The sequence below is a fragment of the Lissotriton vulgaris genome, chromosome 8 (genome assembly GCF_964263255.1).
Source record: "Lissotriton vulgaris chromosome 8, aLisVul1.2, whole genome shotgun sequence".
Lineage (NCBI taxonomy): Eukaryota > Metazoa > Chordata > Amphibia > Caudata > Salamandridae > Lissotriton > Lissotriton vulgaris.
The window spans coordinates 12,140,963-12,285,141 of NC_141696.1; the positions used below are offsets into that span (position 1 = coordinate 12,140,963).

Sequence of the window (144,179 nt, forward strand, 5' to 3'; positions counted from 1 at the left end):
TCTGTCAGTTCCCATCTTCCCACCACATTGCAGATTCCTTCAATTCCTTTGGAAGGGCAAGACTTACGAGCTCAGACCTCTTCCCTTTGGTCTGTCCTCAGCTCCTTGGTGTTTTACCAAGTTTCTCCGCCCGGTGGTGGAACATCTCTGCACCAAGGGCATACGTTTGATTATTTATCTGGACAATATCCTCCTAATGGATCAGTCCAAGACTCAGCTTCTTCTTCACTTGCAGATCTCTGTATCCCTTTTCAGAACCTGGGATTCAGTATCAATTCCCAGAAGTTGGATTTGTTTCCTCAACAGAGCATGCTTTTTCTGGGGTTATGCATCGACTCCAAGGAGGCCACTTTGAGTCTTCCTTCTCAGAAGATCACAAGGATCAAGAAAGAGATTCAAACTGTTCTTCGTCGAGACAGGTTTTCTCTTCGCCAATTGTCCAGGATTGTGGATTTGTTATCGTCCTCAATTCAAGCCATCTTTCTGGGGCCTCTCCACTACAGAGCTCTTCAGCGGCTGAAAGCCTCGCACCTCCGCAAGGGTCTCACTTATTCACAATTGATTACCCTGTCCTCGGAGGCCAGGTCGGAAATTCATTGGTGGTTGAATCACATGGAGGCCTGGAATGGGAGAGCGATCTTCGGCTCCCGTCCGGATCTCGTGATAGAGTCAGATGCCAGTCGCCTCGGCTGGGGAGCCAGTTGTGGTGCCCTCTCAGTGGGGGGGTCGTTGGACGGAGGAGGAACTTCACCTCCACATCAATTGCCTGGAACTTCTAGCGGGTTCTTTCTCAATCTGGTTATTCACGACCAACAGGGTTTCTTGTTGTATACTCCTCCGAATGGACAATACGACGGCTGTGAAATATATCAACCGTCTGGGTGGCACTCTTTCCAAAATCCTGGCGGATCTCGCCAAGGACTTTTGGAATTACTGCCTCCAATGTCAGATTTCTGTAACAGCGGAGTATCTTCCAGGGGACCTGAATTTTGTAGCGGATTGGAACTCCAGACACTTCCGGGATGCCAGCGATTGGAAACTGGATCCTGTCGTTTTTTCACAGATCGTCTCCCTGTGGGACCCTCCTTCGGTGGATCTGTTTGCCTCTCGATGGAACACCCAGCTTCCCCGATTTTTCAGTTGGAAGCCGGATCCGGGCGGAAGTGGTGGACGTCTTCCTTCAGGATTGGTTGAGCCTCTCAGGTTATGCTTTTCCCCCCTTCCTTTTCATCCAGAGAGTGGCAGCCCAAGTTCGCAGACAGAAAGCCTCAATAATACTTGTCACCCCAATTTGGCGAGCCCAGATTTGGTTCCCCTCTCTCCTGGAATTGTCTTGGGACAGGCCACTTCGGTTACCATCTTCCGACAACATTCTGTCAGATCCCCTGGGTCATCATCCCCCCCTGGTTCTCCAAGGCCATCTACATCTCATGGCTTGGAGGATTTCAGGAGACTATGGACTGACGTCCCAATTTCGAGAGAAGCTGAACTCCTCATCCAGCAGGCCTGGGCCCCGGGTACTACCAAGTGTTACAGGTCCGCTTGGAGACAATGGGTTCGGTGGTGTGTGGCGAAACAACTGGATCCCGTGGGGGCCTGCGTTACCGAGGTTGTAAACTTCTTGGCAGAGCTTTTTCATCAGAAGCTAGCTTATTGCACTATCAATTCTTTTCGGTCAGCCATTTCTGCTGGTCATGGCGCAGTGGACGGAGCTGCTGTCGGTGAACATCCTTTAGTCTGTAAGCTCTTGAAAGGAATTCGGCTTTCGCGTCCGCCTGAGCCTCGTTATCTAGATCTCTGGGACGTTAACGTAGTTCTGCGTTTACTCTTATCTTGGCAAGACAATAATTTCTTATCCCGAAAGGAAATTTCTGCGAAACTTGCTATTCTCCTTTGTCTTATATCTTGCAAAAGAGTCTCGGATGTCAGGGCCCTTGATATTTCTGCACGTGTTTTTAAGCCGGATGAGGTTACTTTTACCATTTCTAGGAGAACGAAGACGAGTACGAGGTCAGTATCCTATCCTGCTTTTCCAGATGCTCCTAAGTTGTGTGTGGTTAAATGCCTGAAGGCTTACGAGGACATGACTCTAGAAGTTCGACCTCCTGGTGAACGGCAACTCTTCATTGCCATTAAAAAAAACGTTTACGGCGGTCTCTTCCCCTACCATTGCACGATGGGTCAAATGGATTATGACAGAATCCGGCATTGATGTTCAATACTTTGGTGCGCACTCTACTAGGGGAGCTATGGCCTCCAAGGCTGTCCAAGTGGGTGGCAGATTGGAGGACATTACGAATGCGGCTGATTGGTCTTCAGAATCAACTTTTAAAAAGTTCTACTTTAAACCAATTCATGAAGCTGCTGCGCTGGTGGTAAGTAAGCTTTAAACTTGCGTAATCCTCGCCTCCACTTCCTGACATAGAATGAGAAATTTCCTAGTTATCACAAAGGAAAGTTTCAATTCTATTAAGGACACGGAGGCGAGGATTATCCCTCCCTGGCTCTTTCTAGCCTCCCTCCCTTGCGTATGCAGGTTCCTGGAGGTTTTCTTTTCTGCGTATCAGGAGAGTATTTTATTTACATATTCTTCTTGTACATGGTTTGCTTTTATATTCTTACTTCTGCTTTTATGTGCATAATTCTGTTTGCCTCTCACATTGCCTTTGCACTGCATTGCTATTGCCCTTTGGTTATTTCTGCTTTCATTTATATTTCCGTTGGATGTCAAACAACGTTTCTGTGCTCCTAGGATCGGATCAAAAGACGGATTAGGTGCTGGTCGACTTAACTTCCTGCAGCAATGAAAGAGGAAGGACTACGTTAGGAGATTCACTATATGCTGTTTGATGGACTGTGATTGGTGTACTGGCTCCCATGGCTACTACTGTGCCTCATGGGATATTGTTAAATTCAGTAAAATAAAGATGATGAGTCCTTGTTGTAATGTTCATGTAGTATATTTATTCTTGAGATTAGATAGAAGGTACAGCATTCAAGTAGGAATGTAATATGGTAAGAACCCCCACCGGGAGCAGATAACTTCCTGCTCAGCCTCCAGGTAACTGATAAATTCCATGAACAGCAACAGGTAGAATCCTGGATGACATCACAGAGACATCACATAGACAAGCAGACACTAACACTAAGGAGGGACAAAGAGAGAGGAAGAGCACAAAGAGAGAGGAAGAGCAGGATATAACAGATATGTAGTTTTGTTATTTTTTTTGCTATTTTTTCTTCTAACTTGCTGTCATTAAAATAGAGAAAGGACAAGCATAATCCTCGCCTCCGCGCCCTTAATAGAATTGAAACTTTCCTTTGTGATAACTAGGAAATTTCTCATTCCCTCAGAGTAGTATTTTCTCGGCCAGTCCCTCAACGCTTTTATCATGGTTCACATCAGCGTACCTTTTTTTTCTCGCCAATCACGCTATCCTCAAGAGTTCACACTCGATTTGAAGATCTTCCTTACATTTTCTCCTCATTTTTTCGTTTCACATATTTTCTTCTTTTTTTTCAATATTTCGTTCCTATTCCTCTTTTCTTGTCTCGAAGCATATTATTTTTCTGGTTCAGCTTCTTGCATATATTCTTTTTCTTCACCTTGACTTTTCCCTTATGATTCGCGTGGATATTCCGGCGTGTGGCCTTTCCTCGAGTGAACCAAGCCATAGTAGGTTTCACGATTTCATTTATTTACGTAGTATAGTGCAAGACAGCGGCAGGAGCGACAGCGCCACAGCCGGCAGCTCAACCTCTCTCTCAGCTCTCTCAACTGCCACCAACTGTCAACATGAGTGTCAGCTGGCATTCTAGATCGCCAGCTGATGTCATGGGGGTAAGCGCGAGGGCAGGGGACGGGAGCCGACAAGGGACCGAATATGGGGGAGCGATTTGGTACAACACAACATAAGCTCCGCCCCCGGGGGTCTCCTGTCCATGGTCTGCTTTGCTGCAGAACAAGACGCGTCGCTTCCGGGGCGGCGGGGGCAGCGGCAGCATGAGCTCCTCAACGTGCGTGCCTCCGGTGTTCTAACTAAAATCGCACCCCCGTCGTTTTGTACACCCCCTACGTCAGAGGGGTGCTGATTCATGCAGGTTCTGCCTGTATATTCGCGCTCCCCCATCTGGTTGTGCATCCTCTCCTTGCGCATGTGTGAACATTTTCACTACTACTACCATGGGGCACTTGGAAGCCAGGAGGGCAGAGAATGCAAAGGCAGCGCCGCTGCTGAGGAGGTGGAAACAGCTCTTCAGCAGCGCGGGCGGCACCTGGCCGCACTATGCTTTAAGATGCCCCTTAGTTCAGCCCCCCCTTCCCTAGGAGAGAGGGGTAGTGATAGGGAATGGAGGCAGGGAAGGAGCTGGACCAGCAGACCCCAAGTGTGGGGGTCTGCTAAGTCATAAATTTTATCTTAGGAATTCGGCAGGGAGATACGGTGGGTCATTGAAGCACAGTCGTCGGTCACAGGGCCCTCTTTCTCCTGGGAATTGTACCAGAGAAGAGAGGTGCTGTTACTGCATACTGTCAGGAGAGGAGGGGGTGGGAGGGCTGCAGGAGCCCTGGGGCTTGGGTGGGATGAAGTGCCGAGGAACAGGGTGAAAGGGTGGGAGAGACGTGGACAGCTTGCAGGGGGTGCTGTGGAAAAATGTGCAGAAAAAAGCGCTTACCACAAACTATACTTTTACATCACGAAAAGGACGGTTTGGTTGTCAACCTTGAGGACTAAACTTTATCTATTTTTGTATAATTAACAATTGAACTTTGTGAGGACATCTTCCTGTGGGAATTAAGTCGCCGCTTGCCCAAAAATCAGGACAAGAAGCACAGTCATTTTAATTTCCTCCAAGATCTTGAGGTATTGTCAAATAAAAGCATTGTTGGGAAATAATAACTGTGTAACATGGTTTTCACATGAAGACTGCAATTGGGAGCATAGCCTTGCAAGCAGGGGCTGTCGTCATGAAGTGAACAATGGCCAAGCTCAGCAGAGGTGACCTGCAGTGAGAGTGCAAAGCAAGTAACTCAGGGCCATGAAGAGATGGCTGAAGGTGGCACCTACGAGGCTGCTCTCTTGTTTCAATAAGCAAGGATGTCTATTACTATGGGAGGGGAGGGGAGGGGGGGGGACTCTTTTCTGCATTGCTCTTTACATTTAGGGTCCTGACAGGATTCCGCAGAAGCGTCTGATCCTCACATGCGGTCGGTCTAACACCGCTTACACATCGAGTTTGTCCAGAAAAGGGCAGCGTGTGCAGTATTTTTATTTCTACGTCTCGTTGCTATGATGAAGTCTGTTTTCGAAGGGGAAAGTGAGCGGCTGTCCACATCAGACAGGACCCCTCCCAAGCCTAGAGGCCGCCGTGCCTTCGTTATTAAAGTACAGATTCCTAGGTGATGACTGGTCCTAGGATGTGACTTATTGCAGCCACAGGTGTAGTGACGTTTGGACACCACTCTCTCCCCTCAAATGTCTTATACGTGATAAAGCGCCCGAGTCGGGCGGGAGACTCCCGATTTTTACAGCAGGAAATAAGAAACGTTTTGTTGCTTCACACCTGAAATTGCCTTCACTACAATGCAAGTCAGTGGAAAAAATAAACTCCCCCGTATTTTCTACAAAACTTTCCTCTTCTCAAATGTTGGCACATATGTCAGGTGCACGATTTTCTGGTTGCAGGAGAAATCTAGTGTTTGGTTTGGTGGCGCCTCAGGCAGCTGCCCCTATTGCATAGAAAGGGGCATGTATGTGGCTGCAGGTGAATTTAACTGGTTTTCGCCTTATGTGGGATGATGAAATGCGGAGGGTGGTCGACATAGGGGTTAAACCCTCTGCAGACATCTGTGTGCTACTTGGAGGTCACCGGCTCCACATATCTGGTGGTCCTCAGTCTGAGGTGATAGCGTGCCACTTGGGGTGTAAAGGCAACACCTGTTATTTACAGCATTACAAAAACACAGCATCCATGATGACAAGCATCTTATGCCGAATCAAACATTGTTATTCGTCACTGGAGGTCATGTTGAGTTTTTTAGTGTAGGAGTATATAAGAATATTCAGAATCTGTAACTACTACTTGAGGTACACCGGCTATTTTACTCAGCTGAACATACTCTTAACCCCATTGCGTCCAAAAGGTGGACCCCATTTTATTCTGAAATTGATAAGGAAACAAACCCTTAGTAGCTTTTAAAGGCAGCTTTTTGGGCGCCTTTTATGGCTACGAACCCCTAGAGGTCATATGGTGGCATAGAAATGTTACCTTGGCTGAGGCAAGCCTTTAGCTGTATCCAGGCCCTAATGTGACTGTGTCTGGCCAGCATCATGGATCCTTTTGTGCACCTTAAAAACTAGCATTGCAAAAAGCCAATACCAATAAATCTGGCTGTAATCTGTGAAGGTTTTCCAAGACCCTTTCTGCGTGACCAGGTTGGCATTTTTAATTATGCCACTACTGTTAGTTTTGTCAATACTTGTTTTGCACACAGCACACACACTTACAACACGGACCCAGATACAGCTAACATTTAACAAGCATTGGAAATGCAATAGGTCTCGGATTTATTTGAGTTAGAGCTAATGGCATTGTAAATGGCAATGTCTTTTAGCCATGTGTTATGGAGTGTATGCATGTGGTGTGTAGTGGAATTATGTGGGTTGGATTTGAGTTGTATCAATGGTGGCATGCTGCGCTTTAGATGAATATGTTTAAAAGTAAAGTGCACCATATTGAGATTGCTACAATAGTTAATTGTGGATGCGTTAACAATTGATGTGTGCACTGATGGCTGGTGGTGTGTGTGCCTGTAGAAATTGTGCACTGATGGCTGGTGGTGTGTGTGCCTGGTGGAAGCGTGCACTGACGGCTGGTGGTGTGTGTGTGTGGTTGTGTGTGTGGTGGTGAGTGTGAGGTGGTGAGAATGTGGTGTCCGAGTGTGTGTGTGGTGGTGTCTGTGTGTGTGGTGTATTTGGTCTTATGTGTGTGGTCTTATGTGTGTGTGGTGGACTTAGTTCCAGTTTTTGTACCCTGCACACTCACACACTGCCCCTACACCCTCACACACTGCTCACCCTACACACTCACACAATGTTCACCCTGCACGCTCACACAATGTTAACCCTGCATACTCACACACTGCTCACCCTGCACACTCACACACTGCTGTGAGTGTGTGTGTGGTGTTGTGTGTGTATGATGTTTGTGTGTGTGTGGTGTTGTGTTGCGTGTGTGGTGTGTGTCTGTGTGTGTGGTGTGTGTCTGTGTGGTGTTGTGTGATCCTCTGTGAGACACCGGGGTCTGTAGTCTGGAATGGAAGCTTTGGTCAGATGGGGGAGCATGGAAATGTTGTGCTCCTGTGAAAGAGCTGGCAGGTGATTGGGGTCCCCCTTAGAAGGCAAAGACTCTGAAAGCAGTGCCCCTGTCTTTAACACCACCACACCAGTGTGCCTCAAGTAACATGTGCCAGGTCTTCTACAACGCAGGGGCAGAGAGGAGAGGAGAGGCAGGACAACACCGGGGCTGAGAGAAGAGGCAGGACAACGCAGGGGCAGAGAGGAGATGCAGGTGCAGAGAGGAGAGGCAGGACAACGCAGGGGCAGAGAGGACAGGCAAGACACAATGCAGAGGCAGGACAACGCAGGGGCAGAGAGGAGAGGCAAGACACAACGCAGGGGCAGAGAGGAGAGGCAAGACAACGCAGGGGCAGAAAGGAGAGGTATCTGGAGGGGAGAGTTAACTAGGGGAAAGGGCAGGGACATGAGCGGCTTTGAAATGGGGCTGGGGCTAATGGGGACATTAGCAACATAAAAGGGAATTAAGAAGGTAGAAAAAAATGAAGTGAAATTAGAGAAAAGGTGGTGAGAGGAAACATACCAGAAAGATAGAGGTGTGCTATAGGAATGAGAGGGGGTGCTTGAGGCGTGGAAAGGGAAGGAAGAACATGGAAACTGGAAAACGAGAAGAAGAGCATTGGCAGGTGGAGAGGCAGTGACTCAGAAAGGAGGGTGCCTTTTACAGAGCAGGAGAGGGCAAGGAAAACTAGAAGGGAGAGCGGCACGCGGGGAAAGAGCCCGATAGAGCTGAAATTGTGCATTCAGGAGAGCAGAGAAGGCCAAATAGGGAAGTGAGGGGCGGGGACAGGGAGGAACAGGACGGGAATGGGCAGAGCAGGCCTATAATAGGGAGAAAAACATGCGCAGAAATATAAAAGGGCGGGGGAGAGACAGACAGGCAGAATAAAAAAGAAAAGGTGGTGCGAGGCGGAAAATGTGCAATAGGGTAGATGGTCTCTTGTATCCTGGAGAAGATAGGGGAAGAAAAAGTGGAATAAGGTACGGCTTGTGGTGAAGAGCAGGGCAGGCGGGAGACAGGGACGTGGAACTGGTGAGAGGAAAGGGGCAGTGTAGATCGCACAGAAGGCGAGGGGAGGGAGGATAAGCGAAATCAGTGGTGAGGGAACGGGTTGCAGAGAAGGTGCTGAAGAGAGATAGAGGGAGAAGGGTGGTGGTGACCGGTGCGGGGGCTGGGGTTGGACAGGCGGTTAGGGAGGGGTAGGATTGAAGCAAGAGAAGCAGAGGGGTGGAAGGGGGCGAGAGGGAAGGAGGGCTGCAGCCCTGAAAGATACAGCTTTTTGTTTTACACTCAACATGTTCATTTTTAGAAATGTCAAGTATAGAACTCTCAAAAGGTAAACTTGGATTTGAGGTTATACACTAGGGCTTCATGAAAAGAAATACTCACAGGTAGACAAAAACACAGATACTTTTGGGTGGCAAGCACTTTTCAAAACGGCATCATGCTGAGCTCCGTGCACATGCTCTTGCTTTCAGAGATGCCCTGCATTTTGCTAGAGGAGCTTTCAGCTGGTCTCAATCAAAAGGTACCCTACAGTAAAAAAAGCTGGCCGCTGTTGAATACCATAGATTGACTAGAAACCATACAACATGCATAGACCTTCGTGTTGAATGCAAATTTTTTAAAAAATGGTCAGGTCACAGACTACCAGAAACAGAAGGTGTTGTTTCTCAAAGGAAAAATCAACTCCAAGTCACCCAAAAATATAACTCACATGTAGACAAAAACAACACGGATACTTTGGGTGGCGATTATTTTTCAAAACGGTAGGCTGAGTTCCGTGAACATGCTCGCGCTTTCAGAGATGCCCTGCATTTTGCTAGAGGAGCTTTCAGCTGGTCTCAATCAAAAGGTACCCTACAGGAAAAAATGGAGTATGTATATTCCCAACAGAGACATGTACGTATATGGCTTTCGGGACCGCCTATCAGCACTTAGAACGTATATTGCCATAGAGACTGTGTTTATTTATAACAATGTCCATTATCGGGGGTGTATATTCACACTGGGGAGTGTGCATTATCACGGATAACGCCCATAATTAGGGGAACTGTAGGAGGGTGGATACCTGACTATGGTTACCCCAGATTTTTTGCCTTGTGTTTAGCTGGTTTCCTGCTATTCAGGGCCCCAGGCTATCTGCTCTCTATTTAAAATGGACTCCATGTACCCTAGGTGCATAACTAATTGGATATTGGGTCACCTTATCAGCCCCTGTACAGTGTACTATAGGTACCCAGGGCATAGGTGCATCCAAGGCCTACCAGGGGCAGCAGCATATCTTTTGCCTCCCCTGAGTGGCTATCCAAAATGACACACCTGGCTGATCACTCAGCTGGGGCAAGGTTGTGTAATCACCCCTTGCTTAGATATAGTATACCTATATCTAAACCTATATCGGGACACATATATACCTATAAGTCACTCCTATGGCAGGCCTTAACAATCCTGGAGTCAGAGTGCTTGGTTTAATGTGAGATGGTGCTCTAGCATGAGCTGAGCCTGTCTGCAGCTTTCGGAGCACAGTGTTTTGCCGCCCGAGTATATATGTATACGTCTACACACCTGGCCCTCTCCCAGGCATTATGTGGGCATCGTAGCAACAACATAAAAATAAACAAGCATTGGCATAGCCAATAGTTCTCGCATTTGGGACCTTATAATCTGGCCTCCGGGGGCCCTGCTTCACCAATGGTGCCCCCAAGGTGGTCCCCAGGCCCAGGACGCTGGCCAGTGTGGTAGCAAAGTACGACTCAGGACCCCACTGCAAACGGGCCCCAATGCGATGCAGCTGTCCACGGTGTGCCACCCTAGGATCACCTCACCCCGCTCACTTCCCGGTTCCGGCAAAGTCCTGCTGGCCAACGCGGGCGCCAGGGGGAAGGACTGGGGCACCGGTCACCTCTCAGAGTCAGTCTCCCCCGTTCCGACCACCGAACGCGGGAACAGTAATGGTCGTTGTGAGAAGTTGGCCTGGCATATGATGTTCACTAGTTATAGTGAACACCTTGCAACAGTCCAATTCGACCCTTATAGTGTTAGGTTAAAGACAACCTTTAAAGAAAGCTATCCTAGTGGTAGCTGTGTAGAGCATCCTTCAGGGTAAGTCTTGATGGAGTGTTAAGCTTATTGTTTTACCATAGATAACCTCTTGAATAGCCAAATGAAAGAGTAGTCCACACAGGTATATATTCAAAATACGTATGATTGACGTGAAAACAGACGGGTGCAGGGGACTTGACATTTACACTGGCGGAAAGAGACAGAAGTCTGGCATGTCAGATCAACTCGTACTTCTATCATATCTGATATCTGATGTTTGGGAACCATACTATCTAGAGGAAAAGGTCTCTGGGGCAGAAGTTACTCTATACTAACTGTGTGTGCGTGTATAAGCGCCGGAGTGTCTGCATGAGATGCGGGGGGCATGGGCCTTCCATGGAAACAGAGGCTATGAATTACTTGCATAGAGACAGCGAGGCCGGGCCCTTCGCCCTGCAGCTGGGAGAATGTTTACTTAAACTAGTAGGCAGGAATGCATTTTCGAGGAGCGGAACAGATAACTTCGAAGGTTGAATACAGTCTTGGCAGGCAGCAGGCTGAGCTAAGTGCCATGGGCCGCACAGGAAGTAAGGCAGAGTTCACGGATATACAGACAGCCTGGGCTGAGGCTTTCAGAGTCAGAAAACAAGAAAAGGCTCGATGGCAGAATTCGGGGCCTACTTTGCCAGAGCTGGAAAACGTGTAAAGTACACCACAAAAAGACGTTGGCAAGGCATACTTAGGAACTGAATTATCGATCCATTCAGGGTGGATCTGAAAGAGGACATGTTAACGGTGGACGCAAATGTATTTGCGTCTTCATAGCTGATACAGGAGGGAAGTTACATGTACTTCAGGCTGGTACACGGAAACGGTGGGGTACACGCTAGGGAACATTACTTGACCATAAAATTTATATTTCCTCAGATAGTGCGCATGGGCATCAATTCCATTGTTAGACTGTTTTCCCGAAAGAGGTTGAGAATGCAGTATATAAGTGTAGTACAGAGTTGTCAATGCGTATGTTAAGTAAATAATAACAACTGCAACAACCACAGGTGTCTGGGGAGGTGGGAGGGCACATGTGAATCCACTGCTCTACATTCCAAGAACAGATGCTTACACTGATAGTGACCCAGATCTCAACTGTGTTCTCTGTTTGCAGTACTGTGAGAGAAGTAAAGAAACCTTCTCAGTGAAGTGAAATTAGTTATTCTGATACATTGAAACTATTTTCACAACTTGTTTACTGTAATATCGTTGTTTGTGGTGCTCATTTTATTTTTTCTGATACATTGGAAATATTTTTACAACTTCTTTACTGTAATATCGGTGTTTGTGGTGCTCACATTTATTATTTTTTGATACATTCAAACTATTTTTACAACTTGTTTACTGTAATATCAGAGTTTGTGGTGATTATTCTAAATTATATTTTTTGATATCCAGAACACAATATTGTACTTCAGTGAAAATTATTTTGAAAACATTTGAAAAATAAATTATTATAGTGTGATTATGTATTCCTTTTAGTGCTTTATTAAATATATGCAGGGGCATGGTCACTTTCATTGTCATGACGGACACCGCCAGCAAATAAACTGCCTGTATAAGCTCCACAGCGGCCCCTCGCCAGGCACACCAGAAGCGGGGAGTGGTCAGATACATACCACGCCAGATAGGAAACCTCCCTAACCTGCCGTGCCAGCTCAGGGGTAATGAGGCAATAACCCAGCCCGTCGCCGAGGTGTAGCAGGAGAAGAGTCTGGATCCCGAGTGTCTTTACCTACATACTCCAGGGTATAAATGTTGGATCCATTCTCAACAAGGGGAGAAGGAGTGCTTTGGTAAAGGGCACATGGTTACAATAGTTAGAGTTGCAAAAGTCCAAGACAGAAGAAACCAGTCCCCAGGAGAGGAAAGAGGAAAGAGGAAAGAGGGGGGGGGCAGGGAGCTGGGAAGCGGGTCAGATCTGGCAGATCAGCTGTGGGAGTGAAAAAACCTCGTGCGGGCCCAAGACGGTAGAGTAAACGGTCTCCAAGCTTAGATGGGGTCTCATAGTTATAAATTGAAGTCTGGGCGCCATTTTAGAGTCAGGCAAGTCCCAGGTACCTGGGCGCAATGAACCGTGGGCCCAATGGCCGCCATCTTAGGGTCAGGCAGCTGGGTTCAGGTTGGCTCGTGCTGAATCCCCCAGAGTCAGGGTATATTCCGAGGCACACACTCTCAATATCAGGGGGGCCCTCAGCATCCGTGGGAGACCCCAACCACCGACATCAGAGGGCTCCTACTGGTGCGCCCTGCAGGGGCTATGTATTGACCGCTACAGGCAGGCAGTTGCGCTGATTGTTATCACGCTGCAATAGCCACTGGGTAGATGGGAGTCTTTGTCGCTTTTTTTTTTCAGAGTGCTGGGTTGGAGTTAATTGGATGCTGGGTTGGAGATGGATGGATGCTGGGTTGGGGATGGATGGATGCTGGGTTGGGGATGGATGGATGCTGGGTTGGGGATGGATGGATGCTGGGTTGGGGATGGATGGATGCTGGGTTGGGGATGGATGGATGCTGGGTTGGAGATGGATGGATGCTGGTTGGGGATGGATGGATGCTGGGTTGGAGATGGATGGATGCTGGGTTGTGGATGGATGGATGCTGGGTTAGGGATGGATGGATGATGGATTGGGCATGGATTGATGCTTGGTTAGGGATGGATTAATGCTGGGTTGGAGATGGATGGATGCTGGGTTGGAGTTGGTTGGATGCTGGTTTGGAGTTGGGTGGATGCTGAGTTGGAGATGAATGGAGTGGGGCGGATGGATGTGTGAGAGGTGGATGAATGGATGCTGGGTTGGGGATGGATGAATGCTGGGGTGGGGATGGATGGATGGATGCAGGGTTGGAGATGGATGGATGTGTGAGGGGTGGATGGATGTGTGATTTGTGGGTGGATGGATGCTGGGTTGGAGATGGATAGATGTGTGAGGGGTGGATGGATGAATGCATGGATGGATGGTTGACTGTGGGTGCTTGCAGCATGAATTGATGGATGAATTCGTGGGGAGGCGTGTTTGTGCACTGCTGGATGGGTAAGTGAAGAAACTGAGAGGCCAGAGGCCTAACGGCCTAAAAGCCCTGAAGTGCGGCGTATTCGCCATTCACGCTGGCTTGTGGCCTCTGTGTGTTTGCAACAATGTGACCCATTGCCACCGAAGGTGCTGTATTTTCTGTATTTGCCATTTAGTCGGTTTATTGGAAGTAAACCACGACTCTTGCCTCAGAATGTATTTATTGTTGTAGTGAATGCTTACAAATTAAATCCTCGTTTCCCTGTGACTTAGGAATATAAGGTCACCTACCTGGGCACCATAGAGATGTATGAGTGGGAGTCCCACAGGTGAGGGCCAGTCTCTCCCCTGAAAGTGTAGTTATCCTCTTCTCCACCGGATGTGATTTCACGCTATATATTAGTGATGTCAATGATATTTAAAAACCCTGAACGCCAGATCTCTGCAACCCGCCCTTTCACCGCCTGCCTCTCCATTCAGATCCTCCTAGTTATCAAGCCAAATAGACATCCACCCATTCATCCACCACCACTTCATTCATCCTTTCATCCACACAACCACCTTTCCATCCACCACGCATAGAATCACATACATCCACCTATTCAGCTCCCCGCCCAGGTATCTCATCCCCTACCCAGGCGTCCTTAAACGAGAGAAAAGCTCCAAGTGTCAGACATTTGGTTGTAGAAGTTACTCGTGGGGGGGGGGGGAGGGGGGGGGGGGGGCTGAAGCACTTTGAGCCCAATGGGCGTTGCACAGCGTGTGGTTGTGTTTAGTGCACGACCAGCATGTGCCGTGTGCACGTGGCTTGTGTTTTGGGAGGTCAGGCTGTGGATGGGGAGGGGGTGGCCCCCGGCTGTTCCTGGGACTTCAACCGCTGCCGTGGGGAGTTTAAAATAAAAAAACATATTATATAGTGCGCATACGTGCAAGGACACACATGCACACTAAAACGGCAGAACACCGGGGAGCTTAAAAATACCTGTATGAAGCCATAAGTACATTGTGCGGTTGCGTAGGATAGTGCGCATGCGCACACACGAGGGGGGAGCGCATACAGACGGGGAGCAGGGAACCACGGAACACCGGCACGTTTGTGAGACAAACGCATGCGTGGCTACTGTCACGTGGATCCCAATAACCGCTTTAGCCTTGTTGTGAAGGACGCGATACTCTAGCCCTTACGCGTTGTGCAAGAGCAGAGACTACTTTGGCATCCATCTTTGTGAGGGATGCGGCCTGTTATTTCGGTGAGAAGACCAACGTTTCAGCGGCCATCTTTTTGTGTGACGCCTGCCTCCCCGGCCGCCATCTTAGCGTGGGGAGCGCGGCCGCTCGTCTACCACCCAAGAAGCCATGTTTATGCGGGGCGTGCGATGCTGCGACCGGTTACCGTTAGACAGAAATGAAGGAGGTAGACATCATATTAGATAAATGCGCCGGTTATGGGGGCTCCTGGAAACGCATGCACGTGAGTGTGGACTATCTGTGGGTCAGGCTTCACGGGGGTATAAATGGGGGAGGGGGGTGATAAAGATGATGAAAAGTGACTCCCGGTTCTCTTCTCCTATGACTATCTGCTGTTCTCTTCCACCCGCCTACTTCTTTAACTCCCTGTTCTCTTCTCATGTGCTGATCTGCTGCTCTCATCCACCCACCTCCTTCTTTAACTACCCGTTCTCTTCTCTCGTGCTGATCTGCTGCTCTCATCCACCCACCTCCTTCTTTAACTACCTGTTCTCTTCTCTCTTGCTGATCTGCTGTTCTCTTCCACCCCACCTTCTTCTCTACCTCCCTGTTCTCTTCTCCCGTGCTGATCTGCTGTTCCTTTCCACCGCCTCCTTCTCTAACTCCCTGTTTTCTTCTCCCGTGTTGATCTGCTGCTCTCTTCCAACCGCCTCCTTCTTTAACTCCCTGTTCTCTTCTGCTGTGCTGATCTGCTGCTCTCTTCCACATGCATCCTTCTCTAACCGTGCACACACACATACAACTACACACACACAACCGCACGAACACACACAACCACACCACACACACAATTGCACACACAACCACACACACAACCACACACACAATCACACCCAACCACACACACACCACACATACAACCACACACACATACAACTACATGCACAAACACACAACCACACACATCTATCTATCGCCATAACTCTATCTGTCGCCCTCACTCTATCTATCCGTCACCCTCACTCTATCTGTCGCACTCACTCTGTCTGTTGCCCTCACTCTATCTGTCGCCCTCACTCTATCTATCTATTGCCCTCACTCTATCTATCTGTCGCCCTCACTCTATCTATCGCCCTCACTCTATCTATCGCCCTCACTCTATCTATCGCCCTCACTCTTTATCTATCTATCTATCTATCTATCTATCTATCTATCTATCTATCTATCTATCTATCTATCTATCTATCTATCTATCTATCTATCTATCTATCTATCTATCTATCTATCTATCTATGTATCTATCGCCCTCACTCTATCTATCGCCCTCATTCTATCTAGCTATCTAACTATCTATCTATCTATCTATCTATCTATCTATCTATCTATCTATCACCCTCTATCTATCTATCTATCTATCTATCTATCTATCTATCTATCTATCTATCTATCTATCTATCTATCTATCTATCTATCTATCTATCTATCTATCTATCGCCCTCACTCTATCTATCTATCTATCTATCTATCTATCTATCTATCTATCTATCTATCTATCTATCTATCTATCTATCTATCTATCTATCTATCTATCTATCTATCTATCGCCCTCACTCTATCTCATTCTGTACTCCACCACCTGGTCTTCTAAAAGTACAGCCCTGCCACCTTACATGCCTTCTCCAAAGGTGCCAGGATACAGGAATCCTGCAATGATCTATCATCTCCAATGTTGCCTTCAGAGGTTTCTGGGAGAGGGGATCTTTTAAGTGGATGCAATTTGTTTTTATAGCTGACCCGCTCCACAGTGTCAGAAATTAGGCCAAATTAAATGCAGGGGTGCAGGTTGTCAGCTGGTCGCCATGCCTGCTTCCAGCAGGCAGGTCATAGCTGCTGAGTCCGCCAGTGGTGCCAGTCAGCAGTTATTATAGACTGCATGGTCCATACGATGGGGGTTTCAGGCCAGTGGTGGATTGGATATTTGTATAGCCGTGCTGTCCCTGTGGTCCTGTCTTTTGCTGTGCTCTGCATGTTTAGCAGAACACAGCACCACTGTTTGTAGATGGACATTTCCGAGAGTTTTCATTTCTATTACCTACAAACATAGCACCTTTATTAGTAGACTGCAAGTACAACCCCCAGAGTTTGGTTGTGCTATTGAATGGTCAAAGATCCTCTGTTCAATGGTACTCATTTTATCGACCTCAGAAGGATGAAAAGCTATGTAAACTCATGTGGAATCAAACAAGTGAACATGTGAGTATAGGAGAGCAAACACAGATCCTTGGAGTAGGCACATTAGCTCCTTGGGCCACCAGTGTAATACATAACTGTTACCATACCACATGTCCCAGTAAGATAGCGGTGTTCGGACAGTGTAGTGACACACACAGTAGAGTGTTTTGCTGCCACTGCCTGTCTTCAGAGCAGCCTGTGACCGAAAAGGGGGCTCTCTGTAAGCTCACTGGATCCTAGCAGTCACTGCAAGCCATCCTGAGTGCTCGGCTGGCAGCTATATAAGCTATATAAATATTCCATTGAGGTCCTAATGGAAGCATATCCTTTGAAAGTCAGCAGTATAATATTATATTTATATAGCTCTCCCTACCAAGTGTACCTCCCTGAACCCGAGGCGCCGGTATATAGTAGTGCAGCTGACTTGCTGTGGCTGCTATTAATAAATATAATGAATGCTTCAATCGTTCTGAGCTGCCTGTGCCTCTGCCTTTAGTTTACTGTGTTGGAGAGCTGTGCAGCCGCTGCCTGGCTCCCTTCTGCTCCGTTTTCAGTTGCCTGCCTTGGCTAGCAGTTATGTGGTTAACGATGCTCAAGCAGGAGTAGTGTTCGCCGCTGGATCTTGAAAGCGCATGCGTGCAACCACACGCATGCGCACTAAACGGCCAGAGAGTGGGGAGCTTAAAAATACATGCAGCCAAGACATGGGGTTTCCACGCATGCGCATAATTATGCGCATGCGTGGAAACGCGGGGGGTGTAAAGACAGATGGGGTGGGTCTATTGATAGTACACCGGCACTCCCACGGGATAGGCTGTCGCCACCATAGACCCCGACCACCCACCCTACGCCAGCCATTGTCCACACCACTTCCCCGAGTTCACCACCCTCCACTTGTATTCGTTTTCCCTCCCAAACGAATATCTGCCGATCAAACCCCTAGTTTCTACCCCCGACTGTTAGTTGTTTTTTCTCGCTACTCGGAAGTTCCAATTCCGATGCGTTACCCACAGGACAGCGCACACCTACAACCCGGGCAACACCGCTACAGTTTGACATGGGACAAACACTCAGGGACCCTGTGCACTCCGTACATTCTCATCACACGGCTCCTACCCTACACTACGAGGTTCAGACGAGTGATCATGGGCTCTTCCCCCACTGAATGATACCTATGGATGTACATAGGGGCTCTCCTTGTACTCATAACCATTCTGATACCTAAGCATGTCCCCATGGCTCACTGTGTAACTTCTGCTCATGAATTTGCTGTACTTGCCTGTAATCAGGGCTTAATTTGAGCCGGAGCTTGCCGGTGCTTAGCACCGGCACCTAAGTATGAGGGCCGGGTCTATCACACGGATTAAGTGCACCTGTTCTGCCTTACAATTTGATATTTCAAAGTCGTGACTCGTGCGCACTGGCACACACAGAGAGTGTGTGTGCTACTACTACTGCTGTCAGTGTTTGCCGTGCCAAACTTGACTCGATGATTGCAGCAAAAAAAAACTGTACTTACTGCGGTGACTGGGTGACGTGACGTCACCTGCCTGCTGCTCCCAGTGATTTCCTCTCTCTAAGTCAAGACTTGCCGGCCGCGGATCAGTCAGGGCCCCAGTGGGCGGGACACAACTTGTTGTTGCAGGGCTGGGCACTGGGCAGGGCTTTGCAGCGGGGGTTGGGGCTATGTGCGGCAGAGGGGGAGCGATGCATGCGCAGATTATGCATGCAGTTGAATGTACGCGCATTTTCGCTGCCCGCCCCAGCATACCCGCACTGCTCCCCTCACCGAGTATCTAGGAGGGTACTCGCCCGTCTTTCAAAGTTGCATGAGCTGGGACACTCACACTTGAGCTCTGGACTGCTCAGCAGGTGAGGGCGAGGCGCGAGCGAGGCAGGGCCTGGCGCCCTTAGGCTGTGATTAATTTACGGTTTTTAAAATCATCCTGATTGGCGGTCTACCAGCAGCGCGCCTGGACAAGATGGCCTGGGGGTAGGCTGGCGCCTGCGGCGGCCGAAATCATCATGAGCTGCGCAGGCAGGTGAGGCACGGCAGGGCATGGGGGCCGCAGGCTTACGTTTTTTTTTAATTAATTGATTGATGGCCTGTCTCCTCACAGGCTCCCACAGACTGTCACCTCCCTGCGCCTGTCTCTTCTCTCTCTGGCCCCCACAGACTGTCTCTTCCCTGCGCCTGTCTCCTCACAGGCTCCCACAGACTGTCCTCCTCCCTGTGCCTGTCTCTTCTCTCTCTGGCCCCCACAGACTGTCTCCTCCCTGCTCTTGTCTCTTCTCTCTCTGGCCCCCACAGACTGTCTCCTTCCTGCTCTTGTCTCTTCTCTCTCAGGCCCCCACAGACTGTCTCCTCCCTGCTCTTGTCTCTTCTCTCTCTGGCCCCCACAGACTGTCTCCTCCCTGCTCTTGTCTCTTCTCTCTCTGGCCCCCACAGACTGTCTCCTCCCTGCTCTTGTCTCTTCTCTCTCTGGCCCCCACAGACTGTCTCCTCCCTGCTCTTGTCTCTTCTCTCTCTGGCCCCCACAGACTGTCTCCTCCCTGCTCTTGTCTCTTCTCTCTCTGGCCCCCACAGACTGTCTCCTCCCTGCTCTTGTCTCTTCTCTCTCTGGCCCCCACAGACTGTCTCTTCCCTGCGCCTGTCTCCTCACAGGCTCCCACAGACTGTCCTCCTCCCTGTGCCTGTCTCTTCTCTCTCTGGCCCCCACAGACTGTCTCCTCCCTGCTCTTGTCTCTTCTCTCTCTGGCCCCCACAGACTGTCTCCTCCCTGCTCTTGTCTCTTCTCTCTCTGGCCCCCACAGACTGTCTCCTTCCTGCTCTTGTCTCTTCTCTCTCTGGCCCCCACAGACTGTCTCCTCCCTGCTCTTGTCTCTTCTCTCTCTGGCCCCCACAGACTGTCTCCTCCCTGCTCTTGTCTCTTCTCTCTCTGGCCCCCACAGACTGTCTCTTCCCTGCGCCTGTCTCCTCACAGGCTCCCACAGACTGTCTTCTCCCTGCTCCTGTCTCTTCTCTCTCAGGCTCCCACAGACTGTCACCTCCCTGCGCCTGTCTCTTCTCTCTCTGGCCCCCACAGACTGTCTCTTCCCTGTGCCTGTCTCCTCCCAGGCCCCCACAGACTGTCTCTTCCCTGCGCCTGTCTCCTCACAGGCTCCCACAGACTGTCTTCTCCCTGCTCCTGTCTCTTCTCTCTCAGGCTCCCACAGACTGTCCTCCTCCCTGTGCCTGTCTCTTCTCTCTCTGGCCCCCACAGACTGTCTCCTCCCTGCTCTTGTCTCTTCTCTCTCTGGCCCCCACAGACTGTCTCCTCCCTGCTCTTGTCTCTTCTCTCTCTGGCCCCCACAGACTGTCTCCTCCCTGCTCTTGTCTCTTCTCTCTCTGGCCCCCACAGACTGTCTCCTCCCTGCGCCTGTCTCTTCTCTCTCAGGCCCCCACAGACTGTCTCTTCCCTGCGCCTGTCTCCTCACAGGCTCCCACAGACTGTCTCCTTCCTGCTCCTGTCTCCTCCCTGCTCTTGTCTCTTCTCTCTCAGGCCCCCACAGACTGTCTCTTCCCTGCGCCTGTCTCCTCACAGGCTCCCACAGACTGTCTCCTTCCTGCTCCTGTCTCCTCCCTGCTCTTGTCTCTTCCCTCTCTGGCCCCCACAGACTGTCTCCTCCCTGCTCTTGTCTCTTCTCTCTCTGGCCCCACAGACTGTCTCTTCCCTGCGCCTGTCTCCTCCCAGGCCCCCACAGACTGTCTCTTCCCTGCGCCTGTCTCCTCACAGGCTCCCACAGACTGTCTTCTCCCTGCTCCTGTCTCTTCTCTCTCAGGCTCCCACAGACGGTCTTCTCCCTGCTCCTGTCTCTTCTCTCTCAGGCTCCCACAGACTGTCCTCCTCCCTGTGCCTGTCTCTTCTCTCTCTGGCTCCCACAGACTGTCTCCTCCCTGCTCCTGTCTCTTCTCTCTCAGGCCCCCACAGACTGTCTCTTCCCTGCTCCTGTCTCTTCTCTCTCAGGCTCCCACAGACTGTCTCCTCCCTGCGCCTGTCTCCTCACAGGCCCCCACAGACTGTCTCCTCCCTGCGCCTGTCTCTTCTCTCTCAGGCTCCCACAGTCTGTCTCCTCCCTGCTCCTGTCTCTTCTCTCTCAGGCTCCCACAGACTGTCTCCTCCCTGCGCCTGTCTCCTCACAGGCCCCCACAGACTGTCTCCTCCCTGCGCCTGTCTCTTCTCTCTCTGGCCCCCACAGACTGTCTCCTTCCTGCTCTTGTCTCTTCTCTCTCAGGCCCCCACAGACTGTCTCCTCCCTGCGCCTGTCTCTTCTCTCTCTGGCCCCCACAGACTGTCTCCTTCCTGCTCTTGTCTCTTCTCTCTCAGGCCCCCACAGACTGTCTCCTCCCTGCGCCTGTCTCTTCTCTCTCTGGCCCCCACAGACTGTCTCCTTCCTGCTCTTGTCTCTTCTCTCTCAGGCCCCCACAGACTGTCTCGTCCCTAAGGTTGTCTCTTCCCTCTGCAGACCCCCACAGACTGCCCTCCTCACAGGCTCCTTCCTTTCACCGCCTGTCACTGAGACAAGGTTAGGAGTGTTGTTTCTTTGTCCTCATACTGAATGGACAAGTAAGGGTCATGGTGGGTCAGATCTACAATACTTCTGTTGTCTACGTGACTGTTAGAGGTGGGTGAGCCAGAGAATTCATGGGAAGAGCCGAGCCAAGCGTCAGTCTCTTGGTAAATCGCATAAACAGCATAAGTTAAGTCACATAGCTATTACTTTTCATTCTCAGCCCTGCCAGCACCTCCTTTCTTATTTCCCTGATGCCCTTCTTCTCTTTGCCACTCACTCCAATGTATTATTTCTCTATTTCTAACCCTTCCACTTCCTTCTTTCTTTCTCATTGGTGAGACCTTCATATGTTTTGACTACCTAAGGCTTTTGAGAGTAACGGCCGAGCCATACCTGCCTCCAGTCCCCCCATCTCTCTGCTCCTTGTCTCTCTTTCTTAACGTTATTTATTTCAACTATCTAAAAACTGTGCTTTCAGCTTTGGCTGCCTGAAAGTGCTGTAAAGAAATTGGTGACAAAAAGGCTGTACTGATAAAGTAGGCGTTTCCGCTTGAAAATAACTTGCTGCTATGAAAGGAGAGCCTTTAAGAGCAAAGCTCTCCATTCCTATCTTTTGTTAGTAATATTAACAGGATAAAAACAAACACAAATCAATCAATTAGCATTTGTATAGCGCAGCACTGTCATCACTAGGGGTTTCTGGGCGCTGTGTGTTGGTCAAAAAGCCAGGTCTTCTTAACCCATACAAAAGTACATCACATTGCTCTTACTGTACTCAGGGCGGTTACACAACATATTGTTTCTTATACAGCATAGAATATTCATGAGGGGGTCAGGAACTGGCCGAAAGATCAAACGTTGGGTAAGCCATCAGGTGAATTTTCACATTGATTTGTCAGCAAATATGCACCAAAGGGGGCCCAAATGTCCTTCGGTCTGGACGGTCCTGGGAGCCCCTCCACATACTGGTTAACTGATCCCTACACCATATGATATCCACTAAAGAGTGCTGCAATTTGGGGACACCTCTCCCCTCGCAGTTTAGACCACTTTCCTCTTTGCTAGCAAAAGTGCACCTGCCAGTCCTGTGGTTTTAAGTGTCCAATAAGTCCCAACTGACACAATAGCAGGTGCCACCCACCGCTTCCAGGATCGTGCCCAAAACTCTTTCACAATACCACGCCAGGTGTGTGAGCATCGCCTACAGCTGGCCAACTCTCTCAAACCAAATCTGTGCATATAGGACAGTTGTATACATTTAATATGGATAATACGTAAATTACAGTTAGCTGTTAAATATCTTGTTAAAGCGCAGCAGTGTTCCCAGTTCTCTCCTGCTCTTGTAGGCCGTGTCTGCCTACATTGCGTTATATTATTGAGTTTGAGTTTTTCTTCTTAAGTCTGCTTCCTGCGAAAGGGTGACTCCGGTGTCTGGATCTGGCAGGGATCCATCCTTTTGTGCTTCTGGCAGGGATCCATCCTTTTGTGCTTCTGGCAGGGATCCATCCTTTTGTGCTTCTGGCAGGGATCCATCCTTTTGTGCTTCTGGCAGGGATCCATCCTTTTGTGCTTCTGGCAGGGATCCATCCTTTTGTGCTTCTGGCAGGGATCCATCCTTTTGTGCTTCTGGCAGGAATCCATACTTTTGTGCTCTGGCAGGGATCCATACTTTTGTGCTTCTGGCAGGGATCCATCCTTTTGTGATTCTGGCAGGGATCCATCCTTTTGTGCTTCTGGCAGGGATCCATCCTTTTGTGCTTCTGGCAGGGATCCATCCTTTTGTGCTTCTGGCAGGGATCCATCCTTTTGTACTTCTGGCAGGAATCCATCCTTTTGTGCTCTGGCAGGGATCCATCCTTTTGTGCTTCTGTTTTCGCCCAAGCCAATCAGGTCAAGATAGCGCTATGTAAACTGCAATTTCGCAGCGCTTCGGGACATATCCTCTTCTCCCGCGCTTCAATGGTTTCAAGGGCGAATCGGGATTCACGCCGGCGCAGCATTCTGTTCAGTGCGCGTGCCGGGGAGGACAGGGAGGACAGTGCTTGGGCGAAGCATTGTGAGCAACTATTCTAGGAGATTGGTACTTTGCGCTTGTGCAGATTGCATCATTTGTAATGTTCTTGGCCCCGCAGTTAAAGTACAAGTAGAGGTATCGGACTGCAGTTCAGGGCAGTCACTCTATCGCAAGAACAAACGTTATGCATTGCCAGTTGCAGCTCCTGCGCCTTTCCATTGCCAGCAGCAACTCCTGCGCCTTTCCATTGCCAGCAGCAGCTCCTGCGCCTTTCCTTTGCCAGCAGCAGCTCCTACCCCTTTCCTTTGCCAGCAGCAACTCCTGCGCCTTTCCTTTGCCAGCAGCAGCTCCTGCGCCTTTCCATTGCCGGCAGCAGCTCCTGCGCCTTTCCTTTGCCAGCAGCAGCTCCTGCGCCTTTCCATTGCCAGCAGCAGCTCCTACCACTTTCCATTGCCAGCTTTAGCTCCTTTGCCTTTCCATTGCCAGCAGCCTTTCCATTGCCAGCAGCAGCTCCTACCCCTTTCCATTGCCAGTTGCAGCTCCTGCGCCTTTCCATTGCCAGCAGCAACTCCTGCGCCTTTCCTTTGCCAGCAGCAGCTCCTGCGCCTTTCCATTGCCGGCAGCAGCTCCTGCGCCTTTCCTTTGCCAGCAGCAGCTCCTGCGCCTTTCCTTTGCCAGTTGCAGCTTCTGCGCCTTTCCATTGCCAGCTGCAGCCACTGCGCCTTTCCATTGCCAGCAGCAGCTCCTGCGCCTTTCCATTGCCGGCAGCAGCTCCTGCGCCTTTCCTTTGCCAGCAGCAGCTCCTGCGCCTTTCCTTTGCCAGTTGCAGCTCCTGCGCCTTTCCATTGCCAGCTGCAGCCACTGCGCCTTTCCATTGCCAGCAGCAGCTCCTGCGCCTTTCCATTGCCGGCAGCAGCTCCTGCGCCTTTCCATTGCCAGCAGCCTTTCCATTGCCAGCAGCAACTCCTGCGCCTTTCCATTGCCAGCAGCAGCTCCTGCGCCTTTCCATTGCCAGCAGCAGCTCCTGCGCCTTTCCATTGCCAGCTGCAGCCACTGCGCCTTTCCATTGCCAGCAGCAGCTCCTGCGCCTTTCCATTGCCAGCAGCAGCTCCTACCCCTTTCCATTGCCAGCAGCAGCTCCTGCGCCTTTCCATTGCCAGCAGCAGCTCCTGCGCCTTTCATTTGCCAGCAGCAGCTCCTACCCCTTTCCATTGCCAGCAGCAGCTCCTGCGCCTTTCCATTGCCAGCAGCAGCTCCTGCGCCTTTCCATTGCCAGCTTTAGCTCCTGCGCCTTTCCATTGCCAGCAGCAGCTCCTGCGCCTTTCATTTGCCAGCAGCAGCTCCTGCGCCTTTCCATTGCCAGCTTTAGCTCCTGCGCCTTTCCATTGCCAGCTTTAGCTCCTTTGCCTTTCCATTGCCAGCAGCAGCTCCTACCCCTTTCCATTGCCAGCAGCAGCTCCTGCGCCTTTCCATTGCCAGCAGCAGCTCCTGCGCCTTTCCATTGCCAGCTTTAGCTCCTGCGCCTTTCCATTGCCAGCAGCAGCTCCTGCGCCTTTCATTTGCCAGCAGCAGCTCCTGCACCTTTCCATTGCCAGCTTTAGCTCCTGCGCCTTTCATTTGCCAGCAGCAGCTCCTGCGCCTTTCCATTGCCAGCTTTAGCTCCTTTGCCTTTCCATTGCCAGCAGCCTTTCCATTGCCAGCAGCAGCTCCTACCCCTTTCCATTGCCAGCAGCAGCTCCTGCGCCTTTCCATTGCCAGCAGCAGCTCCTGCGCCTTTCATTTGCCAGCAGCAGCTCCTGCGCCTTTCCATTGCCAGCTTTAGCTCCTGCGCCTTTCATTTGCCAGCAGCAGCTCCTGCGCCTTTCCATTGCCGGCAGCAGCTCCAGCGCCTTTCCTTTGCCAGCAGCAGCTCCTGCGCCTTTCCATTGCCAGCAGCAGCTCCTGCGCCTTTCCATTGCCAGCTGCAGCCACTGCGCCTTTCCATTGCCAGCAGCAGCTCCTGCGCCTTTCCATTGCCAGCAGCAGCTCCTGCGCCTTTCCATTGCCAGCTTTAGCTCCTGCGCCTTTCCATTGCCAGCAGCAGCTCCTGCGCCTTTCATTTGCCAGCAGCAGCTCCTGCGCCTTTCCATTGCCAGCTTTAGCTCCTGCGCCTTTCATTTGCCAGCAGCAGCTCCTGCGCCTTTCCATTGCCAGCTTTAGCTCCTTTGCCTTTCCATTGCCAGCAGCCTTTCCATTGCCAGCAGCAGCTCCTACCCCTTTCCATTGCCAGCAGCACCTCCTGCGCCTTTCCATTGCCAGCAGCAGCTCCTGCGCCTTTCATTTGCCAGCAGCAGCTCCTGCGCCTTTCCATTGCCAGCTTTAGCTCCTGCGCCTTTCATTTGCCAGCAGCAGCTCCTGCGCCTTTCCATTGCCAGCAGCAGCTCCTGCGCCTTTCCTTTGCAAGCAGCAGCTCCTGCGCCTTTCCATTGCCAGCTGCAGCCACTGCGCCTTTCCATTGCCAGCAGCAGCTCCTGCGCCTTTCCATTGCCAGCAGCAGCTCCTGCGCCTTTCCATTGCCAGCAGCAGCTCCTGCGCCTTTCCTTTGCAAGCAGGAGCTCCTGCGCCTTTCCATTGCCAGCAGCAGCTCCTGCGCCTTTCCATTGCCAGCAGCAGCTCCTGCGCCTTTCCATTGCCAGCTTTAGCTCCTGCGCCTTTCCATTGCCAGCAGCCTTTCCATTGCCAGCTGCAGCCACTGCGCCTTTCCATTGCCAGCTTTAGCTCCTGCGCCTTTCATTTGCCAGCAGCAGCTCCTGCGCCTTTCCATTGCCAGCTTTAGCTCCTGCGCCTTTCATTTGCCAGCAGCAGCTCCTACCCCTTTCCATTGCCAGCTTTAGCTCCTTTGCCTTTCCATTGCCAGCAGCAGCTCCTGCGCCTTTCCATTGCCAGCTTTAGCTCCTTTGCCTTTCCATTGCCAGCAGCCTTTCCATTGCCAGCAGCAGCTCCTGCGCCTTTCCATTGCCAGCAGCAGCTCCTGCGCCTTTCCTTTGCAAGCAGCAGCTCCTGCGCCTTTCCATTGCCAGCTGCAGCCACTGCGCCTTTCCATTGCCAGCAGCAGCTCCTGCGCCTTTCATTTGCCAGCAGCAGCTCCTGCGCCTTTCCATTGCCAGCTGCAGCTCCTGCGCCTTTCCATTGCCAGCTGCAGCCACTGCGCCTTTCCATTGCCAGCAGCAGCTCCTGCGCCTTTCATTTGCCAGCAGCAGCTCCTGCGCCTTTCCTTTGCAAGCAGCAGCTCCTGCGCCTTTCCATTGCCAGCTGCAGCCACTGCGCCTTTCCATTGCCAGCTGCAGCCACTGCGCCTTTCATTTGCCAGCAGCAGCTCCTGCCCCTTTCCATTGCCAGCTTTAGCTCCTTTGCCTTTCCATTGCCAGCAGCCTTTCCTTTGCCAGCAGCAGCTCCTACCCCTTTCCATTGCCAGCAGCAGCTCCTGCGCCTTTCCATTGCCAGCAGCAGCTCCTGCGCCTTTCATTTGCCAGCAGCAGCTCCTGCGCCTTTCCATTGCCAGCAGCAGCTCCTGCGCCTTTCCTTTGCAAGCAGCAGCTCCTGCGCCTTTCCATTGCCAGCTGCAGCCACTGCGCCTTTCCATTGCCAGCAGCAGCTCCTGCGCCTTTCATTTGCCAGCAGCAGCTCCTGCGCCTTTCATTTGCCAGCAGCAGCTCCTGCGCCTTTCCATTGCCAGCAGCAGCTCCTGCGCCTTTCCTTTGCAAGCAGCAGCTCCTGCGCCTTTCCATTGCCAGCAGCAGCTCCTGCGCCTTTCATTTGCCAGCAGCAGCTCCTGCGCCTTTCCATTGCCAGCAGCAGCTCCTGCGCCTTTCCTTTGCCAGCAGCAGCTCCTGCGCCTTTCATTTGCCAGCAGCAGCTCCTGCGCCTTTCCATTGCCAGCAGCAGCTCCTGCGCCTTTCCTTTGCAAGCAGCAGCTCCTGCGCCTTTCCATTGCCAGCTGCAGCCACTGCGCCTTTCCATTGCCAGCAGCAGCTCCTGCGCCTTTCCATTGCCAGCTGCAGCCACTGCGCCTTTCCATTGCCAGCAGCAGCTCCTGCGCCTTTCCATTGCCAGCAGCAGCTCCTGCGCCTTTCCATTGCCAGCTGCAGCCACTGCGCCTTTCCATTGCCAGCAGCAGCTCCTGCGCCTTTCCATTGCCAGCAGCAGCTCCTACCCCTTTCCATTGCCAGCAGCAGCTCCTGCGCCTTTCCATTGCCAGCAGCAGCTCCTGCGCCTTTCATTTGCCAGCAGCAGCTCCTGCGCCTTTCCATTGCCAGCTTTAGCTCCTGCGCCTTTCATTTGCCAGCAGCAGCTCCTGCGCCTTTCCATTGCCAGCTTTAGCTCCTTTGCCTTTCCATTGCCAGCTTTAGCTCCTTTGCCTTTCCATTGCCAGCAGCCTTTCCTTTGCCAGCAGCAGCTCCTGCGCCTTTCCTTTGCAAGCAGCAGCTCCTGCGCCTTTCCTTTGCCAGCAGCAGCTCCTGCGCCTTTCCTTTGCCAGCAGCAGCTCCTGCGCCTTTCCATTGCCAGCTTTAGCTCCTGCGCCTTTCCATTGCCTGCTTTAGCTCCTGCGCCTTTCCATTGCCGGCAGCAGCTCCTGCGCCTTTCCATTGCCAGCAGCCTTTCCTTTGCCAGCAGCAGCTCCTGCGCCTTTCCTTTGCAAGCAGCAGCTCCTGCGCCTTTCCTTTGCCAGCAGCAGCTCCTGCGCCTTTCCTTTGCCAGCAGCAGCTCCTGCGCCTTACCATTGCCAGCAGCAGCTCCTGCGCCTTTCCATTGCCAGCTTTAGCTCCTGCGCCTTTCCATTGCCTGCTTTAGCTCCTGCGCCTTTCCATTGCCGGCAGCAGCTCCTGCGCCTTTCCATTGCTAGCAGCCTTTCCTTTGCCAGCAGCAGCTCCTGCGCCTTTCCTTTGCAAGCAGCAGCTCCTGCGCCTTTCCTTTGCCAGCAGCAGCTCCTGCGCCTTTCCTTTGCCAGCAGCAGCTCCTGCGCCTTTCCATTGCCAGCAGCAGCTCCTGCGCCTTTCCATTGCCGGCAGCAGCTCCTGCGCCTTTCATTTGCCAGCAGCAGCTCCTGCGCCTTTCCATTGCCAGCAGCAGCTCCTGCGCCTTACCATTGCCAGCAGCAGCTCCTGCGCCTTTCCATTGCCTGCTTTAGCTCCTGCGCCTTTCCATTGCCGGCAGCAGCTCCTGCGCCTTTCCATTGCCAGCAGCCTTTCCTTTGCCAGCAGCAGCTCCTGCACCTTTCCATTGCCGGCAGCAGCTCCTGCGCCTTTCCTTTGCCAGCAGCAGCTCCTGCGCCTTTCCATTGCCAGCAGCAGCTCCTGCGCCTTTCATTTGCCAGCAGCAGCTCCTGCGCCTTTCCATTGCCGGCAGCAGCTCCTGCGCCTTTCATTTGCCAGCAGCAGCTCCTGCGCCTTTCCATTGCCGGCAGCAGCTCCTACGCCTTTCCATTGCCAGCAGCAGCTCCTGCGCCTTTCCATTGCCGGCAGCAGCTCCTACGCCTTTCCATTGCCAGCAGCAGCTCCTGCGCCTTTCCATTGCCGGCAGCAGCTCCTACGCCTTTCCTTTGCCAGCAGCAGCTCCTGCGCCTTTCCATTGCCGGCAGCAGCTCCTGCGCCTTTCCATTGCCGGCAGCAGCTCCTGCGCCTTTCCATTGCCAGCAGCAGCTCCTGCGCCTTTCCATTGCCGGCAGCAGCTCCTACGCCTTTCCATTGCCAGCAGCAGCTCCTGCGCCTTTCCATTGCCGGCAGCCTTTCCTTTGCCAGCAGCAGCTCCTGCGCCTTTCCATTGCCGGCAGCAGCTCCTACGCCTTTCCTTTGCCAGCAGCAGCTCCTGCGCCTTTCCATTGCCGGCAGCAGCTCCTGCGCCTTTCCATTGCCGGCAGCAGCTCCTGCGCCTTTCCATTGCCGGCAGCAGTTCCTGCGCCTTTCCTTTGCCAGCAGCAGCACTACCTGCGGGACCCATGTAGTTTCTGCTTCCATTTCAAAAACTTTACTTCATCTTGTTTTTCTTGTCAACATAAAACTTGTTTTGCACTCGAAAGTTGCCTGTAAGTATCGCACAGCAAGAGCAGAGGTTTTTTGCATTCCTCCGAGTCAAGGGGGCGTTTGCATGTTGAAAAGAGTCGATCATATTTTACATGACATGTATTGTATGATTTACAGAGCAAACATGTACAGGGCTCTAAGGTCAGAGCGGACCCTTGTCTCAGCCCCGGCTCAGCTCTCCTTGTGTCTTTGTGTCTCGCCTCCCTCTATATGCCTCGAATCCTAACATTAGAATTCAAACTTTGCAGCCTAGTCTTCGATAATTCAAGGGTAACTGTGAGAGGGTTGCTTATGGGACCTCCCAACCAGAATATTTCCGTGCGCTCTGGGCTTAATCGGTTCCTTAATCCCCAAAACACCACTGGCATAACTGTACAGCTTGCATCGTAGAGGATGTCATTGCACTCAGAGATCTTACAACATATGTGCGAAACTGAAAGTGCAATCACACGCATGCGCACTGAACCGGCAGAAGAGTGGGGAGCTTAAAAATACATGCGGCCAAGACATGGACCATAGTGCGGCTGCGCAGAGTTATGCGCATGCGTGGAAACGCGGGGGGTGTAAAGACAGATGGGGTGGGTCTATTGATAGTACACCGGCTATGGGAGCGCACGGGTCATCGAATGACCCCGGAAGAATGCCATGTTATTTTCCTGGTGCTCAGCTTCGCTGCGGTGTGACAATAGTACTTCCGGTGCGGCGACAGCACAAGCAGTGATGCTCGCGCTCCCCCTTGTACAGAAGAGGAGTCCGACAATCGCGGCACGTGCGGGGTGTCCGAGGGGCAGAGGTTATCGAGTCACCTCCGCCCCCCCCTGCATACACCCTCGGTGAGGAAGCGCTGTGTGTGTACGGGGGCTCCAAACCTGGCCCCATGCACTCCCCCCCCACACCCTCCCCCCGCAGTGCAGCTGGCCCTTGCTACCCACCCCACTGGATCCTCTTCCTCCTTGCCCCCACCCCCCACCCCCCCGTCCTATCTCACGCCCCTGCACAGGTACTGCCTCTCCCTCAATCCAGTGTAGTCCGGACACTGTCTCTCTGACCGAACAGGCTGCCCCCTCCTGCCTCTGGCATCCTTTGCACCGGCCCGGCCTGCAGGGAGCCCCCCACCCCAGCCCCCCCGCACTGTGCCAGGGGGCTCACCGTGGAGCCAGCCGTCTATAGAGCTCCTCCACCCTGTGCTCCCCCCTCCAGCCTGAAGGAAGCCTCCCTCCTACCAGAGCCCCACTGCACCTGCAGTCCAAGTGTGCAATTGGCCATGTCTGCAGACCCCCCTCTGTGTCCTGTGCACCAGGCCCCCCCACGGGAAGACCCCACCACATCTAACCCCTGAGGCACCTGAGCATGCAGAAGGCAACCATGCTGCAATGTGTGCAGCTGCCCCTCGCCTGACAATGTGCACATAGGGGAGGGAGTGGTATGTGTATCTCATTCCTGTTGTGTACATCAATACAACTGATTTTTGAAGCCCCCCAAAAAGCTTTCTTTCTCTGTTACCTGCCTGAATTGCCTCGGCTTCAATAGCAGTTAATGGGTGGAATACATTTTCCCTAGTTAACTTCTTTTTAAATCTCCCTCTTTCCTCTTCTATAATGCCGGCATGTATCCTTAAAGGATCGACTTGCTAACCGCGTTTAACCTCTGCAGCATCCATTGCACATACACGAGTCTACAGCCAGGAGACAGTGCTGATGCCTGTAGCCCTGACCTTTCACTACCGATTTCAACCTGTTCTCCATCACAGCCTTGGTTGCATCACATATGCCTGGACCACACAGAGTTGATAATGGAAATGCCTTGACTCAGTCTGAAGCAGTGTTAATTCTTCTGGTGGATTCAATTTAATCATTTAAGTTGTTGTATATAACTCTGGTAGAAAACCTAATGTTTATTTCTGTTTCTAAACGTCATATCTCATCACTATGACGTTGCAACAGTTGTTAGCAAAACCTATCACGCGCTGTTGCTACGCCATGAGGCCCTCCAGGCCCGGCTGCGAGAGCTGTCTTCGAGTCTGTCCATGCAGTGCAGCTTATTTGCTTTGGCAGAAAGCACAGCTGCAAGAGCAGAAGGAAGGCAGCTAAGGGGGTGCGGCCTGTTGAAGCATGGCAGGCAAGGTACTAATTTTTTACTTTTGAGATAGGGAGGAGAGACCATGTTATGTATGCCCCCCCCCCCCCCGAACCCCCCCAATTTTTATCTGGCCCTGCAAAGCCAGTTAAAGCAGGGCAGATGGATTTGGGCAGAAATACATAACATACATTATAGATGGGCAGAAAGTCAATTACAAGCATTGTTTCCATATCGGGATTCTGAGTCACAACACAAACAAATCAAGCTTTGCTCTTGTTTTCTATTTGAAATCACTCTGAACCTCTCAGTTAAAAACATCCCTATAGTTCACTATTATCCATCTATAATTCCATATATCTATAATTACAGAAGGTGAATAGTCATATATACATAATTTTGGTCAGACCTCAATCTGTCACCTTGCTCTGTAGATTGGAAGGAATGTATCTGTCTGTGTAACTGGGCATATTTATGCACCTCACACGCCCTCTTAAGACCTAAAGTGTCCCGATTATCTGCCCCTTTCATACCTTGTAGTGAAGGGACCAGTGTGTGTTTGTGCACCTGATCTTTGTTTACAGACCCACGCTACTGCAAGCTCAAGTGAGCCTTTTGAACTTTCTTTAGCCTTCAGAAAGGAGTCTGTGTGTCTGTGCAAATGGTGGCCATTGCATACTGCCCCAAACCCTCCATAGCACCTGCTGCCTCCCCTTCTCCTGCAAGCAGGAAGCATGACATCTACCAGAGTAGCAGTCCCATATCAGCAAGGCTTCTAGCTGAAGATGTGCTCATCTCCATGTCCCAGATAGGAGAGCTGTTTTTTAATGTGATTAAAACAACTTGTATTAGTACTGGCTGCACACTAAGCACATCCTACATTTCTTTCCTGGATGCAGGCAGTGTGTCCTTCGTACCCGAACCCGCACCATCAATACTTCACCGAACACTGGAGGCTGCATCCTTTAATCTTGCAGCTCGGAATTGGGGTGATATGACCTAACTCTCACCACGCCCTGCTGCATCTGGAGCATGTGCCCACTCTTCAGGATACAGGAGTCTGGAAATGTCTGCACCGGTTACTGCTCAGGTAGGAGATGGGTCGCACCTTTTGTATTTTTAGAAATAGACTGTACAGTACTGGAAGAAATTGCTGCCAGGAGGCAGTTAGAGCCAAAGCCTAGGTAACCCATTTGTTGTGACTGTCCTGAATAGTTTACTGGGACAGAGGTGTATTGTAATTATGCATGACTGGCTATTTAAGTCCACCCTGTTGTCGTAACCTGCTCCTCAGCCAGTATGAGTGCTGCGTTGGAATGTTTAGGTGCCGGAGAAGTGCGAAGCTGTTCCTGGTGGGGCTTCTCATTGAGGCTTACTACTGGAACTTACCTGCATCTAAGACAAATAAACCGTCATATATACACTATACACCTCCGCTACTGGACTTCTGCCTATTACACCTGTGTATTTTTATTTTTTGTATAAGTAGTACATTTCATTTACTTTTTGTTCATCACTCACTGCATTTTTTTTAAACTTAGGATTTTGATTCAATCAGCTTTAGACAAATGATTGTAGGATCCCATTTAAAAAAAAAACATATTGAATATATATCCAATAAGTGAAACAATCGTCATTCCTTTGTAGGTCTGGCTAGAGCAGAGGTCTTCAAACTTTTTGATGCCAGGACCCCCTTGTAAAACCTTTTTAGGCGTAAGGACCCCCTTCCGACAAAAGATTTTAGAAACTGGTACTCCTCATCATCAACAACTATCTACAACCATAAATGCCCCTTGATAGACCTCATCACATCCATCCATCATTCATCCACCCACACTTCCACACATCCATCCATCCTTCACCCATCCACCCTTTCATCCTTCCTTCCATCCATACATCCATCATCCATCATCCATCCATCCATCCTTTCATCCTTCCATCCATGCATCCATCCTTTACCTATCCACCCGTCCATCCATCCACCCACCTTTTCACACATCCATCCATCATTCATCCATGCAACCTTTTATCCATCCTTCATCCATCCACCCTTTCATCCTTCCATCCATACATCATTCATCCATCCTTTCATTATTCCATCCATATATCCATCCACCCTTTCATCCATACATCCATCCTTCATCCATACATGCATTCTTCATCCATACATCCATTCTTCATCCATCCACCCTTTCATCCATCCATCCATCCTCCATCTACCTTTTCACACATCCATCCATCCTCCATTTCACACATCCATCCATCCTTCATCCATCCATCCACCCTTTCATCTTTACATCCATCCACTCATCTTTACATCCATCCACTCATCATTCATCCATCCACTCATCATTCATCCATCCACTCATCATTCATCCATCCACTCATCATTCATCCACCCACCTTTTCACACATCCATCCTTTCACCCTTACATCCATCCTTCATCCTTCCTTCCATCCATACATCCATCTACCCTTTCATCCTTCCATCCATCCTTCATCCATCCACCCTTTCATCCATCCACCCTTTCATCCATCCACCCTTTCATCCATCCATCCTTTCATCCATCCTTTCATCCATCCATCCTCAATCCACCTTTTCACACATCCATCCATCCTTCATCCATCCACCCTTTCATCTTTACATCCATCCACTCATCATTCATCCACCCACCTTTTCACACATCCATCCATCCTTTCATCCTTCCATCCATCCTTCATTCCATCCATACATCCCCCCACCCACCCTTTCATCCTTCAATCCTTACATACATTTATCCTTCATCCATCCACCCTTTCATCCATCCATCCACCCACCATTCATCCCCCACCTTTTCACACATTCATCCATGCAACCTTTTATCCATCCATCCTTCATCCATCCACCGTTTCATCCATCCATTCATCCTCCACCCACCCACCTTTTCACACATCTATCCATATATATATATATATATATATATATATATATATATATATATATATATACATACATACATACATACATACATATACACACACACACACACACACACATGTATGCATGTGAACAACCCGAATGACAGAGTGCGGGCAGCTGGTGTGCGTGTTTATTTAACACTTTTTTTATGCACAAAATGCATCTTCCTGTCTAAAGCTACAAACATCATCAAATGCCAGTTTTGAATTCCGAACACAATTGCTGAAATTTCGCATAATTAATTGTGCAAAGGAAGTTAAGCAGACTTTGAACACCCCCAGTTAAATGCGGAGAGGCTTGCAAAAGGACCACACATGTGTCACTCACCTCTTTTGCAGGTAATGTCATGCAACAGACAATCCAAAGGATGATTGAAAGGTTTTCTCCATGTCTGTTTGTTTCAAACGAGTGTTGTCATTCTCACACAGAAATCCCAATTATCATGCGGGCGGGGGGGGGGGGGGGGTGGTGCGAAATCCATCCAAGGACAGCAGAATGAGGGCAGGGGTGTGCGAAAATGCACAGACAACGGAGTGCGAGGGGGGGGGGGGGACAGGAGAGGTGGCAGAAAGCAGGCGAGACCAGCAGCCACCATTCCACTGGCACACTAAGATACCTACAGGTTAAACTAGCGCTATATAAAACGTTTAAATTAAAATAAACTCCACAGCGAAGTCCATTGAACTCGAAGGGCTACAGCCTCCTCCCCCAGCCCCCCCAGCTCGTGTATGTGAGTCCTGCTGAAACAGACTCCGGGACATATACAAAGGCACACCAGAGTACTTCACATGTCTTCAAAAGACCTTTACTTGTTAATGAGGCTTTAATGTTTTTCACACCTTGGTGTGAATAAGGCCTCCGCCGTGAGCACCCTCAATCAGCCCGACGCCAGGAACTGCACTCTGACAGAATCGGCGACCCCCTTCCCAGGACTCGCCCCCTGGGGGTCGTGCCCCACAGATTGAAGACGTCTGGGCTAGAGGAAGCTTTAAGATGTTGCCAGAGTTCCTGTAATTAACACAAAAATACATAGCGAGGAACCGCCTTCTGAAGTGTCATTCACATTAAGTTTGTTTGTCACAATATCTAGGGTTAGGAATATCAACCTGCATGAATAGCTGTTTCACAAGGCAAGCACACGCAGAGATGAATACATTTACTATTCTTAACTCCCCATGCACTTACCTTGACGATATGTTGGAAGATAATTTAGATATCATGGTAGAACCCCTCGCATTCTGGATCAAGCCAGGGAATTTTGCAGATGTTTATATTTTACAGCTGTGAATGACTTCAGCTTGCTCAGTAGTGTGTATTATTTCAAGTGCATGATTGATGGAGGCTACTGAGCAATGAGTGTATTTCAGTGGAAGAAGCATTTAATGTAACTCTAAAACACTTTTCCTAGATGTCTACCCCTTGGACTGGTCCTGGGGAGGTTGTCTTTTCAACACCACAGTCATCTGTGTGTTGCAGATTAGTTTTATCCTTTCTGCCAATGTGGAGTACAAATGGCGAGGGTACTTTTAATAGAGCACATTATCAGGGTTGTGGATGAGTGGTTCGTCCGCACAGTAAGCGAAGAGCCTAGAATGCTTTTAACAGGCTGTTTTCAAGAATGAAGATGAGTGTTATCACTTACTAAACCAGATGCATCAACAGTGCTTTTAAAGCGGGCTCTTATTTACTTTTACATCAACTTTTACTCCTGCTTACACCTACTCTTACTCGTAATCATACTCCTACATGCCTATTTATTTGTACTTTTTATTTTAAATATTTCTGTAGCATTGACTTAATCCAAAAGGGTATTAGCGCGCTCTACATAGTGTATATAGAACATGGTACAGTCACACACAAGGGTGTTGTGGACAGTGGGCAAGAAATACGGGCGCAGGTTTGAGTACATTGCATTTTGTCCAGGAGAAGAGAAGAGGACGAAGTAGTAAGAATTACTACTTAAAGAGTCAAGGTTGTTCAGGACCTAGACAAGTGGTTTGGCACTGATATGCTCAGTCTGACTAATGCTATTTGATTCTGCCTACTTTTGATTGATTCTGTTCTTCTACTCCTACTCGGATGCGTGCTCTTACTCCTGCTTACAGCCACTCTTGTAATTTACCTTACTTGTGCCTACTTTAATATTGATTCATACTTATACTTGTACTTCCTGCAGAATTACTTTTCCTCTACTGTTCGTGTATTTACCTCCTATTTATTACAACTCATTATCCTGTTTAATCTACTCTCACTCCTATTAAGATGTATTCTAACTTAGAGTACTCTTTCTACAATTTGCATTCGTCTGCCCAGTTTCATGCCACACCCTTCACCGACACCCAAGTCTCCACCCATCAACTCATAACTAATCGTTCATCCATCGACACTGGCATCTATCCAGACTGGCATCCACCCAGACTGGCATCCATCCAGACTGGCATCCACCCAGACTGGCATCCATCCAGACTGGCATCCACCCAGACTGGCATCCACCCAGACTGGCATCCGCCCAGACTGGCATCCACCCAGACTGGCATCCACCCAGACTGGCATCCATCCAGACTGGCATCCACCCAGACTGGCATCCACCCAGACTGGCATCCACCCAGACTGGCATCCACCCAGACTGGCATCCACCCAGACTGGCATCCACCCAGCTGTTGAACCTCATAGCCGTTTGCACATTATAGTGGCACCCTCAGCCTTCCTACAATCATATCGTTTTATATACTCACATAACTTCTTTTATACATCTGTTTTCACATGCATGCATACCTGTTGTCTAGCTGCATGGGTCTGTGCGTACATCTGCATATTATCAATATGCCCGTGTCAACAACAAGCATGCCACCATTGCAACAAAGTACTCATATCCCTAAAACGTGCCAGACCTATTGTTTTTTCCAATGTCTGTTCTTTTTTATTTTGTATGTAAATCAAATTATGTAGCGTTAATTTGCTGCTGAATGCAACATACAAAGTATTTTCCATCATTCGTAAACATTTTCTATTTTTGCGAAAGCATAAACAACTTGCATTAGTTTATTATTCGTACTGGTTCAAAGGTTTCTTGCTCATTTATTCCCACGAGGCCCTGGGAGCTGAGGGTGATCTTGAATGTGGGGCTGCCTCGCATTGAGTCACCCCCCACTCCCATCACCTGCGACATGAACTCCGAATCTGATGTCTACCACTCCGCTATGCGAATCTGCCTTCCCCTACTTTCCAGAAATACAGTGTAGGTAGAACGATTGGAGTCCTGATAAGGTAAATGGCAGCTCTGGAATGAAGGCAGAACACACAGTTCTAGTGTGGAGGCACCTGGAAATAGCCTGGGAGAGTGACACTGGAAGGTGTCTAGCACAGAGTTGAAAACCAGTATTGGCAATTTGTACAAGGCATGATTCCTGGCAGACAGTCTTTAGTGGGTAATGAATTGTGCTTGTACATATGGAGAAGCTGAAGAGACTGCTATAAAGAGAGGACGCTGAGAGTAGAACACAAGGTCCTTATTACTGTGGGCTAGAGTCAGCTGTGGAACTTTCAGGTGACAGCTCAGTCAGAACTGTACTTGGCTAAGGTAGAAGGGTCCTTCACCTAAGCCGGAAGGGTAGAGAGGTATTCCTGTATGTGGATACATCCTACCGAATCCAATACTAATCACTTGAGGTATCCCAACCTGTATAATGAAAGCTCAGTACTAAACTTTTGTGGTACGGAAAAGGAAGCAATTCCTTTTTGTTAAGTAACTGTCACACACTCTAGTAGTGTCATGCTTCCTCATTGGGTTCACCCTGACTCCTAAAGGTCAGGGTAGGGTCGACCGTATTTCAGGGAGCACGTAAGAGAGATCCGCCAGGGGGTCTAAAGATAAAAATCTGTCTCCAGGTATCCCTTTATTTGTGAGAACGCAGGAGATATTGAAACGTTGTATTAAAGGGGTCGTCAAGAGTTGATGGTCCCATGACCCTAGTGTCATGCAGCATGTATCAGCCCTTCTAATTGGCCACTTGGCTCCTGGGCTTTCTTCAGGGCAAAAAGCAGTTCCCTCCCTGGGTATTAAGAGAGGAAATTTCCCTAACTTTTAAGCGAGGGTGCAGAAAGCTGCACTCTTGTGAAACATGGAAGGTATACTTATGTCCAATCCAGTTCTGTAATGCTTTGTATCCGCCCTATTAAGGAGGATTTCATGTGTCTCAAGGGGATGCGGTAATAGTCTACTACTATTACCGCATCCTTGTAGTCAAACTTTTATCAAAGGTTCTGCCACCCTGTTCCACATACTTGGGTCAAGCGTCTTCCGGCATTTGCCTCCGTCCGAACATTCCAAAGAGAAGGAGGGGGCGTGTATTAAACTAGGTATAGTAAATAGCTTGGGAGTGTGATACTTGCACGGTCTAACATAGAATTGAAAACCAGCGTTGCCAGTTGGTACGAGGTGTGATTTCTGGAAGACCGCCTGTAGTCGATAATGAATGGTGCTTGTACGTACCAGAAGCTGAAAAGTCCTAATGGCAAAACTAACCAAATTTCCCAAGTTGTTTGGAAGGAAAGTCACTGGTAGATTTAACACCTGTTTATCTCCTGCAACAAGTCTGCAGAGGCATTGGTAGAGAAGGTGGATTCCAGCCAGATCACAGGGCTGGATATCAAGTTTTTGGTCAAAAAAGAGAGTTGGAGCAGTCGGGAGATGAGGAATAGAATTTGTGCTGACCGAGTTAAAGTATTTGGCAACAGTTTTGGAGGGAGTTCAGCATAAGATGAAAACTCATAAAACTGGAGACTGTGAAAGGCCTTGAGCTGATGGAACAGCAAAAGGTAAAGAGGAATGGATAAAAGAGGAGCGTGGGCTCTGACTTGCCGGCTCTCTGCTTCACCTTACATTGACGGATCTGCTCTGGAGTGATGAGCAGTAAATTATGAGGTAATGGTGCACTATTCCTTGCAGCCTGTCTACCTTTGCCACTACTTAAGTCCCAAACTCTCCACCCCAACCACCTCCCGCGTAGTCCATGACCAATATTTGGACCTCCTTCTATTTGATGCTGACGGTGGACCTTATGACGTGTTCTGCAGGTCTTCTTTAGACTCCACGGTTCCTTGTACGCTGTTTGTCTTCCTTTCGGACTACTCCATGTGCACGGTTGACCCTTACTCTATAGCAGTTCTCATTTCCCACTGCTTCTACTATCTTGTTTTCATACCTACTGAGTTGCACCTATGGTTCGAAGTGCATAGTGCACCAGTCTTTGTATTTAACTCTAGTTGTGCTTTGCAGTAAATGTCGTTGTGAGATTCTACGGTCGCTCATGATGTGTCCATTAACAATGTTTTTATTCTCTCCTAGGGCTTTGATGCTGCTGTGCTGGAATGTGGCAACAGCGTGCCTAAAAAGAGTGGCGGTGTTCCAGTAGTAGAATGTATGGATTTCAAGATGCGTCACTGCACGGTAAGTAGTGGGACTCTGGTTGCTCTTTCTTCTGTGGTTCACTTACAGTTAGTGTAGGACAGAGAGCACCTGGGTGACTTATCCTTGAAGGCAATTAGTGGCTACTTAGTGTTGTGACTCATGTCAGGACTGCAGAAAAGGAGATCTGAACGAGCCAGAGTGCCCAGGAGTTGCTAAAACAGGCACATGGATGTGTTTCAGAAGTCCTATGTTGAAACCGAGGGAGTGTAATGAGTAGTGGCTGTAGACTGCATTTGATGGTGGGCGTCTAGTTGGAGTTATCTCTACAGACTGCAATGGCAGAGATTTGACTGTGTGTGCAGGTTGAGGGGGTAAAGTCTGAGAGAAGTGGCAGGAGCTGGAAGTAGGACGATTTCACCATTTCAGAGGCATATCTCAACCTGCCAGATGCCAGTTTGCACCCTTCTGGGTTCTTAAATGATCTCTTTATTTTCTTAATTGGATAGATCATGTGAGGAATCTAGGGTGAGGGAAGGCTGGAGTGAATGTATGGCGGAGAGTGAAGTTGAACATTGATGTCAGGGTATAACTTAATATTGTAGGTTTGTTCAGGGCATGCTGAGAGAGTTTTGTGTATATTTGTTCTTGGTTAAGCAGGATCTTGGTATAAGGAGCTCTTTTGTTTCATCAGTAGTTGCAGCTACTGATATCGGTATCACATCAAGAGGGATTACACCTTCTTTTCTTAACTACATCAATTACAACAGAATATAATTTCTTTGTGTGATTTCTTATCTGATGGATGAAGTTGTGTTTGCAATTATGAGCAAAATATTATTTTCTGACGATAAAGATGCATGCTTGGATCTGATTTTAGAAATTCTGATTCTGCAAACCAATACTGGAGACGAAATTTCTCCATTCTGAAAGACAAAAACCCGGCAGAACAAGTCTAAATATGAAAGAGTCCTGAGCAACAATTACCTGGAAAGCTCAAGAATGCAAAGAAACATCAATTGGGGGAAGTCTCGTCTATTCCCCGTTGGACACACTACATCCTTGCACTCTATACTGGAGCGTCTACACACTGGTAAAGATGGATGCAAATACCTATGACTGTGAATCTCCACGAATGAATCTGACTGCCTTACAGATAACAATAAGCGGGTCCTAGAGGAATTCAAAGAAGACATTGCCAGGTGGAGACATCTCCCCCTGACATTCTTAGGGAGGGTGGCCATGTATAAAATGGTTACGCTCCCCAAACTGCTTTATATACTCCAAAATACATATTCCAAAATCCCAGATATGATCTTCGAGGCGAACATTGCTATGGGACTGTTGTCACCCCCGACTAGCACTCCAAACTTTGCAGCACAGTCAGTATAACAGGGGAATTGCGCTCCCGGACCTATTGGCCTACTATAGAGCAGCATATCTGATAGTTATTAGCGAATGGGGACATGCACCTGCTGATCACCCCACATACATCTGGAGAGGCTACAATTCCAGAAGTACTCCTTTCTGCACTACATTTATGGGGACCCTGGAATTTGAAGCTTATTACCCGCAACACAGCAAGTGATTGGAGAGGGGCGGAGCGGCAGATGAAATGGGCGAAGAGACTGACTAAATCCACAACACTGTGGGAGGATAAGCGACTGCCGGAGTTTGATAACTACAGGGTGTCAGAGCGTGCAATACAATTGGGATCACAACACTAGGGGATATTATACAGAAAGGAGAATTCATAACCTTCCCAGAGCTCCAAAAAGCGTACAGTTTGTCCCAAAAACAGCAATACAGATACATACTAATCCAGCATGCATGGAGAGCGCAAAAACCCGAGATAACATATATCCCCGAATATGCCCCGCTAGAAGGACAACTTCTAGAGGAAGAAATACTGGAAAAGGCAGTGTCCTGGACGTACAAAACGATAATAAATAATATCCCTGACACATTATCTCCACTTAAAAGCAAATGGTAGGAAACTACTGGCGTGTTATAAGACATCGACTGGGATTTTTTTTTTTTACTGTGTTATATAGCGCAAACTTGACCTGAATCGGATATCAGAGTGCTTTACATAGCACCAGTTGCGTTAAATTAGGACACCTGTATTTTTGTTAGGCACGGGGAGATTAAGTGATTTGCCCAGAATCGCAGAATGTTCAGAAATTGCACTAATGCATCCCAGAGAAGTGGGGATTAAGCTGAGGTTACGCCTAATACAGTTCAAAGTCCTACATAGGACATGTTATGTTATGCTATTTTTACTTACACCGCGCACAACTGCCCCAGCAAAGGGGCGACCTGGCGCTTTGACAAGGCAAGCACAACACAACACTAAAGAAACTCCAAAGAATAGGCCACAGCTTGAGAGCTAGACAAATAAAAAGGTCTTGATGGCCCGTCTGAACTGGAGAAGCTCATCGATGACCCGGATATGCATGGGGAGAGAGTTCCACCAGCTTGCCGCCAAAACTCTAAAAGAGCGGCCACCAGCTCTACTCAGTCTATAACGCGGGACCACTGCTAAATTCTGAGCCAGTGATCTAAGGGTACACGGTGGGACGTATGGTGTCAACAAATTCTCCAAAATTTGGGGAGACGTACCCTTGAGAATTTTAAACGCAAGGCAAAGAACCTTGAATTTAATCCTCTGGTGCACAGGGAGCCAATGGAGGGAGCGCAAAGATTTAGACACCGAGCTGCGCCTTGGCAGACCTATCACCACTTGGGCTGCAGCATTTTGGACTCGCTGCAACCGAGAGAGTTCTGATTGATTGATCCCAGCCAATAGAGAACGGGCATAGTCCAACCGAGACAACACTGATGCTTGAACCACCAGTTGTCTAGTGGATGCATCGAAGAATTTGAGGATCGGTCTAAGTCCTCTGATAATGCCATAGCAAGAAGCCGCCACCTTCTTGGTATGACAGACAAAACTGAGGGATGGGTCAAGCCATACCCCCAGGTTTTTTATCTCAGATGCTGGGGAAGGAGTCACACCCAATTCAGAAGACCACCACTTGTCACCCCACAATGCCACCTGCTTGCCGACTACCATAATCTCAGTCTTCTTGGTGTTTAACTGGAGACAGTTGGAATTCATCCAGTTAGCCACTGCCCGTAAGCCGTCACAGAATCTGGGAGCCTCCATGTCTGAGTCCCCACTCAGTGTGACCGCCAGCTGCGTGTCGTCTGCATATGAGACCATCGTCAGGCCCCACTGCTTGACGACCACAGCCAGCGGTCTCACGTAAAGATTAAAAAGAGTGGGACTCAACGATGAACCCTGTGGGACCCCCAGATCTAGCGGATAAGATTTCGATTTACCGGGTGGGATCGCCACCTGGAATGACCTATCAGCAAAAAAAGATCGAAACGAGCGTAGGGCGGAGCCCGAGACGCCTACTTCCTCAAGTCGCTGAAGCAAAATCCTGTGCGAGACCGTGTCGAACGCGGCACTAAGATCTAATAACAATAGCGCCGCCGTCCGACCCGCATCAAGCACAGAACGCAGATGTTCGACCATAGAAAGAAGGGCCGTCTCCGTGCTGTGGCCCGCACGGAACCCATTCTGGCAGGGGTTTGTCAAACAACACGACATCTTGGCCTTCCAAGAAACATGGGACACATCAACTAGTTTCTCATTGGACGGCTTCCATAGTTTTTTTACCCCAGCAGTTTCAGGCGTAAGAGGGAGAGCCAAGGGTGGCCTACTCACTTTGTTTTCACTGAATTTGGAGGGGGTTTTAAAAAAAATAGAACCAGCGCCCATGAATACATTAATAGTTGAGTGGACTATCTTGGACTCTCATACCTTCCTGTTTATTAACTTCTATAATTCTAGGGAGGGTTCCTCTGTGAATGAGCACTTGATTTCCCTGCTAGATTTGTTGTCAGTCTACAGACACAATTGCACTTCCGTCCCAGAGATGGTTATCCTGGGTGATTGTAATATCCACCCCTGCGAGGGGGATTGTTACAATGATAGATATGGGGGATCACCGGTCGAGGGCATTCCCCACTTTGAACATACCAAGGAGGGTGAGAGGCTCGAGACCTTTCTTGCCAACTTAAATTTATTTGAACTAGGCCTTGGAAAAAATTAGATTAGAGCGCCCACATTTATTGGGAGAGACGCAAACACCGTCATAGACTACATCTTCGTATCAGCAGGGGCTTTAGTAAAGGCACAGGAATACAGGGTCGTGACTGCCACCTTTAGCGACCATAAACCCGTCCTATTAACGTTGGAGCTAGATTGTTTCCTGAATGGTAGAGAGACAGGTGTGGCTGCTCCTAGAGACCTGTCTACTAAGGACCAGGGCAGGCGGATAAAGTGGGAGAAGATTGTCCCTGAACATTTCTTCCAAACATTAGCACAGGAAACTGAGGCAAACATGGCAGTTTGCTTAGATCCCACATCCTTGGGCACCGATGTCGTGGCCGCCTATGTCGAGATATGCGCAAGGATCTCTAAGAATCTGGAGTCTAGGAACGGTGCGCAAGGCATTAAGAACACTCACAAATGGTTCGATAAGGTTTGCTCGCAAACGCATAGCGCCCTGTTGAAAGCACTTAAACAGAGACCCAGAGATAGGACATTAGTGGCAAACCTCAGAAAGGAATACAAATCTGCACTTGCCAAGCGTAAGTCTAAAATTAAGGAGGAAGCTTGGGACAGTTTATTAGCCACAGATGTACTGAGAGACAGTAAAAAATTTTGGGCAATTGTTAACCAGCCTTTTTTTACCGAGGATGGGAAAACCGATATGGACTGTGTGATCGAAGATGATAGATGGCTTCACCACTTTAAACAGATCTATGAAACCACAGCTTCTATTTCCCCAGTTAGTGCCCTTGCTCCAAACAACATGAATATGGAATTTAACATCTATGAGTTGGAAAGGGCGATCAAAAATACAAGCAAACGCAAGGCCCCTGGACCTGATGGGGTCCCTGCCGATCTCTACATTCAGTATCCGCAATTTTGGTCAAAAATATTAACAAATGTCTTTAATGCGATACCCTCGGCCGGCTTCCCATCTTCCTGGTCCACCTCTATTATTGTTCCTATTTTTAAGAAGGGGAACAGGGGGGATCCTGCCTGCTACAGGCCAATCTCCTTGTTGGACTCTGCCGTCAAGATCTTGGGCAGAGTCATTTTACAAAGACTTGGGGACTGGCTAGAGGAGAGTGGGGTTCTCTCCGACCTGCAGTATGGCTTCAGAGCACATAGGGGGACCATGGACCAGTGCTTAAACCTTCACCTTATTATTAGTAAATACACCGTGGTGAAGGAGGGGCTTTTATATTTAGGTTTCATGGATTTATCCTCCGCTTTTGATTTGGTTAATCGCTCTAAACTATGGCGTATTTTGCGGGATTTGGGTTTGGACACTACTTTGGTTAATTTCTTGCACGATCTCCATCAGAACTTGTTCGCTTCTGTCAGGGTAACAAGGGAAGGCAGGTGTACGGAGAAATTTAGATCAGGGAGAGGGGTCAGACAAGGTTGCATCCTGGCCCCTCTTCTATTTACACTCTACATCAATTCCCTGGGTAAAGCCCTGAATCTAGCTACCCTGGACGTGCCGCGTATGGGAGGGTCACCTATCCCGGTCCTCCTATACGCGGACGACGCCGTCCTCATAGCTCGTACAGGTACGGGCCTACAAAGATTGTTAGACCATTTCGGATCTTTTATGGAAGCCTTGGATCTAAAGATCAACACAGCAAAATCCCATGTCATGGTATCTGGCTCACGCAAGAAAAACATGAAGCTTAAAACCTTTAGTTGCAACGAAACATCCATCTCGAGGGTACCCTTCTTTTGTTATTTAGGTGTTACCTTTGACGAAAGAGGAACCTGGGGCACCCAGTTGAAACTGAAGGAAAATGGAGCTACTAGATCTACTACAGCTCTCATGCACTTTTCTAAAAGACTTGGTTCGAGACCTATGGAGGCCATGACTCGTATTTATAAATCCAAATGTGTAGCAATTGCATCTTACGGGGCAGATATTTGGGGTTATGTTTCATCCCCAGGCATCCAAATTATAGAAAATAACTTCATACGAGCTTTGTTGTCACTCCCAAAGTCATCTCCTACATATTCAATCCATAGTGAAGTGGGCTTGGGATACATCACTGATCTCCTAAAAATGTCCCCGCTGGTATGCTGGGTTAAAACTTGGACAAACGAGGATTTCACATTGAATCACCGCATACTCAAAGACTGTATGGCTCTGGATAAAGCGGACAGTATACCCTGGTTGGGGTATGTTAGAGCGGCATGAGCGAGGCTAGAGCGTCCGGACATGTATTCTTCACCACAGGGCCTCAAGAAAGAGGATGTAGGGTGGGTCAAGTTGCATTTCCGTAATGTGTTGGAGACAGAGAGTGAAGAGGTTGAACTCAGCAAACCAATGGGGAGGACAATATATCAACTTTCTACCTCCCTAGCTATGGAACCTTATTTAAAATTTGTAACTAAACCATACCATCGTTTTCTTTTACTAAGGTTTAGGTTCAGCCTCATTCATCTCGTGCTTGGAGCCTATACAAAGTGGGGGACTCCAGAAAATACCCCACCCTGTACCTGTGACAGTTTTTCTACACAGGACACGCTTCATTTAGTGATGTTTTGCGAACACTATTTCGTGGCCCGTAAAAAATTCTTGTTTCCAATCTTGAAAGATCTAAACTTTGTTCAGGTGAGGCCTGCACTTTTACACCTGCAAATGCTTAACTCTGTGCAGGTCACATATGGTGTAGCTAGCTTTTTGGTAGCAGCAGCTCGATCAAATAAAACAAGACTTTCCCAGATATATAACCATCAAGGCTGATATTCTGTCAAATACGTTCTGAGGAAATGTGCCAAGTATACTGGCAATCGGTGCCTTATGTGATTCTAGGCTGTTTAATATCAATCCTCTGTACCTAATTTTTTTCTTTTTAAATTGTTCTTTAAATTTTAAATTGCTTTTTAAATGAACGCATATAGGAACTGCAATCAGGTGTATTATTGTTTAATTGTAATTTTATTCTTGTATGTTGTATGGGTTTTTAAATTATGAATTGTGTATTGCTTTTATTGTTTTAACTAACTGAAATAAAGATATTTGACTGACTGACTGAGTAGGGTCAAGAATGTTAGCCCTAGATAGATGGTCTGCAAAAATGGCGTTCACATGGGCCTCCGCAACCTTCGTGGCCCAAGGAAGTAAGGAGATAGGACGGTAGTTTTCAGGTTTAAGGGGGTCAAGGGTCACCTTTTTCAAAATCGGTGTGACTACAGCCTGCTTCTATCTGACGGGAACTACCCCAGAGGAAAGAGACAGGTTAATCAAGGAAAGCACCTGAGTGCGGCAGAGCGGTGCCAGATTCTTAAGTTGGGCCGGTTTCAATGGGTCTGCCGGGAATGCTGTTCGATTTTAAGGCTAAGAGAGTCAAAGGCCTCCATAGATAAGGAAGGCAAGATGGCAAGAAACTCTCTGTCTCCCAAAGTGCGGCAGACCCGCTCCGGGATTGGGGAGCCCATTGGAAAAGTTCGGTAAATGGCTTTGTTGGACCTGGGCCTCTTGGCAGGGTCATCCCTAAACTTTTTGCCTTCCTCCAATACTCTCTCTGACCTATTTTGTTTGGTTTAATGACTCTGGGCACTTTACCACTGCTGACCAGTGCTAAAGTGCATATGCTCTCCCTACTGAAAAGTGTACATGTGATTGATGTCCATGATTGGTTCATTGGATTTACTGTTAGTCCCTAGTAGAGTGCACCAGGAGTGCCAGGGCTTGTAAATGCCAATACTGCTAGTGGGCCTGCAGCGCTGGTTGCGCCACCCACAGAAGCAACCTTAAAATGTGTCTAGGGTCTGCCATTGCAGAACCTGTGTGCAGTCTGGTACTGTCATGCTGGCTGGGCAAGTGCCCCCACTTGCCAGCCTCTAAACCTTCCCTTAACTTCATATTAGTCACCCCTATGGTAGGCCCTAGGGCAGGGTGCATTGTAAGTGTAAGGTAGGACATGCCCTGATGTGTGTGGCATGTCCTAATAGTGAATTACAGCCAAATTCGTTTTTCACTATTGCAAGGCTACCTGCTCCCCTTAGGCCAGAATGGGCTGCTGGAATTATTACACTCTATAATCCCAGCAGGCTCAGGGAACATGGTAGAAATTAATGTTTAGTATGCCTGAACTCAGAATAATAAAATACTTCTTTTAGTAAAGTTGATTTTAATATCCTGGGTTTGCAAATGCTACTTTTAGAAAGCTAGCATTTGCTTGTCTAACCATTTCAGCCCGCCTCTGCTCTTGTGTGTATCTGACTGTCTGAGTGTGTGAGTGACAGGGCTGGGAGTTGACAGGTTGTGAATAGCAGGATGACACCTTAGTGGGTGGTGGGAGTTTCCCCTGAATGATGCATCAGGCTGTGCTCTGCCTCCACAATGCTGGCTCCGCCCTCCTGGGGAGCGACTGATGACTCAGCCTGCACCTGGCCCAGGAAGGACCGAAGCTTGTCAACAAAGTGCTCAGGCTGCCCCTGTCTTCACAATGCTGGCTCCGCCCCCCTGGGGAGCGGCTGATGTGCCTGCCCTCACACTGAATGCAGAAGCAGAAGTACCCACCACAAGTGCTCAGGGACTGAGAGCAGTTATGCAAAGGCCCCCCTGTCCTGTAAGAACAAAAGAAACTGGGTATAAAAGTAGGAGCCCTGCTCCTTGTAAATTAGATCCTGTTTGCGCTACAGAAGAAACTCTGCCCGAAGAGAAGGACCTGGAAGGACTACAAGGAGGAGTGCTGTCTCTGGCCTGTGTCTGGTGCCTTGCTGCAGAAGGAGAGGAAAAGAAGAGACTACAAGAGACTTTTGCTTTTATTTGAACTTTGTGCCAAACTCTGCTGGAAGATCTCCAAGGGCTTGCCTCTGAACTTGCCCCCTGACCAGCGCCCCAGGAACAGTGGGCGCTACCCCCTGAAGAAAGCTACTGTGTGTGCTGCTTATCGCTGCAGCGCTGACTGAGGAGTCTGGGAGCGTTGTGCATCCCTGCCACGCTCCCCGTGATCCAGGGCATCGATATCCCCCCAAGCACCGTGACAGGGGCCCAAAGCGACAGCAAGAGCAACGTGAGGCCCAGCCGCCGCTGGCCCGAGCACCGTGACTGCCTCTGCCTGGGAGCCCCGAGAGCAACGTGAAGGAGGACCTGTCCGGTCCAAGCGCCCGAGTTGACTGCGCTTCGCGCCGTCAACCCCTCTGCAAAGACGGACTGCCGCCCTGTGATAACCCCCCTCTGGTCGGCATCCTGCCCGACAGCTCAGCTGTGAGCGCACAGCTGCAACCGGCACTTGGGCTGGGTACGTCCCGCACTTGGGGACCGTACTGCCACTTGCCGCCACCACACAGCCGCCGCCTTCAGGGTCGGAGCGAACTCCAAAGGAAGGACCCTGCCGCCACCAAGCACCGCCGCCCCGGGTGACCCGTGACCTGCCCGGCTGAGAGCCGTAGCGCGCATCGACCCCAGAGAAGCAACGCGACGTGGGACAGGCCCCCCCTTCCAGCCGTCCGCTCCACAAGAATTTTAAGGTACTGTGTCTTTGCCCCTCGCGGTGCGAGCGTCCTGCAAGCTGAGCTCGCACCGCGCTGTGTGACCTCGAGCGCCCCGGGAGCCTCGCAGTTGCTGTCTGCTTCACAGCGCGAGCCGGCCCTGAGACAGATGCTCGCACTGCTCCTGGCCCCCGAGGCCCCGCCTGACGCTCCCTGTGGCCCGCGGCCCCCTCTCCTCGAGTCGAGCCCCGAAGGGTGACTCATTTCCAGAGCAGACCCGGCCGTGCCTTCCGCGGCCCACGCGGGAAGCGTGAGCTTTGGCAGGCCGGGCCCGATTTTCTCAGAGGAAGCGAGCAGAGACGGCAGAAAGCGCATTGAGGCGCTATAAAACACTGAACCTTTCCAAACCTGGGCAGAAGGCCCAAAAGATTGCATTTGCTTAAGAACTGTGACTTTTTGCTAAGAGCAACTGGAACCTGCATTTCAAAGTAATCAAAGACTGTATTTACAAGCCTGCTTTTAAACAATATATAAAGAGAATATATTTTTACAAATACAGTTTGGTGTCATTGTGTGGTGGGTTGGTGGTGATGGTGTAATATTGCAAATGTTTAACTCTATGTGCCCCAGAGATTAGCCTAGACTGCTTGCGCCACACTACCTAGAGGGTAAGCAGAGGTTGTTCTTGAAGGTAACCCTTAGCCCTGACGAGGAAGAGAGAGTCCCTGCTTGTCGCCAGTGCTGCACTGCGTCAACTAGAGACTCCCCCTTCCTACATTGGCAGCAGCGAGAGGATCGCGAATTTACATTTGCAGTGTTTTACCTTAGCTACTGACCATTGCACAGTGATTACAGTCCAGTAACTAAGCCACAGACTTTTTTTGATTTATGTTTTGCTAGAAGAGATCTCCATGTGTTTTTGAAGTCATGCCTGTGTCAGTGAAAATGGAAAAGGCACCATCCATTTCTTCTATTGACTGTGATTGGGAGAAACTAGAAAACTATACCGGGAAACAGCTCAAGAGCTTCTGCAAAAATGTGAACATTTCCATGACCGGACTCTCCAGAAGGGAGCAGTTCCAAAAGGCGCTGAGGGCCTGGGTCAAGGCAAGGAATGCCCCTGGAAAAGATATTGAATTTGAGGATGCAGAACAGCAGCTGGAGGGACCCCTGACTTCAGAGTGGAGGGGTGCAACCTCCCCATTGAGTAGCAGTGTTTCTGGCCGAGGTCTGTCGCCAGAGGAGCTGGCGGACAGACAGGCAACCCGAGATCATGAAATGAAGTTGGCGGAGCTGAAATTGAATTGCCAACTGGAGCTAGAATCTAGGAAGTTAGCCCTGGAAGAAATAAAAATGGAGCTTGCGCATGACTTAAGAATGAGGAAACTTGACTTGGAGCTCGAGGGGCTTGAGGCCAGGAGGGCTTCAGCCCAGCAACAAGAAAGGTGTGTAGCTCAGAGATTGAGCTTTGCTGAGTTGGAGGTGGAGTCCAGCTCAGATGGTGGCAGCAACATTAAGGTATCTAGTGCTGACAGCATAGTGCGCGCACCTAGAGATAAGGCACCTGACTTGGAGGGGGTTAACTTACATCAGGAGGTTCAAGGGCATGAGGTAGCTCCAGTAGTGCGCAGCGTCCCTGAAGGGAATAGGGTAGCTGGCGTAGGAGTTCATGGTCCTAGTGGTGGGAGGGATTCCCCCATGGTTGAGGTCCTGGTGGGTGAGTGTAAAGACCGCCCAGAAGAGTGTGGGTTGTGTGACAGAGACAGTCTGCTACTGTCTGGCCAGTCTCAGAAGGATGGTGTAGAGTATGTGTGTGAGGCGCTGGATGGAGAGGTGGAGGATAGTTTGGTTAACCCTGCTAGGGGGCTGCGTAATCCAATTGTGGGAGAGCGTACTTTAAGTCCCAGTTTTCCAGAGCTATGCCAACACCTGTTTGAGAGTGAGTTCTCTGACCCCAGGGAACTCACATTGGAGGCAGACCTTGTGGTGGATTCCAGTGGGTCTGGAGAGGCATTGGGGTGTGATCCTGTGGGGAGTGGCTCAGGTATCTTCCAGCCCAGAGTGGTGGAAGTGGCGCAGAGTAGCCCAGCTAGGTCCTGTAGTAGTGAGAGGGGTGTAGGGCCTCACCTCCTGTCCTTGAGGGGAAGGAGTGAGAATGGGTTTTGTCCCGGTAGTGCCCAACCTCAGTCTCAGAGCCTGGATGGTTCTTTAAGGGAACACCAGGTGGGGAGCCTAGGCTGTCCGGATGAGTCACCCGCTGAGGGTGATCCCCCAGTGGCTAGAGAACGTGGAGGCTCTGTAAACAGAGCTCCAGTAGTTCTGGTGTCTGGCAGTACCACTCCAGTTGGGAGGGTGCAGAAGTCCAGAAGGAGGGGCGAGAGGGGGAAAGAGTCCCCAGTGGAAGAACCAGTGGGTCAGGGGCCAGCCAGCAGGGCTGCGTCCCCAGTGAATGACCATGGGGACACCACTTCTGTCCTGGGGGATCTTCCCGCACTGTCAGATGGACAGGGGTTGGGAGATCTGCGCCAGGCAGACTGTCGCACGGCACATGAGCTATGTGCCACCCTCAGGGGGGGCATGCGTGCTCCCCGGGAAGTCCTGGTGCGCCAGGCAAGTGTTCAACTGCAGGGTTGGGTCCCTGAGTTGGAGAGCCAGGTTCAGGTGTTGTCTGACCTGGAGGGCGGGGCCACTGTAATCAGTGTCCTGACCCATGTCACTTCTAGGGGTACCACTCCAGTTGGGAGTGGGCAGTACTCTGGAAGGGGGTGCAGAGGGAGGAAGTCATCGCCTCTGACCCCGGTTCAACTAGAGGGTCTAGACCCTAGGTTTAAGGGCCAGGTGCAGGGTGTCCCCCCCTGACCTGGTGCCCCAGTTGCAGGATAGCACCCCTGAACTGGTGGGCGGATTGTGCAGGTCACCTGCCACAGGTGCCCTAACAATTCTGGAAGGGGGTACCACTCCAGGTGGGAGGGTACAGAGCCCCAAGGAGGAGGACCGGGTGTGGGAGAGCCCACCCCAGTTTTTGGTTCAGCTGCCAGGTACAGGCCTGGAGCTGGTGGGTCAGTGCCAGGATGACATACCTGACCTGACAGGAGGGAGAGTGGACAAAGGGTGCCAAGCACCTGGGGCTACTGCCCCCCACTCTCTGAGGCCACAGAGGTTTGGGAGCCCTGAGAGGCATGAGGCCTGGGTCTCAGCCCTGACTACTGTCAGTGGCCACTGTGATTTGATGACTTTCTGTTGGGACACACCTGTGAGCGAGTTAAGGTTAGAGGCTGCACAGGTGGTGTCCACAGAGGAAGAGAAGGGTGCCCCATGGAGTAGCTGGGTGGACCCTGAGAGTATGTACAGAGGATTTAAAATAGGTTCTGATTGGCGTAGAACTGGAATGTGCCCCTGCTGTTGCGGGCCAGGTCCATGTTCTATCGCCCTAAGCAGGGAAGCCCATCACAGTGGTGATTGGTCTACCCTGCGTTTTGGCTGGAAGGGGGTTGTGTTGGACCTGGGCCTCTTGGCAGGGTCATCCCTAAACTTTTTGCCTTCCTCCAATACTCTCTCTGACCTATTTTGTTTGGTTTAATGACTCTGGGTACTTTACCACTGCTGACCAGTGCTAAAGTGCATATGCTCTCCCTACTGAAAAGTGTACATGTGATTGATGTCCATGATTGGTTCATTGGATTTACTGTTAGTCCCTAGTAGAGTGCACCAGGAGTGCCAGGGCTTGTAAATGCCAATACTGCTAGTGGGCCTGCAGCGCTGGTTGCGCCACCCACAGAAGCAGCCTTAAAATGTGTCTATGGTCTGCCATTGCAGAACCTGCGTGCAGTCTGGTACTGTCATGCTGGCTGGGCAAGTGCCCCCACTTGCCAGCCTCTAAACCTTCCCTTAACTTCATATTAGTCACTCCTATGGTAGGCCCTAGGGCAGGGTGCATTGTAAGTGTAAGGTAGGACATGCCCTGATGTGTGTGGCATGTCCTAATAGTGAATTACAGCCAAATTCGTTTTTCACTATTGCAAGGCTACCTGCTCCCTTTAGCCCAGAATGGGCTGCTGGAATTATTACACTCTATAATCCCAGCAGGCTCAGGAAACATGGTAGAAATTAATGTTTAGTATGCCTGAACTCAGAATAATAAAATACTTCTTTTAGTAAAGTTTATTTTAATATCCTGGGTTTGCAAATGCTACTTTTAGAAAGATAGCATTTGCTTGTCAAACCATTTCAGCCCGCCTCTGCTCTTGTGTGTATCTGACTGTCTGAGTGTGTGAGTGACAGGGCTGGGAGTTGACAGGTTGTGAATAGCAGGATGACACCTTAGTGGGTGGTGGGAGTTTCCCCTGAATGATGCATCAGGCTGTGCTCTGCCTCCACAATGATGGCTCCGCCCTCCTGGGGAGCGACTGATGACTCAGCCTGCACCTGGCCCAGGAAGGACCGAAGCTTGTCAACAAAGTGCTCAGGCTGCCCCTGTCTTCACAATGCTGGCTCCGCCCCCCTGGGGAGCGGCTGATGTGCCTGCCCTCACACTGAATGCAGAAGCAGAAGTACCCACCACAAGTGCTCAGGGACTGAGAGCAGTTATGCAAAGGCCCCCCTGGCCTGTAAGAACAAAAGAAACTGGGTATAAAAGTAGGAGCCCTGCTCCTTGTAAATTAGATCCTGTTTGCGCTACAGAAGAAACTCTGCCCGAAGAGAAGGACCTGGAAGGACTACAAGGAGGAGTGCTGTCTCTGGCCTGTGTCTGGTGCCTTGCTGCAGAAGGAGAGGAAAAGAAGAGACTACAAGAGACTTTTGCTTTTATTTGAACTTTGTGCCAAACTCTGCTGGAAGATCTCCAAGGGCTTGCCTCTGAACTTGCCCCCTGACCAGCGCCCCAGGAACAGTGGGCGCTACCCCCTGAAGAAAGCTACTGTGTGTGCTGCTTATCGCTTCAGCGCTGACTGAGGAGTTTAAGAGCGTTGTGCATCCCTGCCACGCTCCCCGTGATCCAGGGCATCGATATCCCCCCAAGCACCGTGACAGGGGCCCAAAGCGACAGCAAGAGCAACGTGAGGCCCAGCCGCCGCTGGCCCGAGCACCGTGACTGCCTCTGCCTGGGAGCCCCGAGAGCAACGTGAAGGAGGACCTGTCCGGTCCAAGCGCCCGAGTTGACTGCGCCTCGCGCCGTCAACCCCTCTGCAAAGACGGACTGCCGCCCTGTGATAACCCCCCTCTGGTCGGCATCCTGCCCGACAGCTCAGCTGTGAGCGCACAGCTGCAACCGGCACTTGGGCTGGGTACGTCCCGCACTTGGGGACCGTACTGCCACTTGCCGCCACCACACAGCCGCCGCCTTCAGGGTCGGAGCGAACTCCAAAGGAAGGACCCTGCCGCCACCAAGCACCGCCGCCCCGGGTGACCCGTGACCTGCCCGGCTGAGAGCCGCAGTGCGCATCGACCCCAGAGAAGCAACGCGACGTGGGACAGGCCCCCCCCCTTCCAGCCGTCCGCTCCACAAGAATTTTAAGGTACTGTGTCTTTGCCCCTCGCGGTGCGAGCGTCCTGCAAGCTGAGCTCGCACCGCGCTGTGTGACCTCGGGCGCCCCGGGAGCCTCGCAGTTGCTGTCTGCTTCACAGCGCGAGCCGCCCCTGAGACAGAGGCTCGCACTGCTCCTGGCCCCCGAGGCCCCGCCTGACGCTCCCTGTGGCCCGCGGCCCCCTCTCCTCGAGTCGAGCCCCGAAGGGTTACTCATTTCCAGAGCAGACCCGGCCGTGCTTTTCGGTTTGGTGTCATTGTGTGGTGGGTTGGTGGTGATGGTGTAATATTGCAAATGTTTAACCCTATGTGCCCCAGAGATTAGCCTAGACTGCTTGCGCCACACTACCTAGAGGGTAAGCAGAGGTTGTTCTTGAAGGTAACCCTTAGCCCTGACGAGGAAGAGAGAGTCCCTGCTTGTCGCCAGTGCTGCACTGCGCCAACTAGAGACTCCCCCTTCCTACAGGCTTGCACTTTCTCACGGAAAAAGGAGGCCAGACCCTCACAGTGGGAGTCCGAACATATGTCCGCCGCGGTTGCCCACATACTATGAGAGAGCCAGACTCCACGCCATGGGTAGAGCAGAGACCCCAGAGTGTTTATGCTGTAGAGAGGATAAGGGTTCTTACACTCATACATTGTGGGAATGCTACTTATTACGTTGGTATTGGTTACGGATAGTAACCGAGCTTAACAATATACTCGAATCTCAGATCCCAATTGATCCTAAATATATTCTTCTAAGCATACACACAGAGGTTGACGTTCCCAGACATAAACTCCTACTGAGTAACCTTGGGCTCATTGTCGCCAAAAGAGATATTGCAAAATACTGGGGTAGCGCAGAATTGCAACCATAACTGAATGGCGGGCAAATATGGATTTATACATGGGGGATGAAAAATGGTATACTCCCTTAGAGGGGGCCCCAGGAAGTTATGGCAGCCATGGCTGTCCTATTATGGACTAGAGGTGGGAGATAAGGGCCCTACCGCGACTAAGTTTAGTACTGAGGGGGTCCACACAAGCGGGGTAGCACCCTCCGAGTCCATCAGGGAGCCAACCTAAATAAGACATGTTTAATATAGGAGAGGTGACAATGAGGGGGGAATGTCAAAAGGAGTAATGTTATTGTTTGGCCTGCATTCTTACAAATACTGGTTAAAGGTTATACTCCTAATCTCTGTAACAAATGTGATATACCTGCTGATGATTCTTTCGAAAATGAATAAAAACAGTTTAAAAAATAAAAAAGAATGCAAAGGAACCATGGAAAATGAATAGAGCCTAAGCTCATTTTTACAAGATACTGTCTAGTGAGGATGCTTTAGTGGCAAGGAGGATTTAAAACAATTTTTCAACAAGATAGTTTGACTTGTTTTGTCCAGTGAAGAAACGTCAGTTGGATGCTGACACCAAAGTCAGGAAATGGAAAATGCTGTTAACTGTAAGAAGGTTGAAAAGTCACTTTGTATTGACAAATTGAGTGTGAAATATTAGCTAATGATATTGAATACAATTGTTCCAGTTCTTTTCCAGTTCTCTGTGATGTTTTCAATCATTTAGAATATGTGGCTTCTGAGAGCTGATTGCTTTAATTCCACGAGTAGATCCCACTGTCGCATTTTGTTTGTGCTCCTAATTTAAAGTGATGTCCCAGACCAATGAAAGAAAGCGGCTACAAAGGTAGTGTTTACAAACCCTTTTTGAACTTCTGTCCACTGGATACTCTTTGCAGTTACATTTACCTCAGTAGGCAGCAGATATTTTCCACCAGCGTTTTCTTTTTGAAATTGTTAAGAATCCCCTATCCTTCAACCTGAGGCCCTAAACAAGGCCTTTGAGTAAAGACTTCGAAGTTGATGCCCAAGGACCCAGACCTGCCTGTAAAAGGCTTTATGATTTGTAGTCAAAATGTGATATCTCACATGGTTACAAATCAGGAGCTAATTTAATCTGTGATTAATTCAATCTGTTAAGCTAATGTTCTTCCACATATAAAAATAAGTTATGATCTTTGACTCAGCATTTTGAATTATAAGAAATTGTTTTTTAATTTTAGAACACTCAAGACCAAACACAAAATATCTAGCAATCTGGTGTACTGATACATCATCTTCTCTACCTGGGTGACCCAAATCTCTGTCTAGTTTCCACCTGTTACATAAATTTCCAACAAATTGAACAGGCAAACCATGTGCATTTAATAATATTAATCATTTGGCATCATCTGCAATTTAGCTAAGATATGGATCAGAAATTAAATATAAACAGTACACACGGGTCAGTTAAGTGTATGATATTCACACAATTCATTCAATAACTTTCCAAACTTTTAGACAACTCTGCTTAGCGTACAGCACCATCTGTGTAGACATTCACCAGTACATATTTGAGCTTAATCTTTTTAATCTTGGTAAAAGTTGGCTACCCGGCAATTGTGCAGCGTTATAACGCGCCTGCCAATCCCAAATTAACAAGAGATTTTTGTAATTCAGGTTTTGAATGTTACCCCAGAAACCTAGATTCGTTTAAGATGGTAGATTTAAGATGGTAGATTTAAGCTTAGTTCAGTTCAGTTCTTAGATGCGACACTCTGCGTCAATGTACCTTAAGTTGCGCTGCGCTTCCACGCCAAGCAATATCGCAGAGTTCATATACAAAGAAATAAAGACGTGAAGATCTTCCTGATGCGGCACGCTTCTCGGGGATGCGAGAAGTCCTCGGTTCGATGCGTAAACTGCCGCAGCGACACCCTTACAATGCGAAGGAATCAGCTCCAGCGGCGACGCTCTCCTCCTACAATGGGTGGAGCTTCCGCTCGATGCGACAACTACAGCGGCGACATCCAAGATGCGATGGCAGCAGCTCCGACGGTGGTGCGCTTCTCGGGGATGCGAGGTGCTCTTTGTCGATGCGGTGCAATGCAACAGTTCCAGCGGCGACACCCTCCTTCGGAGTTGCAAAGGCAGGCACAGTGACGGAGTTGGAATCGGAGTTGCAACAGTGACAAGATTCTTATCTTTTAGTCGTGCTTCCAGCTCCTTGCAACACACAGTTCCCCAGGAGGCCCAAAACAGCAGAAGGCGCTTCCACAAGAACTCTGGGGAGCTGGGGGTCGAAGTCTTTTGTCCCTGGGACTTCAGCAGGAGGCAAGCATTTTTCCAAGCCATTGGAGATCCTTCACAAGTTGAAAGCAAAGTACACAAAGTTCCTTTCTCCTTCATTTGGCAGTAAGGCAACCACTGCAGTCCAATCCCCCAAGCAGCACTTCAGCTTGGGAATAGTCTCTCCTCAGTTTCCCCAGGTTCCTCTCCTCAGTAGAGGTTCCTTCTTGTAGTCCAAAGTGATCTAATTTCATGGGATCAGGGTCCCAATATTTATACCCCAAAATCCTTTGTTCTCTGAGGGGAGAGGGGCCTTTGCCCAGTCCAAACCAGTTCTGAAGCACTCTGTTCACCAGACTTCTCCTTTCCTTTCACAATGCTGGGCATGCACATCAGATGCCCCAAAGGAGGTGGAGCCAGCATTGTGGAAGGCAAGTACAGTCCTGGAGCACTTTGTTTACAGGACGACTTCTCTTCTTTCAGTGTGCAGGGCAGAGACATCAGACGCTCCCCAGGGGGTGGAGCCAGCATTGTGGAAGGCAGGCACAGCCCTATTCAAGGTTCAGGTGCACTCCTCGCTCCCATCTACATGCAAATCTCTCTATTCACCACTGGGTGACTCAGCCTGTCTCCTAGAATTCCTCAGCCCTGTCACTCACAAACCCAGACATAGGAATACACAACCTGGCAGAGGCAGGTTTGATTGGTTAGACAAGCAAATGCCTACTTTCTAAAAGTGGTATTTACAAACGCAGAATATTAAAATAAACTTTACTAAAAGCTGTATTGTATTATTCTGAGTTCAGGCATACTAAACTTGAATTTCTACCATATTCTCTGAGCCTGTTAGGATTATAACATGTAATAACTCTAACAGCCCATTCTGGCCTATGGAGAACAGGTAGCCTTGCAATAGTGAAAAAACTAAAATGGCTGTAATTCACTATTAGGACATGCCACACACATCAGGGCATGTCCTACCTTATGCTTACAATGCACCCTGCCCTTGGGCCTACCACAGGGGTGACTGATATGAAGAAAGGGAAGGTTTAGGGACTTGCAAGTGGGTGCACTTGCCCAGTCAGTATGACAGTACCAGACTGCACGCAGGCTCTGCAATGGCAGACCTTAGACACATCTTACAGGGCTGCTTCTGTGGGTGGCACAACAAGTGCTGCAAACCCACCAGCAACATTTGGATTACACGCCCTGGGCACACTCAGTGCACTAGACTAGGGTCTGACAAGTAAACAAAAATAACCTAACATGGAACCACTGATTAATACATCTGTTTACAATAGGGAGCACTTGCACTGTGGCACTGGATAGCAGTGGCACAATGCGCAAAGCATCTAACACCAGCAAAAATACACGAGGCAACAGCAAAAATGGAAGGGAGACCCACGCCAATGCTGCCAGGTCTAACAAGGATCTTCTGTTGAACTAACCATCTTGCCTGTTTCCATTCCGAGTAATATAGGAGGCCAATAATCCTCTGTCAACAGCTCTTCAGTTTTCCAAAATTATCTTGTGCGTTACTTATTAATGTCTGATAATCCTGGTAGTAACCTTATGAACACTGGGTTCCCTGACCACTATGTATTTCATAGGCGAACTGTGCTGAACATCATTGCTTTTTGCCTTCCTTAAAGCCACAGATTCAACTTCTTTGCTGCTGCAGCAAAAGGAGGACAGCAGTGGTTCTGTCTTGTTTCAAATATTACATCCACAGTTATGGTAAGGGTTTGGAAAACCATAGTGAAAAACATCACCCTGTTGGATAGGCACATCTCTGAATCACTCCCAGCATCCTCTTATGAGTGGCAACCAGTTCCTCCAATGGCAGCAGCCCGTAATAGTAATTTGCCACCATACTAAAAAACAAGCACTGGCGTTGCCAATAGGTCTCGCAGTAGGAAAGTTGGAGCTATTGGTTTTGTAAATGACATTTAATATTTATGTTTTGTGATTTACAATGCCAATACTTTTAACTTTAGCAAATGTGACACCTATAGCATTTGTAATGCAAGGATCTGAGTGGATGGATGGATGGGTGGTAGGAAGAATGGATGCATGGATGAATGAGTGGATACACGGATGGATGTATAGATGAATGGTAGTCACCGAGACAACTCAGAGCACAAAGTACGCAATCAGTGCCTGCGTCTATGCAAGCCTCACGCACACCTGCGATTATGCAGGATCTGGGTTCTGCCATTATGCTATCTGCGTGGCTCACCCGCCCCGGCTCTCCCTGTACCCTCCCCTCCCCTTTGTACAGCGGGAACAGCTGTGCGAATAAATAAGCCTCGAATGAAGGCACTTTATGTCGTCCCCGCCGCCATGAATCTGCTGTAGTGGCTGAACTCGGCCTCAGTACAATGGGCGCCGCTCAGCAAGAGTAAGATAACAAGCATCAAAGGGCCGAGAGAAAAGAAAGCGCGAGGGGGAGGGAAATGTAAACAGAGAGGAAATAGGAACCCCTAGGCAGTTTAATGCGCGGTGAACGTTCTGCAAATGGCTTCACATGGTGCTAAAGCTTCACATGGTGTTAAACGGCCACATCACACTATCCTCGAAACTGATGAATATTTACATTTACTACCGCCAGCAAGGCGCCACTTGCTTTTAACTACACGCTGCATTTACAAGCTACTAAGACAATAGAGCGCCAGAGCCATCTGGGCAGCAGTAAGAAGGAAACTGAAACTTAAAGTAACTGAAACCTGGGAAAATCTGAGAAACCTCCCTCCCAAAAAGGCAACGTTAAAAGTTCCCTGTCTCTATAAGCACGTATTATAAAGCTGCTGCTATGTTGTGCTTAAGCATAAAAAAACAGTGCCATGTTGTGCTTACTTTTTTATTAAAGCAGGGCTTGTATTTTAAAGCCACAAATGACATTGTACTACAATATCATCGTAGCAGGTATGGATATGCTTTAGTGAGAGAGAACGGATCCTTACGTTGTAGCTCGTATTACAATGACCCCCCCCCCCCTCCTTACGCAGCCATCTACATAGCAGAACAAAAAGAACAAGACTTAATACAGCAAAGAAATAAAAGTTTTATAGATACTATCGTAGAAGGTAGCGAAAAATAGGAAATGAAAAAAAGTGCTAAACACACCATGCTATGTTGTGCTTCTTTAGTTATTAAAACAACTCCTGTATTATAAAGCCGCATATAACATTGCACTACAATTGTGCACACGTGCTGGTATTAAAATGACCCCCCCCTATGTGCGTGTGTCTGTCATACTTTTGTTAGCAAAGTGACATCTTGTATTATAAATCCGCAAATGACATTGCACTATAATTGTGCTCACGTGCTGGTATTAAAATGACCCCCCCCCCCTATGTGCGTGTGTCTGTCGTACTTCTGTTACATTAGTGACATCGGACCTGTATTATAAAGCTGCTGCCATGTTGTGCTTAGACGCAAATTACATTGTACTACAATTGCGTCGTAGCAGGTATCGAAATGCTTTAGTGAGAGAGAACAGGATTCCTCACATTGTAGCTTGGATTGTTACAGAGCCATCTACACAGCGGACCAAAACACACAGGACTTAATACAGCACACAAATAAAAGCGTTATAGATACTGTCGTAGAACATAGCGAAAAATAGCAAAGGAAAAAAGTGATAAACACAGGATGCCATGTTGTGCTTCTTTAGTTATTAAAACAAGTCCTATATTATAGAGCCGCAAATGACATTGCACTACAATTGTGCACACGTGCTGGTATTAAAATGACCCCCCACCTCCCCCTATGTGCGTGCCATGTTATCCTTGCTTATTTATATTAGAAAGCTGCAAATGACATTGCACTATAATTGTGCTCATGTGCTGGTATTAAAATACCCCCCTCCCCTATGTGTGTGTGTCTGTTGTACTTTTGTTACCTTAGTGACATCGGACCTGTATTATAAAGCTAGTGACAGATGCATTGCAGCACTTACAAAAGACATCGCCAAAAAGAGTATTTTAAAAAGATAACACACATAGTGTCAAAGCGCAGTAAGCCTATTTCACAAAGGCAATATACATGTTGTCAGGTTGCCTGTATTATGCCAGGTCGCCTGTATTATGCCAACCTTTAAAAAAGCATTTTTACAAAGAAAAGGCACATGGCGTTAAGTGTACAAATTCATCAATGCATCGAATCTAAACTGTGAATTACACTTTTTTAGAATTAAGCAGGCCTTCAAAAAAAAGATTTTTTTTTTTAAAAGTAGACACGCGGCGCCATGTAAACAAATGGCCCCCTAACATAATGCTAAAGCTTCACATGGTGTTAACCAGCCACATCACACTACCCTTGAAACTCATGAATAATTACATTTACTACCGCCAGCAAGGCGCCACTTGCTTTTAACTACACGCTGCGTTTAGAAGCTACTAAGACAATGAAGCGACAGAGACATGTGGGCAGTAGTAAGAAGGAAACTAAAACCTAAAGTAAATAAAACCTGGGTAAACTCGAGAAATCCCCCCCAAAAAAGGCAACGTTAAAAGTTCACTCTCTCTATAAGCACGCTTTAACTAAAGACCACAAAGAAGTGAAATATATATATACAGAACGTTATGTGCTTATGCCTGTCATACTTCTGTAGCAAACTCGTGTATTTGCAGGTATCAAAATGCTTCACTGACAGAGTAAAAATTAGCTAGTACATGATGCCATGTGCTTGTGTCTGTCGTACTTTTGGTAGCAAAGTCATAACGTGGCACGTACCGTGCCATGTCGTGCTTACACCTAAAGAAAACAGCATACTAAGAAGCCACTCGTATGGTGGTAAAGAGACATCGCAGCACCTATGTTGTGCTTACACCTAAAGAAAACAGCATACTAAGAAGCCGACACTATGGTGGTAAACAGAGACATCGCAGCACTTAGAAAAAGCGTCGGCATTGCACTACAATTGTGCTTCTGTACTGGTTAAAATGCCCCCTCCCCCCCCCCTATGTGCGTGCCATGTTGTTCTTGCTTATTCATATTAGAAAGCCGCAAATGACATTGCACTACAATTGTGGTATTATAGAGCCGTAAATGACATTGCACTACAATTGTGCACACGTGCTGGTATTAAAATGACCCCACCCCTATGTGCGTGCCATGTTGTCCTTGCTTATTTATATTAGAACGCCGCAAATGACATTGCACTATAATTGTGCTCACGTGCTGGTATTAAAATGACCCCCCCCCCCTATGTGCGTGTGTCTGTCGTACTTCTGTTACATTAGTGACATCAGACCTGTATTATAAAGCTGCTGCCATGTTGTGCTTAGACGCAAATTACATTGTACTACAATTGCGTCGTAGCAGGTATCGAAATGCTTTAGTGAGAGAGAACAGGATTCCTCACATTGTAGCTTGGATTGTTAAAGAGCCATCTACACAGCGGACCAAAACACACAGGACTTAATACAGCACACAAATAAAAGCGTTATAGATACTGTCGTAAATCGTAGCGAAAAATAGCAAAGGAAACAAGTAAGGGTAAAAGAGGTTAAAAAACTGAAAATTGTTAAAGAGCACACAGGAAGGTACCAATGTAAAAAGTAAAAATTAAACAGACAAGCGGAAAACGAAAGCCGTGCAAAACTAGATGGGCCGGCCAGCAGTGAAAAAAAAAAGTAATGTTTCGGGAGAGCCTGGGGCGGGAATGCGAGCGAGGGGAGGCAGGCAGATTACGAGGGAAGCCGGATGGGGGCGGGAAAGCCTGGTGGGAGGCGTGAACGCCGGATGGGGGCGGGAAAGCCTGGTGGGAGGCGTGAATGCGCGAGGGGAGGCAGGCGGATTGGGAGAGAAGCCTGATGGGGGCGGAAAATAGCAAAGGAAACAAGTAAGGGTAAAAGAGGTTAAAAAACTGAAAATTGTTACAGAGCACACAGGAAGGTACCAATGTAAAAAGTAAAAATTAAACAGACAAGCGGAAAACGAAAGCCGTGCAAAACTAGATGGGCCGGCCAGCAGTGAAAAAAGTAATGTTTCGGGAGAGCCTGGGGCGGGAATGCGAGCGAGGGGAGGCAGGCAGATTACGAGGGAAGCCGGATGGGGGCGGGAAAGCCTGGTGGGAGGCGTGAACGCCGGATGGGGGCGGGAAAGCCTGGTGGGAGGCGTGAATGCGCGAGGGGAGGCAGGCGGATTGGGAGAGAAGCCTTATGGGGGCGGAAAATATCAAAGGAAACAAGTAAGGGTAAAAGAGGTTAAAAAACTGAAAATTGTTACAGAGCACACAGGAAGGTACCAATGTAAAAAGTAAAAATTAAACAGACAAGCGGAAAACGAAAGCCGTGCGAAACTAGATGGGCCGGCCAGCAGTGAAAAAAGTAATGTTTCGGGAGAGCCTGGGGCGGGAATGCGAGCGAGGGGAGGCAGGCAGATTACGGGGGAAGCCGGATGGGGGCGGGAAAGCCTGGTGGGAGGCGTGAACGCCGGATGAGGGCGGGAAAGCCTGGTGGGAGGCGTGAATGCGCGAGGGGAGGCAGGCGGATTGGGAGAGAAGCCTGATGGGGGCGGGAGAGCCTGGTGGGTGGGCGTGAATGAGGGGAGGACTGGGCTGGGCTTGCATGCGATGCGCGTGCATGTACACGGGCACTGCATGAAAACCGCGGGGCTGAAAGCCCTTTGGTTTGAAGATGTTTTCGCCACATGAATTCTCGCTACGCTCGATGCGCTTGCGCGCATCGATAGGTCGCGAGACCTAATAATCATTTTTATTATGGAATCTTTATTCATTTAAGTATTAGATAGCTAGATAAGAATATGGTGAAGTTTGGAATTCAGTGTTGTATCTCAGAGTGCACGGCTTCTTTGGAGGAAAGCATATTTGGGAAACTTCTTTGCTGTCCTTCCTCCTACAAGGCAGTCGCCTGACTGTCCTCTTGGTAGTTTGTATTGGAGATTTGCTTGTCTTTTTCACTGTGGTTCTCTCCAGGTGGGAGGCTGATGAACAAGGCTGTTCTTGGAAAAGGCTTGGACCCTCATGTTCTCTGCGTTCTGTCTGGAGATTATTTGGAGGCCAACTATGCTCTAATACCATTTTTCTTAAGCATGATATTCATTGTGAACATGGTACCTGTAAAAATACTGTTAAGTGTTTTGAGGCATTTGTTCTGATTCGTAGATTACACTTCTCCATTTCACTCTTTATCTGAAACAGTAAGTGAAACTTTTTGTTTTTCCCAAACCACAATGATTTCCTGTCAACAATGTCGATTAGCTTCCTAATCCATCATGGGAAATAAACCTTTTGTATGTCCCTTCCTATTTCCCTGCCTTTACTTCCTGTTTCTTCATATACAAGGAGCTGAAGCCGTCTGTGCAACATGTTGCAAGCACTCCAGTGACTTTGGCATCAGGTTCCCTCCCTTGTTACTGTTTTTTTGAATCATGATATTTTTTTCCAGCGCGTGTAGGTTCTTGATTCTTCTCTCACTTAGTCTTCTGAGCCTCCTGTTGGATCTGGTCCTCAGCAACTCTGTCTCGGGGTTCCTGGTTTCTTGCCTCCCTTAACACAAGACGCTTGTTGCCTTCTGGCCATCTTGACAAGAGAAGAATCCTCGACTGTTGCATCCATCACTTGTCAGATTGCTGTGCCAACATTTCCTTAACCTTGATATGGATCCTGCACATGGCCTTGCAGCCAACCTCCAACCGAAAGCTCAAGACTTCAGCAGTTCAGAGTTGAGATTTGAGAATACACTTTTCAGGCAGACATTTGCTGCTTTAGATCTTCCAGAGGCAGTCCAAGTAGTCTTAGTTTCTCTGCAATCCAACTCAATTATAGCTGCAGGAAAACGTCACCCACCCTTACATTCGGCTATCTTGGCAAAAGAAAAGGACTCGATAGTTGCATCCAGCTCTTGACATTGAGTAAGATAAGAGATTTTCTAAAACCGCCCTTACATTCCCGTCCCTTTTAACTTTACCAAACTTTTTTTAACTTAACTAAAAGTAACCGGAAAGTAAGAACATGATTTTATTTGCACAATGATCTAAATCTTTTTTTTCTGCTTACTCCACATTGCAGGAATCAAATATCTCCTGTTGCCATCAAATTTAAATTCATGTTAACGTCCCAATTTCTTAAACTATTTTTAATCTTTTACTAGTAATTAATGTACTAACACTTTAGTTAGATTCCTGGTGGTCATCCATTCCTATTTGTAAAAATTGCAATATTATTTGGGGTGAGTGACTACCCATGTCACGGAGCAATCGCAGCCCTTGTCAGGGTGACCCCTGAAAGCCACTAAATGAACCTGAGCTCACCTCTCTGGTAGCTCAGCACAGAGCAGGCAGGCTTAACTTGGCGCAATGTGTAAAGTATTTATGCAACACCAAACAGGAATACATTCAATACCCCAAGTAATAACTATCCCAAATCGAAATAGAAAAATAGGGTAAAATGTAATAAACAAAATGACACAAAGATCCAAGAGGGAGGAACTGGAGATATGAATTTCTAAAGCTTTAAGGAGAAATGGCACCGAAAAGCTCTAAGCACCAATGATAGTTTATGGAGGCGGTAAAACCAGGACCTAAGCGCAGTTTGAGGCTGACCACAATGAAGCCCTGGTTGGATACACCAAGTGGATTCGTCCCGGTAAAGGTCTGTAAGTCAAAACTCTTGAAATGCTCTTGTCACTTTTTGAGAAGAGAAGCATTGAAATTTCTCCAAAGTCCCAAAGCAGTTTGTCACTGTTTGAGAAGAAAGATTCTCCCCGCTGAAATGATAGCCGCCGCCGTGGAACGGAAGGATGAAAACATGAAGTAAGTTGGTTCTGTTGAAGCTTTGGAGCTTTGGAAATTTCTACCTGAACATTTTATAAGTCCCAACGTTTTTTCAGAGGACCTTTGAGTGGGTCGAAGCTGAATTTCATTATGACTCTGTGGAACTGCCAGTCAGATACTTTTACCAGCAGTTCCTGGAGGAAAAGTTTAGCAAAGTTTCCAGACTTTCTTCTAGTGGCCAAACATCTAAAGGCGTACACATCTAAGGCCCACTGGCCTCCTGTGGAAGGCACTATTGACCCTCAGAGTCTCAGGCAGAGGACAACAGTAAAGTCTAGCTCTCAGCTCTGCCTGAAGTCAGCCTAACTCCTTTGAAGGATTACCAGCTACATCTGATGTGTAAAAATGCAATACATGTTGTATAAATTCTTATAAACAAATGATATGTGGACCGTTAGAATCTGACTAAATGTGCTATAAATGATTCTTTAAAGTGCACATAAGAGGTGTGGGTTAGAAATGAGATCATCCTCGTGAATACGATATGCATTTGCTGTTCTGTATTATGCAAATATGTTAAAAAGTGCCAGGGAGGAAACGTAGTCAAGGTGGATGGTCTGATGCTCAAAAACCTCCAAAATGTTCCGAAAAAACGAATTGTGTATGATAACTATTCTATTGTCAGCTGTTCTGTTTCTTTCTAAAACAAAATCCAAGTTTAAAACATAATATCATACATTCACATTTCATCACACTGCTATCAGTGGTTTACTTTCCGAATATTCGGTTCTCTAAAAACAGTAAAAATAAAATAAAGGATGTATCAAATGCAGTCCATGTAAAAGTTTTGCTGTGTTGGTGATACAGAAGGGGCAACTTTCTACCCTTGTAACCCCATTTACGCTCTTATTATTGTTTATCCTCCATTTAATAAATGTAATGACTGGCCCAAGTCTAAATATCTGCTCCCACCCCTTAGTGTTTCTGGCTTTAATATGTTTACGGCCAACAAAAGATTCATCAAAAAGAGGAGTTAAGCAGGGAAAGAGTTTGGGGGAAGACTACCCCTAAGGCTGACATGTCTTAACACAAACCAACCCTCTGATGTAGTCAATGAAAAATATCACATAATTGCAGATTAGAGAACTGGGTTCAAATATTATAAGGCTTTCACTAGGGCTCTACTCTCTTGTCCTCGTGTTGTTCCAGGCAATCAGGAGTGATCTAATTCGTCTCTTAAATCTGTTTATTGGCTGGTCCGACTTTAGACTGTGTATTGACAAGTTATTGGCCAGAAATTAGTAGATTATTTAATCTCCTTTATCCTGTACTCGTATGGGCTTCCCTGTGCTTTGCAGCCTCTCTGGTGTCAGCAGTTTGAGTTTCCAAGAACCTTTCATGCTGCCTCTCAGTACATTTATCACCCTTGTTCCCTTTCCATTTTATGGCCTCCACGTTTGGTTGCTTGCTAGCAAGAAAGGAGCACAGCGCTCCCCATAAGATATCTTTGTTTCTCTGCATTTACTTAGACAGGTATATTTTAGAGTAAGTGCTAGTTTGATAGTCCCAGCTCAAATTGTCTTCAGTCCAGGACAATTTATCTCTAATTCGGTAATTTTCTGTGCGGGTCCATTGGTAATTATAGTCACCAAAGTAAAGAGCTGGTTGATGCTCCAAATCACAGCAAATACGATCTCAACAATGTTCAACCTCTAATAACACCATGTGAAGTTCCGTTTTTGCATAGCATGTGCAGGATGGGCGTTGTCACAGATAAAGTTTGAATCTGGGTCGTCTACTTATTTCCCTAAAGTTACTATTCATGAAAGCGATGCCATGCCAAAGACGCTTCCTAATCCAGGTGTTGATTGTTGGTTTTAGGTGGCGATTGAGTTGCATGATATCATGAAAGCGATGCCATGCCAAAGACGCTTCCTAATCCAGGTGTTGATTGTTGGTTTTAGGTGGCGATTGAGTTGCATGATATCATGAAAGCGATGCCATGCCAAAGGCGCTTCCTAATCTAGGTGTCGATTGTTGGTTTTAGGTGGCGATTGAGTTGCATGATATCATGAAAGCGATGCCATGCCAAAGACGCTTCCTAATCTAGGTGTCGTTGTTGGTTTTAGGTGGCGATTGAGTTGCATGATATCATGAAAGCGATGCCATGCCAAAGACGCTTCCTAATCTAGGTGTCGGTTGTTGGTTTTAGGTGGCGATTGAGTTGCATGATATCATGAAAGCGATACCATGCCAAAGACGCTTCCTAATCCAGGTGTCGGTTGTTGGTTTTAGGTGGCGATTGAGTTGCATGATATCATGAAAGCGATGCCATGCCAAAGACGCTTCCTAATCTAGGTGTCGGTTGTTGGTTTTAGGTGGCGATTGAGTTGCGTGATATCATGAAAGCGATACCATGCCAAAGACGCTTCCTAATCTAGGTGTCGTTGTTGGTTTTAGGTGGCGATTGAGTTGCATGATATCATGAAAGCGATACCATGCCAAAGACGCTTCCTAATCTAGGTGTCGATTGTTGGTTTTAGGTGGCGATTGAGTTGCATGATATCATGAAAGCGATACCATGCCAAAGACGCTTCCTAATCTAGGTGTCGTTGTTGGTTTTAGGTGGCGATTGAGTTGCGTGATATCATGAAAGCGATGCCATGCCAAAGGCGCTTCCTAATCTAGGTGTCGGTTGTTGGTTTTAGGTGGCGATTGAGTTGCGTGATATCATGAAAGCGATACCATGCCAAAGGCGCTTCCTAATCTAGGTGTCGTTGTTGGTTTTAGGTGGCGATTGAGTTGCGTGATATCATGAAAGCGATGCCATGCCAAAGGCGCTTCCTAATCTAGGTGTCGTTGTTGGTTTTAGGTGGCGATTGAGTTGCATGATATCATGAAAGCAATACCATGCCAAAGGCGCTTCCTAATCTAGGTGTCGATTGTTGGTTTTAGGTGGCGATTGAGTTGCATGATATCATGAAAGCGATACCATGCCAAAGACGCTTCCTAATCTAGGTGTCGTTGTTGGTTTTAGGTGGCGATTGAGTTGCGTGATATCATGAAAGCGATACCATGCCAAAGGCGCTTCCTAATCTAGGTGTCGGTTGTTGGTTTTAGGTGGCGATTGAGTTGCATGATATCATGAAAGCGATACCATGCCAAAGACGCTTCCTAATCTAGGTGTCGATTGTTGGTTTTAGGTGGCGATTGAGTTGCGTGATATCATGAAAGCGATACCATGCCAAAGGCGCTTCCTAATCTAGGTGTCGTTGTTGGTTTTAGGTGGCGATTGAGTTGCATGATATCATGAAAGCGATACCATGCCAAAGACGCTTCCTAATCTAGGTGTCGTTGTTGGTTTTAGGTGGCGATTGAGTTGCGTGATATCATGAAAGCGATGCCATGCCAAAGGCGCTTCCTAATCTAGGTGTCGGTTGTTGGTTTTAGGTGGCGATTGAGTTGCATGATATCATGAAAGCGATACCATGCCAAAGGCGCTTCCTAATCTAGGTGTCGATTGTTGGTTTTAGGTGGCGATTGAGTTGCGTGATATCATGAAAGCGATACCATGCCAAAGGCGCTTCCTAATCTAGGTGTCGGTTGTTGGTTTTAGGTGGCGATTGAGTTGCATGATATCATGAAAGCGATACCATGCCAAAGACGCTTCCTAATCTAGGTGTCGATTGTTGGTTTTAGGTGGCGATTGAGTTGCGTGATATCATGAAAGCGATACCATGCCAAAGGCGCTTCCTAATCTAGGTGTCGTTGTTGGTTTTAGGTGGCGATTGAGTTGCATGATATCATGAAAGCGATACCATGCCAAAGACGCTTCCTAATCTAGGTGTCGTTGTTGGTTTTAGGTGGCGATTGAGTTGCGTGATATCATGAAAGCGATGCCATGCCAAAGGCGCTTCCTAATCTAGGTGTCGGTTGTTGGTTTTAGGTGGCGATTGAGTTGCATGATATCATGAAAGCGATACCATGCCAAAGGCGCTTCCTAATCTAGGTGTCGATTGTTGGTTTTAGGTGGCGATTGAGTTGCATGATATCATGAAAGCGATACCATGCCAAAGACGCTTCCTAATCTAGGTGTCGTTGTTGGTTTTAGGTGGCGATTGAGTTGCGTGATATCATGAAAGCGATACCATGCCAAAGGCGCTTCCTAATCTAGGTGTCGGTTGTTGGTTTTAGGTGGCGATTGAGTTGCATGATATCATGAAAGCGATACCATGCCAAAGACGCTTCCTAATCTAGGTGTCGATTGTTGGTTTTAGGTGGCGATTGAGTTGCATGATATCATGAAAGCGATACCATGCCAAAGACGCTTCCTAATCTAGGTGTCGTTGTTGGTTTTAGGTGGCGATTGAGTTGCGTGATATCATGAAAGCGATGCCATGCCAAAGGCGCTTCCTAATCTAGGTGTCGTTGTTGGTTTTAGGTGGCGATTGAGTTGCGTGATATCATGAAAGCGATGCCATGCCAAAGGCGCTTCCTAATCTAGGTGTCGATTGTTGGTTTTAGGTGGCGATTGAGTTGCATGATATCATGAAAGCGATGCCATGCCAAAGACGCTTCCTAATCTAGGTGTTGATTGTTGGTTTTAGGTGGCGATTGAGTTGCGTGATATCATGAAAGCGATACCATGCCAAAGACGCTTCCTAATCTAGGTGTCGTTGTTGGTTTTAGGTGGCGATTGAGTTGCATGATATCATGAAAGCGATGCCATGCCAAAGGCGCTTCCTAATCTAGGTGTTGATTGTTGGTTTTAGGTGGCGATTGAGTTGCATGATATCATGAAAGCGATGCCATGCCAAAGGCGCTTCCTAATCTAGGTGTTGATTGTTGGTTTTAGGTGGCGATTGAGTTGCATGATATCATGAAAGCGATGCCATGCCAAAGGCGCTTCCTAATCTAGGTGTTGATTGTTGGTTTTAGGTGGCGATTGAGTTGCATGATATCATGAAAGCGATGCCATGCCAAAGGCGCTTCCTAATCCAGGTGTTGATTGTTGGTTTTAGGTGGCGATTGAGTTGCATGATATCATGAAAGCGATGCCATGCCAAAGGCGCTTCCTAATCTAGGTGTTGATTGTTGGTTTTAGGTGGCGATTGAGTTGCATGATATCATGAAAGCGATGCCATGCCAAAGGCGCTTCCTAATCCAGGTGTCGTTGTTGGTTTTAGGTGGCGATTGAGTTGCATGATATCATGAAAGCGATACCATGCCAAAGACGCTTCCTAATCTAGGTGTTGATTGTTGGTTTTAGGTGGCGATTGAGTTGCATGATATCATGAAAGCGATACCATGCCAAAGGCGCTTCCTAATCTAGGTGTCGTTGTTGGTTTTAGGTGGCGATTGAGTTGCATGATATCATGAAAGCGATGCCATGCCAAAGGCGCTTCCTAATCTAGGTGTTGATTGTTGGTTTTAGGTGGCGATTGAGTTGCATGATATCATGAAAGCGATGCCATGCCAAAGGCGCTTCCTAATCCAGGTGTCGTTGTTGGTTTTAGGTGGCGATTGAGTTGCATGATATCATGAAAGCAATACCATGCCAAAGACGCTTCCTAATCTAGGTGTTGATTGTTGGTTTTAGGTGGCGATTGAGTTGCATGATATCATGAAAGCGATGCCATGCCAAAGACGCTTCCTAATCTAGGTGTTGATTGTTGGTTTTAGGTGGCGATTGAGTTGCATGATATCATGAAAGCGATAGCATGCCAAAGACGCTTCCTAATCTAGGTGTTGATTGTTGGTTTTAGGTGGCGATTGAGTTGCATGATATCATGAAAGCGATAGCATGCCAAAGACGCTTCCTAATCTAGGTGTTGATTGTTGGTTTTAGGTGGCGATTGAGTTGCATGATATCATGAAAGCCTGCCACTATGAAAGGAAGAAGGAGCATTCTGGAGCACCCAAGGATTTCTGCAAGAGGACAGTGGGCGCAAGAGAGGAAAGGGCAAATGGTAATTGAAGCAATTGATGTTTTTCTTCTTCATTGATTGGATATTTTATTTTCATTGCTTGACATCTCTTGTATTCATGTATTTGTAGTAGTAATCTGAACACCCAGTGAGAAGAGCACACTGCTTCTTAGGGAAGAGGACACATACTCCTTGCATGGGGAACACCTTTCAAATGTCAGTTGGGCTATAGTAAATTAAGAGATTTTTGTAATTTTCTGAACTGAAACATGTTTTTTCCATAATTCTGTTGGGAGTGAGGTAGAAAAGAAAACCTCTGAGTTGAGTTGACGTACAGAGGAGCCAGCTGTTGGGTGGTTGTGGAGAGAGATCGGGGTCCCTCAGGCACTAGCATGGGTCAGGATAAGAGAAGTAAATGGCATAATTGGGATTTGTCTTCTGCACTACGTTTGCCAACGCTGTGGTCACGTGTACATCACACTGCCAGACTGGCAATATTGACTCTGCTGGTGATTGGGGAGGGGGTCACAACACGGAAGCGCACATGTGATAGCGGCAGTCCTGGGTTGCACGACTCCTTATACCATCACAGGTGACCTCCTTTATTTTTATTTATTTATTTGAAAAGTTTTATATAGCGCTGGCTAGACCCGGATGTATCAGAGCGCTTTACATGAGGACACACATTGTTTCAGAGCATAGTTACCAGTTACATACTTAGAAGTTACACAGTTTCAGAGCATAGTTACAAATTGCTGGAGCATAGTTACTTTCGTTAAAAACATATATGTAAGGGAAAAAGTGGCACTGCCCTGAGCAGGGGATGGAAGAGATTGTAATCATACAATAGAGATAGATGAGCACAAGGAACGAGCACTTATGACAAGTCATACCAACCACAAGCTGCACCGGCCTGGAATCTTAAAGTGTGCTATTAAACGGTATCCTCCTCCTCTTCATACTAGTATTAACATAACTAACCTACCAACCATAACCTGCCATTCATACCAAACTATCCTCCCTAGTACACCTACAACACTACATGCCATGCCCTTGCTAACCTACTTGCACAAAAATACCTACTTACCGTAACTAACCTACCGATGTACAATTACAAACATTTGATTTATGGTTTTATTTTTGTGCTTCAGGCTTTATGAAGGTAAAAACAGAAATGGTGCCAACGTTGGACGAAAGAGGCGCGGTCCCCTTGCAAGATTTCAAGTTTTGTTGCGACAGTGAGACGATTACAAGCAGTGCCTTTGGTAAGATCCATGTTGTTCCTGCATCCTATGTATATTGAAGGAAAGTTCTTCCTCCACACCCAGGGATTTTAAACACAAATTGGAGCTCATCCTGTGATAATTGACCATGCTCGGTGTCCTCATATAGCCGTAGGTCATCTTGCATTTATGCTGTTTGAAGTGCACTTAGTTTAAATGGCTTCTTTGATGAGAATGTATTCTAATTCTAGTTCATTTTGATTAATTTAGCTGTTTATAGGGCTCCATCAGAAGAGCTTGGGTGGACTTATTGGGAGTAAAAATGCTTATAAACTGTGTATATATGTTCAAAGCATGTGTGTTTGTAGATGGAGTGGCAGGCGTCGCAATCTAAGGTAGTAGTCCCTGAGGTGGAAAGCCGGGGACTTAGGCTATTATTTTATCTCTACTGTCCTGTGTGCTCCCATAAAGAATTACATTTATGTGTCTGCACCACCTGCCCCTAAAAACTGACTTTCTTTTAAAAAAACGTAATTTTTTAAAAACGATCTATTATTTTAATATTACACACTGCTCCTATTCTTGGAGGGACAGGCTCATCCAGGCTGCCGATTTGGGGCTCCTGGACGCGAGAATACATTGCGGGCCCATTTTGGGTGAGGGAGGTCGGCGTGCTAATCTCTCGCCAGCCCACTCAACCCAAGCTATAAAATGCGCCCGTCCACGCCAGACCGGGCCCAGGACCCAGCACTATCTCTACCAGTGCCGCACACTCAGCTGTATACGCAAGGGAGGCTCTAGTCCAACTTAGACAGACCCCCCAGCCGAGTTGCTCCCATACACTCACAGTAATGAATCCGCTCACACATTGTCCATCATGTCCCTTCCAACTTCAGGGACCCGATTACCGTCTTCCCACATGGGCCCCAGTCAACATGGCCCTACTTAACTGCCGTTCGCTGCCCAAACACGCTTTAGAAATAAATATGCTGTTACAAGACCTCCGCCTAGAGGTCTGTTTCTCGCAGAGACATGGCTAACAGCTGATTGTAACCCAGATATTGCGCAAGCTCTGCCCCTGGGTTATTCGATACAGCGCCATGACAGACCAGCAGGGAAGGGTGGTGGAATCGCCTTGATATATCAAGACCACCTCTCCTGTCACATCACCGATAGCCCCATTTTGGATTGTGAAAATGCTCTGTTCTCGATCCAAATGTCCCCTGGGAAATCCCTCCCAGGCCTCCTGGTATATAGACCCTCGGGCCCCCAAGGGCGCTTTTCAAGCTCTCTTCTGGAAGCCGCTCTCGCATTAGCCAGTACTTCTTCCAACTCCATCATCCTGGGTGACTTAAACCTTCATTTCGACAACCCCAATGATAAAGGAGCTTCAGAATTACTACTTGATCTCGCAGCCTACCAACTCCACCTCCTTAGTGACCTACCCACTCATAAAATGGGTCATCTTTTAGACCCCCTATTCTCAAACATTCCCAATTTAAAAATTCAAAACCCGATACCTTTACCTTGGACAGACCATTTTTTAATCTGCTTTAGTTGGCACTTGCCAGCTCCATACCGGCCAAAATTACCCTCCTCCTGTCTCGAGCGTCGCTGGTCGAAATTGGATACAGAGGAATGGAGGCACTTCTTGGAACACTCTAAGCCACCTAATGATTCCCTCATCCACGCAGCAGACACCAAGTTCTCTGCTTGGATTGAAAATTCCCTCGACTTAACCCTTCCCAAGACCCCAGTCCACATCGCTAGGGGTAAGCCGCGATCCCCATGGTTCAACCAGGAGCTCCGCTTACAAAAAAAACTATGCAAAAAACATGAAAGAGCTTGGAGGAAAGAACCCACCCCCCAAAAAAAGAAAGACTATAGATGCGCAATCCTTATCTATAAAAAAGCTCTTAAATCCGCTCAAGCAGCTTTCTTCGAGGAAAAAATTAGAACCTCCTCCAACCCAGCCAAGGAAACGTTTCGCATAATCAATAAACTTTTAAAGAACCCGACCCTCCCCTACCTGATGACCCGCTTAAAGATCGTTGTAATGAATTCGCTGAAATTCAAAATATATTAAAATCTCTTCCTCCCCTCACAGACGACACTTCCCCTGATCCTTTGCCCCTCACCCAGTTACAACCCGGCTCCGGTCGGAACGCCTTCTCCCCCGTCACAGAAGAGAACCTTCTCCCTATTTTTTCATCCATCAAAAGTGGTTCCCCACGTGACCCAGCCCCCACCCCCCCCCCCCATATTCTTAAATCAGTCACACCACCTATTCTCCCACCTTTGGTCCAACTTATAAACACTTCCCTTACTCAAGGCTGGAAAAATTCCATTGTGAAGCCCTTTTTGAAAAAGCCACATCTCGACACAACAGATCTGGGTAATTACCGCCCCATCTCCCTTTTGCCCATAGTGAGTAAAACGGCTGAAAAATTTGTCAACAAGCAGCTCTCAATCTATCTTGAAAATAACAACCTCCTCCACCATTCCCAAACGGGCTTTCGCCCAGGTCAGGGCACGGAGACAGCCATAATGGCTGTCGTGGAAGAAACGCGCAAAATCTTGGACTCAGGAGGATCAGTGGCAGTGATCCTCCTGGATCTAAGCGCGGCGTTCGACACCGTGAACCATCACATCCTGATCCATAGGCTAAGGGCATTAGGTATCTCAGGGCCGGCTCTAGCCTGGTTGGAATCCTTCCTCCACAACCGATCCTTCCAAATTTGGGAGGGATCCTCTAAATCTCACTCCACTCCCTTACCCTGTGGCGTTCCCCAGGGCTCCTCTTTGAGCCCTACCCTTTTTAATGCTTACATGTCACCCCTCCAGGAAATTGTGTCCCCTCATGGACTCAAGCTAATGACGTATGCGGACGACACGCAGCTTGTAGTATCTCTTAACCAACCTGACCGCTCCCCAGACAATCTCTATTCATGCCTTTGCAACATCTCACGCTGGATGGACCGATCCGACCTTAGGCCTAATGGCGAGAAAACGGAGATCATGGTACTAGGTAACCCAGCCCACTTTAATCCAAACTCTCTGTGGCCTTCCTGTATGGGTCCAGCTCCGACCCCTAAATCTTCTATTAAAAGTCTGGGCTTATGGCTAGACCAGGACCTCTCGTTCACAACCCAAGCTAGGAAATCTGCCGGAGCATGCTACGGTATCCTCAGGACTACTCGCAAAATCCTGCCTTTGCTTCCTCAAGACACCAGGAAACTTATCATCCAGAGTCTTTTAATATTCAGACTCCACTACGGTAATGCCCTGTATCTCGGCGCCCCAAAGAAAGTAATTGCCAAACTTCAGGGCGTACAGAATTCGGCAGCCAGGCAGCTAACAGGCATCACCCGTAGAGCTCGGCAAAACCAGCCCTAAGGCTTCTCCACTGGCTCCCGGTGCAGGAGCGGATAAACTTCAAAACGCTCTGCCGTACCCATAAAATCCTCCACAACAACGGCCCACCCATTCTCAAACATTTCATCAGACATCATGTTACTAAAAGAAACTTGCGCTCCGCTCATCTCCATCTGGCATATGTACCTAGGATCAAAAAGGCCCGCTCGGGAGGTCGTCTTTTCTCCTTCATCGCTCCCAAACTGTGGAACTCTCTCCCCCTTACCCTGTCAGCGGAACCCAACCATCTCACATTCCGCAAGGATCTGAAAACTTGGCTCTTTCCCTGATCTTTCCTCCTCTGCCACTACCTTGTCATTAGCGCTGGGACGCTCAAGGGCAGCCATGCGCTTTATAAATCCCTATTTCATTTCATTCATTTCATTTCATCTGCTTCTCTGTCTTCTGGGGACAAACACAGGTTACAAATATAGTGTAGAGGATACTTTGTGTGGCAGCGAGGGCAGAAACAGAAGAGCGTCGTTCCATCTCCAGCCAGGCATTCTCTGAGAAATTGATGGAGACCGAAGCAGAGCCCGTTGAGCGAGGCCCTCTGGGGGACTGTGACCTAAGCAAATCAATTTGATGTGTGATCTAGCTATAACTCAATAAGCAGAATGGAAAATGTCATCTAAACAATGACGACAAGGGGAATAGTGTTGTTCAAACCAAACTGTGACGACGCTGAACCGGAGTGCAGGCTCACATGTGTAAACCAGACGGCGGAAAGAAAACAATCTAACAATTGAGTTGATGCCCTGCGCATTATCACCAAGAGGAGGTGTCACTCTACCTCGTGACTCAAAAGGCTTCTTCAAAGAAAAACAACTTGCACACATCCAGACCCAACACTAGATGGCAGCAATATGCAAAGCATGTGAATCAACAGCACTACATGCCAGGAACAGATGCTTACATGGTTTGTAACCTATTCTTTTACCCCTTCAGTGCATCAGAATGCAGCACTTGAGCAATCAACAATAAAGAAGTGTGCAACCACCACGAGAAAATGAGTCACTGTTCATGTTGTAAAGTCACCACCGCTCCGATAAGCCTCTCAATCGTGTTCTGCACATTTCGAATAGGAAAATATCTTCCTGTTACTCTTTCCTTATGTCAAGTGCAAAACGGCAACAAGACAAACCGATTCTGTTACCGGATGGTAATCCAATGGAAAAAACAAACTGCCACTCACCATCAGTGTCCAAAATAGTATCCACTGGCCTCTGGCGATCATAAGGGAAAGTGGGTTTGTGGCTGTCTCCTATGCCGACTGTAGGAGAGTAGGGTCTGCTATCCTATGGTCACCCCAAATTTTTGCTTTTTGCTTCACTGGTTTATGACTTAATGTGGCTGTGGGCCTGCTAATCAGACCCACAGCCTGCTGTTCTCTCTCTAAATTACTGCCAATGCACTCTAGGTGCATTACGAATTGGAACTGGTTCACCTTATTGGCCCCTGTAACAGAGTACCCTAGGTACCCAGGGCATAGGTGTTTCCAAGGCCTACCAGGGGCTGCAGCATGTATTTTGCCACCCTGGCCTGGCCTCCATATTTGACACAACTGGCTGATCACTCAGCTGGGGCAAGTTGGTGTAATCACCTCTTGCTTAGGTGTAGTATACCTATACCTAACCTAAACTGGACACATATGTTCCTATCAGCCACTCCTATGGAAGGCCTCATCAATCCTTGAGGCAGAGTGCTTGGAAATATGTGAGATGGTGCTCTAGCATGAGCTGAGCCTGTCTGCAGCCGTCGGGAACCACTCCCTTAGCTGTTCCGGGATATTGCCATACCATATACTCTTAAGTGCATTATAATCCTCGCGGTTATTTGCTAACTTTGGTTTGGCTTTATCAAAACATGTCAAGTAAGGTGTCATACGATTTGGAATACTATCCCCTCGACAGTTCTGTCGACGGGGATAGCATTCCACCCTTCTAGAGGGGCACGACATGTACCTAGCCTTAACCCCGGTTAAAGTTAACCAGAGCCTCAGCATCACAAAATGGATTCTGCCACCACAGACACAAGTCTGACCTCCTGCTGTTGGGAGTCCTTCCAGCAAGGAAGGCTCGGACAAAGGGTTTCCTGCCTTGGGAGGTGCAAGCACCACCTCAGACAGGATTTTGTGTATTGGGTAGGACAGGGCTGAATAGATAGAGACATGCCCGGGGCACACAAGGTGTCCTCGTGCATAAGCCAGTCCAAACCGGTCCTGGGACTTTCCAGACCCAGGCCTGGCGAGGAGCTGGACAAAGGAAAGGGGGTGTAACCGCCCCCCTTCCTGGTACCACCCAGAGGAGGGACCTAGCAGGTGATCCACCCCGCAGATTGGGAATAAGAGTGGGAGCAGTGCCATAGCACCTCAGATCATCCTGAAATCAACTTGAAACTAAGAAGACGACTGGACTTCGACATTCTGCTGCTCAGAAGACTGAAGAGTATCTCCCTTGTGGCCTAGGAGTGGCCACCCTGTGAACACAGGTACCAACCAGCAACTCGACGTCTGCTTTGCCGCCGCCTCCTGCCGGAGCCTGAGCCCAGAGCCTGACAAGACCCAGACTCCCAGACTTCTCACAGCCCGATCCACAGTCCCTGCAAAGAAGGGACCCGTGGAGGCACCGAGAGACGTGGGACCGGACCTCTTGGAAGACCCCCGAAAAGCTGACAGCGCAGCAACCAAGGCACCCTCGACGTTGTGCTTTGGGGACTGAGACCCCCTACCACCGAGCAGCCCTTGCACCGAAGATCAGCCCCCCAGCATCTCCACGATCTGCGTGGGACCCTTTTGCATCGTGCCACTCGACGCGCCATCCCGGCCACTAGCCACGTGGTCAGCGGCCATCTTGGCGACCAAAACTACGACTTACACTGCGGGTCTGGTTGCTCCAGACTTGCCCTCGCTCCTGTAAAAGGGAGCACCCACTCTGACCTTGCTGGTCCGAGTGATAAGCCTTTTTCGATTCCTGCGTGGCTTGCATTAGCCAAGGCCTGTTTTCTCCAGTCAAGTTGCCGACACCGCCAACAGCGAGAAGCCTGCATGGAACAGCTCGTGATCGACTCCTGGACGTCCTCGATCTCTTCGTGTCCACGTGGCTGCAGAGAGAAGCTACACCTCAACGCCTGTTTGCACCCGACATCGCCTGGTTCCATCCTGGTTCCACGGTAGTTACTGGCTAGTGACTTTGAACATTGTCCCCTCTGCTTTCAAGTCTTCACAACTTCAGATCCACCGGAACTCTTCACATCGAGCCGCCTGCAGCATCTTCAGCTCCAAGCACCATCGACCAGCGTGACGAAACCCGACACTACTTCGACCCTATGCACCCGCGTCCTGTGGGTGAGGGAACTCCGCAACGCCGGTGTTCCCACACTGGTACACACCTCTAGGGCCTGTGTCTTAAGTTTCAGCTTTCTAGGTCACTCGGAAGGTTCCTATCTAACTAACTTTGTAACCTTTACGCACCATAGACTTAACATTGGTGAGTGCGTGCACTTTAAACACTGCACCTGAGTCCCGCGGGCCTTTCCCGACTTAGTCACTGCTAGTCCCGATCAGCTCCAGCGATTCCCAAGGCCCTAGGCCTACTTCCTTTTCGCTTGGTATCCCTTATACCACTTTCTTAGTATATGGTTTAGGTGGCCCCTAGGGCTCATCCATATTGTGCAACTTTTGTGTATTTTAAACTGTCTTGTGTTTAACGCTTGTGCTTCTGTGCTCATAAAGAGTCATGGGGATATTTGTAGTTAATAAATCTATATATATTTTCAATATATATCTGTGTGGTGTCCTTACATTTGGTATTCAAGGGGGTTGTATATGGTAAAACAGCTTGCTTCACATGCCTTTTCAGAGTTTAGCCTAAGACTGCTTTGTCCACGCTACCACTAGGATAGCTGGTCTATAATGTTGACTTACAACCAATCATGTTAGGGGTTGCTTGGCATGGTACAAGGTGATCACTAGAACTAGTGAGCATCATATTCCAGGCCAACTTCTCACATTGGTGAGCAGCGGATTGGGATTTGAGCTTGCTGTTGTTTTACCATTGCAATCTTTGAGATTATCATTTGAAAGATCATGCAGGTACCTGCTAGGTACATATTAAAACAAGACTAGTATACTTAAGTTCTACTGAACTTAGTTGTTGTAGAGGATAGGGAGTAGCACACCCTGACTACAACTACCAGATAAGTTTAGTAGGTAAACACCAGTGTAGGTAGATTGCAACATATCCACCCACACTAGAGCAATGTCTGGGGCAGAAGGTTCCACTGGGAATGTCTCTGCTGAGAGTGACCCTCCAAAGGCACCATCCGGATTTGCTATATTTTCCTTTAAGGAACTAAGACAGCTTTGTGTCTTAAGAGGTCTGAAGACAGGGCCATCCCCTACTACAGACCACCTTAGAGAGCTCTTAGACCAGTCTGAGGCTCTAAAGACCTCTAAAGCAGACCCCAAAGGGAATGCTGAAGGAGGCTCTCCCACTGAAGATGATAGTACTGAGACCCCTGTCCCTGTAATCCAGTTAGATGAGGATGACCAAGTCACTGGAGATACTCCACCTGAAGAGGAGGAGGAGGAGGAGGAGGAAGAAGAGGAGACAGAGGGGGGGAGCAGTGATTCTGATGATGGCAGAAATAGTCAGGTGCTAGTCAGCAGGCTTAACCAGGCTAACTTAAGTGTATTTGGGACTAAAGCAAGAATGACCTTGCCCAGGCACCCAAGTGGACTTAACCAGGAGCGTAGGAGGAGGAGGAATCACTCAGGTGACTCCAATTCCTCCCAGGCTTCTAGAGGCTCTCATGGTCACTCCAGAAGGGAGATGACTAGCCCTCAGAGAAGGGAACATGAGGCCAAAATGAGAGAGGCTGAGCTTAGGACCCAGAGACAAGAATTAGAAGTTGCCCTGGCCCAAGAGAAACTTGCTAGAGCAAGACAGCCTGGAGAGAGTGGGGTAATAGAACCCACTGGTGGCAGCATTATCCAAAAGGATAAAGACAGGTCTTTTGATAAGAGAAACCTGAGTAAGATTGTGCCCCCCTACAAAGCTGGGGATGATATCCACAAATGGATGACTGCACTTGAGAGAGCCTGCAAAGTACAGCAGATCCCTCAGGAGCAGTGGGCAGCAATCTTGTGGCTCTCCTTTGAAGGTAGAGGCTGAGACAGACTCCTCACAGTTAGTGATGGGGATTCTAGAAATTACCTGGTCCTGAAGAGTGCTCTGATTGATGGGTTAGGCTTAACCACTGAACAGTACAGGTTAATGTTCAGAGATACCCAGAAGACACAGACTCAGGACTGTACAATTTGCTTATGAGAGAACACATTTTAAACAATTGTCAGAACCAGCAGTTGCATCAACATCTGGTTGACTCAGATTTGACCTCTCCCCAAGAATTGGGAAAGAGGGCAGATAAATGGGTTAGAACCAGAGTTAAGCAAAAGAACCAGAACCAGGGTGGTGACCAGAAGAAAACAGACCAGATGGGTGGGGAGCAGAAAGCTAAATACCAGAAGTCTTCAACAGGGCCCCAAACAAATACAGAGGGTGGGTCCCAAACTTCCAGGAAGAAGAAGAAAGAAGGTCAAAGAAAACCCTGGTGTAGTACTTGTAAAAACACCTCTCACTGGACAGGTGAGTGTAAAAAGGGTGGAGCCCCCAACACTGCAGCCCCTAAGGCAACTGCACCCACTAGTACAGCTAGCAGTGTTGGTCCACAAACTAAGGGGGTAGTGGGTATCACCTTGGGAACTGAAGGAGATTCTGACCTAGTCAGAACCCTTACACATGCTGTTCTGGTTTGTAAGGGGGGCATGGATTTGACCCCTTGTAACGACCGGGTTCTCAGACCAGATGGGATCAGCTCCTGAGAGCCCCTCCAACCCAGCCGGAACGTAACCACCTCCCTCCTCAGAACCATCTATCCAGGCACCTGGGTACCTACCCGAGGATGGGGAACTCACAATATACAAGCTCATATCATCAGAAACACCACTAAATCTATAGGGATACTAAGAATACTCACTGATTACGAAGGACATCCATGCCCTACACCACACTCATACCTCATAGTCTCGCGACCACATGGGTCCAGACTAATCTACCCTGGGGCAGTTCTGATTATCTACCATTACACACTGATTACCCTCAGTGCTCACTCAAGCCGCAATCTTGCGGGTATACACACTGTTCACCCTCAGTGCTCACTCGACACGCAATCCGGCGTGTCTACACACTAGGCTGCAGCCCTAGCGCTCTCTCTCTTTATCTGGCCCACAATCCGGCGGACCTAAACACCGTATCCCCCCGGTGCTCACTCACTTACAATCCGATCTGCAATCCGGCAGATCTACACACTGGCCACAATCAGTGCTCTCACCTACGCCACTTACCAATGACGACCACTTTCCTATGAATACCTTCAGCTCTCTCTCTATGTTGGGAGGTCTCTCTCACTATTCACTAAGGGTTCGCTACTACAATAATATTATGGGATGGCCGAATTACTTAGTATATAATTTATCCCTTAGTTCAAGGGCTCCTCTCTCTCCCTAATTATTCAGTTATCACTTACCTGATCAGGGGTAGCATTTGTTCAAACAGTAATACCTGACTAAGAGACAAGGTTACCTTTACTGTGTAGGGACAAGAGATATACACACTGTATGCAAGAGTTATTCCCTGATTTAAGCGCTCCTACTCCCTTTTGATCCATCAGTTGCTACACAGCATCTGGTTAGAAGAAAGGTTAGCTCTATCTTAAGAACAACACATGCACACTAGTTCACTAAGAACTGGGGTATCTTTATTACAATAACAATAAAATAGGAATAGACACATACACAGATCTGCAGGGTCTCTGTAACTAACAGGAACTGTAACACACTACTGAAAGGAAAAAGGATTAGATATACAATAGCCTAGGGAATAAAGACAAAATTAAGGTGTAAGTGTAAAGTGGACTAGTTTAGACTACCTCACCTATTAGAAGGAAGATTTCTCTCTGTCTCTGGTGGGATCAGGGCTCTCTCTCTGTCTCTCCCTCCGTCACCACAGCTACACGCCTCTGGCTCAATTGCTCCAGCTGACAGCCTCAACTCCGTCATCTGCTTTAATGCATTCTGTACTGCTCTCTTCAGCTTCAGCAATCATCTGCCTTCTTTCTCCATTCCAGAAAACCAATAGAACTGCACTGCACTCTGCAGCTCCAGCAGACATCCTACTCTCCACTCTTCAAGAACCAAACTGACCACTCCTCCTCTTCTGCACTTTGCTGATATGGATTCCTCTCCCCTCATGGAAATTTCCAACAGAGGGCTGCCTCCCACCGAATTCCTGTGCTAGCTCCAAGGCTTCCACGCAACCGCAGTGCGCATCTGCATGTTACGTCTGGGCCCATGAGACAAACACATTCCTCGGATAAGAACCAGTCCTGGCTGGTTTTCCCCTAGCAGTCAACAGCCTTAACTATAAACATTACCTTTCCCCTTGAAGCATCTCATCTCTGCAGGGATAGAAAGCAAAATGGAGTCTCTTTAGTTCTGGGCCTTGTAGGCCTGAGAAGGATGAAATAACCCTTAGCTCTGTCAGAGTACCTACATAAACCATACCAATGTGTAATATAAAGTCAGGACCACAGGATCCAACCTCTACTATAGGCAAAATAATGAAAGACAAAGCCAATAGGCAATAGATGGATTAGAGTAAGGGATCTATCATCATATAAAGCAGCTATCCTCTTCTATGTCTGGAAAAAAGGGCTTAAAAGAGCCAACACAAGCTAGGAATACATATCCTAGATGTGAGCAAGCTTAAAGTCTTTATCACTCCGAAAACGAGCCAAAAAGCCTGTCAAGACATTCCACCCATAGACTTTATCTTGCGAAGATCTATAAACAACTACATCCAAGTAAACAAACATCAACAAAACCAAAAACCAAAAGACTCTCTAAAATGAATGACAACTCAAGGAAATTTCACCTGAAACTTGATATAGGGAATACAAATCTAACAGCCAACTGAAAACAAATCAAAGCACCCTTGACCTGAATGCTGAAACATATCTAAAACTTGATCTGATAACAACAGAAACTAACCAAAGTACCCTCAAACTAAATGTGCCTCAACTTCTAGTGATAACTGATAAAATCTATTGATGTAGGGACATGTTTGTAGAATGAAAACAGCAAGGGGCCTAAACGGGGCCTACCTACTTCGGTCAACTTAAGAACTAAATGTGCTTCAACTTCTAATGATAAAACAATAAAGGGCCTAAATGAGGCCTACCTACTTTGGTCAACTTAAGCTAATGATAACTCATGAAATCTATTGGTGTAGGGCCATGTGTGTGAAATAAAAATAACAATGGGCCTAAATGAGGCCTACCTACTTTGGTCAACTTAAGAAAGAATTTGGTGAAATCCGCTCAAGGTCTGGGCAAACATTACTAATAAATGTAGGACATAACCATACTAAAAGACACACCTCCCAGGACAACTTAAAGTCTAGGGTAACCACCCTTGGATCAATCAAAGTGAAAGTGTAATAACAGGAAAATAAGGATAACCCCATTCCTACAAAATAGCTGGTGTAGCACTATGCATATCAAGCAATGAATCAAAGAAAGTTATCTAAGTGTGGTGTATATATTCTTCTAAAAGATAATTCAGACATACATAGTCAGTCCAGAAATCTCTATAGCTAAAATAGCTAAATCATTAACTTAAACTTGGGAAATTCAGTAATAGTAGACCATGCCAAATTCAATAGGCAAAGGTCATAAGTCATCTAACTCAGGAAACAGGTTGCACATAGTCTCTTTGCATCATTCTGTGGAACACATGTGTGCACCATCATATTTGTTTTGTCCCTCCATTGGCAAGACTGTTTTGCAGAAAACAGGAAAACTATAATAGGTGAAAGATAAACCAGTGTAAAGTCAATCTGTAATAGCATAGCATACTAAAGGCAGAATATATATGAGCACTGCATAACAGGACTGAGAAATTGTCAATTGGGGCCTGTTTGTGATAATGCCCATCTGAAATAAAAAAAAAATATGGGGAAAAAAATGACTTTTTCTGTTGGAAACATAATTATAACCAAATAAAAATGAGTTCTTTTAGCATAATTTTGGGGTTCAAGGCAGTCAATTGTGGATTCATCAGTGTAGGTCACCACCCTTCATCTTCATCTGGATCCGGTGCCAAGGAAGCACTTCCTCCGATCTGGTAAGTAGTCACCAGCTTCCGTCGTTCATCCGCCACCAATCCGGTCTGGTCTGGTTCCATCTTCCGAAAATAACAAACTAACATAAAAAAAAAAATAATAAACTAAAATAACAAAGGGAGTGGGAGGGGGGTGGGCCGACGCACACACCAAACACCACAACCCAACAACCTGAAACGAAAAAACAAGTATCATTAATCTAGCAAAAATACATTTTCCATTTAAAAAGCACCCCAAGTGCTTTTCATTTCTTGTAAGAAGAAGCATCCTAATTCCTGAAAAAGAATTCTCTAAATCCAAGGGATGATTTAAACATATTCTCTAAATTTGTTTGGGCAAAATCCAATTTTTTCATACACAGCCAGAAGGGCTGGGGCCCTAGCTACTCTCAACTCATCCGAGAAACAGCCCCTCCCTTCAGAAAGATGCTCTCGCTCGGAGTTTTGAATCCGATCCAAGCAAAGTAAGCAGGAGCCGAGCTACAGTGCGATGTAATTTTGAATCACTGCCAAGTGCTGATCTCATTGCAGGAGCAAGGCTGCTGCCAACCATTCTTTCCAAGCATCTCTAATCTCTAGTCAGGGAAGCTCACTTAGGCCTACTGTATTTATCTAACTCCAAGGGCCAAGCGTCTGCCAGTTATTCTGCATGTGCAAGGATCCCTTATCTCCATGCAAAAGAAGCCCGAGTCAGTTGGAGGACGGTAGCCCTCCTTTTACATCAACAATTGTCCGCGGAGAAGAATTGGAGAATGGCCAATGATACCAAGACAGGCACTGCTCGGCGCTCCAAGAGGGAAAAGCCCTCCCTTTACAAAACAGCTTTCTCTGGGAGCCAGGCTACTTTCAAGGTCGAAAAACACATTCCCCGGAACTCAAAACAAATCTGTTCCCAGGCCAGAACCACTATTCTCAAACTAACTGAAGCAAATTGAAAACGTGACGAAAAGCATCCTAAAATTAGTAATTTATAAGGGCATATATTTTTTGTAACTAAGTGACATGCTAGCATTTTAAAATAATTCAGTACTGCTACTAGCTGCAAGGGAAAAAATATTAGCAGACACATTACATTTTACTTTTTGAAAATAACATGTGAAACACCATAATTTTGCATTGCAGAACCAAAATTTACATAATTAAGTGTGCAAGCTCTTCTAGTCTACCTATTAAAAAGGGCCAGATTCATCAGTTTTTCAAATAGTCATTTTTCTAACTGAGTGGGTACACTCACACAATGGTCTGCTACATATCAGAAACATTTGCATTTGAAAAAGGTTCAGCTTGCATTGGAAAAATAATGTATATTTACTAGAACACATTTGTTTTAAAAGCACACGGTTGCATTTCACTAATTAAAAGCACATTTTACCGTGCACTGTTGGGTATGATTGATTATTCACAACCTGTGATCATTCCAAAACACCGGTTTGCACATTCCTTTCTAGTTGGAAAACCCTCTACGAAATAATTAATTAAAGCAGCCCGTAGCGTGCACTCTAACTGGGCCATCTCTTTAATATTTCACTCATTTTAAATCATGCGTTCAAAAATAATTCTCCACACGTCTGTGGATGCATATTAAGTAGCACATGTAAATGAACACTGCTCTTTCTCTCCATGCAAGATGTTACCATTCTGTCAGCAAGCTGACAAAGCACATAGGCAGAACCCAGCAACCAATGAAAGTCAAATCAAACCATCATCCATCTAAACACTCACTGACTTTTCGTGTCAGCTCACATAACTATGCATGTTAAACAGCATGTTAAAATAAATACTGCCATCACAATTCAAGATATTAACCCTTTGGCAGCTCAAACACAATCATTCCCCAATGTCTGCAGTACATGGGAAATTCAAGAACTCATCTCTCCACGTTTTCAGATAACACGTGCGCACATCTACAAAACATTTTGCCCAAGCATTTGAAAGAGATCCAGCTCTCTCCTGCCTAACGCAACAATAACATGCACTGTACAAGCCATATCCACACGGCGCTATTCACAAGTCATATTTACAAGAAAGTCAACAAGTTAAAAAAAAATGACAAGCTCTTCACAAGGAATATATTCAAGGCGCAATTCACAAGGAACACAGCAAGTCAAAATGAGAACATGCTCCTCACAAGCTACATTAACATGGCGCTATTTACAAGCCATATTTACAAGAAACTCAACAAGTCCAAAAAATGACACGCTCTCCACAAGGCATATTTACAAGGCGCAATTCACAAGAAACACAGCAAGTCAAAATGAGAATATATTCCTCACAAGCCATATTTACAAGGAGCTATGTACAAGAAACTCCACAAATCATATTACACTGAATACATTTCACATTGCATAGCAGAAGCAAATGCAGCAAGCCATTTAATGAGCAATTTAAAAGCATTTTTCACACACAAGTACAATTTCCTCAACACCAAGATGTAATTGGCTCCCTCACATACAGTTACCCTTCAAGCCTTACAGTTCAAACACCAAGATGAAAAGCATTTCTTCCACCCCGCATAAGCCAAATGCCATGATGTACTGCAATCTCCTCACACTGCAACTGTTCAAGCCCATAGGTCACACAGGCTTCATAAACTGCCCGACTATGCCAGATGTAACTGGCTATCAGGGCACTCCTCCACAACTTATGGGAAACTCTCCAAACACATGGCCAGGGCACACAGGCTTCGTAAGCAGCCGATTACGCCAGATGTAACTGGCGATTAGGGCACTCCCCCACAACTTATGGGAAACAATCCAAACACATGGCCAGGGTACACAGGCTTCGTAAACAGCCGACTACGCCAGATGTAACGACCGGGTTCTCAGACCAGATGGGATCAGCTCCTCAGAGCCCCTCCAACCCAGCCGGATCGTAACCACCTCCCTCCTCAGAATCATCTATCCAGGCACCTGGGTACCTACCTGAGGATGGGGAACTCACAATATACAAGCTCATATCATCAGAAACACCACTAAATCTATAGGGATACTAAGAATACTCACTGATTACTAAGGACATCCATGCCCTACACCACACTCATACCTCATAGTCTCGCGACCACATGGGTCCAGACTAATCTACCCTGGGGCAGTTCTGATTATCTACCATTACACACTGATTACCCTCAGTGCTCACTCAAGCCGCAATCTTGCGGGTATACACACTGTTCACCCTCAGTGCTCACTCGACACGCAATCCGGCGTGTCTACACACTAGGCTGCAGCCCTAGTGCTCTCTCTCTTTATCTGGCCCACAATCCGGCAGACCTAAACACCGTATCCCCCCGGTGCTCACTCACTTACAATCCGATCTGCAATCCGGCAGATCTACACACTGACCACAATCAGTGCTCTCACTAACGCCACTTACCAATGACGACCACTTTCCTATGAATACCCTCAGCTCTCTCTCTATGTTGGGAAGTCTCTCTCACTATTCACTAAGGGTTCGCTACTACAATAATATTATGGGATGGCCGAATTACTTAGTATATAATTTATCCCTTAGTTCAAGGGCTCCTCTCTCTCCTAAATTATTCAGTTATCACTTACCTGATCAGGGGTAGCATCTGTTCAAACAGTAATACCAGACTAGGAGACAAGGTTACCTTTACTGTGTAGGGACAAGAGATATACACACTGTATGCAAGAGTTATTCCCTGATTTAAGCGCTCCTACTCCCTTTTGATCCATCAGTTGCTACACAGCATCTGGTTAGAAGAAAGGTTAGCTCTATCTTAAGAACAACACATGCACACTAGTTCACTAAGAACTGGGGTATCTTTATTACAATAACAATAAAATAGGAATAGACACATACACAGATCTGCAGGGTCTCTGTAACTAACAGGAACTGTAACACACTACTGAAAGGAAAAAGGATTAGATATGCAATAGCCTAGGGAATAAAGAAAAAATTAAGGTGTAAGTGTAAAGTGGACTAGTTTAGACTACCTCACCTATTAGAAGGAAGATTTCTCTCTGTCTCTGGTGGGATCAGGGCTCTCTCTCTGTCTCTCCCTCCGTCACCACAGCTACACGCCTCTGGCTCAATTGCTCCAGCTGACAGCCTCAACTCCGTCATCTGCTTTAATGCATTCTGTACTGCTCTCTTCAGCTTCAGCAATCATCTGCCTTCTTTCTCCATTCCAGAAAACCAATAGAACTGCACTGCACTCTGCAGCTCCAGCAGACATCCTACTCTCCACTCTTCAAGAACCAAACTGACCACTCCTCCTCTTCTGCACTTCGCTGATATGGATTCCTCTCCCCTCATGGAAATTTCCAACAGAGGGCTGCCTCCCACCGAATTCCTGTGCTAGCTCCAAGGCTTCCACGCAACCGCAGTGCGCATCTGCATGTTACGTCTGGGCCCATGAGACAAACACATTCCTCGGATAAGAACCAGTCCTGGCTGGTTTTCCCCTAGCAGTCAACAGCCTTAACTATAAACATTACCTTTCCCCTTGAAGCATCTCATCTCTGCAGGGATAGAAAGCAAAATGGAGTCTCTTTAGTTCTGGGCCTTGTAGGCCTGAGAAGGATGAAATAACCCTTAGCTCTGTCAGAGTACCTACATAAACCATACCAATGTGTAATATAAAGTCAGGACCACAGGATCCAACCTCTACTATAGGCAAAATAATGAAAGACAAAGCCAATAGGCAATAGATGGATTAGAGTAAGGGATCTATCATCATATAAAGCAGCTATCCTCTTCTAGGTCTGGAAAAAAGGGCTTAAAAGAGCCAACACAAGCTAGGAATACATATCCTAGATGTGAGCAAGCTTAAAGTCTTTATCACTCCGAAATAGAGCCAAAAAGCCTGTCAAGACACCCCTACAATCAGTCCCAGTAATCTGGGCAAGTACAGACAGACGCCTTTGATTAATGACAAAGTGTCTCAAGCTTACAGGGACACATGTGCCAGTGTCACTATGGTGACACCTAACTTTGTGGACCCTGGACAATACATGCCAGGTGATAATTACCTGGTGACCAATGCCAGCAATGTCACTACTACCCATAGTGTGGCAATTGTTAACTTTTCCTGGGGAGGGGTAACTGGCCTAAAAAGAGTTGTGGTTAGTGGTGATCTCCCAGTTGAATGTTTGTTGGGCAATGACCTGGAGAGCTCTCTATGGTCAGAAGTTGAGTAAAGGACTCATGCAGAGATGTTAGGGATATCATCACATGTCCTTGCTGTGACCAGGTCACAGGCCAAAAAGTGCCTCTCTGAACCTCAGGTCAAAATAATGAACTTGCAACCCTAACCATAGGACTGGAAGTTTGTTTCAGGATCAGCACATTATTCATTTCCTCCACCCACGATCCCTGATTAATGCCATAATAGCAGTAGTTTAGCTTATATTTTAAACCCTACGCTGCTGTCAATAACATGCCAAGTTATTTCAAGTGTCTGGGAATGCACCCTGCATTTAGAAAACTCACTCCTCATTCTCACCCTTCACTTTCATGCCCACCCTGCACTCACAGCTATCACAATGCACTCACACTGATCACCATGCACTCACCATTCACCATTCACCCGCTCACCCTGCACTCTCAGTGATCACAATGTACTTGCGCTGTTCACCTTATACCTCACCCTGCAGTCACACAAGCAAACTACTACATGCACTCATGTGACACTTCACTCACCTGTCCACCTCACGGATCAATCTGCAATCTCACTCAAACAAGCCTGTCACTAATCATGCAATTTTACAATTTACAATTTGTAATCTTTATTCGGTTCTTAAAAAGACACCATACAAGCACAAATACAAAAACACACAAAATTTTTTAAAAACGAGAATAATTTTCCATTAAAAGGTTATAAATGTTAAAATTATCTGACACCATGATTCAGAAGGCTAGGGGATCAGAAATTTAAATGTTCAAGGGGACAAGAAATGTTAGGGACCAGTTTCTCTAGTATTCCTCAGTCTTATTGCCATCCGGATAAAATTTATGGTACAAAAAAGGGTATAAGCATCCTCCGCTTCCTGTAAGAACCTCAGGGCCAATTTTGCATGTTTGAACTTTAAGTCTTTCAGGATCCCCACCAAGAACTTACGTCTTGGGACGGTATAAAATGGGCACAGTAAAACAAAGTGAAGGGTATCCTGCGGAGACCTGTGGTCGCAGCCGCAGGTACCCTTCTCCTCCACAGTGTGGGTGAACCCAGCCGGGACCGCAAGTAGGTGGTGAAGCATGTTGAGTCTGAAACGGGTCATGACATAGCGGTCCTGAGCATTGTACATGACCCTTAGATAGGGTTCCATCCCATGCTTCGCTGTAAGTTCATTATAAGAGAGATTAGTGGGTTTATGGTTTTCTTTTTCTGCCCTTGTTGACTTAAGCAGTGCCGGAAAGAGTTTTTTCACCAGGGCCTTACTCTCAGATGTAATAGAGTCTGGGGATGTAAAAAGGTTAGTACAATCAATCTCTGTCAAAGATTTCTTGACAAATTTCAGCCAGGGGATGGTTTGACCTTTGTCTCGTTTGAGGCAGTCCAATATAATTTGTCTTGTTAGGGCCGCCTCTGGGTTGGTCCATACTTTGACCCATGCCAGGAGAGGTTTAATTTTAATCCTGTCTTCTATGAAGGGTTCTCCCACTTCCTCATGGATGATGTGGGCTGATACACTCTGGGGCACTTTCAGAATTCTTCTCAAAAATTTAATTTCTTCTGTCTGGATCTGCTGTACTTTATTGTCCAAGAAGCCCCACACTTCTGCCCCATAGGATGCCTTCGCACAGCAAATTGACCTATACAAGTTCAATATTTGTTCTGGGGACCATTTTCCTAGTCTTTGCCCGTACCCCATGATGGCTCCTACTGAGGCTGCCAGTTTCATAGAATGCTTTTCTACCAGAGGTTTAAAGGTAAGATGGTGATCAAATAGAACCCCCAGGTATGAAAAGGTCTTGACCTGGTCTATTTTGTGAGACCAAATGTGATAGGTGAAGTTCCCTTTTGTCAGTTGCCCTGATGACATAATATAGGATTTTTCCAGGTTTGTCGCCAGGTCCAGTTTGTCCATGAACATGACGAACCCGTCAATTAGTTTTTGTAATCCTAGAGGGGTTCTGGCAAGCAAAACCGCGTCATCGGCGTAGAGTAGTACAGGCACTGCACGATGACCGATTTGGGGTGAGTCCACCTTAAGTTTGAGGAGGTCTTTTTCCAGCGAGTTAATATAGATAGAATAAAGAAAGGGCGCGAGGATACATCCCTGCCTTACTCCACTAGTGCAGGTGAAGGGGTCGGTCTTTTTTCCCTCTTGAGTGTACCTCACACTTGCGGAGGTGTTCCGTGGAGATTTTGCAGGGTGTCGACTAGCGGCTGATCCACTCCTAGTTCTAACAGCATGGACCAGAGCTTTCTTCTATTTACGCGGTCGAAAGCCGCTGAAAGGTCCATAAACCCCATGTGAATGGACCCCTTCCCCGCGATGGTATATTTAGCTATCAGGAGGTATAAGTTTAGACATTGATCGGTGGTGGATCTACCTTTCCGGAAGCCATATTGGGTTTCCGAGAAGACTTGGTGCTCCTCTGCCCAGTTTTGCAACCGCTGTAGAATGACTCTCCCCAATACCTTTGCTGTCACATCAATGAGAGAGATGGGTCGGTAGCATTGGGGGTCATCACGGTTCCCTTTTTTGTAGATGGGAACTATGGTCGCCGTTGACCAGGACTGAGGCAGACCTGCCACCACTGCCTCATTTAATACCCTGGTCAGCAAAGGGGCCCATAGATCGGGTCTACTTAGGAATAGGTCTGGTGGAATTCCGTCCGGACCCGGTGCCTTATTTTTACTGAGCCCTGCTATTCCCATTTCGATTTCTTTCAGGGAAAAGTCCAACTTGGCCGGCTGATGGCCCCTCGGAGCATCCTCCAGGGTTAGGTGGCTTGAGTGATTGTTAGGCTCTGGAAGTGGTTCTGCCATTGTTCCGGCAGAATAGTATTCATAATTTTTGGTGGCCCTAGATCCTGAAAGCATGGGGAGTTAATCACTTTCCAGAAACCTGCGGAATCTTTCCTTTCAGCGGCGTCCCTTAGGTCCTCCCAGGCTTGATTTTGTAGGCTTTGCTTGCGTTTCTTCAGAGCTTTTTTATATTCAGCTCTATTCTGTCCCACCATGATCTTATCCCTTGGTTTGGTGTGGAGGCTATCCTTCAGTTTTTTGAGCGCCTTGGTACAGTTCGAATCAAACCAGCGAGGATTTGAGGGCATTTTGTTAGACCCAGTAGTCCTTAGGGAGTTATTTACATGGCACGCAATTTCCTCAAATGCCCTGACCACCTGAGCACCAACCACACTTGGATCAAGGCATTTGTCTATTGCTTCTGAGGTTTCTGTTAGTAGTTTTTTGTAAAATCTGTCCCCATCAATCTTGGCCCATTTAATTCTTCTTCCTTGATCCACTGCTTTTTCCATAATGTCCGGTCTCTTTGGGCACGAGTTAAAATCAAAACCTTCAATTGTGATAATGACCGGGTTGTGGTCACTAAAGATGCTGGCCTCTATTATAGTTTTGCTAATGTTTCTTTTTAGTATGGGAGAGACTAAAACATAGTCAATGTAGGAGTGGCAACCTCTTCCTTTGAATGTTGGGGTTAATTCTCCTTTTTCACCCAGCACCACCAGGTCTAGAGTTTGAGTCAGGTTGTACCTTTTCGTTAGTCTCTCCAAGTCCCATCCCTCTTTTGAATGAGTGAAGTGTGGGCCTTTCATTATGGTGCATCTTGACCAGTCTTTGTTAAAGGGTTTTAGTTTATCACAAAGGTGGCAATTAAAATCTCCCATAAGTATTAAGCTTGGGAGGCTTGGTGTCTTATTTAAAAGGTTCAGATTTCTTAGACAGGCTTCCAGCTCATTTACGTCAGTTCCCTTCTCCGTCGTTCCAGGAGCATTGTACCAGTTGACTAGGAAAAAGGTTAGTCTTGGTGAGACGAACCTTAGTGCTTGGAGATTGTGTGAAGCCCATTTGATGTTAGACCAGGTGCCCTTAATGTCTAGGTTGACATATGTAACGAGTCCTCCGCTAGCTCTCCCCGAGGATACTTTTTTAGCTGGAACAGAAAAACTTTTATAGCCTTCCAACCTGTAATCATTTAATTCGGTAACCCAGGTTTCTTGCAGGCATATAATTTGGAATGTGTTTATATAGCTGAGCCATTCCTGCGATTCAAATTTGGCCGCTATTCCTGCAATGTTCCAGGATGCAATTTGTAAGTTTTCTTGGGTCATGTCCTTTGGAGTTACTTTTGGGTCTCCTGATGGGAGCATAGCATGTTTTCCCACTTTCGGTGAAATAACAGGACTGGGTTGTATGCTGCTAAGGGCAGCTAGTCTGCTCTGTTTGGTAGTTGTCATATGTTTAGGGGAGTTTGTCCGCTCTTCTTTTCCGTCTCCTACCCCCATTCTTCTTTCTGATGATAGTGGGCTTGCCTCCTTCCACCTTGCGATCTTAGGGAGTTGTTTATCCCGTCCCTGTCAATCGACCTCTTCAAGTGTGCTGAACCTGTTCCAGTGTGCATGCTGCATTATGGAGGAGTCATAATTTGGAAAAACATAATTTGGCCTTTGCCACTGGGGTGGTCCATATTGAAATTCCATATGGGGTATTCTAGTCGGTGGTGGTCTGTTGCTCTCCCTGGGTCTATGAAATGCGAAAGGGTAAAAGTAGGATAGATGTACCGGATGAATTTGTGAGTGGGTATAGCTCGGGGGGGCATTGCAGATAAAGTTGACTGCTGCCATGTCTCTGAAGTTTACCGTAATTATGTCCCCTGCTATGGTCTTTGTACCTTTACCGATCCACTCCCCCCTTCTTACTGAAAGAATCTCCCCATTAATATTGGGGGGCAGTGGCCTGTGTATTTGTAACCACTGTGCACATTTGTTTTTTAGCTCTACTTGTGATTCCCGTTTGCCCTCCCTTAAAGGTGGAACTCCTGTTAAAACTACTACAAAGGGTAATGCTTCAGGCGGAAGGTTGATTGACCTGAAGCGAGTTGCTGTTTTGTTTTCTTAGGTAGTTGTTGTGGGGGCAGTCGAATTGGTCATCGGGTTCGCTTTGGGAGTTTGAGCATTGTTTCCTTCCAGTGTTTGAGAGGGTCCAGGGGGTGGTTTGTTATTATCCTTGATTGTTTGTTTATTATTTTTACCTGTGTTCGGTGTGGTGGTAGCCTTTTGTGTATCTTTGATACTTTTTTGTGTGACTCTGTTGGAGATCTTTGCTGCCGTATCTGGTGTTGCAGCAGTCTTCTCTTTGGTTAGTCTTTTGGGTATAGGCTCATTCTGTTTTATTTGGGCGCCTTCTTGCTCTAGTTGGCCTTTCGAGCCGAACCCCTTATTGTTTACGAGTGATGTTAATCTGTCGATTTTGGCTATGAGGGGTTTTATCAGCACAGTGATGGAATGTTCAAGGTCCGTTTTGAGGTCAGCCACCATATTGGTGATCCAACAGGGTATTCCTGGTGTGGATGGATTTATAGGCGTTACCAAATTATGGTTTCTATTTTTTAGTGAACCTTTTTTACCCCCGCATTTAGGACCTTCCTTATGTGAGGTTTTGTCTGTAATATTTGATTTCTTATTGTAGTTATTTGTTTGTGCGCCAGATCTCTCACTACTAGCTTCGATGGACACCTGGGTACAGGGGAGGTCGATGAAGGAAGAGGGGGTGAGGGGCAGGCTAGTGTCAAGTTCCTATGCCAAATTTTGGGAAGCTTCTGTTAAATTAATAAGGGATTCCTGGGTATCTGGGACAATGGTCACGGGTGGTAGGGACATCCTTCTTTCAGTGTTTGCGATGGCATTAGATACCGCCCCTATGGTTTGTTTAAGCATCTTGTCGATAGCAGTTAAAGTTGGTAAAGGCGGAGGCAGATGCATTTTGGATTTTGTGCTTGATCTTAGAGTAGGCATTTTGGGCTTCTTGGCGGTCTTCCTCATAATCTACGATGCAGAATACGAGTGCAGTAGGAGCGTTCGACAGATTTCAATCAGGATTCAGGATTCAATGCCTGATATGCGAGATGTGTTGAATCAATTTAGGGGGGTGGCCCGGCCCGGCCTCTTCTGGCCTCTGAGGGCCACAGAGGGCCCGCCCTTTGCCCGGGCTTCGCTCGGCGTCCCGCTCGCGTCCCGCTACGCGATGGGACGCTGTTCTTAAGGAAAAGCGTTGCAGCCGGGGGGCGTGTCTTACTGGAGGCGCGGCCGTGCACACCTGTGCGGCGCAGGGACTCCTGGTCTTGAGAGTCCCTGCAGCGCGCGCCCTCAGTTGGATCACGGTGCTCTCTCCTCCTTACTCCGTCTCACGAGCACTCCAGCAGCCTCGACCCCACGCCACACGCCGCGCAGCGGCACCCGCGAAGCGGGTGCTGCAAGATGTAGGAAAGCGGCGGGGCGGTCAATCCCTCCTGGGACACGGGGAGGCTGCTAGTGAAGTCAGCGTTTTTCCTCACAGATTGGGCGGCAACACAGTGCAGGTACGAGTCCAAACAGGAAAGGGTCCCACGTCAAACAGGATGTCTTCCTGCTTAAGAGTTCTGGTCAGCCGGGGGGCGTGTCTTACTGGGGGCGCGGCCGTGCACACCTGTGCGGCGCAGGGACTCCTGGTCTTGAGAGTCCCTGCAGCGCGCGCCCTCAGTTGGATCACGGTGCTCTCTCCTCCTTACTCCGTCTCACGAGCACTCCAGCAGCCTCGACCCCACGCCACACGGCGCGCAGCGGCACCCGCGAAGCGGGTGCTGCAAGATGTAGGAAAGCGGCGGGGCGGTCAATCCCTCCTGGGACACGGGGAGGCTGCGAGTGAAGTCGGCGTTTTTCCTCACAGATTGGGCGGCAACACAGTGCAGGTACGAGTCCAAACAGGAAAGGGTCCCACGTCAAACAGGATGTCTTCCTGCTTAAGAGTTCTGGTCAGCCGGGGGGCGTGTCTTACTGGGGGCGCGGCCGTGCACACCTGTGCGGCGCAGGGACTCCTGGTCTTGAGAGTCCCTGCAGCGCGCGCCCTCAGTTGGATCACGGTGCTCTCTCCTCCTTACTCCGTCTCACGAGCACTCCAGCAGCCTCGACCCCACGCCACACGCCGCGCAGCGGCACCCGCGAAGCGGGTGCTGCAAGATGTAGGAAAGCGGCGGGGCGGTCAATCCCTCCTGGGACACGGGGAGGCTGCGAGTGATGTCGGCGTTTTTCCTCACAGATTGGGCGGCAACACAGTGCAGGTACGAGTCCAAACAGGAAAGGGTCCCACGTCAAACAGGATGTCTTCCTGCTTAAGAGTTCTGGTCAGCCGGGGGGCGTGTCTTACTGGGGGCGCGGCCGTGCACACCTGTGCGGTGCAGGGACTCCTGGTCTTGAGAGTCCCTGCAGCGCGCGCCCTCAGTTGGATCACGGTGCTCTCTCCTCCTTACTCCGTCTCACGAGCACTCCAGCAGCCTCGACCCCACGCCACACGCCGCGCAGCGGCACCCGCGAAGCGGGTGCTGCAAGATGTAGGAAAGCGGCGGGGCGGTCAATCCCTCCTGGGACACGGGGAGGCTGCGAGTGAAGTCGGCGTTTTTCCTCACAGATTGGGCGGCAACACAGTGCAGGTACAAGTCCAAACAGGAAAGGGTCCCACGTCAAACAGGATGTCTTCCTGCTTAAGAGTTCTGGTCAGCCGGGGGGCGTGTCTTACTGGGGGCGCGGCCGTGCACACCTGTGCGGCGCAGGGACTCCTGGTCTTGAGAGTCCCTGCAGCGCGCGCCCTCAGTTGGATCACGGTGCTCTCTCCTCCTTACTCCGTCTCACGAGCACTCCAGCAGCCTCGGCCACACGCAGCGGCACCCGCGAAGCGGGTGCTGCAAGATGTAGGAAAGCGGCGGGGCGGTCAATCCCTCCTGGGACACGGGGAGGCTGCGTGTGAAGTCGGCGTTTTTCCTCACAGATTGGGCGGCAACACAGTGCAGGTACGAGTCCAAACAGGAAAGGGTCCCACGTCAAACAGGATGTCTTCCTGCTTAAGAGTTCTGGTCAGCCGGGGGGCGTGTCTTACTGGGGGCGCGGCCGTGCACACCTGTGCGGCGCAGGGACTCCTGGTCTTGAGAGTCCCTGCAGCGCGCGCCCTCAGTTGGATCACGGTGCTCTCTCCTCCTTACTCTGTCTCACGAGCACTCCAGCAGCCTCGACCACGCGCAGCGGCACCCGCGAAGCGGGTGCTGCAAGATGTAGGAAAGCGGCGGGGCGGTCAATCCCTCCTGGGACACGGGGAGGCTGCGAGTGAAGTCGGCGTTTTTCCTCACAGATTGGGCGGCAACACAGTGCAGGTACAAGTCCAAACAGGAAAGGGTCCCACGTCAAACAGGATGTCTTCCTGCTTAAGAGTTCTGGTCAGCTGGGGGGCGTGTCTTACTGGGGGCGCGGCCGTGCACACCTGTGCGGCGCAGGGACTCCTGGTCTTGAGAGTCCCTGCAGCGCGCGCCCTCAGTTGGATCACGGTGCTCTCTCCTCCTTACTCCGTCTCACGAGCACTCCAGCAGCCTCGGCCACACGCCGCGCAGCGGCACCCGCGAAGCGGGTGCTGCAAGATGTAGGAAAGCGGCGGGGCGGTCAATCCCTCCTGGGACACGGGGAGGCTGCGAGTGAAGTCGGCGTTTTTCCTCACAGATTGGGCGGCAACACAGTGCAGGTACGAGTCCAAACAGGAAAGGGTCCCACGTCAAACAGGATGTCTTCCTGCTTAAGAGTTCTGGTCAGCCGGGGGGCGTGTCTTACTGGGGGCGCGGCCGTGCACACCTGTGCGGCGCAGGGACTCCTGGTCTTGAGAGTCCCTGCAGCGCGCGCCCTCAGTTGGATCACGGTGCTCTCTCCTCCTTACTCCGTCTCACGAGCACTCCAGCAGCCTCGACCCCACGCCACACGCCGTGCAGCGGCACCCGCAAAGCGGGTGCTGCAAGATGTAGGAAAGCGGCGGGGCGGTCAATCCCTCCTGGGACACGGGGAGGCTGCGAGTGAAGTCGGCGTTTTTCCTCACAGATTGGGCGGCAACACAGTGCAGGTACGAGTCCAAACAGGAAAGGGTCCCACATCAAACAGGATGTCTACCTGCTTAAGAGTTCTGGTCAGCCGGGGGGCGTGTCTTACTGGGGGCGCGGCCGTGCACACCTGTGCGGCGCAGGGACTCCTGGTCTTGAGAGTCCCTGCAGCGCGCGCCCTCAGTTGGATCACGGTGCTCTCTCCTCCTTACTCCGTCTCACGAGCACTCCAGCAGCCTCGACCCCACGCCACACGCCGCGCAGCGGCACCCGCGAAGCGGGTGCTGCAAGATGTAGGAAAGCGGCGGGGCGGTCAATCCCTCCTGGGACACGGGGAGGCTGCGAGTGAAGTCGGTGTTTTTCCTCACAGATTGGGCGGCAACACAGTGCAGGTACGAGTCCAAACAGCATTCATTTGTCACGCTCTGCACTTACATCCACACCCAAATTCCTATGTTCACCTCACTCACCCTGCATTATGATGGCTAATTTTCATAAACTCTCCCCCTTGCATCTGTGCATTTCTTCCAAATTCACCCTGCAGTCACTCATCTTACCGTACTCTCACACTGTTGCACCACTCACCGTGCACTCACATGGGCACTCTTGTCACCCGCACAGTGCAGAGGGTTAATGCGCATGCTACAGAGAACACGTACCATGCATATCACGGAACTGAGTGTAAACTATGAGTAGCGCTATCAAAAAATGAAATGTTTGTCAGAAAGGTGCTATAGAGATGAGGTGGTAGTTAGGGAATTCATGGAGGAGGAGGAAACGGGGGGGGGCACCAAAAAAGACTGTTGCACCATGTGCCACCAGTGCTAGGGCCAGCCCTGGCTGGGACTGTGTTGACCGCTCCCAACCCTTCCTCCCCTCCCCGAGGTTCAGGTCTAGTGCCTCCACTGCTTCTGCCTATTATTATTATTTACATTTGTAGTGCTTTACTGTTACTAAAAAGTGTGTTGGGGCTAATGACCATCTGCTGCCGGAAGGCAAATGAGAAACACACAGAAGGGGAAGGAGAACCAGACAAATGGGGTAACCTAAAGAGCATAGAGCCAGGTTTTTATATCTTCCTAAAGGATAATAGATTCTTGATGGATAGAAGCAAAGGAGGGTTCCTGAATTAGGGAACAATAAGCATAGTGACACTGGCTGAGAGGAGCATACGGGTCCGACCCATATGCTCGGTGAGGAGAGGATATGAGAGGACAGCAAGGGAGTGAGAGAATTTGATTGAAGAGGTCTGGAATGAGGAGAAATGTGAAGTGCCAAAGGGAAGTGCAGACACACAAGAATTGTGTGTGAGCCAAAGGTGAGGGCTACTGTTAAACTGTGAGAGAAGATAGCTGAGAGATGATCTGTGACCTTAAAAGATAATTTGATGCGACATGGGTGAGGGACAGCAGCCATAGGGGAAGAGAGGGAGTAATGGGGTGGGTGCTGAGCAGTGATTAATTTGTAATGACACATGTGCCAGGGCCCTCACCAGTAGGCCACTGCAACTTTAACCACCCACCATTGCATGGCCTGTGCGGCCAATGACAATACCTATGCAGCAACCAACCATAACACTCGTACAAGTGCGACTATTCAGACTATTTCAAGCCCCCAAAGCTATTAGAATGGCATAGGTGTCAGGATGTTATCATTTTTAATGTATATTGAATTATTAAACAGCTGTTATTCTGATCATCTCTAAATTACACAGATTAGACAGAGCCACCATTTGGAAGACTGTCATATTGCCAGTTTGCACAATTAGGTGCCAGTGCGGAGCACCGGAAACCGCCCACTCAAATTAGGCACTGTTGCTGATGTAACTGGGGAGAGGGACGTTGGTACAAGAAGGTGTGGAAGAACAAAGGGGAGATAGAAAAGATGAATGGGGAGACTGGAGAGGCGTAAGATACAAATAGACAAACATTTGAATGGAAAGACTTGAGGTGAATGAGAAGTGCTGAGGGGCACGGGAGGTGACTGGGCCAGAGAGGCCATGGGATAAATGCGAGAGACTGTTGGAGATGAGGGCAGTGCAAAGACAGGATGGCAAGAGGTGATTAAAGGTGAAGTAAGTGGATGAATGGGGAGAGTTCAGAAGTTTTAAAAAGGGGAAAGAAAATGTCCTGCAAAGTGAGAGAGAAATCCGGGGTTAGAGGAGGAGAGAGGGATGGTAGGGAGGGAGTGAGAGGAAAGCGGCATGGGTAAACGGCTTAACTCTGCACAAGACTGCCAGGGTTTTAAGGGACCCCTGCTGCTCCCGGCCAGGCCAGGTGAGCTTCTAATGTGGCAGCACGTATCCCTGTGGAGTGGAAGCCCCTTCACAAAGGTTGACTAGGCATCTTTCTGATGTTAATTGGTGTATTTTCGTTATAAACTGGTACTGATGGGGTGAAATCTTTCCTCCGTCTTACTGTGTGTAAAAATGTCAAAATAATGATGCAATGATATCTCAAAATAAGCCATCATACATGCACATGTTTTAGAGAACCAAAACGCATAATTCATTTTCTCAAAAGAAATATATTTGTTTGATTCTTCTTCTTTTGGTTTTCTTTTTAGTGACATAAATACAATTATCCAAATCTAGTGAAGACTTTTTCCAGACAATATACATGAAACCTTATATACAATGACATCTACACATAACATACATTACCTGAAATACATCAACCTTAATCTGATTGATTTTCAAGGTCCTACTGTATTTACAAAGTATTGGGTTTTATTAATTTATATGTCCTCCATACTGTAATCATTCCTAGGTCCAAAGTAGTGAGGTCAGGTAGAACCTGTCAAAGTCCATATCTGGGGTGTCTAAATCCAGCCTATGTCTTTCAAGATCTGTGTGGATTCAAACAGGGAAGCCCTTGGCCTCAGTGAGGAGGTGCCAACGCGTTTTGACCTTCGTGTGGGGACCGTGAGGATTTTCAGAAGGTCTTCCTCACGGCTGGGCTAACCAGAAGCGCAAGGACATCGCAGAAGGACGGTAGAACATTCACCAAGATTGACACGAAGAGTGTTCACCCCAAAATAGCAAAGAAGAAGTAAAAAACTTACGAAGGTCCACGCTCTCAGGATCGGGACACCAGCTTAAGACTCACTATGGCATTCATGAAAGTCCTACACAGAATCGTCCAGCCCTGAGGAGGACCTTCTGAAAAAATCCTCACGGTCCTCACACGAAGGTCAAAACGCTTTGGCACCCCCCTCACTGAGGCGCATAACATCTGCATTGAGGTGACTGAGCTCTCGCCACTCAAAGAGGTAGCAAGAAATAACTTAAGTATTTTATGATTTTCAGGGAGTCTGTCATTATAGGTGTTCATATACATTCTTCTCAGATTTTGCCCTGCCATTAATAAGTTAATCAGTATGCTATTGTGACTTGTGCATGCAAGTAAAGTAGGTGTAGTTCCTCTCTTTCCAGTGTACCAATCTCCAGGGGTCCATTAGACCATGATCTGAAATCATATTCTTCAGAATACCTATCTCTTGGGTGCCTCAGGTCAAGTTTAACTGATCGATCCATCCATTGATCCACAATCATGTTCTAGTGTCCCCCTATAATTATGTTTGTTTTTTCTTTACTCAGGATGATTCTGGTCTGCCTCTCCCAAGAGGGTGTGGTGATCTGCCTCTCCCCCGGGAGTGTGGGAGTCTTCCTCGCCCCGGGGGTGCGAGGGTCTGCCTCTTCCCTGGGGGAGTGGGTTCTGCCTCTTCCACGAGGGCCTCTCCCCTGGGGGCGTGGGGGTCTGCCTCTCCCCTGGGGGCGTGGGGGTCTGCCTCTCCCCTGGGGGTGTGAGGTCTGCCTCTCCTCTGGGGAGTGGGGGTGTCTCCCTCTGGGGTGTGCGGGGTCTACTTCGCACCGGGGCGTGAAGGTCTGCCTCTCTCCCGGGAGCTGGAGGGGGCTGCCTCTCCCCCATGTTGCAGTCTGCCCCTACTGTCATCAATTAGTGCTGGTGTTAAGTATTAAGCACCGGTGCCTTCCTGTGATCCATTACATGCTAGTACCTTACAAGCTTTAATGTGGAACGATGTCTTTCAGTTGTCTGTCATTTTCTTGCACAGGATGAATGACCTTAGACGTCGTTCTGTTGAAGAACCACATATGCAGGTACATGAACAGAGATGGTTTGTGTATGTACCCAACTTTCCTCCCAGAAGTAATTTTCCAATTCCATATAAATCAGGCAATGGAATAGCCTACAGTCTACTTTTTTCCCCAAAGTTGTATTCTCTTGAAAAAGCTTTCATTTATTACATTGTCAGGATGAGATCGATATGAAAGATGAATCAGTTGTGGCATTTTTTTCTCCAACGTGTGTGGGTAAAATGATCTCCAAGTCTGGGATTTCACATTGGGATATTCTTCAATACAGATCTGTTTTGCATGGATAAAGGGCTATCTGGGAGACATCTTTTTATTTTTAGGTCTCCCACCTGGCGATTACAGCGCGAAAGCGCTGTCTCGCCTGCGAGACCTATAGTCAACGGCTCTGCTTCCCAGGAGACAGGAGATGGGCATGCGCAGCATGCCGGAATCGGATCAGGTCGCGCGCGTGAACACGCGCTCTGATTCCGGCATGCTGTTCAGACTCACAATGGATCAGGATGCGCGCGCATGCACACACACACACACAGACACACGCACACACACAGACACACGCACACACAGACACACGCACACACAGACACACGCACGCACACACAGACACTTGCGCGCAGACAGACACGTGCGCACACACACACACACACAGACACACGCACACAGACACACGCACACAGACACACACGCGCACACACACACACGTGCACACACACCCCCTCCCCCCCACTCACCGGGCTCTTTCCGCTACAGGCTTAGTCACTCCACCACATCGCCTGGCACACGCTCTCTGCGGGAGGGCTCCATGCCTTCATCACACGGGCTACAACACGGAGGGCTCTGTCAGCTCACTGGAGCCCGGACACTGCCGCGTGCTCCATGCCCCAGACAAAGTTGGCCGCACGCATGCGCAGTGCGTAAGGACTGCGTGTGTGTTCTTGTGAGGTTGCGTGCTTTCGCTTTCACTTTCCTTACCCCCTTTGGCTAAACCCGTCTGCTGGCCCTGCCTCTAAGGAACACTCATCTCCACCCTCAGTGCTCCAAGCTTCTCAACACGACCCACAAGCTTGTTTTCTAACCAGTCACATGATTTATAGGGAAGTACTGGTTTTTACACTGGAGGAACCACGTCTGTGTCAGACTCTCCCGTACCTCAGGTTCCCACAAAAGCTCCCATCTACCATCACGTTAGTACCCGTCATCTTGCCCACCCACTGGATAGCCCAGAGCACCCCAACTAACCCTTTGGAAACCACACTGAATCCAAAATGCAACTTTCAGACAGCTGCGTAATCTTCCACTGAGGAGCCACGTCCCGCCTGCTCCCCCTACACTGGCTCCCAAAGGCCAGGCAAACCACTTTAAATCAATGTGCATAGCTCACTGAGCCATCCGCGGGACTCGAGCATTCTTCCCTCAGGAAAAGATCCATATCTTTTGTCAAGCTAGGACCCTGGACTCCAGGCCCACATTTTACTTCCTATGCTTCCAAGTTCCAGCAAAAAAAGACACAAAATGTGGAAAGTCCTCATTCGTCCAAACTGCCAAACGCCGAGACACTCTGCCTGCTCAGATAAAGGGGGGCCAAAGGAAAGACTCTTTCTATTTTAGTGGAACCAGATTGCCAAAAATTACATTAAAATGTGCTGTAGCAACTTTCGATAAAGCACCCGCACTATCTGTGCTAATATAGGGATAATTGGAAGATGTTCCCATTGGTATTCGCTATGGGGCACGACACACACATCATGCGCATGAGTAGTACTGTCTTACTCACACCTCGGTCTGGCTTACTGCTGTATTTCCCAGCGTGAGGAATACTTATTCAAGCAAAAGTGATGTGACCTCCAAAACCCTGTTACTATGGGTTTACTCACGGTATAGGAAGTTCCCAGGCGTGAAGTGGTGCCCGAAGGCGCCGTCCCTCTTCCTGCCTGTCAATCTGGGGGTGCATTGATCCTTGCCCCGGCTTCCTTTAACCTCAGGGTCCGACACAACTTCCTCCTCGATCACTAGTTCTTTTATAGCAATAAGACGTTCACTAGCGCCTGCACTCTCTAGTTCAAAGATCACTAGTCAGTGGTGCTCACGTCCTTGATATCAGAAGGATAAATTGCTGAGTCGGCCCTGCTGGGATTGTATCATTCCACTCTGATTACACCCAGACCTTCGCTGTAGCCGCATAAGGGACTGGCCACTTGTCATTTTGTACCGTCCTGTACTGACTCATCTTAAAAAACATCACTTCGCCCTTTCCGATTGCCCCCTTTTACTTTGCCTCCTCTTGGGGGTTAACGCCCATGTTCTCGTGACAGCCTTTGTTCCCTCCCTCCTTTCTGAGCTCGTACCTGTACCCTCGTTCCCTCAGTGCATAATTTAAAAAAAAAAAGTGCAGGGGTCCAAACTCTTGCTACTGAATTTGTCGCCCTTCAACCGAATCGCGGCGCTGCAATGCTGCGGCTGACTTGTCTTCCACCATATGCCTTTTTCTTCAAGCTCTCCACACTTTCTGTTCATCTCACTCTTACGGACCCGTTTTCATCTCTGCGCTCTCGCTTTACCACTGTTTCAAAACCAGATTGTGAAAAATAAATTCCAGGGCTGTGCAACCACCGGCACAAGTTAAGCACTGCTTATCACGCTTCCTCCTCTCTATAGCGGTCTCTGAGGCACGAAAACACACAGGTAATGCAGATTAGGAGGTATCCGTCATGCACAAGGAAGAGTGCCGACGGAACATGTCATTAAAAAGAATTCCAATTTAAAAACCCATATCTCCTAACAGATTTCCATGCAGCTGGGCCACTCAGGGCAGAGGTCCACGTCCGTCACCATGCCAGGGATTGTTCCGGCTCTACCCCATGAAAAATGTTGTGATCTTGTCTGGAGAAGAGCTATTGGCTAAGCCAATCTTGTGCTATGGTTGATATTTTATTTTTAAATTGCAAGCATATGCCGCAAAAATAAAAAGAAGAAAAAAAGCCACCCAAACATTTTAGTCAGCCAAATATTTTTATTTTTTGGGGAAATATTAACTATCACATTTAATTTCAGTAGAACAAGTTTGGTGTTTCCTGGTAAGCAGACATACTTAGGACAGGTATAGAAACTTGTTTTCACTTTTAATGCATCACAGGAAAAATAAACTTATTGGTACATAAACGTTAATAATGGCTTTGACTTAATGTACATTAAGACAGTTTAAACACACAGGCATGACTAACAAGCATTTACTATGCAATCGGTCTCGCATTTACGCGGGTTTGATGTATTTGCATTGTACATGATGTCTTTTATTTCTGTTTTGGTTTTTAAAACACAAATAAAAGGCATGGTCATTTACAATGCTAATTGCTTAAACTCTCGTAAATGCGAGACCTATTGCATTGCAAATGCTTGTTTTATTTTTTACAGAGTTTTATATAGCGCAAACTTGACCCGAAGAGTTCGGGTATCAGATCGCTTTACATAGCACTAGTTGCATTACATGAGGACACACACATTCATTTTTTGTAGGCACAGGGAGATTACGTGATTTGCCCAGAATCACAGGATGCTCAGCATCATTGCCGAGGCTCGAACCTGGTTCCCCAGATTTGAGGTTGACCGCCCATTTTGTTCTCATTCTACAGATAAGTGCTGCTATTTATTTCCTATGAAACACTTTGTTGGCCTATATTAGTGGGGCTTCAAAATGTTCATCAGTTTCTGCAGATGGAGGGTTCTGCCTTCCTCTCTGTGTATAGCATGTGATCTACAGCAATACAGACTGAAAACTTTGCACACTGTGTGTTCCACGTAGGCAGCCTGTAGATTTACAAATTAAGTATTGGTACATACTATTCTCACAAGTACGCAGGCATCTCAATGCTGACAGGAAAACACATAATGAGACTCTAAGTCAATGCACATTTGCATTCTGACTTTCATGGAACATTACTTTGAGTCATTCTGCACATGATATATGCCCCTATTCAGCAGTACCTTTGCAAGGGGGGAGGTGGTGCCATGCAGCTAAACACTGACGCTGTTCTGCAGCAGAAATGACATGAAGAGCCAATGTAGGTGCCACTCGCATGTTCTTTCAACCCCACCTGGCAGATCCAGAGCAATCATTCATTTCTTAGGAACCCTCACCACAATCAAAAACGTATTTCACAGTGTACCATGTACATGTCCACTCCCTAAAAAGGTTTTAAGTTAAATAAGGGCTGTAGCAATCAAATGTCTGTGACAGATCTTCAGCAAACTTGCCTCCAGTGATTGTCTTGGTGGTGAACCACCTGGCAGGATCATTGAATGCCAGGGCGGATGAGCCGTCAGTGTCTTGTGGATCACAAGTGCCAGTTACACCTGGCGGTTGCACAAGCTCTCGTCAGAGAATGGGACGAACCATGGCTTTATTTGTTCGCCACCTCTAAGAACGTGGAATATAAACAGTTCTGCAGGTTGGAGTTTCCGGAGACACGTTCCGCTGTGAGTAGAACTTGGGACTGCGCAATGCCTCCCCCCAATTCCATGCGGCTCCTGCCTGAGTTCTCAACAAGATCAGGACAGAGTGGGTCTTAACCATCCAGTGACTCCAGATTGGGCATGTAGAGGATGGTATCCAGAACTCCTGGGCTGGAGCATCTGATCTCTGATTAGGCTGCCCTTCGAGGAGGACCTAATGTTTCAGCAACAGGGAAGGGTTCTGCCCTCGGGGCATCCCAACCTCTACCCTCCTGTTTGGACAGTAGCTGAACATCTCGCTCTGGAGGTGACTAAATAGAGTCTCTACTAGAAAACCCATTACTGGAGGTAAGTTACGTATTCACTTTGAACCCAATACTAGATGTCCGGTGAAAGCAGAGAATGTGGTTAGCAACACTAAAAGCCACAAACCATTGTATAGCTAAGTTACATTTCTTTATGGTTTGTACGGGCTTTGAAGATGTGCAAAAGGATTATCATAGTAATTACAACATCGTAGGCAAACGCAAACACAAGAAAAATGAATGAATAATAAGAAAATAGGCAACATAATATTTGTTTCTTTTGGCATCCCTATACTGTCCCGCTGCTTCATTGAGACACATGCCTTCCTTTTTAGCGGGGGCATCTCGAACTACAGCCTGTGAGAGCCTTGTGCTGTACTCCATTAAACGCAGTGTGAGGCTCCCTGTGGTACCAAGATGCTCTTCCTGAGCAAGTGTGAGGCAGGGGTTTTTATACTGGTAATAAGCAGAAAAGGTGTGTGAAACACAAGTGTTCCTTTCCCATGCCATATGTGAGAAAGTTCCCCTTGTACACGTGAAAATATATTGTGAGAACTAAACACATAAAGAACTCTATAGCAGCAATAAATCCTGCACAAATTATTACTAATGCTAAAGGACCGAATATAGGTACATATTATGTCCTTTAACATTAGTAATAATTGTACCTACTAAACTAGCAGACAATGTCATGATAATAGAAAAACATGTGTATGAAGAACTAATGTATACATATTGGTGGAAAGGTGATGGATGAAAAGTTATTTCTCAGAAAATTTGGGACTGTATGTCCTGTAACCCTCTGTATGCCAAGCGAATCATCTGGATTTCCTAGAAAAGACATCATCTAATACCTCCCTACTCACACAACCCTTTAATGTGAAGATCCAGAGGTGTCCTGGATCAGTCCTTGTGAATCCTAAAGCGACCTGTAACATGGAGCTTCTAATTATACCGTTGTGTTCTAGGTGTCCACTGCCTGTATCAGTCTTTTTATGTGTCAGTCTAGAAAGGGTATGTCCTGAAAAGAATGAGAGAAACACGAGTAGCTACCAGTCTGGACACACAAACAGACGGAATTTGCTCCTGTCGTCCACAGCAGCACTCTCAAATGGGGGAAATGCAGCATTAACTGGTGTGTAGTACCTGAGACACAGACTGTCACATGAGCATATGACACAGTACAGGAGTAAATAAAATACTCTACTCGTCTGGTTACTATGACCCGTTCATAAAATAAATGCAAGTGCAATACAACCAACCCAATAAGTGTGCAAGTGGAATGAATTTCATTTTTATGACTCAATTGCTTAGGTTTTGATGAAAAGCATAAACCTTACCCCACACAAACTGCTGTGGGGCAAATGAGAAAATGATTGTGGCTCTTGCGAAATTAGATTTATTCAATTTTGTTTTGTTTTTTTCCTGACTGCCTGTGCCTCTCCAGATCAAATAAGGATAAAAACAATGCTCTAATATTTCCATTTAGAAATTTAAAGAAAATTTAATTCATTAAATACTTCTATTCGTAAACATTCTGGCTGGCATCCACCTTAGATCATTATACAGATACTTCCATTTTTGTTGCAGGTGATACTGTTTGGCTCCTTAAATACTGTGATGCATTTAATGGTCTTTGTAATCCACTCATACATTTAGAAATGACTGCTTGAATGCATGTTGTATGAGCATTAAGGGGGAATTTTCTAAAGTCAGATTTTCTACATCTCTTTAAGACTTGTTCGAACTATCTAGTTATTTTTTTTAAACGTATGTTACTTGTCGATAAAAAAACCACTGAACCGTGGTGTTTAGGTAATAAGCCCTGGCCTAGCAAATTCTCCAGATTTATCAAGACTGTTCTAACTTGAAATTTGCCAGTCGTACCTGATTTACCAAATCTCTGTTTGCAATGGCTTTTGATATAATGTCTGAACTTTCTTTCAATCCAACAGACAGTGTGTTCCAGAGTACATTTCAGAAAATGGACCAAGAAGAGTTTACAAATTTTTTGAAGTCTCGTTTAGTACAATCGAGAAAAGGAAAAGAGATGGTCGTGAATTATTCAGAACTGAAAAAAGCTAGAGAAAAGCAACACAAGACAAAAAACGGAAATCACAATTTGCACAAAATGGCCATTAAAATTGAGGAAAATGTAAGCCAACCAACTCATAGTAGCACACCAGAGAGAAGAAAGACCAACCAGAGGATTTATACATGCACTGAATGTGGAAAAAGCTATATGTACCTTTCTTCGTTCCACAGCCACAGAAGGACTCATACAGGCGAGAAACCATATTTGTGTCCCATCTGTGGGAAGAGTTTTACTCATTTATCCACCAGGATAAAACACCAGCAAATACATACAGGAGAGAAACCATATAAATGTAGCGAATGTGGGATGGGGTTTGGCTCCTCATCTCACATGCTACGACACCAGCTAATACACACAGGAGAGAAACAGTATGAGTGTAAAGAATGCGGGAAGAGGTTCAACCAGTCGTCCCACTTGATTAATCACCAACAAATACATATAGAGCAGAAACAGTACAATTGCAAAGAATGTAACAAGAACTTTAGCCATATCTCAACTCTAACTATTCATCAAAGGAAACACACCGGAGAAAAGCCCTACAGTTGTCTGTTTTGTGGAAAGTGTTTTGGTGACTCGTCGTCCCTTGGTACACACCGGCGAACACACACAGGTGAGAAGCCATACGAATGCAATGTTTGTGGGAAAAGGTTCAGACAGAAATCCTGCCTCGACCGACATCACCGCACACACACTGGAGAGAAGCCCTTTACATGTAGTTACTGCGGTAAGAGGTTCCGTCAGTCATCACAGCTGACAGCCCATCTGATGATACACACTGGAGAGAAGCCCTTTGCGTGCCTCACATGTGGTGATTGTTTCACCCATAAGGCATCCTTGATTAAACATGAGCGAACCCACACTGGAGAGAAACCTTTTGTCTGCAGTGAATGTGGAAAGGGTTTCACGGATAAGTCTTCTCTAGTTAAACATCAGAGAACACATACAGGGGAGCGGCCTTACACATGCACTGTCTGTGGGAGGCGTTTTAGGAATAAGTCAGCCCTTGTTAAGCACCAGGCAGTCAAACACACGGAAGCGAAACCTTACACATGTGCTTACTGCGGAAAGGGATTCCGACAGCCATACTATGTGATCAGGCACCAACGCATACACACATGAACAGGAATCATGTTATTACATTTACCTCTAGACCGAAGGCAATAAGGAAAACTGAGGAAAAATCACTAGTACTGTACCATTCCTCCCATCCAGCTCCAGCAGTGCACCTTCATGTTACGGGTTTTTTTCACTGTAAAGATTTTTTGGGGGGATTTTGTTTTTTTGCATAACCTGCTGGTGAGGATTTTCACCTTAAAATGTTTCCATTCTTATTATTTTCAAAGACCAGACTGAATAGAGACTGGTCTTGGTTTATACCAGAAGCTGCAGGGTATGTTAGTTTTACAGACATATTCTAGAACTGTGAACTATCTTAATCAGGTTCTGATAAAGTTTACTGTATTAAAGATGTATACATTTCTTGAAAGTCTTCTGTACTTAAATAATGAATAATTCTTGTATAGATATGAATGTAATTATAAGTAGCAAAAACACATAATTAATTAAAAAACATTTGGAAGGTGAACGTTGCTTGTGTTAAATTATTAATCTAAGAAGTTAAAATTCTCCATATTGTGCTTCTTACAATGCATCAAAGGTACCCCCTCTTTCAAACTCAAACTAATGAAGTCTTAACAGTGGGCTTCATGCTGAGCCCATGGGCCTCACTACGGAATGGCGGAAGCCGCTGTGCCAGCAAACACACTTGTCTGCCACTTTACATTGTTACCACTGTTTTGCAGTTATGTTGTGCTGCAAAGAACCTGTGCTGGTATGGCCTGTCTTCTTTTGTTTACATCTGAACTCTGATATGGAGCTGTTATTTTGCAAGGTACACAGGATTCTGCACACAATCCATCAGTTTTGCTTCAGTGACCAGAGTTAAATGCAGTTAAAGTGCTACCCTCATGAGTCCTTATCATGGTAAGTGTTTCCAAAGAGAGGCAACATTGCTTGCCAAGTATAGGGAAACAATATATATGTTTAATCCCTCCCCTGCTGTTGCATAACCCCTCACCTGGAATGCCCGGTCAAGTCTCCTGCCCTCTCCTGGATTTGTGAGAGTCTTGTTGTGCTTCTTCAGTGTGTAGTGTGAGTGACTGTTCTGTGTGCCCTGCAGGCTGTTTGAAGTTGTGGTTGGTGCTCTCCTGCTTCTTGTGGGCACTTTTAGTTAACCTATACATAACTATAATAACCGAGCGTTTGCAATGCCGATAGTTTTGGCTTTTGTGTAGTGAAAGAATCTTACCAGGCTTCATCAACTTGCAAAGAGGAATCCATGCACAAACTCAAAGGACTGTAATGGAAGCTTCCCTCACATGCAAAAGGAAGTCCCTGCTGCTCCCATCACCTTCCTCAAGTGCCTTCTGCTCTAGAAAAGGAGCAATGTGATGTGATTGGGATGTTTGGGTAGCGTCTGGTGGAAAGGTTGTAAATGTATTCATAGATTACAGTGCGTGTCTGGTTAGGGCTTACAGAAGCTGTGACACCACCCTTGTGCAATAGGAAAGAGGGCGAATGTTATCTGTGCCCCGCATCAGGCTGTTTAGGTCTGAATCAGTCTCTCAGCATTCCAAGCATGTCACATGCAGAGGTTACCCCATGATGTTGTACTTCTGTGTCTCTGTTTCCCAGGGAAACGCCCACTTCTGCAAAGCAACCCTACTGACTGTGTAGACTTTGGTCGTACCCTGGTCAGAGCACTTCTCCTTGCTCCAAATCCCCTAAAATAACACACATTTCTAGGACGCCCAGTTGATTGCTGCCCAGGTGGGGAACAGAACTATTTTGACCATCCTTTCCGGCGGCTGGTAGGCTGCACCAACCATGGAGCCGGGCATGTGCGTCAAAAGGATATTGTTGCTCCCATGGGATGAGAGCAGCCCGTAATCTCCCGGAGGAGGCTGGGCCATCCCAGTTGGCTCAGGCTCAAGTGATTCAACCACCCTTATTCCCTGACGAGTAGCCATCCTGATTTTGCCAAGTATATGGTAACAGCGATTCATACACTGGTCTAACTCTGTATGACCCACTTCATGCGGATTCTGTAATGGCCTAATTGTGTTCTGTTGTGAATTTGCATTACAACCCTGCCTTGGCACATTGGGTGAGCCGTATATGATAAATACTGCCAAGATGGGAAAGAGGAAAGCTGTGTTAAGCCTCCATGGGGAGAAAAGGAATTTGTGGCCAGTAACACACACTGCAGATAATTGTTTCCTAACTGATATAGATAATCTTATTGAAGACTTGGAGAGTAAACTGGGGGATAAGACCTTGTCAACATCTGGGGGGAGCCATAGGCCAGGAAAATTAGCAAAAATTGTTGGGAAAAAAAGGAGAATTTCTCCGGCTCAACAGCCTAATAACCCCAATATTTTCAACTTAAGGAGCTTAGCTAGGATGCCCCATGTGGTCAATTTCTCCCATAATTTACCGCGATCCACCCTAAAAAGCAGTGCTGTAGTCTATAAATAGTAGAACAGGAGTGGGTGCTTTTTCTTGTCTGCTTGTGTGGATCAATATGCCAACACTATGATGTTGTCCATGGTTGAGGAGTGTGGACTAAATCCTGACTGTAAAAACAGGAGGATTCCTTTTTCTTTTGCCCATGACTCAAGCGCGTTCAAGAGGACTCTGGCTTAAGCCTTTGCTTCTAGGTCAAGCAAGGCCACAAGCCTGTAGTTTACTGGGTTGGAGCGGTCTCCTTTTTAGGTCTTGGCTATAACGCGCTGAAAAGCGCGTTTTCGCCAGAGAACTATTGTCGGCGTCTCAGCAGTCTGAGACGCCGAAGTGAGACAAGACCTGGCCGCGCGCAGCGTTTCCCCATAGGATAACGTTGTGCGCGCGGCCAGGTCTTGTCTCCACAGCATTCCAGGGCTGACCGGATCGCGTCGCGCGCCTCTCTGGAATGCAGGGGGAGTCTGCAGAGAGGCGTTCGGCGCTGATAGGCAGGCACTGAGCTGCATTAAACTCCGCTTTCAGTCTGCTGGAAAAAAGAAACCTAATTTCATCAGTCGTGTGGTTACTTCGCTGAAAAGAAAAATACTCGTGTATTTATTTTTGGAATACGCTAAAGCTGCTAACACTGCTGTGTTTTTTGTGGGTGTGAGTTGGTGGGGGAAGGGGGGGCTGCTGTAGGAATTAAAGTTTGCACAGAAAACCACAATCTTTTTCATTTTACAAATTTACAAAATATATTTGCAGTCCTTTTCACGATTGTACTCATAATATTTGAAAATAAATAAATACACATATATGGCGTAAATGTATGCCAGTGAGTGTGTGCATTGGTTGAGGATGGGGGCTCAACCAATCTCTTGTCTTGATCTGACCAGGAACGTGTATCATATCAGTTTCTTCCAAGGGGCACGCTCTCTAAGCCGGCACTCACACTTTAGCTTTCATATTTTTATTGACAAGTTGTAATGGGCGAATGACGAGTCTCGCACTTTGCAAGTTCTGCCCCCCACCTCTGTGCTTTTTCCCCTGCCCGCTCCAGGAGGGCCGTGTGCCCCAGCCCACAATTCTTCTTTCTGTCCAGGGAGGCTGCTCTGGTATTTTCAGGCTGGCGCCCATCCCTGGCCGGACCCTCTGCCTCTCGCTCTCTAATGCCCCTTTGATTTACAGTGACCCCTCCCGGTGAGTTCCTTTATTCTCGGCCATTCATAGCCATGTGAGCGCTGGGAGGCCTGGGGGAGGCCGGCCTCTGATTTTCTCCCTATTAATGGCTGGGTGGGGCCCACTCCACGGGCTCTGTGTCAGGAGGTGTGCCCGCTGTCAGAAGGCACCAGCACCACAGGGCACTGCCAGGGCCCGGCCGAGCCCACCGGCAGCCCCTAAGGGCCAGAGCACAGCTGCCTGCTACAGACTCCCAGGGGCAGGAGCACCGGCTTGCACAGTTCCCAGGAAGCGTGTGTGCTCTGAGTTCTCACTTTGGCTGGCCAGTAGAGACACAGACACGCAAATACACCAGGGTACATATAAGCATGAAAACACATGCACACATTGAAACACAAGCACATAAAAGCACAGACATGCAAATACACCAGGGCACATATAAGCACGCACACATCGAAGCACAAGCACATACATGCAGACAAATTCACCAGGGCACATATAAGCACAGACATGCAAATACACCAGGGCACATATAAGACCGCACACACATGCAAGCACCTACACAATAACACATTTCTATATTGCCATGCAAGTACACAAGCAAACACAAATATAAGCCCACAGATGCATACACACATATATAGGCACTCACGCAGGCGACACAATTGCACATCGTTCCATTCGGCTACATAAAAACGCACACTCAATGCCACACAGAAACACGTAAAAGTTTGTTTAGATATGCCACGTGGATCCATGCACACACGAGGCTTACACGGTCTCAAGCCAACACACACATCCAAACGCGCAGACATGGATCCGTGCACAATGTGTCACACACACACATGCACGGGCAAACACGGCCACCTGTTCACACATTCATCACTTCTCTTGTGCTGCCTGGAATATTACAGTTGGTGTTGCAATATTTAGCAATGCCAATAGCTCAAACTTAATTAACCGGAGAACTATTGCACTGCAAATGCTTGTTAACTAATAGGAAAGAGTATAGAGCCTCTCCAAGAGCACAACATTGTTTCGGTGATAAAAGCTTTATTAAAAAGGGGGGTTAAAATTGATGCACAGAAATCTTGTGCTGATTTGAATACTGGTACAAAAGGGGGTGGTGATGGACGGAGCATCTGAATCAATCAAACACTCACACCCAGTCAAAAGATCTGGGTTTAATCCATCACCGTTCTTTAGCCCACTCTGCCACCCCAGTTCAGACATGGCTATATGCAAATCAGTCTGACCCTGTGCCTCATGGGAACAGTCCAGCCCGAACTGCCAAGCCATGTCTTCCCTGGACCGGAAACAAGCTTCCGAGGACCGGTTTCTGTCATTCCAGCCGTGTTCAGCCCGGCTTGCTTGAATCCAGTGGCAAAGTGAGCAAGGGACACACGTCTGAGCATACCCTGCCACACTTATGGCGGCCAAAAGAGGTACAAAAGGGGGTAGTGATGGACGGAGCATCTGAGTCAATCAATTCCAGAGCGGGCAGCTGCTCAGAGGCGGTATCCAGCTCTGAGTCCAAAGCAGCAGTTTGTTACTGTATTCCTGATTTACGCAGTTCAAAGTTTAGGTTCGACTGATTCTTGTCTGTCTTTCCCATGACGGCAGGACTGCTATGGCACTAGCACCGAGGCAGCACAGCATCGCCCCACAGTCACACCAGCACCAGATCAGACTGTACGAGGTATCCAGCAGGCAATCCGCGCACTGGACAGCTGGGGATGCAGGGCGCACCACCAGGCACTTTATGATCTGTAGGCCAGTGCGGCCTGGCCTCGACACACCAGTAGGGGCCAAGTCAGAGCTAATATACACAAATAACCAGTCCCAGCGTCCAACGTAGAGTGCTACGGCCTGGTCTGGAACTTAGTGCAAAGCTGAACTTCTCGAACAGGTGTGCCTGAGTTGCTCCAGCAGCTGCTAGTTATTAGGCACTGTGCGTGCCGAAGGCCCAGAGCGTTCCCTTACGCTGAACTGCAGATGCAAACTACAGCGCCCGAGGAGCAAATAATCCGTCCCAGCCAACACATCCCAATGGACCAGCGACAACACTGTGCCCTGCAGCGTGTGTCCAGCAGGAGACATGAGCTGGAGGAGGGCACTGCAGCCAGCTATCGGGGGAAGCGCTGGTGTCAGCGGCCCAGGTAGGCAATATGCAAGGCCAGGCAGCGAGGTGGGAGGCTGAGTCAACAAGTACTGGCATTGCCAATAGGTCTCGCAGTAGGAAAGTTGGAGCTATTGGTTTTGTAAATGACAAATCCCTTTATGTTTTTAAAATGAAAACAAAAATAAAAGGCATTGTTATTTGCAATTGCAATAGAAAATTGGGTGACTGTAACATTTGAAGGTGGATCAGGGCTAGTTTTACCTCCTAAAATCCCTTCCCTCTGAGCAACGCTAAAATATAACGTTGTCTTAGGGTCAGGTAATGATCAAAGAAAAATATAAAGCGCACTGTATCTTGGAACGAGAACTTATCACATGCGCATGGGCCTTGTTTTTCCACCTTATGCTGCTCGTTTCAGTGAAGTACCCTGCAAAAAAGCATCTTCATAATGACTCTTCCAATGCTTATTTACCTCCCTGCATTGTACATCTCCGGATTATTTTCAATGAAATAAAAATGTCAGCAAAGCACACTGGAAGAGACAGGCAGAGGACGATGAAGCAATAGCTGGGGTGCAGTGTTGGAACAAGGCTCACAAGAGGCATCTTTATCTGTCATACTGTGATAGACAAACTTAATTAACCTCTGCCAGTCACTTCCAGCGACCATTTGAGAGCAAGGAGCTGACCCATAAACAATATGTTACCATGAGGCTCGCCGGGGCTCTGACATCTGGAGATATAGCCCTATCAGCAGTATTGGAAAACAAAACACTTAGATTCGCTGCTGCGAGATATATAGATTATATTAATGTCACACATGAGCTGTCATAAACATTAAGACACTTTTAGCATAAATCTGCACAACCCTGAAGAGTCTAATGCATAATGTATTGCTTGCAGGACGAGCTCGAGACAGCTTTGCCTTTCTGCTGTTGCATTACAATAAATTTTTGAGTAATTGTTTTAAAATGATGCACTTCTGAAATACATTTAAATACACACACAAACTCACTTATATTTGTGTGCATGATGCAATATTAAATGTATGTCAATTGCTACTGCACAAACAGTAGAGGCTATAAAGCATACTTTATAATTACAAGAAAATAATCAGAGTCGGACTGGACCATAGAGCGGCCGGGAAACTGAAAGTACGGCCGGCCACCGGCCAGCCATGAATAATTAGGGGAGGAGAAGCCGCACAGCACACGCTGGGAGAAGCCCTTTGATGTGCTGTGCGGCCGTGAAAAAATGCAAGCGCACTGTATCTTGGAACGAGAACTTATCACATGCGCATGGGCCTTGTTTTTCCACCTTATGCTGCTCGTTTCAGTGAAGTACCCTGCAAAATAGCATCTTCATAATGACTCTTCCAATGCCTATTTACCTCCCTGCATTGTACATCTCCGGATTATTTTCAATGAAATAAAATAGGTTTATTTGTAAACTCAACCGGATGTAAAGAAAATGCGTCCTGCCAAAGCAAGTATAATTAGGATATTTGACTTTGAGGTACTGGGTTTTTCAGAACCGGTACTGGTCCGGTAACCCAGCGGTGTCAGGGGCAACACCCAAAGACCTCGAGTACTTTCCTGATTCAGACCACAGAAACACGAGTCTTCTAGGTGAAGTCAAAGTTCGAATTTATTGGCTGCAACCAAGTAACAAGCGTCCTAGAAGTACAACAGCATGTAGGTTCTCAGGAGAATGTTCAAAATTACAGAACCAGGCTTCTCTTTTTATACAGAATATTGAGCTTCAGGCAAGCATTCTTCGATTTACAGTGCAAACATTCTTAGATTTACAGTAGGCTATTCACATATTTTCACTACAACGAAAAGGCAGAGTCATGATGACAATTTCACATTTCAGTGTGTCCAGTTCGTGATGAATTACCCGGCAAGGCCCAACATTCTCATCAGATATCGGTGTACCCCCAATAAAGCCGGGCTCCTCCTCGTCATAAAGCAAAGAAGAGAAAAGAGCAGGGACAGGTGTGAGCAAGATTTGGGCGGAGGTGTGTGCGCGCAATGGGTACAGTTTATGGCCTGTTGTGCTTTGATGCTATCTCGTTCGGCCACTGGGAGAGGAACTGACCAAACAGGTTTGGCCTGGGGCAATGGTTCCAGTTTGCTCAGGTCACAGGAAAGTCAATTAAGGTGTATGTGTCCTTTGATATCGAATTCAGCTGTGGCTACAAGCCTATGTGAAGGGCAACTCACGAAATGGCTGCCAAGCGTAAAATGGAACCCGAGGGTTCAAAAACGAAAATGACGATTTCGAGGTGAAATCGTTACTCGATTATGACGAAAATACTTGTGCATAGTGTACTAGTCATTATCGGTCTTTTGATATAAAAATCGTCATGCTATGACAAAGTTTGTTGCACGAGTCCAGAATTTTTCAGAACTACAAACCCTCCTTTTGCCCTTACATAGGCAATTTAACCTAACCTCATGCTAATCTGAGTCCAGGTCTATATTCCTAAAGTCATTGAGATGTTGCTGTAACATCATTCTGGTACTTAGTTCGTCTTTTGACACAGGCTTCCTTACACATGATGTAGCACAGAGGCTACATATTGCAGGAGCACACTGCACGCACAGACAGAACAGGAAAAGAATGGCTAAGACCATCCCAATGACCATCAGAATTTTCCATCCCCCGCCGGATATCAGTTCCCAGAACCATCCCATAAAAGACCAATCTCCTTTATCCACATGAATAGATTCAGAAATCTTATGCAGTTTGGAGATGGCCTGGTACACTGTTGGAGCGTTATCGGGAATGAAAACGCAGCAACTCGATTGGATCAGTTTACATACCCCACCTCGGTCTGCAAGTATGACATCTAATGCGACCTTGTTCTGAAGGGTCATAAGTCGGTCCGATTGGAGCTCAGCAGTCAAGATACTAAGGGTACCAGCAGTTTCAATTACAGTGGATTCAACCACCCTTGCTAATTGCCTTATGTTTCTGCTGTTAACCATTGGTCCCCAGAACGGCAGAAAACCCTTTACAAAATCCCCAAATTCTTGTCCTGCAGTGTTGTCTTTGCTCACGACACCTCTAACTATCCTTGTCTTATGGTAATTTGCCGCTGCTGTGTAGGTGGGAGGTAACAGGAATGAAACAAAACATGTGCCCGAAAAGTCAGGGGGCAACCATGTATAGGCTCTATCATGGCAGATGAAATAGGTACCCTTAGCTGCTAAAAACGAAGGGGAAGTCTGAGATGCAAAAACATACGTCTCAGTACAGACACTCTTCCCTAACTGTGCTCTGGGATTCTTGCCAGTACCTTGCAGACACAGATGACCCTGATGGGGTACAATCCAAATCGGGGAAGATCTCTTAGCTTGCTGTTTCTCACTCAGAGTAGCTCCATATCTGGTCACGTTCCATCTACTGTAAGCCTGCAACTCATCTCGGGGAATCGTTCTATACGAGTCAATGTCTCTTCTCATATTGGTGATCCCTACCACTAGTGCTTTGTTGCTCGAGTTACCTCTTGCGGAACGTGGGGGATATGGTTCGAGGGCAAACATGAACATTTTCTGAAATGCCCATAAAGAACCATAGTAGCTAAATGGTAAGACAAAATATGGGATGCCCTTATCTGTCGTATGAGGCATAAGACCACACACCCAACAGTTAGTCGTGTTTATTACTAGTTGGTGTTGGTGCAAGAGTTGAATGAAGGAGTTTTTAGTGAACTCTAATCTCCTAGCTGACTCATGTTCAGGAAGGGGTTGAAAAGAATGTGCAGAAACAGTAGGAGGAGGTACGGGCAGTGTAGTGGGTGCAAATGTCGCTTGTAAAGAAAATAATACATAACCTACTAAAAACATTATTGCACTGAATAACAGAAAAATGCATAATAATAAAAAACGTTTTTTCGTCATTAATCCACATATTCTGGTCTTAAAGATCACAGTTTTGGCAGGTCTCTCCATCTTGAAAAACTCCATCCTCTCTACAATGCTGCCCGCGATGGGAGGTTGATTCTGCTAAGGAATGCTTCTGTTGATCCAGGGCAACTCCCTTAGACCAACCAGAACTGCCGACCTAACGTCGTCAGCTGCACCCCGAAGACTTTGGGCAATCGCGGCCCTAGCAGCGGAACCCGGATGGCGGTTCGAAAAAACAAAAATAAGCAAGTTCCTCAGATGGGAGAGCTGCGCTTTCAAAAATAGTACTTGGGGGAAAAAAAGTTTTTATTAGTTCATTTTTATTAGTTCGTATTTCTCGGCCTCAGATTATACCGTTGTTTTCCCGGTATTGTATGGTTTAGGAACAAGAGCTCAGGTTCTGTGGTGTCCAATTGGACTGATGGTAATACAGCTGGTTGCAAAATACTGTCGCTCTCTTGCTCACTAATTGTTCCTTTTATACGAGCATCACTGAAAGGTAGAAACCGTGGCACAGATTCAGTCTCTGAGTCGGCGACACCCTCCTGGACCCACCGGTCATAGGGCAAAGGCTGGGGGATCCGTTTACAGTGGACCCCGTGGATCCAGTTCTTCTTTCCTTCCACTCGAACGGCTGATCTTGTGGAAAGAAGGACGCGGTGTGGGCCAGTCCACCTGGGCTGGTCGTTCTTTGTTCGCTGAAAGTTCTTTACCAGCACCCAGGAGCCAGGATCGATTTGATGGCCTGGAGCTTCGGAGACCGGAGGCAGAGAGTCATGGACCTGTTGGTGTAAAACACGCAATTTAGCCGTCGATTCATACAAATAGTCAAGCAAAACAGGGTGCTCAATTTCACTAAACTTTTTGGGTCTGGGCACCCCCCATATGTTGGCCGGACGGCCGAAGACTATTTCATAGGGACTAAGTTTCACTCTCGAGTGCACAGTCATTCTGGTGGATAGGAGTGCTAATGGCAGAGCGTCAGGCCATTTAAGACCAGTGCTAGCTTGAATCTTGGCTAGTTTTAACTTTAGTGTGCCATTATAACATTCTACTAGTCCAGCTGATTGGGGGTGATTTGCAGCATGGAACTTCTGTCGGATGCCTAGCCCTTCACATACTTTCTTCATCACTTGACCCACAAATTCACTCCCATTGTCACTCCAGATCATTCTAGGCATTCCAAATTTTGGGAAGAACTCTTTCACAAGGGCTTTCGCTGTGGACAAGGCAGTATTGTCCTTTAGGGGATATGCTTCTACCCATCTTGAGAAGGCACAGACAACAACGAGTACGTGTTTTAAATTGTTGCACCTCTCCATGTGGATGAAATCTAGCTGCAAAACTTCGAACGGATACGTAGGAGGGGCAAAATGACCAGCTAGAGTTGGGGTTCCCCTACCAGGATTGTGTTTCAGACATACCATGCAATTCTTGACCACGTTCTCTGCACACTTAGGGATTCCAGCATTTTGCCATACTGGGGCCAACAACTTGCAAATCCCTTTCGCCCTGATATGCGCCATTCCATGAGCCATTGTAACCACTGCAAGCACGTACGCATCGGGTAGCAACCATCTCTGATGCTCTGACAATTCAGCCCAACAACCATTTGCATCCATTCTACCCGTACTTTCTCTCCACATGTTCAACTCTTTCTCTGTGGCCTCAGTTTGGATCGATTTCACACTCTATTGTGTCCTCACACATTCCAACATCACCACCCAATCTTGCAGGGCCTGCAACGTACATTCGGCTCATCACATTCCTTGCTGTTTCTTTCGCGACTTCGTCAGCAAATGCATTGCCACGACCAACATCATCAGTCACCCTCTTGTGAGCACTACATTTCACAATTGCAACTTGTAGAGGCAAGGTCAGTGATTCAAGAAGCTCATTCACCAACTGACCATGTTGGATGCGAAGTTAAAAAACCACGTTCACGCCACAATCGTCCAAAACTGTGAGCCACATTGAAGGCATATTGACTGTCGGTGTACACATTCACTTTCATTCCTTTTGACAACACACACTCTCTTGTAAGGGCAATCAATTTTGCTGCTTAAGCTGAGTTATGTGGAATACGTGCAGCTTCAACGACTGTATGCAGCGTGGTGACAGCATATGCTGCAGTCGTGTCACCATTCGGAAGCTTAAAGCATGAACCATCCACCCATAAGGTACCATCGCATTCAACAAGAGGAGTATCTTTGAGATCTATTCTCCCTTTCGTTTCTTCTTCTGTTCTAAGAAAACAATCATGCTGTTCTTCAGCATTCTCTGTCTCAACTGGAATTGGCAACAACGTGGCTGGGTTTAATGTGCTGCATCTTTTGATGTGCACATGGCTCGCTAACAAAGTTAGTTCATAACCAGACTGTCGAGCACTAGTTAAGTGCTGTGTCTTGGTTCTGTTCAATAACGTGTCCACTGCATGTGGGACCATCACCATCAATGTGTTATTCATTACTAAACCCGCAGACTGTCGAATAGAAACAACTGCTGCCGCTGTTGCTCTTAAACAACTTGGCAACGCTTTAGCTACTGGGTCCAAAGTCGACGAAAAATATGCACATGGACGCTGCTTGTCTCCAAACAATTGTGTCAACACCGATAATGCACAACCTTCTTTCTCATGGACATACAATGTAAAGGGATTGCTGTAGTTGGGGGTACCCAACACAGGAGCCGAACATAATGCTGCGCGCAATTCAGAAAAACTTTTCTGACACTCTTCGGACCAAGGCACGGGATTGGGTGTATCTTTACATGTGAATGCCACCAAGGGTTTGGCCAGTAAAGAAAAATTTGGAATCCACTGTCTACAGTACGATGTAATACCCAAGAAAGCACACACTTCTCTCTGTGTTCTTGGCACACTTAATTTTGCTATTGCCTGTATTCTTTCTGGGGTTTCAACAGAACAAGGGAACCCTTAAGGTATAGCATAGGGACCTTGGGCATTACATATTACAAAGAACAGTGGTCCCTATATGGAAGTAGTATATAAAGAACACAATGATCATACACTTGATAAGTCGTATATCTTCTGTCCGTCCAGACAGGATTTTTATTTTCTATTAAGTGAAATTTTTAGGTTTCTAAAAGATGTCAAGCGGGCACAGCCGTGACCTTTAACGTACAAGACACAACAACGAGAAAAATTGAAAAAGCAAGAAATCTGTCTGTGCACTTGTATTTCAGTGAAACAGACTTGAGATGTTCAAAAAACCACACCATTGAATTATTCAATATTACATAGAAAAATTGCATATGGGGTTATGGGTCGACGTTTCAATGCCTTTCCTAAAATATAGGCATCATCATCATCAGGACATTTGATGACATTATTGTTGTCTTGGACACAATTAATAACATTTTAAAGCCTTTTCGTTACATTTACTGTACAAACATTTACATTGGGATGAGAAAAGGGGGGAGAAAACAAAAGAGAGTAACATGAGTAACAGGCATATAACAAAGATCCTATGTGGCTGTATATGAAGTGATTTCGGGTGACGCACTCTTTCATTCAACCCGGATGGGTGTTTAAAAACATTTGAGGAGTGAGGCTTAGTTTTGTGGCATCCTGCAAAAAACGGCGCAGTGACTGTGAGAGTAAGTGAGGGCGGTAACATGCACAATAGCATTCTCCTTAGAACACGGACGTGCCAGACGGTATTGATAATGATAGAAGTAGGTCATTTGTCTGTGACAGGTGAGTGAGGAGTCTGGATAAAACCAATTATGTGGCATCATGCGAAAAAATTTCTGAGCAGTGACTGTGAGCATATATTTAAGGCTGTACCATGCAAAATAGTCAATTTCCTAACTTCCTGGGTGTGTAGGACGATATTGGCATTTAATTAAGAAGAGTCGAGTGCACTGTATGGATTTATAACGTGCACACAGGGGGTTGGGCGTGCTTATTGCCAATAAAAGAAGTTTGGCATGAGGTCTAAAGAGAATTATTTTTGACACCTACGTGGTAATTGTAAGGCAATCAGTAGGAGATTCATGGAGGGTAAACACAGCTAAGACAGGTAATCTGTAAATACGAAAACTGTTGATTAAAAAATGGGACGGCGTGTGGCGTGCACATTTACACTAGGTGGTTGAGAAGGTGCGTTACCTGGAAAATCGGGTTTATTGGCCTCTTTGCTATTCCGGTTTCAATGAGTCCGGGGCGGGTGAACACAGCTCGTTCGTATTTGATAATACGCGAGGAGCACAATGGCTATCTAGAGTAAAAAATGCCGAGTTAAGAGGGATCGCAAGGGAAGTAGAATAAAAGGCAAAACCAACACAAGCGTAGTATTTGAAACAAAACTGGTTCTCATTCTGCTTTATCCTCGTGACACCTCTGGAAAGGAGAGACACGAGACAAAGCAGAACGAGACAATGTCACATACTTAAGATCAATTAACACAAGAGGAGGAAAGGTGGGAGGGAACACGGCCTGGGGGAAGCTGGCTGGGGAGGGGTAGGAGAAATGCAAAAACAGAGGCGATTCGGTCTCGGTGAGGGCAATGAAAATGTATTTGTTCTACTATGTAGGTCCCTTGCACAAACAAATAAATGTAGGTTACAAAATTGAAAATATCGTTGGTTGGTTTAAGTGTGCACTGCCACATGCTTTCTCTATCCTGCAAACTGGAAGTACGAACTTTTGAAAGAGTGACTCAGACTTCCATTTTTCTTTGAACAATGTAATAAGTGCCATTCATTTGGGAAGTGAAAAAAAACTATTATGTCAGTATCAAACAAGAGGGGACGGGAAACTGAAAGTACGGCCGGCCACCGGCCAGCCATGAATAATTAGGGGAGGAGAAGCCGCACAGCACACGCTGCGAGAAGCCCTTTGATGTGCTGTGCGGCCGTGAAAAAATGCAATTAGGAGGGAGGGAGGGAGGCTGATGCGCGTGCTTGTTTGGTCACGTGATTCACGTGAACTCAAACAAAACCGCACCAAGAAGCCCTTGGTTTGACGAGGATTTTGAGCACTTGAATTCTCGCTCCGCTCAATGCGCTTGCGCGCATTGATAGGTGGCGAGACCTAAAAACACCCACACACCACAGGCACTCACGACAGAGGCACCCAGGTACACCCAGTCACCGGCACAGACTTCCCCCCACCCCTGCAACCAGCAACACAACCGCCAATCAGTTCACTCAGGCGGTGGCACACAAACAGGAACAGTCTCACCGGAGCTGCATTAACAGCCGACAGCCTGTGCCAGGTCTTGGGTCCCCGTAACTCCAGCGTGGGCTCAAATCCTGGAGTGGCCTCCGCTTGCACCCCCCTGCAGTGCTGTTGTTCACCTGCTGCGTTTCTCCAGGATTGCCGGTCCACAGTGCCCGCCAGCAGAGGTCACGGGCCTGCCGACAGCCCGACAGCCAAGCGGGACAAACAGTCCCAAGTCACAGATGAGCACAGCGAGCCAGGCCCAGCCATGCGTGCACACCGCCACCCCGGCACCGCCGGGTGTCAGCCACCCCCCAGACAGCCAACAACAGGCAGGCTCACAGGCAGTCTCCAAGTCTCCAAGGGATGATACGTGTGTCCTTGCTGGCACAGAGGGAGCCACAGAAGCGCTGGGAGCCGTGGCCGCAAACTCCGTCCCTCACATTGTTGCCATTTTGCTCTGAGGTCTGTGCGCCGGTGCTCGCTGCACACGATCAGCAGGGCCTCCAAACACCACTGGACAGCGCAAAGGTGTCGCTTTGTTGTTATAAATGAGCTACACTTCAAAATCTGGCTCGGCTGCCACCCGGGGAGCACGACATTTGCAGGATAGTTGTGATGGCTGGCAGAGCTGCACTACAGTGCGGCCATTTTGCCGTGCGCCCTCTGGTGCCCCCCTCCAGCGTAAAAACTGGCGCAAAACACACAGCACAACAATTGCAAGCATTTCCTTGCACGTCACTGAAAGAAAAAAACTGCCGCTAAGACACATTATGGACACTTTCTTAACGGAAGGAATTACCTAGTCTTAAAAATTACGCGAACGCACTTGTATAATAAGGGCCTAATTTATGAGGTTTTGGCGCATGGCAGCGCTGCAAGAAATCTTACTGCGAAGGCCCGGCGTCAAACGAAAAGGGCAGGAATGCACCGTATCTATAAGATACGGTGCATTCCTGCCCATTTCCCCAGCACTAGCGCACAATGGGGTGCCATGCGTCAACGTAGGGACACTTGCAGTACGATTCAAGGGTGCGTGCGTTGCAGGGCTGATTGGTATTGTGCAGGAATCAATCAATCAATCGGGGGTTTATATAGCACTGCTCAGGGTGCTGAGAGGAAGGCTGCTTATCTGTCTAGGTGTGGAGATTTTAGACGAAGAGCCAGGTATTGAGGTCTGTCCTGAATTGGGTCAATGATGCAGATTGCCTGAGGTGGCTGGGCAGGGTGTTGCAGGTCTTTGCAGCAAGGAAGGCAAAGGACTTTCCTCCAGTTCTGATCTTGTGGATCTGTGGGACGGAGGCAAGGGCGAGTTGGTCGAGCAGAGTTGTCTGGCGGGTGTGTGTGGAAAGTGAGTCAGTGGTTCAGATATACTGGTCCTGTGCTGTGGAGAGCCTTGTAGGCATGTGTGAGGAGCTTGAAGATTATTCTCTTGTTGATTGGGAGTCAGTGGAGTTGTCAGAGGTGTTGTGTCATGTGGCTGTGGTGTGGGATGTAGAGGACCAGTCTGGCTGCAGCAGTTTCCTGCACAGTTTCTGGGTGGTGCTGGCTTAGTGTGTGTTGCCGTAGTCAAGCCAGCTGGGGATAAGTGCGTGGGTGACCGTCTTTCTGGATTCTGTGGGGATCCTTCTGAAATTCTTTCAAAGGAGGCAGTGCGCGTGGAAGCAGGATGAGGATACTGCATTGAGTTTGCGGTTCATTGTGAGCGTGGAGTCCAGAATGATGCCAGGGTTGCATCCATTTCCTTAGCTTGAGGTAGCTGTCTTATCCAGGTAGCAACAACCTTCATTTGTTGTAAAAGTTGATGCTGGTGGCTGTGGGTTCAATGATCAGCTAGGTGTTGTCTGCATAGGAGATGATGTTGAGTCCATGGCTTCTGTTGAAGACTTTGATGGGGACCTTTTTTATGTTGAAAAGGGTTTGGCTCACAGAGGAGCCCTGGGGCACTCCTCAGCTGATCTCTATCGGTTCTGAGAAGAGTAGTATGACTCAATGTGTTCTGCCGGTCCGGAAGGAGTGGATCCAGTCCAGTGCCTTGTTGCAGATGTCGTACAAAAGGGGGTGGTGATGGACGGAGCAACTGAACCAATCAAACACTCACACCCAGTCAAAAGATCTGGGTTTAATCCATCACCGTTTTTTAACCCACTCTGCCACCCCAGTTAAGACATGGCCATATGCAAATCAGTCTGACCCTGTGCCTCATGGGAGCAGTCCAGCCCGAACTGCCAAGCCATGTCTTACCTGGACTGGAAACAAGTATCCTGGGACCGGTTTCTAGCTAATCAGCCGTCATCAGCCAGGCTAGCTTGAATCCAGCATCATGGAGTCCCGTGATTAGGGTGAGGTGGGAGACGGTGTTGGGGGCGGACAAGTGGTCCTTTAGGATAAGGGCTGTTGCTTTGCTCCAGTCGAGGAGGGAGCGGATGTCGTCGGTGGCGGATGAGGAGTGCAGTCCTGGTGTTGCGGTCGCTTCTGAAGCCAGATTGGGAGATGTAGGAAGGGGGAGTCTCTAGTTGGCGCAGTGCAACACTAGCGACAAGCAGGGACTCTCTCTTCCCCGTCAGGGCTGAGGGTTACCTTCAAGACAACCTGTGCTTACCCTCTAGGTAGTGTGGCTTAAGCAGTCTTAGGCTAATCTCTGGGGCACATAGGGTTAAACATTTGCAATATTACACCACCACAACCAACCCACCACATAATGACACCAAACTGTATTTTGTAAAAATATATATCTTTATATAGATTTCAAGCAGTCTTGTAAATACAGTTGTCAAACTTTCAATAGCGGTTCCAGTTTACTTAGTTTCAAGTTGCCACAGTTCTTTCTAGCAATTAAGCAATCTTTTGGGCCTTCTGCCCAGGTTCAACAAGGTTCAGTGTCTCGTAGCGCCTTAATGCGCGTTCCGCTGTCTCCGCTCGCTTCAGAGAGGAGATCGGGCCCGGCCGGCCAAAGCTCACGCTTCCCGCGTGGGCCTCGAGGACCAGGAGCAGTGCGAGCCTCGGTTTCAGAGGCGGCTCGCGTTGAGGAACAGGCAGCGCGGTGCGAGCTCAGGTCGCAGAACGCTCGCACCGGGAGGACAAAGAACACAGTACCTTGTAGGAGACTTGGTGAAGTGCGGGTCAGTGCGGCAGTCCGCGTCGCGTTGTCTTCCGTCCAATGCTTGGAGCGAGCGGCGGCTCGGCTCTGGCTCGTGGGTCAACGTTGCTGTGCGGGCCGGGTTGCACGGGGCCAGCGCCTCGGGGTTTCCTGATCCGGAGGGCACACTTAGGGGACAGCGCTCCTCGGCGCAGGCCTCTATTGATCCAGGCAACGTTCAGGCACCCCACGCAACAGCTGTTTCTCGGACAGCGGCGGCGCGTGCAGGGGCACCAGACACGAAGGGGGCAAGCAGGCACTGGGCGCCCCTTCTCTTCACGTTGCAAGCTGCAGCTTGGGGTCAGTCACTGTGCTCGTATCAGCTGGGCTGATCTTTACGATGCTTCTGGGCCAGGCAGGCGGCAGTCACTTTGTTTAGAGGGCGGGCAGCTCCCAGAGCGTTGCTGAAGAGCGCGATGGTCACAGCGCGCTCCGCTTTTCCTGGAGAGGCTTGCAGAGGGGAGACAGCGTCTCACAGTAGTTCCTCTGTCAGGGGGTAGCGCCCACTGTTCCTGGGGCGCTGGTCAGGGGGCAAGTTCACAGGCAAGCCCTTGGAGATCTCTCAGCGGAGTTTGGCACAAAGTTTCACAAAGCAAAAGTCTTCTTGTAGTCTTTTCTTTCCCTCTCCTTCTGCAGCAAGGCACCAGACACAGGCCAGAGACAGCACTCCGCCTTGTCCTTCCAGGTCCTTCTCGTCGGGCAGAGTTCCTTCTGTAGCACAAACAGGATCTAATTTACAAGGAGCAGGGCTCCTACTTTTATACTGCATTTCTTCTGTTCTTGCAGGCCAGGGGGGCCTTTGCACAGCCACTTCCAATCCTTGAGTACTTTGTTGGGTGCAATCCGGCTTATGCTTTCAGTGTGAGGGGCAGGCACATCAGACGCCCCACAGGAGGTGGAGCCAGCATTGTGTGGACAGGGGCAGCCAGAAGTACCTTGTTGATGAGGCTTCGCCCTTCCTGGGCCAGGTGTCGGCTGAGTCATCAGTCGCTCCCCAGGAGGGTGGAGCCAGCATTGTGGTGGCAGAGCACAACAAGATTCAGAGTCAAGAGCCACTCCTACCTCCCACTAAGGTGTAATCTTCGCATTCACCACCTGTCATCCCCCAGCCCTGTCACTCACACATCCCAGACAGTCAGACACACATACCAGCAGAGGCGGGCTGAAATGGTTAGGCAAGCAAATGCTAACTTTCTAAAAGTAGCATTTGCAAACACAGGATACTAAAATAAACTTTACTAAAAGAAATATTTTATTATTCTGAGTTCAGGCATACTAAACATGACTCTCTACCATGCTCCCTGAGCCTGCTGGGATTATATAGGGTAATAATTCCAGCAGCCCATTCTGGCCTAAGGGAAGCAGGTAGCCTTACAATAGTGAAATACGAATTTAGTTGTAATTCACTACTAGGACATGCCACGCACATCAGGGCTTGTCCTACCTTACACTTACAATGCACCCTGCCCTCAGGCCTACCATAGGGGTGACTGATATGAAGTTAAGGGAAGGTTTTAGAGGCTGGCAAGTGGGTGCACTTGCCCAGCCAGCATGAGAGTACCAGACTGCACGCAGGTTCTGCAATGGCAGACCCTAGACACATTTTAAGGCAGCTTCTGTGGGTGGCGCAACCAGCGCTGCAGGCCCACTAGCAGTATTGGCAGTTACAAGCCCTGGCACTCCTGGTGCACTTTACTAGGGTGTTAGACCTGGCACCTTGGCGTGAGTCTCCCTTCCACTTTTTGCTGATGTGCCTCCGATGTTTTGCTGGTTTTCCGATACTCAGGGCACTGCGCCACGGCTGATCCGTGCCGCAGTGCAAGTGCTCCCTACTGTAAATTGTACATGCGATTGGTATCCATGATTGGTTCTTTGGATTTACTGTTAGTCCCTAGTAAAGTGCACGAGAGAGTGCCGGGGCTTGTAGATGCCAATACTGCTGGTGGGCCTGCAGCGCTGGTTGCGCCACCCACCGAAGCAGCCGTAAAGATGTGTCTGGGAACTGCGACCGCAGAACCCGCGTGCGGTCTCGTACTGTCACGCTAGCTGGGCAAGTGTCCCCACTTGCCAGCACCGACCCTTCCCTTGACTACATATTAGTCACCCCTATGGTAGGCCTGCGGGCAGGGTGCGTTGTAGGTGCAAGGTAGGACAAGCCCTGAGATGCGTGGCCTGTCCTAGTAGTGACTTACAACCAAGACCGTATTTCACTATTGAAGGCTACCGGCTCCATTAGGCCAGACTGAGCTGCGAGGATTATTACACCCTATAATCCCCGCAGGCTCAAGGAGCATGGTAGCGAGTCATGTTTAGTATGCCTGAACTCAGGATGATAAAATATTTCTTGTAGTCAAGTTTATTTTAGTATCCTGGGTTTGCAAATGCTACTTTTAGAAAGTTAGCATTTGCTTGCTTAACCATTTCAGCCCGCCTCTGCTGGTATGTGTATCTGACTGTCTGGGATGTGTGAGTGACAGGGCTGGAGGGATGACAAGTGGTGAATGCGCAGATTACACCTTAGTGGGAGGTAGGAGTGCCTCTTGACTCGAACTGTAGCTGTGCTCGACCACCACAATGCTGGCTCCACCCTCCTGGGGAGCGGCGGATGACTCTGCCGACGCCTGGCCCAGGAAGGGCAAAGCCCCCATCAACAAGGTACTCTGGCCACCCCTGTCCGGACAATGCTGGCTCCACCTCCTGTGGGGCGTCTGATGCGCCTGCCCCTCACAATGAAAGCAGAAGCCGGAGTACACCCACCGGGGTACTCAAAGACTGAGAGTGGCTATGCAAAGGCCCCCCTGGCCTGCGAGAACAAAAGAATTGGCCTATAAAAGAAGGAGCCCTGCTCCTTGAAAATTAGATCCTGTTTGGGCCACAGAAGGACTCTGCCCTACGAGAAGGACCGTGAGAGACAAGGAAGGGTGCTGACTCTTGCCTGTGTCTGGTGCCTTGCTGCTGAAGGAGAGGAAGAAGAAAAGACTACGAGAAGACTTTTGCTTTACTTTGTGCCAAACTCTGCAAAGAGATCTCCAAGGGCTTGCAACTGAACTTGCCCCCTGACCAGCATCCCAGGACCAGTGGACGCTACCCCCTTGGAAGAAAGCGACTGCGGGTGCTGACCATCGCCGCAGCACCGACGGAGGAATCTCCTCCAAGGCAAACGACATCCACCTGACCACCGTAACCGGGGCCCAAAGCACAAGCGAGAGCAAAGTAAGGACCAGCCGCCGCTGGCCCGAACACCGTGACCGCAGCTGCACCGGGAGCCCGAGAGCAAAGCGAAGGAGGACCCGTCCGGTCCGAGCTCTCGAGGTGACTGCATAACGAGCAGCCACTCACCTGCAAAGACGGACAGTTGCCCTGTGAGAATCCGCAAGGTCGGTAGCCTGCCCGACAGCCCAGCTGTGAGCCCACAGCTGCACCGGCACTTGGCTGGGTACGTCCTGCACTTGGGGACCGTACTGCCACTTGCCACCGCCGCCCAGCCGCCGCCTCCAGGGTCGGAGCGGACGACAAGGAGAGGACTCTGCCGCCACAGAACACCGCTGCCCCGGATGACCAGTGACCTGCTCGGCTGAAGAGCCGCAACGATCAGCGACCCCGGGAAGGCAACGCGACGTGGGACAGATCCCCTGGACGCCGCCGGCTCCACAAGAACTTTGGTTAACACCGGCCTACGGGCCTCAAGAGAACTGCATAAGAACTGTGGTAACCTGAACTGAGTAAACTTGCAACCGTTATCATAAAGTACGTTGACTGTATTCACAAGCCTGCTTAAAATCTATATAAAGATATATATTTTTACAGAATACAGTCTGGTCTCGTTGTGTGGTGGGTTGGTTGTAAAGGTGTACTATTGCAAGTGTTTAACCCTATGTGCCCCAAAGATTAGCCTACGACTGCTTAAGCCACACTACCTAGAGGGTAAGCAGAGGTTGTCTGGAAGGTAACCCTCAGCCCTGACGAGGAAGAGAGAGTCCCTGCTTGTCGCTAGTGTTGCACTGCGCCAACTAGAGCCTCCCCCTTCCTACATTGGTGGCAGCGGTGGGATTTCGAATTTACACTTGCGATATCTATACCTGAGCTTCTGACCACTACACAGGGATTACGGTCCAGTTACTTAGCCACAGACTTTGCTTTTTGAATTTTGCCGAAAGAAGATTCCGAGTGCATAAGCCATGCCGGGCACAAAGAGCCTGGATGGAGCGGAGTCCACGACCTCCGAGGTGTTGGAGGTGGAGTGGGACCCCACCAAAGTGGATAAATATTCCAGGGACGAACTGAAGTTCTTTTGCAAGAAACTCAAGGTCCCGCACGCTGGCTGCAAAAACAAGACCCAGCTCTCCAAGGCCCTGAAAGCCTGGATAGAGTCCCGGAAAACCCCGGAGGAGCAAGATGTCCTCGCCGAGCAGAATGCGACGGAGGAGCAGAATGCACTTGGGGATCTGATCGATCTCGAGAGGCAAGACAGCGAGCACAGCTTTGGTAAAGGCCTGTCGCCAGAGGAGCTGGCGGACAGGAAGGAAACGAGGAATCACGAAAGGAAGCTGGCAGAATTGAAAATCCAGCTGGAGCTTGAAACGAAAAGAATGGCGCTGGAAGAGCGAAAGCACCAGATGGATTATGAAGTAAAAATGAGGGAGATAAGTCTCAAGGAGAGAGACTTGAATCGTCCTCCCTCTGGTGGCAGCACATCGCCAGTGCAGGTAGAGTCAAGAGTGCACATCCCGAAGGATGTAGTTAAGGAGTTCTTTAAGGGGGATGACATAGGACAGTGGTTTAGGGCATACGAGGTAGCCATGTCCTCCCACCGGGTCCCTGACAAGGATTGGGGAGCGGGGTTGTGGGGAAGGTTCCTTAGCGAAGGGAGAGATACCTTGCTAGATTTGCCCGTAGAAAATCAGAGATCCTATGCCCACATGAAAGAAGCTTTACTGAACAGGTACGGGCTTACCCCTGAAATGTATAGACAGAAGTTTAGGGGATGTACTAAGCGGCCTGGGAATACGTATGTGGAGTATGTGACTTACTTTTGCAGAGCACTAGATGGTTGGGTGAAAGGTAACAAAGTTAATGATTTTCAAGGTCTCTTTGATTTAATTGCATGGGAGCACTTGTCTGATCACTGTTTTCCTGAGTTACGCCAACACCTGATCGATAGCAAGCTGTCCAACCCGAGGAAGCTTGCTGAGGAGGCGGACCGCTGGCTCAGCACCAGGGTCCACAAGGGTCCCGTGGGAGACTCCGCCAAGAGTGGGCAGGGTCCCCAGCAGAAGAGTGGGGGGGACAAAGGGGGAAAACAGAAAGCGTTCCAAAAAGGCCCCCAAAGTAGTTCCCAAGGGAGCCCGCAGCAGGGTTCTCAGCCTCCCCCACCTCCGAAGCAGAATGGGGCCCCGACAGGTAAACCTGTTCCAAAGGGGCCCTTCAATTGTTTCAAATGTGGCGAGCCTGGGCACATATCCAGTGACCCCAAGTGTCGCCTGTTTGGAAAACCCGCACCCACTGGTGCTCCGCCCCGACAAGTGACTAGCGTTCACCTGGGAGAAGAAATGATGGTCCCGGGGGGTGGAGATCCCGTTCACATGACCCTGGTCTCGCTAGGAGACAGTGAGATGATCCCTACGAACTACCTGCCCTCTAACACTAAGAAATATGGGCAGGTGGTGATCATCAATGGTAAGGAAGCTGAGGCTCTTAGAGACACAGGAGCCAGTGTGACTGCAGTGAGGCAGCACCTGGTGTCTCAAGAGCAGGTTGTACCCCATGCCTACTGTAGGGTTATCAACGCTGATAATTCAGAGAGTCAGTGTCCGATGGCTCAAGTTCCCTTCGAGTGGGGGGGGGGTCTCTGGTACTCTGCAGGTCTGTGTAAGAAAAACCATGCCTGTTGACTGTTTACTAGGGAATGACTTGGAGCACTCCCCTTGGGAAAAGGTGGAGAAGACGACTCACCTGCAGATGGTGGGTCTGCCTGACTGGGCGTGCGTGACCACCCGGTCGATGGCAGCCAGTAGGGGTGATCGAGAGGTCCTGGGGCCTGAAGGAGAGACCCAGGAACCGGCCTTAGGGAGAAGGCGCAGGGGGCGCGGGAAACCGGCTCCTGAAGTTCCCACGGTCCAGGAGGAAGCAGACCTTGAGGGGGATGCCCTGGAGCCTACAGGGGAACAGATCGCCGAACTGGGGGACCTGCCTGAGCTGACCCATTGGCAGCAAGAAGGAGGACCCTCCAGGGAGGAATTCTGCAAGGAGCAGAAAGAATGCCCTTCTCTCGTGGGTATGCGGCAGCAGGCTGCAGACCAGGCCAATGGTGTTCAGGCCAAAACACATTACGTATACTGGGAGAACGACCTCCTGTATTCGGAGCCTAAGGCTGCTGAACCTGGGTCAGCCCGTGTGCTGGTGGTACCCCAGAAGTTCAGAGCCTTCCTACTGGGTCTGGCTCATGATGTGCCTTTAGCAGGACATTTGGGGATGGACAAGACCTATGACAGGCTTGTCACCCACTTTTACTGGCCCCAAATGCATAAGAGTTCAGATGCTTATTGCAGAACCTGTCCAACTTGCCAGGCAAGTGGGAAGACGGGAGGGAAGAACAAGGCTCCCCTCCAACCCTTCCCTGTGGTCGGTACGCCATTCCAGCGAGTGGGTATTGACATCGTTGGGCCTCTGGACCCCAAGACAGCCATGGGCAACAGGTTCATCCTGGTCTTGGTGGACCATGCCACCCGGTACCCTGAAGCCATCCCTCTGAGGACAGTGACGGCTCCCGTGGTGGGGCGTGCACTGATGGGAATTTTCTCACGAGTGGGATTCCCTCTAGAGGTGGTGAGCGACAGGGGGACCAATTTCATATCGAAGTATATGAAGTCCCTTTGGCAAGAGTGTGGCGTAACGTATAAGTTCACCACGCCTTACCATCCCCAAGGTAACGGGTTGGTTGAGAGATTCAACCGAACCCTGAAAGGCATGATCATGGGCCTAGAAGGTCCGATGAGGCGTAAGTGGGACGCCCTCTTACCATGCCTACTCTTTGCATATCGCGAGGTGCCACAGAAGTCCCTAGGGTTCAGCCCCTTTGAACTACTGTACGGCCACCCCGTGAGAGGACCACTGAGTTTGGTAAAGGAAGGCTGGGAGCAATCTCCCAGGAAACCTCCCCAGAATGTATATAGCTACATGCTGGCCTTCAGAAACCAGACCAGACGCTTCAGACAACTTGCCGAGGCAAATCTGGAAGCGAGCCAGGAGGAAATGAAGCGGTGGTACGATCAGAATGCCACTCTGGTCGAGCTTCAGCCTGGACAAGAGGTGTATGTCCTGGCCCCAGTGGAGCCCTGTGCCCTTCAAGATAAGTGGACAGGCCCATTCGAGGTTGTGGAGCGCAAGAGCCCCGTGACATACTTGGTGGACATGAAGACGCCCAGGAACCCTTTGCGGGTCCTACATGTCAACCGCCTCAAGCCCCACTTGCGAAGGTCCGAAGTGGGCATGTTGTTGGCAACCGATGACGGAATGGAGGAGGAGTCGGAGCCTCTTCCTGACCTCTTGGTGGCCTGTGAGAAGGATGGGTCAGTGTATGGAGTTAACCTCTCACCCTCCCTGACCGCCGAACAACAGGAGGACTGCCGCCAGTTGCTGGGGCAGTTTCCAGACCTGTTTTCCCTGGTTCCGAGTGTCACAGATTGGTGCGTCCATGATGTGGACACTGGAGACAGCTTACCTGTGAAGCACAAGGCTTACAGGGTGACTGACAGGGTCCGGGCCTGCATCAAGGAGGAGGTCTCCAAGATGCTTGCCCTCGGGGTGGTTGAGTCTTCCAGCAGTCCTTGGTCCAGCCCCGTGGTCTTGGTTCCGAAGGCTGCTGCGCCGGGAGCCACACCCGAACTCCGGTTCTGTGTGGACTACAGAGGACTCAATTCAGTCACGAAGACTGACGCGCACCCCATCCCCAGAGCTGACGAGCTCATTGATCGGCTAGGGGCTGCCCGGTTCCTCAGCACGTTTGATTTAAGGTCTGGGTACTGGCAGATCGCCTTGACCGATGGGGCAAAGGAGAGGTCGGCATTCTCTACACCAGATGGGCATTTCCAGTTCAGTTCATAAGCTTTTATTCGATATGCAAGATATCTTGTAAGCACATATAAAATACAAACATTACAATTTCAAAACAAAAGAACAATGCTACAAGAAGCCAGTAGAAAAGTTGTTAAAAAAGATAAAAGGGCAATAAATTAGCTAAAAATGGATTAAACAGCTACTGACAATCTCTTGCTACGAATAAGCCAAAACTGTTTTAAAAATTTTGCTATACCACATACTATTGGGGGGGAAGTGTCCGTAGTTAAAATACGCAGAGCTTCAAGGTGGTTACGTGTGCCCATATTCCGACAAAGAGGTTTTAGCCAAAAACTCCTGGGTCTTGCATAGTCTGGGCATTCAAATAAGACATGTGCAATAGTCTCAACCCTGTTCGGGCAACATGCACAATTGGGGGAAGTACGAGCCAATGACGACCACTTTGATACCACAGCACCTACGGGGAGGGATCCAACTCTAAATTTAAAATAAAGTGCTCGGTCAAAGGGGATGGTAATCATGTCCAGGTAGGGTTCAAAGGCCACAGAATCTTTAATTTGTAAAAAAGCAACAGTAGATTTGCAATGGTTAGAGTTGATGATTAGACGCTCCGCAGTCCATTTCCAATAAAGGGCCTTAACAACTGCTTTTGGAGGAGCTGAGCGTGATGACCAGCAGTCCCCTAGCCCGATGTTCTCCAGGAGCTTTTTGGTTTCTCTTAACCATTTTATCTTGGCCCAACCCCCCAGAGACATAATTTCCCCCAAGGCATCAGCATAGGATTTTAGTTCTTCACCCCTCCAAATTCGTGTCCATAGGAGGAGGGGTCGGAGCTGGGCCTGATCTTTAATGTTTTTACAGCCCGTGTCCAACCACACTGGTACAGATGGGGTGCTCAGAGGGATGGAGATGATAGATTTCAACAACTTGCTCTCCGCTGTCACTAGAGCATCCATTCGACAGTGGCCCCACAGTTCTGCCCCATACAAGGCAGATGACACTATTTTGGCCTTGTAGATATCAATTACTGGGGTGAGTGATCTCCTGGGTGAGGCCCTGAACTCCCTCATGAGAGCTCCTCCTACTCTCTTGTGGTTGAGAACCATTTTGCCAATGTGATTTCCCCAGGACAACCTATCTGTAATCCGAATACCGAGGTAGTCGAATTCGGCTACTTTCTCTAAGGGGGTCGAGTTAAGGGTAGGAGGGGGGCCCAATTTCTTAGGGGGGTTTAGGACTAGGTATTTTGTTTTGTCCACGTTTATTGATAACCCCTTTGCGGTACAGAATTCCTGGAATCGTGTTAGCAATTTCTGCAGGCCTTGTGGGGTTTTTGAAATCAGGAGCGTGTCGTCCGCAAATAGTAAGGTGGGGATGCGGACTCCTCCGAGACAGGGGGCGTCGGCTGGCTCTTGCTGGAGATGTTTTACCACCCCGTTCACATATAATGAGAAAAGGGTGGGAGCCAAGACACAGCCCTGTCTTACGCCCCTGGAGACTGGTATCTTCTCAGTAAGCTCACCGTTTTTACCCCAGCGGACCTGTGCGTAGGTATGGGTGTGGAGGCTAATGAGGAGGGATAAAATGTAGGGAGGTAGTCCTAACTCATAAAGAGCCCTCCAAAGCTCTTCCCGGGGAACCAGGTCAAAGGCAGTCTTCAAGTCTATAAAGGCCAAATAAAGACTGCCCTTGCCTAGTTCCACCACCTTCCACCCCAGTAGTGCCAGCCTAAACACCTGCTCGATTGTCCCCATACCAGCCCGAAAACCTGCCTGGAAGTCTGATAAGATTTTGTTCTCCTCCACCCAATGGAGAATCCTTCCAAGGATAGCTTTACCAGCTATCTTTTGGGTGGAGTCTATCAGACTTATAGGGCGGTAATTCCCCGGTGTTTCCCTACACCCTTTTTTGTAGATCGGGACCACCATTGCCCCTTTCCAGGATTCTGGCACTGCCCCTCCCATCATGATATCATTTAGAAGAGCTGCTATAACCCTCGCCCACTCCGTAGGGAAAGCTCTCATAAGGTCCCCTGGAAGGCCATCCGGGCCCGCTGCCTTACGGGGCGCTACCCAGCCTATGACCCCCTCAATCTCGAGGGGAGTGAAGAGATCGTAGGCTTGAGGTTCAATTTCGCGTGTAAGGTCAAATCCCTCGTTCAATTCCCCATTGGGAGGGAGATAAAGGGCCCCAAAGTGTTTTACCCAATTTTGGGGCGGGATGTTACAGGGTCTCATAAGTGCATCGGGTTTATTACGTGTGCTTATGAGATTCCAGAAGGCCCTTGAATCCCTGCTTTTGCTAGCCTGGAGCAGGTCGTCCCAAAATTTTTCTTCCCATTCCCTTCTAGCAAGTTTAAGGGATCTGTTATAGGCCTTCCTTGCTTCCTGTATCTCACTTTGGGACTTAAGTTTTACCGCCTCAACTAGCCTTGTTTTGTGGGCCCTACAAGTTTGGGTGTACCAACCCTCTCCTGTTTTTTTGAGAACTTTGTTTCCCGTCTTGTGTGGGTGCGTAGTGAACACGTTGGATAAGGCTTCTACCAGGGAGACGAAAAGCCCACTAGCTCTACCCACCCCTTCCGGGGAGTTTCCTAGGGTTGTTATTGCTTGGATTAGGAGGGATTGAATTTCCTCTACCTTTGCCTCGGATAAGACCAGTCTCGCCCATTTTAATCGCCTACCACAGGGGGAGACTTCAGACTCATCCGGGGGTACGGCTACCTGGGTATCATTGCCCTTCTTTAGACTGCGCCACCACTGAGCCATGGCTAGGGAGAGTGGGTTGTGGTCGCTTTCGGATGATGGAACCACCTGCATGTCCCTTACATGGGGCCATAAGAATACATCTATTAATAGATAATCTAGCCTCGAGGTGTGACCTGGCCTATTGTATGTGTGGGCCCCCCCCCCTATCCGAGGGAGTCCTCCCATTAACTGCCCTTAGGTTGAATTCGAGGCTCAGTGAATATAACTGGAGCGCAACTTCTGTCCACCTTTTAATTGGTGGGATTTCTAATACCGGTATCCCCATCCTGGAGTCCTCCTCATCCTGATCGAGGGAAACGTCCGAGCCCAAAGGCTCGAACGTGCAGTTCATGTCACCTGCAACCAATGTACATGATTTATGGGGGGTATTATTTAACAAGGTCTCAAGGAGAGATAATACCGGGGACTTTCTCCCACCCATGGTTCCCCGGGCATAGACATTATATATATTTAAAACAATTCTTCCCCTTTGGTCTCTTAAGGTTATGTTTTGGATGTCAGGGGAGCCTGTAGGGAACTCCACTACCCTACAGTCTAGAGAAGCCGCAACCCAGATAAGGAGTCCGCCCGAAGGTCGCCCTCTCCCTGTTTCCGAGACTTGTGCGGGGGCGGAGTAGGAAGAAAAACCCACCCTGTGGACTGGGACCCGGCTCCAAGTTTCTTGGAAAAGGCACACGGAATGCTCATCCATCCAGGCTGTGACTTCGGGGAGGGCAAGTTTTCTTGTAATCCCTGCGACATTCCAGCTGAAAACCTTAAAGACTAGGTCCGTCACAGCTAGGTTGCCGTTGGGAGCTATAGTGCCCCTATCTATGGACCTCCTCAAGGACATCTGGAGGGGTGGGGGACCTTTTGGGGAGGCGGAGGAAACTTCTATTTCACTTGCGGGGTTGGTTTGAGTAAGTGGTACTCCTGCTGACTCTAGTCTGCTACCAGTTTCCAGTCAGTGAGACCCCGATGTCCACACTCGTTTCTCCCTGGTGCCCCCCGAAACCCCAGCCCAATTTTGAGTAAAAAAAGGGGGACAAGAACTTGTTTCAATAGGGCTAACAGTTTGCCTGGGGTAAAAATAAGAAAGATCAACCACCTTAACCCCCGGGGCCCCCATATTCTTAATGGGGGTACAAATCGATGGGACTACTCTTGGGTCTTGAAAGTTTATGATTACACAATCCCCCTCCTGAGTTTTTCTCCCCTGTCCTACCCAACCCACTCTTCGGACACCTAGAATAATACCATCCACACCCAGCGGGATTGGCTTATTTGTCTTCAGCCAATGAATACACTTATTCTTAAGTGACGAATGATTTTCCACCTGGCCGTCCTTTAGAGGAGGCACGTTAACCATGACTGCAACATAAGGTTGGCAGTCCGGAGGGAGGTTTACTGGTGGGATTCGTCGCACTGGGATACTGAGGACCGTTGGGGGGGTAGTGGGAGCAGTAGGTTGGGGTACAGACCTAGGAGCATTCCCTGTTGCTTGCCCTTGTGGTGTGCTTCACGCCCCTCTTTTTTGGGAGACTTCCGCTTTATCACTAACTGACTGTGTCTGCTTTTGTGTAATCGGCTTAGTCTTATTTTTGTCAGGCACTGCGTTTGTTAGTGGTCCCTTATGGTTTAGCCCTGATTTGGGGGGGGGAGGGGATTTGGGAGCTGGATTTGGAGGCTTATTAGAGACAACTTTTTTTTGGCCTGCTGGTGGTTTATGATCTCTCTGAGCTGGTAAATCGATCCCCTTTGCGGCCAAGTCTTTATTTTCAGTCACTCTAGTTATATGCTTAATAGTAGTCTTGAGTGAGTGAAACCCATCAAGGGTTGATTGCTCTAGTTTATCTATCCTCTCTCCTAAACCCGTGACTTGCATTAGTAACGGTTTCAAAACACTGTATACCTTCTCAAGGATGTTTTCTACCGTTACTAGGTCATCGAGCTTAGGGGCATTAGCAATGATATCGTCTGGGAGCAGCCCATTGGAAGAGATCTGGACATCCCTGTCTGTATCATTTTCATTCTCTGGAGGCATATCCCTAGTGCAACTTGCACCTGCTCTAGAGATATTTTTTGCTCTTTGATAAAGAGCGGCTTGTCTTACTAGCCTACCCTTTTTGCGTTTCCGTAATTTGTTGCTTAAGGGCCTAATCTCCTGCCTATTGTCAGGGGATTGAATGGTGGGGGACACCCTAACTGATTCCCCTTCAGATATAACTATGGGGGGAGGAAGCCGGGGAGGGGACTCAGGATTGCTAATAGCTTCGCTTGGAAGATTGGGTGATAATGGAGTTGGCGACCCACTGAGAACGCCATCTTCTACTACAGGGAGAAGAGCGGCCAGATTTTCCAGCCTCTCTATATTATGCTCTATGCCAGCCAACTGTGGAGGATCTGAGGAAACACCAGGCACACACGGTGGGAAAACATCCTGGCCCCGGGTACTGGTTGGTGTAAGCGACTGGGCAACAACCCCCAAGGATGAACGTCTTGAGGGAAGGTACACCTCGGATAAACGTCGCTCCGACATGGCAATTTCCTTCTCAATCACTGCCGTCACCCTGGTGATGAACCGGTCCATTGTTCCTATAACAGGACTCGCGGCATTTGTACCTTTTGT

General features: G+C 48.2%; 1 protein-coding gene across 5 annotated transcripts; it reads left to right on the forward strand.

Annotated features, from left to right (window-relative positions):
* The first annotated feature begins 30,189 nt into the window (after positions 1-30,189).
* Positions 30,190-113,273, forward strand: LOC147693224 (uncharacterized). Of its 5 annotated transcripts, none has more exons than XM_086933628.1 (7): positions 30,216-30,306; positions 30,684-30,986; positions 31,919-32,679; positions 39,896-39,997; positions 72,733-72,853; positions 73,963-74,076; positions 111,549-113,273. In XM_086933628.1, exons 3-7 carry the CDS (start codon positions 32,656-32,658, stop codon positions 112,805-112,807), a joined length of 1,620 nt encoding a protein of 539 aa, XP_086789754.1. In that variant the 5' UTR covers positions 30,216-30,306; positions 30,684-30,986; positions 31,919-32,655; the 3' UTR covers positions 112,808-113,273. The 5 variants fall into 5 exon arrangements, with proteins under 5 accessions (XP_086789752.1, XP_086789755.1, XP_086789754.1 ...); XM_086933627.1 differs by lacking the exon at positions 30,216-30,306 and adding an exon at positions 30,339-30,373; XM_086933626.1 differs by lacking the exon at positions 30,684-30,986 and having other exon boundaries at positions 30,190-30,346; positions 32,489-32,679.
* Positions 113,274-144,179: the final 30,906 nt, after the last annotated feature.

Coding starts and splice junctions, on each gene's coding strand:
- LOC147693224 (XM_086933626.1), top strand. CDS start 32,656: ATGTCTGCACCGGTTACTGCTCAG. Junction 39,998..72,732: donor TCAAGATGCGTCACTGCACG/GTAAGTAGTGGG, acceptor TGTTGGTTTTAG/GTGGCGATTGAGTTGCATGA. Junction 72,854..73,962: donor AAGAGAGGAAAGGGCAAATG/GTAATTGAAGCA, acceptor TTTGTGCTTCAG/GCTTTATGAAGGTAAAAACA.